Source organism: Erythrolamprus reginae, chromosome 1 (genome assembly GCF_031021105.1).
Source record: "Erythrolamprus reginae isolate rEryReg1 chromosome 1, rEryReg1.hap1, whole genome shotgun sequence".
NCBI lineage: Eukaryota > Metazoa > Chordata > Lepidosauria > Squamata > Dipsadidae > Erythrolamprus > Erythrolamprus reginae.
Genome location: NC_091950.1, coordinates 278,272,034 through 278,373,309, shown reverse-complemented (window position 1 = coordinate 278,373,309; position 101,276 = coordinate 278,272,034). Strand labels below are relative to the sequence as shown.

General features: G+C 40.2%; 1 protein-coding gene and 1 long non-coding RNA gene across 4 annotated transcripts; both read left to right on the top strand.

The window, feature by feature from the left end:
- The first annotated feature begins 286 nt into the window (after positions 1-286).
- On the top strand, positions 287-25,072 carry ASRGL1 (asparaginase and isoaspartyl peptidase 1). Of its 2 annotated transcripts, XM_070733053.1 has the most exons (7): positions 287-461; positions 5,948-6,150; positions 7,498-7,640; positions 12,970-13,124; positions 16,663-16,781; positions 18,172-18,282; positions 24,606-25,072. In XM_070733053.1, exons 2-7 carry the CDS (start codon positions 5,964-5,966, stop codon positions 24,833-24,835), a joined length of 945 nt encoding a protein of 314 aa, XP_070589154.1. In that variant the 5' UTR covers positions 287-461; positions 5,948-5,963; the 3' UTR covers positions 24,836-25,072. The 2 variants fall into 2 exon arrangements, with proteins under 2 accessions (XP_070589154.1, XP_070589155.1); XM_070733054.1 differs by lacking the exon at positions 287-461 and having other exon boundaries at positions 5,859-6,150.
- Positions 25,073-38,394: 13,322 nt separating this feature from the next.
- LOC139160760 (uncharacterized) lies at positions 38,395-63,604 on the top strand. 2 transcript variants are annotated; one of them, XR_011558008.1, is made up of 3 exons: positions 38,395-38,509; positions 45,400-45,476; positions 63,514-63,604. It is a non-coding gene; the product is annotated as an uncharacterized lncRNA (long non-coding RNA). The 2 variants fall into 2 exon arrangements; XR_011558007.1 differs by lacking the exon at positions 38,395-38,509 and adding an exon at positions 39,148-39,208.
- Positions 63,605-101,276: the final 37,672 nt, after the last annotated feature.

Sequence of the window (101,276 nt, the reverse complement as noted above, 5' to 3'; positions counted from 1 at the left end):
TCTTCGCCGTCAACGTCCTCGCAACCTCAACTCCCTCTGTTTCTTCAAGCCCTGGAAAAGCAAACCACTTGCCAGCGCAAGAGGCGCTTCTCTCCGTAGCGATACTAGGCAAACTCCATCTTCGCAACGGGCAGCTATTTGGCCTCAGCCCCGTTGAAACAAGCGCTTCAGTCAGCCATTTTAGCGAGGGGCGGATGCCCTAACTGGAAGGGACAGGCGGCCATTGGAGTTGAGGGCAGCTTGGCTTCCCGTCCATTGAAAGCTTCAGAAGGCTGCTGTTTTCTTAAGGGCAAAAGTCCGCGATAAGGAGCTGGCCGATGCGACCTTTCTTCTCGCTCTCGAAACAGATGTGCCTGCCTGAGGCGCCAGCCTGGCTTCCTCGCTGCCCGTTGCGCGCACCCTTTTTCAAAGCGTTTAAGTTGGAGGCATCGTCGGGAGCAGCTGAAGAAATCCAGTTCCCTGTGAGTAAATCTGGCTTTTATCAAGGCGGTGAGTGGCTGAATGAACGAGAGTGGTACTCATCTCTTTTCGTTACTCCCGCCGCGACCCTTCTAAAGTTTCTTGGGGTGGGGGAGAGGGCTTTCGCAGTGTGTTTAAATGCGGGACAGAACCTTATAAAAGGGGATTCCTATATGTATGTATGTATGTATGTATGTATGTATGTATGTATGTATGTATGTATGTATGTATGCATGTATTTGTCGAACAAATATAGGATAGTAATTTGTATAAGCATAACAAAGTAGAAAGTAATAATTTTAAAAAGACAATAGGACAGTAGGACAGGGATGGTAGGCACAATGGTGCGCTTCAACTGTAGACAATCTAAAGTTGAAGATTTTGAAGTTTGGGGAAGAAACCACAGAGTCAGGTAGTTGTTCCAGGCATTGATCACTCTGTTGCTGAAGTCATATTTTCTGCAGTCTAGTTTGGAGCGGTTTACATTTAGTTTATACTATATCTATTATGTGCTCGTGTGTTGTTGCAGTTGAAGGTGAAGTAGTCACTAACAGGAAGGCCATTTTGGCATATGATTTTATGAACTACAGTTCAATCAGATCAGAGGCGACCTAGTTGTAAATTGTCTAATTGCAGTATTTCAAGTCTGGTGGAATAAGGTACAGTATTTTGTTGCTGGAATTATGCATGGATTTTTCTATCCCCTGCCTACATTGCTTACTGCAGTAAAAGTATGTAGAGATTCTCAGTCATCCAGGTCCTGGTAACCCCAAAGGTGCTTTTTTCAGGAGGCAACTGGATTTTCTTGCGTTTTTTTTTCCTTTAAAAGACGTTTTGCTTCTCATCCAAGAAAAGCTTCCGCTGTCAGAACTGAAAGAAGCTTCTTGGATGAGAAGTGAAATGTTTTCAAAGAAAAAAAACAACAAGAAACGAAGTCCTGAAAAACCACCTTTGGGACATCTGTAGTAAAGTTCTCAGATCAAGGGAGGAGGCTTTGTTCTGGGCAAGCTAATTTGGGATAGGTGTTCTGGCAAGTTAGGTAGTCATCACAAGCATCTATCCGTACTTGGCCTCTTCCTGCCTTGATGCCATGTGATTTTCTATGCAACAGAGTTTTCATGAGCTGTTGGTTATTAATTGTTCAGCAGAGGCTGGCTGTCAGTACTAAAATCAATTTTCATTGGCAGAATTGAGTTGGGAGGAGATTTTCATTCTGAGGCAATACTGTATATGATGGTTCCTTACCAATGTGATTTCTCTGGGTATCTTACTGGTCAGCTGCTGCAAAAGAAACAGAGGTAACACACTAGGAGAGTTTATTATTATAACAATAACATTTAGACTTATATGCCGCTTCATAGTGCTTCACAGCCCTCTCTAAGTGTTTTACAGAGAGTAAGCATATTGCCCCCAACAATCTAGGTCTACCCACCTTGGAAGGATGGAAGGCTGAGTCAACCTTGATCCTACTGAGATTGGATCGGCCAAACTACTGGCAGCCGGTTGATCAGCAGAAGTAGCTTGCAGTACTGCACTCTAACCACTGCACCACTGAGGCTCTTATTATGGTTGGTTGGTTGCACAATCATTCAGATATTCAGGCTGGATTTGGCATTTTTAAATCTATCTATCGAGTCCTTCCCAAGGACCTAAGATAGGCAGATGTTGTTGTTTCATGGTCTTAAAAGATATGGTGGCAAGCTGTTCTAAGTAACACTGTCTTTGGCAATGGAGTGGTGGTGATTTTGTCAATGCTGATGGTGTTCATGTGGTGCTCCTGATGTTTTGGGATTCCACCGGAGGCCTTATTATTGTAAATACTTTTACAATAAGAAGTTTCATTCAACTTCTATTTCCAGGTCTTTCTATTATTGTTATTTAAACTTATATGCTACACGACTCAATGACTTTGGATGGCTTACAACAGTTAAAGAAACTACAGTAGAATCAATGAAACATAAAAAAATAAAGATAAAAGATGACAAATGCAATGAAGTAATGGTTCTCATTCTCTCATATTAGTAACATGTTCCTTGCTGAAAACACTAAATAACACAAAAATGGTTAAAAATGTTAGTTTCTTAAGTTTTCCAACAAAATGTCAAAAAAAATCAAGTCCAAAAGATCAAAGAACTGTGAGGTAAATATTTGACTGGTTTAAAGTGCAAATAGAGTAAGACATAGTTGCTCTTTGCTTTCTTGTGAGATTTAGCTGTTCAAAATAGGAATAACATTTCATAAACAAGTATGTCTCACCCTACCTCAAATTTATTTATTTATTCATTTGTTTATTTATTGGATTTGTATGCCGCCTGTCTCCGAGGACTCGGGGCGGCTCACAACATATCAGAACAACATAACAATACATCTAAAAATCCAATTAATATAGCTAAAAAGACTTAAAAACTCTAATATAATTTAAAAAAAATATTCATCACCATTCACTCAAACAAACGTACTAAACATTCATTGATCAGGGGGCTAAGATCTAGTGGCCCCCAAGCCTGGTGGCATAAATGGGTCTTTAAACTTTTACAGAAGGCGAGGAGGCTGGGGGCAGTGCAAATCTCCGGGGGGAGCTGATTCCAGAGGGCCAGGCCCCCCCACAGAGAAGGCTCTTCCCCTAGGCCCTGCCAAACAACATTGTCTGGTTGACGGGACCCTGAGAAGGCCAACTCTGTGGGACCTGACCGGGGGCTGGGATTCATGCGGCAGAAGGCAGTCTTGGAGGTAATCTGACCCAATGCCATGTAGGGCTTTGTAGGTCATAACCAACACTTTGAATTGTGTCCAGAAACTAATTGGCAACCAATGCAGCTTGAGGAGTGATGGTGAAATATGGATATGCCTTGGAAGGCCCATAACTGCTTGCGCGGCTGCATTTTGGATGATTTCAAGTTTCCAAACACTCTTCAAAGGTAGCTCCATGTAGAGAGCATTGCAGTAGTCGAACCACGAGGTGATAAGGGCATGAGTGACCGAGAGCAAAGACTCCTTTTCCAAATAGGGTCGCAACTGATGCACCTGGGCAAATGCCTCCCTTGCCACAGCCGAAAGATGGTGTTCTAAAGTCAGCTGTGGATCGAGGAGGATGCCCAAGTTGTGGACCTTCTCTGAGAGGGTTAGCAATTCTCCGAGACCGCCTCCTGCCCGCACGAATCCCAGCGACCGATTAGGTCCCACAGAGTGGGCCTTCTCCGGGTCCCGTCAACTAAACAATGTCGGTTGGCGGGCCCCAGGGGAAGAGCCTTCTCTGTGGCGGCACTGGCTCTCTGGAACCAACTCCCCCCGGAGATCAGAACTGCCCCTACTCTTCCTGCCTTCCGTAAACTCCTCAAAACCCACCTTTGCCGTCAGGCATGGGGAAATTAAACATCTCCCCCTGGGCACGTTTAATTTATACATGATATGCTTGTGTGTGTGTCTGTTAGTATATGGGTTTTTTAAAATCTTTAAATATTTTAATTAATTGGATTATTTATGATTTGTTTTCACTTGTTGTGAGCCGCCCCGAGTCTTCGGAGAGGGGCGGCATACAAATCCAAATAATAAATAAATAAATAAATTCCCCCTCCAGGGTAATGGATGGACAGATGGACGTGTCCTTGGGAGGCAATACTGACAGCCACTCTGTCTTGTCAGGATTGAGCTTGAGCCTCTTGGCACCCATCCAGACCCTGATAGCCTCCAGACACCGACACATTACTTCCACTGCTTCACTGAGTGGACATGGGGTGGAGATGTATAGCTGAGTATCATCAGCATATTGATGGTAACTCACCCCATGCCCTTGGATGATCTCACCCAGCGGTTTCATGTAGATATTAAACAGCGGGAGGGAGAAGACCGACCCCTGTGGTACCCCACAAGGTAGGGACCTAGGAGTCGACCTCTGATCCCCACTAACACCGACTGTGACTGACCAGAGAGGTAGGAGGAGAACCACCATAGGGCAGTGCCTCCCACTCCCAACCCCTCCAGTCGGCGCAGAAGGATATCATGTTCGATGGTATCGAAGGCCGCTGAGAGGTCAAGGAGCACCACGGCAGAGGATTAACCCCTATCCCGGGCCTGCCTGAGATCATCCATCAGCACGACCAAAGCAGTTTCTGTGCTGTAGCCGGGTCTGAATCCTGACTGTCAAGGGCCTAGATAAACCCCTTTTCAATGATGATTCTGATCTATATTCTTTAGATTCTGTGTCACAATTTGGCACAAGAAGGCTTCCATTTTTAAGCCAGCCATTCTAACTCTATTCTGTTTGTCTCCATGACTACAAAGCATCTTTACATCTATTGGAGAGCTGAAGATGCACACTTAGAATTTTCAATAAAAGACTGACTGACAGATACGATCGATTACATTGATGGAAGTCATACTGAATTGTTGAAAACAGCTTTTTAAGCTAGAAGGTATGGCTCATGCCCTAGAACAGGATTGTCAAACTGATGGCCTACAGGTCAGATGCATCCTATGTAGTCAGTGCCCACTCCAGTTCTGTGAAGGGAAGAAATGTGACAGCAATGTGATGCTGCGTGTTTGACATCAGTGCCTTAGAAAGTTGTGAAAGTTTTTTCATCAAGGCATTTCTATAGACATGAAATGTTATTTCTCATACTATTTGAATTTTATCTAGATGGAAAAAAATAAGGTATTGATTAGCTTCACACATGACGCTAAGCCTGGATTTTGAAATTAGGGTTCAGTAGTATAAACCATAGTATCGTGGATTATTTGTACTACTAAATCATATTAATGGGTTTACACAGAATACTAAATTGCAGACCATAGTGTGGTTTAGTCCAGTTTATAAATTCATCCCTAGGATTATAAACATTAGTTGATGATGTAAACATTTGTGAAACACTTCCTGTTTCAACTAGTAGGTCCGGCATACAGATTATTCGTATATATTTGATATAATAAAACACAAATGGTGGAGTCCACATCATGCTTTAATACTTTTAATAGGAATAGTAATCATGATACTGATGAAGTAGTTTATTAGAATCATTGATTAAAGACCTTTTAATCTAACTGATAAATCAACTAATGTAATTTTTTTTAAAAGACAGGTATCTGCTACCATAGTTCTAAGGATTATATATGTCTCAAATATATTGTATATACTTCAAAATTTTCAGAAGACATATTTCAAAAAACATAGAACTTTTAAGCTAGTAGTGAAGACTGTGAGCCTGGAAAAGTTTGTTAAAATGTTACACTGTGGTTATTAATTAAGGAAATTCACTGGAACTCAAGAACATAACTGGACTTTGACACTCTTTAAAAAAATCACTGGAAATAGATTTCTTGCCGTCTCTGCTAAAATGTTAGAATAACTCTGATAAAACTTTCAGGATCAACAAGATATCCAATTCCTTTTTAAAGAATCATAGGCAATATTTCATAATATTTTGACAGCTGATATTAATTTACTGATATATCTTAGTTCAATTTATATATATAAACATATTCTTTTAACCAGAAAAACATTCAACAGCATGAAGCCTGTTATTGTTGTTCATGGTGGAGCTGGTCGCATCTTTAAAGATCGGGAAGATGGAAGTCGCTCTGGTGTCATCAGAGCAGCATTGAAAGGTTACAGTATCCTTAAACAAGGAGGAACTGCATTAGATGCGGTTGAAGAGGCTGTGATGTTAATGGAAGATGATCCACATTTTAATGCAGGTAAATTTTCAATTTTCCAGACCGAAATTCTTACTGCCCAGTTCTTTGTAGCAGTAGTCTTTTTTTCCTTCTTTTTTTCCATTTTTTGTATGCCCTTAATAACAGTTTTAATTGTAGGAATTAAAAAGGTGATATTTTCTTCCATGCCCCTTCATTTCCTTACCGCTAATTTCTTGCTAGGATGAATGCTGTTCAAGCTTATATCCTCCAATTAATTTTCAAAGAAACTTATACAAAAGGTATTTTCAATGTCTGATCTAATCAATGCTTGAAAATCCACAGCCCTAAAGCTTTACAGTATTTTGTTTTGAATAGAATTCCTATTCTTCAGGATTGTGCCAAGTAGATTTGGCATTTGGTGTTTTGAATTTCAAGATGCAAAACATTAAACTGGAGGTGAAAGTTTGGTCATTAAAAATAGTTTTTTATTAGTACTACTTTTATTAACTACAGTTTTTAAATTAGTAATACTTTTATTGGCATTACTGCTTATATTATTGTTAAAGCAAATTCAAATTACAATTCCTCAGTTTAAAAAAAAACTTTGCAGGAGATATTCTGATATGTGAGGGATGAGATATAACATGAACAGAAAATGTATATTGGTTGTGGCTAGAATAGTATTTGCACAGAAATGGAAAGAAAAGACAATACCAAAAGACATTGAAGTATTTAAAAAAATCATAGAATGTGCAGAACTAGATATGATGACCAAACGTTTAAATAATCAAACTGAAACAGAATTTTATAAAATATGGAATAAAGTATATGACTGGTGGAATTTTAAAAATGGTATTAACAATTAACTATAAGATAGAATGAAATACTATATAGTATAACTAACTTAGAAGTGTATATTCTTTCATTTCTTTTTCTTTTGTATTACTAATAATCTTTTCCTTTTGTATAAGTATAGAATCTCTTAAAATATAAAGAAATTTAATTAATAAGTTTAATATTATAAATATAGAGTTGAATCCAACAAGAATGTAACTTACATGTGTGGCATTTCTGTTTTGATCTGACTACAGTTAGGTTTTTTATATTTCTGTATTAGTTAGACTTCTACGGCAAGCGGAGCAATGGTAGCTCCTTAAATGTTTAGTGTTGTATGTCCTTGTCTGTCTTTTTGAAAATCAATAAAAATATTTTTTTTTAAAGAAAAGAAAATGTACACAGTTTTTATATATTCTGTTAGGATTAGCACTAATTACTCCTGCAAGGATTTTGATACTGCAAACGCTGCCATTTAAAGAGTAATTAAAATATAAATTAATTAAAATAGTTTCAAATTCTTTAGCATTGTTTTTGCATAATACTGTAATGCATTTTCTACTTGATTCCTAGGTTGTGGCTCCGTGTTAAATGAGAAGGGGGAAGTAGAAATGGATGCTATTATCATGGATGGGAAAAGTCTAGCCTCAGGAGCAGTATCAGCCGTGAAATGTATTTCTAACCCAATAAAGCTTGCTCGTCTTGTAATGGAAAAGGTATGCCAAAGGTGCTCTTCAACAAAATCGGTTTTCCTTTGGGATTTGATTGACGTACTATGATGCTTTATGAGCTCTGGCCTGGTGTAAAGATATAATAGGAAGAAATACTACAATCCAGGTGATTATATTTTTAATGATTCCAAATAAAACTGGTATATAACTTGGCCAATAACAGGCAGTCTCTGATGTGCCAAATGTTGCTAAATGCTAGAATTGGTAATACCACCTAGCAGAGCTGAACAGTTGATATTTGGAATTAAGTTTCGGTCATATCCGGTAGATCACAAGCTCCCCGTTCCTGGGCTTCACTCAGATGTTTCTCTCGCGCAAAGAGTTTGTTTGCTCTTGGAATATTAAATATGATAGCCCACTGTATTCTGTAGTGGCATAATCCATTCTTCCTCCTTGTTGCCATGTTGTGCATAGAACAAATTTTATAGCTTGTTGGAAGAAATTGTAATCACTCTAACAGGCCATGAATTTAAAGGCAGACAGACTATTTTTATTTAGGGTTGGTAATGGTATGTAAGTGCTCAGTGGCTATTGGAGAGCATAATAATCTTCTATAATCTCTCTTAAATGGATTTTTCAGAAGTTTAAATGCACTTATAAGGCCCTTCCCTAATTTGAAGTCCTCCAGGTGTGTTTAACTGCAGTTGCCAAAATGCCTTTGCAAAAGTTATTGGTTTTACCTATGTTGCCTAAAAAATTAAGTTTGCTTTCCTTTATTAATTTTATTAGCTTATAAAAATGCTGATCAGCAATTAATGTTTATATTTTCCAATCTTCAAACAAGAAATTAAAGAATATGTCCAGACAAAAATAAACAAAATAGGATAAATTACAGTATCTTTAAATTACAGTTTGCAGTTATAATCTGTAACTTCCCAAGTATATGCTCCAAGCAGCTGAAATTCTTATCCTATGATTTCCCAGACTATCTGGAGAAGAGTGCTTTCCTGCATGAAATATTATGTTCAGTGTAGCTGAGTTTGCCTCTGAATTTTATCTTGGTAAAGATTTTAAGCTTTCTAACGAGAAAAATTGAAATGTGGCATTCTTTTTAAAACCGTCAAAATGATAATCATGTTATTAAAATCTTTGTTACAAATTCTGCTTGGTTCTTTCAGAGTGTTGCTCTGCTGTACAGTACATGTTTCTAAAATGATCTAGGCTCCATATCCTATCAAGGCACCATATTAGCTCCCTCTACTGACTGAAAAGGATTTGGACAAGCAGCATTCTTGAGACACTCTTGTTAAGCAGTCGTTTGAGATCCTATTCATTAAAGTCAGGCAGTTTCATAAGTTTGTAATTCCTCAAGATAGATCTATTAAAATGATAGCTACTGGAAATCTACCAAAATATAGAAGCTCCTATAAGGCTTTCATGACTTGCTCTGAAAAATCTAACATGTTTGAGACAAGTCATACTCATTTTGGGGGAAGGGAGAGATGTCCAGAAGATCTTGTACAAACATTACAATCTCCAAATAAACCTCTATTTTGTTCAATGTTATCTCACTATAAAAAGAAAAAAACCCCTGATCATTCTGTAGATCCTCTGCTGTATCTATACAAAAACAAGAGCAAAAGTTTTCCAATCTCTGTACTAAACAGAAGTTGCAATTACCATAATTTGAATTTGTAACTCATGATTTATGCCTGATAAATAAATATAAATTCATGCTCCATGCTAGGTTTTGAGAAAATCTGGAAAAGGTAGAATATAATTAACTAAAAAAGCATACACCATTTTAAGTACTGTTGCATGTTTTACTTAGGTAAGTAAAGTATTACTTAAGTTTTAAGTAATACAGTATTTAATAGCCATAAAAGATCCGAATGGAATGCAGGAAAACATTCCGTATTCTTGTTTGTATTCACATTCAGTTACATGCCTTGTACCCTCTGCAATTCTTTAAGTGAAGTTTCAGGAATAATGTATCTGGAAGACATACTTGAAATACTTAATACTTAAGACATACTTAATTGAAATTTCATGCTCATTAAGCAAGCTGAAGATGAAACATATGTATACAGCTTCCTATATATAGGAAACAGTTTCATATATATTCCGATGATCTACTTTTATAATTAAAAATATAATACAGTTCTTATTGCAGTCTCTTAACTGTATATGTGCGTAAAGCTATGTATTTTTGAATTGGGAGCGTGAATTCAACTAAAATTAACATTCTACATATTGATGCGATATGCCACCTAAAGCTTAGGATCTTTTTGAAATGCTTCTAACAATGCATTTTAAAAACAATGAAGTGCCACATATGCCATCAGTTGACTAATAAACATGTTGCTTTATCCCAAAATTATTTTGTTTGAACCTCTAGTCCCTAAGAATATTAATTATTGTATTTTGATATTTTCTCCTAACGCAGCATTCTTATCTATGCTATCTGAAAATTAGGCCCATTAGACATAAAGTGACTTGCTTTGACATGAATAGCTGTTGAATTTGTTTTGAAAGCAAAAGCAGAAGAGGGCAGTAGTGCATAAGGCATTTTTCCCCCTACAGGTGTGGAACATTCTAGATTGATAAGAATAAATTGTCTTTATTATCATTCTGCTTTACATAAGATGATTTATGGCTCTCAGCATGGGACGCCAGCACCTGGCAATCTCTGCTGCCTGTTGTTGGGAGTTCACAAGTTGTTTTTTTCTTCAAAATCATCTTGAAAAAAACAAATACTTTTTATTTCCTTAATCCCAGGGAAGTTGTCATGATAGTGCTTGTACAAAGGGGTTGTATAGTGTTGTGGTTAGCTCTGGCCCAGCTTCTGCCCCAAGGAATGTGCAGGTGGATGTGGGGGAAACATCCACATGCCACATGCCTGTTTTGCTCCCGATGGAATCTGCCGACGAAGCCTCCTCTGACCAAGGAAGCGTGAGTGACAGGGAAGAAGGGAGTTTGGCAGACAGCCCAGGAGGAGATCAATCATCTGTATCATCCCTGGATTCTGAACAAGAATTAATGACACATCCACACATGCGTAGAGTGATGCATAGGAGACAACAACTGAAGGATTATTACAAGAGAAAATGAGGCCACCTGTGGTTGGGTGGGGCTGCTGTAATTAGTGCTACAGATAAAAGTGCAGCCGGGTGTTTTAGCCTAAAGGCAGTTTATTTGATTCATTGTTTCATCAAGATTGTGTTTTTTGTGCTGTTCAAGATTGTCTGTGTTCACTCTGGACTTTAGAATTGGACTCAATTTCCCAGTTATTGGGTGAGCAATTGGATTACATTTAACTTGTGCCTTGTGTGTACCAGAAAATCCCTTTGACATTTAAAAAGGGAGCTGTTTCTGTTTTTCTGTTTATAAAAACTTTTGGGTTTTCCTTTTATCATGTGGTGTGTGTCTTCCTGGACTAATTACCCTGTAATTACGGGCGGTTGAAACACGCCGGCAGAACATATAGTAGCAAACTTTGCATACTGTGCCTACATACACATAGAGAGAGAATGAGAGAGGGAGGGAGAGGAAAGAATTTGTAGTACCATAGGTGGTACTTTTCTTAACAAAAGAAACAACTGTTATATGTTGTGAACAAGTTACTAGGGAGAATGTGACCAGAGATGGGTTCCTCCCGGTTTGGACTAGTTCGCCTGAACCAGTAGGAAGCCGCTGGTGACATCACAATGATGTCACAGAATGGGTTCTGTGGGTAGCGGTCCGTGGACGTCGCCATCTTTTTATTATTATTATTATTATTATTATTATTATTATTATTATTATTATTATTATTATTTTCCGGGCTTTTTTCTTCTATGCATGTGCAGAAGCTGACTTTCCAGCATTGCACATGCATCTCCATCTTGTTTTTGGATTTTTCTTTTTTTGGGGGGGAATTTTTTAAAAAAATGTTCAGCACTATGCATGCGTGCACACAAAGCGCTTGCATGCCCAAGAGGTACAGCCATGTGGCACGGGAGGAAGCAAACTGGTGACAAGGTAAGTTAGAACCCACCCCTTAGTGTGACATAAAAAAAATCAGGAGATAAAACTAGATATTTGAAGAGAAGTAGCACAAATGTTGCATCTCCTTAAAGAAACATAAAAGACTGACGGCAGAAAAAGACCTCATGATCCATCTAGTCTGCCCTTATACTATTTCCTGTATTTTTATCTTAGGATGGATATATGTTTATCCCAGGCATGTTTAAATTCAGTTACTGTGGATTTACCAACCACGTCTGCTGGAAGTTTGTTCCAAGGATCTCCTACTCTTTCAGTGAAATAATATTTTATCATGTTGCTTTTGATCTTTCCCCCAACTAACTTCAGATTGTGTCCCCTTGTTCTTGTGTTCACTTTCCTATTAAAAACACTTCCCTCCTGAACCTTATTTAATCCTTTGACCTATTTAAATGTTTCGATCATGTCCCCCCTTTTCCTTCTGTCCTCCAGACTATACAGATTGAGCTCATTAAGTCTTTCCTGATACGTTTTATGCTTAAGACCTTCCACCATTCTTGTAGCCCATCTTTGGACCCGTTCAATTTTGTCAATATCTTTTTGTAGGTGAGGTCTCACGAACTGAACACAGTATTCCAAACGTGGTCTCACCAGCGACCACGTTTGGAATACTGTGTTCAGTTCTGGAGACCTCACCTACACCTCCTTATGAAACTTCCTTCATCTTGAAGGAAATGTAAAAGACAGGAGCATCTTGCAATAGAAGTTCAGCAAAGGAAAGTCCCAATTTCTGCATGGCTAAAGGAAAACAGTTCTGATTCTAAATGTTCTGCTTCACACACGCCGCTCCGAGTCTCTGGAGAGGGGCAGCATAAAAATCTAATAAATAATAATAATAATATAAAATGTTGCACTGAACATGTCTTAAAAGTGAAAATAAAGCTACAGAGGACAGAATATTTTCCTTGACAAGTAGTTCAGCTCTTCTCTAGAGATTTTCTTCTGGATTATTATTTTTTAAACACTATTGCAAAAATAACCTCCATCTCTTTCATACCTCCCTTTAAAGTAGTTGGGTGATTCTGTCCTTGGAATTAAATAAAGAAATCAAAACTATGTTCACACATCTTCAATTTCTGGCAGTATTCTTATCCAAGTTCAGGATTCTTCTTTAATTGATGGCAGAAATGAATGGATGTATTAAAATGTGCAGCGCTTCTTTGGGATATAGCATTTGCAGCAAGCATTCGGCAAACAACATTAAATAAGCATTTTGAGAAATATAGGGCACTGCTGAAATGGCATTCTTTTTATCTGTGATTGTATGTATATAGATTGAAACTGATTTGTTCAGCAATTTGAGTGGCTGCTTCTCTCTTCTTTCCTTCAGACGGAGCACATGTTGCTGACTGACCAAGGGGCCTCTGTTTTTGCTAGGGCCATGGGAATTCCTGAGGTTCCCGGAGAAAAATTAATCACAGAGAGGTCGTTGGAGAGGTGGAAGAAAAACCTTGAGGCTGACTGGAACCCTCAAGAATGTCAAAAGTAACTATTGGTATTGGTGTTTTGTCTGCTTCAATGAAGAAAATTAAAGAGACCCACCTAACATCTTCCCTGAATTCAGAGGGAGTTTTCAAAGCTGCTGGAAGCAATTTCTGCCCTCCTCTCAATTTTTGTGGCTGTGGTTTGGGGAGACAAGAAGTAGGCTGAAGCAAAAATCTCAAAGCCTCTGCTCACACCTAATAGCGTGAGAGATAGAAGAAGTGTAGCGAACTATGCCAATGTTCTCTTTGACTGATTGTTTTATTTTATTTTTATTTATTCGATTTTTATGCCGCCCTTCTCCTTAGACTCAGGGCGGCTTACAACATGTTAGCAATAGCACTTTTTTAACAGAGCCAGCATATTGCCCCCACAATCCGGGTCCTCATTTTACCCCCCTCGGAAGGATGGAAGGCTGAGTCAACCTTGAGCCGGGGATGAGATTTGAACTGCTGACCTACAGATCTACAGTCAGCTTCAGTGGCCTGCAGTACAGCGCTCTACCTGCTGAGCCACCCCGGCTCAATGATGTAGAAAAGGCTGAGACTTATGGCTTTGGTGGTGCTGGCTGAGAGATTGCTGCCCCGACCAGTGTTGTAGCATGTCGTTAGTACAGGTTTAGAATGAAAACTGTGGCTCTTTCCCTGGTGGGACAGACTGGATACCAACTCCTAATCATGCACTGGGACAGGGGTAGGCAAATGTCTATGACACGTGGACTTCAACTCCCAGAATTCCTGAGCTAGCATGATTGGCTCAGGAATTCTGGGAGTTGAAGTCCACAAGTCATAGAAGAGCCAACTTTGCCTACCCTTGCACTGGGACATGGTTGCACTCTCACAGCCCATGTTGGGCACAGATTCCCCCCCCCCCCCTATAACCTTAGTCAGGAGTTGTGCAGCAGCGAGCTGTGAAGGCACCTCAGTGCAAGGCTAAGTGTGCACATGCCCTACCTGGGCGTGTCTTGTTCTAAAAGTAAGCTGCAGGAGGATCAAGTTTTGACTCTAGCTGTGATGGCCACATTCCCTCACCCTCCCTGGGCACCTCAGCTAGAAGGGAGGCCTCAGTGGCACAGTGTTTAGAGTGCAGTACTGCAGGCTACTTCTGCTGATCACCGGCTGCCAGCAGTTTGGCAGATTGAATCTCAGTAGGCTCAAGGTTGACTCATCCTTCCATCCTTCCGAGGTGGGTAAAATGAGGACCCGGATTGTTGGGGGCAATATGCTGACTCTCTGTAAACCGCTTAGAGAGGGCTGGAAAGCACTGTGAAGCGGTATATAAGTCTAAACGCTATAAATAATAAAAATGGCATTAAAAAATTAAATAAATAAATAAATAAATAAATGCTATTGGTATTGCACAGAAGAACAATGGTGGGCTCTGCAAACCTGGATTTAGCTGTGAAACGAATGAGGTGGGATAATTTAATTTAATTAATTAGATTTATAAGCCTATATTTATAATGCTTTCCCTATTGCAGCTGGTCTCTGCGCAGCTACATGCCAAATTCCATTGTTAACCAAACGACACAGTCATGATTATGGCTGCTGAAATTCACTATTGTGCATACATGCCATTGCTTCACACCACCCCCTTTGCATCTTGTTGAATAAAAGAGAGCAAGCAAACTCTACTTGCACTGTCTCCACAGATCTCAGTTCACATAAAGGCTGCTCTTCAGAAAGATGGAGGCAGCTTTGTTTGCACACCTGTTAATTAAACAACAGTAGCATTGGAAAGCTGTTGAGAGAATGGGAGAGGTGTAGTGCCATTGTGTGATGCATTCTTTTTGATGGGCATCACAATGTTTTAAGAGACGGTTCTATCAATGTATGAAAAGACCTCAGTGCTGTAGCCTCTGGCCTAATTAACCTGCCTTGCAGTCTTTTGTAATGATTTGAGCTTGAGAGGTGAGACCAATCATTTAAATAGGTCTTGTGATCTGATCTGGAAGGACTTTGTTGTTAAAAACACTGACTTTTGCATTGATTTTAATGATAGAATTGCAGTTTGTGCGATTCAGTAGCTATAGCAGCCCAAAGCAATTGCAAGTAAATGAGAATGATAGCAATCCAATGAGGAAGATCCTATTTGTCCGAGCTATCAAAGTTGTTTTTTTAAAGGCCATTTGTGAGAAAGAAGAGGAAAAACTTTGAACAGAAATATATGGTTCTAATAATTTTACATAAGTTAAAGTCTGTGGTGGCTTAAGTATAAACCCCATATAGTGCATTAACCTGGCTGTGTTGCTTTAGCAAGTCTTCTAAATCAGTGTTTCCCAACCGTGGCAATTTATTTATTTATTTATTATTTAGATTTGTATGCCGCCCCTCTCCGCGGACTCAGGGCGGCTCACAGCAAAATATAACAAATCGTAACAAATCCAAATAAATTTAAAATATTTTAAAAAGTTTAAAAAGAACCCCATTTACTAACAAGCATACACACAAACATACCATGCATAAATTGTACATGCCCGGGGGAGGTGTTTCAGTTCCCCCATGCCTGACGGCAAAGGTGGGTTTTAAGGAGTTTACGGAAGGCAGGGAGAGTAGGGGCAGTTCTAATATCTGGTGGGAGTTGGTTCCAGAGAGTCGGGGCCGCCACAGACAAGGCTCTTCCCCTGGGGCCCGCCAACCGACATTGTTTAGTTGACGGGACCCGGAGAAGGCCCACTCTGTGGGACCTAATCGGTCGCTGGGATTCGTGCGGCAGAAGGCGGTCTCGGAGATATTCTGGTCCAGTGCCATGAAGGGCTTTAAAGGTCATAACCAACACTTTGAATTGTGACCGGAAATTGATCGGCAGCCAATGCAGACTGCGGAGTGATGGCGAAACATGGGCATACCTAGGTAAGCCCATGACTGCTCTCGCAGCTGCATTCTGCACGATCTGAAGTTTCTGAACACTTTTCAAAGGTAGCCCCATGTAGAGAGCATTACAGTAGTCGAACCTCGAGGTGATGAGGGCATGAGTGACTGTGAGCAATGAGTCCTGGTCCAGATAGGGCCGCAACTGGTGCACCAGGTGAACCTGGGCAAACGCCCCCCTCGCCACAGCTGAAAGATGGTTCTCTAATGTGAGCTGTGGATCGAGGAGGACGCCCAAGTTGCGGACCCTCTCCAAGGGGGTCAGTAATCCCCCCCCCCCAGGGTAATGGACAGACAGATGGAATTGTCCTTGGGAGGCAAAACCCACAGCCACTCCGTCTTATCCGGGTTGAGTTTGAGTCTGTTGACACCCATCCATGCCCCAACAGCCTCCAGACACCGGCACATCACTTCCACTGCTTTTGAAGATATCTGGACTTCAACTCCCAGAATTCCCCAGCCAGCATTTGAACTCCAGATATCTCCAAGTTGCCATGGTTGGGAAACACTGCTCTAAATGAATCTGCATGGAGACTCATGGTTTGAGTCTGAAGACAGCCTGTTGTCATTTCATACTTGAAAAATAGCTACCTATGCTAACAGACGCTGGGTTTGTTTATCAAATGCTTTTGAGATCTGAAACTAATTGTCTGAAATGCTATTTTTGGCAGAGACCTTGGAACAGTTGGAGCCGTTGCTATCGACAGTGCAGGAAATGTAGCTTGTGCAACATCAACAGGAGGACTTACTAACAAACGGCTTGGCCGCGTTGGTGATACAGCATGCATAGGTAGGAGAAGAACAATACCATAGACGTGTCTTCTCTTTCTCATAAAATACACACAATCAATAATAATAATGTCATAATGCTCAGTGACTTCATTCCAGAGATAATAAGGACTCGTAGGTCTTCCGGAGGCCATCCCTACTGCGCATAGAACCAGATCCTTTTAAATCTGAAGAGGGAAAATTAAAAGTACTGAAGTGGAACCAGCAAGCAACTGTTTGACTTGCAGTTCAAACAAAGCTATTTTTATTGAATGGCATGTTTTCTTAAGATGAGATGATTTCATAGCTTTTAGGAAACCCCATATATCAAGATAAGTTGATGGAGTAGAAAGTATGAAATATTTGAAGAATGTTTGTTCAGATACTAAAATATGTTCTCTGAACATGCTTTTCTCAGGAAAGAGTCTGGTAGGCATTCTTTTTCTGAGGAAGCATTGGGGGTGTTCCTTTTCACCCTTTACCGTCTCTCTCTAGTTTCATGAAAGTTGAGGCAATTATTTATTTATTTATTAATTTATTCATTCATTCATTTATTGGATTTGTATGCCGCCCCTCTCCGAAGACTTGGGGCGGCTAACAACAATGATAAAAAACAACCTGTAACAATCCAATTTAATACAACAACTAAAAACGCGTATTATAAAAACCAAACATACACACAAACATACCATACATAACTTGTAATGGCCTAGGGGAAGGAATATCCTAATTCCCCCATGCCTGGCAACAAAGGTGGGTCTTCAGTAATTTGCGAAAGACAAGGAGGGTGGGGGCCGTTCTAATTTCTGGGGGGAGTTGATTCCAGAGGGCCGGGGCCGCCACAGAGAAGGCTCTTCCCCTGGGGCCCGCCAAACGACGTTGTTTGGTCGACGGGACCCGGAGAAGATCAACTCTGTGGGACCTTATCGGCCGCTGGGATTCGTGCACTTGAGTCTTTCATTGTTAGTAAAACTCCAAAATATAGTTGATATTATCCCTGGCCTGCACTGTGTAATATTGATCAGAGATGTGGGTTACTAAACTGCTGTCTTTTACCTTTTTCTTTTCTTTTTTCCTGAACGCCATCACTCTGCTAAACAAATAATTCCCTCAACACTGTCAAACTATTTACTAAATCTGCACTATTAATCTTCTCATTGTTCCCACCAACCATCTCCACCCACAAATGACTGTATGACTGTACTTTGTTGCTTGTATCCTTACAATTTATATTGACTGGTTCCTAATATGATTGGATTGCTTATTTGTACTATCATTAAGTGTTGTACCTCATGATTCTTGACGAATGTATCCTTTCTTTGATGTACACTGAGAGCATATGCACCGAGACAAATTCCTTGTGTGTCCAATCACGCATGGCCAATAAAGGGTTTTATTATATTCTTTTCCAGGAAGTGGTGGTTATGCAGATAATACTGTTGGTGCCACCTCCACCACTGGCCATGGAGAGAGCATTATGAAAATGATCCTGGCAAGACTTACTCTTTACCATATGGAGCAAGGTATATCCTAATGTACCAGAAATTTTACATTATATAAAGCATGAAGCAGTAGTATTGCACATAGGAAGTTATGAACAGTGTCATGGTTATTTCAGTTTTGAGGATGTTGGAAGCACTTTGGATATACAACAAATACTGATTTTGGATCTTATACATCATACATCACTTGTTCCTCCAACTTTATGATCATGTGTAGCAGATTAGGCTGAGAAAGGTTCAGAGTCACAGAAAAAGCTTAATGGCTGGATAGGAATTTAAAATAAACCATTTATGTTTTATATTCTTTATACCGTGATGGCTAATCTTTTCCAGACCGAGTGCCCAAAGTGTGTGCACACATCCTCAAAATGCATGTGCACCCTTCCTGCATGTGTCCGATCCCCCACACGTGTGGCAGACCTGAAGACCAGATCGCTGATAGGAGGTGCGCACAGGCGCGGCAGAACTGAGCTTGCAGAACTGAGCTGGGGCAAGAACAGCTCGCATGCCCACATGTCCCAGTGACCGGTTAGGTCACACAGTCAGCCTCCTCTGGGTCCCGTCAGCCAAATAGTGCCGACTGGCGAGTCCTCGGAGGAGAGCCTTCTCTGTTGCAGCCCCGGTCCTCGGGAACCAACTCCCGCCAGAGATTCGTGCCGCCCCCACTCTCCTCGCCTTCCAAAAGGCGTGAAAAACACATTTATGCCAGCAGGTCTGGGGACCGTAAGCAATAATTCCGCTCTAGCCGTTAGTGTGAATGAGGGATGATTGTTTTTTATATTTGGTTTTATCTATTTCTTCTAATGTTTTAATTGTATTTTATTTTTATCTTGTCTATTTTACCTTGTCTTTTTTACTCTTGTAAACCGCCCCGAGTCCGCGAAGAGAAGGGCGGCGTATAAATCTAAATAATAATAATAATAATAATAATAATAATAATAATAATAATAATAATGATGATGATGATGACTTCCAACCTTCATCACAAATATAAACAAACTTAACTGATTCAATCCCTCTAATTGATGGAAACAATTATCACTTTATCTCATATCCCATCTCTTATGGACAAATCCATAAAGCATCTTTTCAGTCATGTTAGCAGAAAGTCCATAAAGGGTTACCAAAAGTAACAGCATATCTTGCTTAAATTTAACCAATTTTATATTCTTTCCTTTTAGTTATTAATCTGTAGTTCGGTCAAATATTGTGGTAGGATTTGATTTCTGTTAATTTCTTTTTTTTGTCCTATTGCACAAATAGGAAAAAATTATCCATGTTATTCTTAATTTTTCATTTGTATTTTTTTTAAATGTTAAAGTTTTTTTTTAGATCCCATGTAGCAGTCTTTTCTAAGTTATTCTCTAGATCTGTCAGTTGTAAATTCACTTTTGATACCATCTCTAACTTGTGAGCTAAAATTTCTTGTATATCTGACATTTTTTCAATAAGATACAGTACTTTGGATATACAGTAGTTGATTCGTAGAAGCAGATACCATTAACAGACATTACTCAATTGTTGATATTGTAGCTATTATTTTCTAATTCCAGTCTTCACATAACTCCTTCATCTACATCTGAGTCCCATTATTTCCTAGCATTCAAACCTGACAGAAAACCACTTTCCTACAATGTGCTCCCAGTCATCTGTATGCAGCATGTATGGGTAATCTCCTATCTTGATTTTACCTGGAGAGATTCCAAGAGGCTGGTCTACTAATTAGTTCTTTGATCTTTGCTACTGTCATAAATATTAATCAGATACAAAAAAAACCCTAATATGTATGTCATCTACAAATGAAAAATGTTTTCTTCGAATTATTATTTCCAGATATTTAAGCTACCCAATAAAATAATCTTCCCTAGATATAACGAAGCCTCTCAGAAGTCTATGAGAGTTGCTTTTACTGAATAACCTCACAGCACACCATATTAATAATAATAATAATAATAATAATAATGGTGGTTGGCTCTGGCCCAGCTCCTGCCCCAGGGAATGTGGAGGTGGAGGCAGGGAAAACGTCAACATGTTCTAGGCCTGTTTTGTTGCCGGCAGAGTCAGAGAGTGCACTTTCCTAGGATGAAGAAGAAGGTGGGAGTGACTTGGAAGAGGGGGGCTTGGTACACAGCCCAGGAAGCCAATCGCCATTATCGACGGTCGATTCGGATGACGAAGTGTTAGACCCACGCAGGCGCAGAGTTATGCATCGAAGAGACCAATTGAGGAAATATTACAGGAGATAAGAGAGGCCACCTGTGTTTGGGTGGGGCTCCAGTAATTAGAGCTGCTGCTATAAATAGCAGCGTGCTAGTTTGAGCGTTGTGGAAGATTATCTGATCGCAGTTCTTCAGGATCATGCCTCGCTGTTTCTGAACTTTGTTTGTGGATTTTTCACGCCTTTGACACCAAAGCAGAGTAAAGTGTGTGTGTGTGTTTCACTTTGTGGGAAGAAGGAGGGCTGTGACGTTTCTTCACAGCTACTAGCTAAGTACTTAAGGACTGATTGAGGGACTTGTACAGTCTACAAGGTTGTTTTGGGGAAGAGTGCTCTTTGCAATACAAAAAGGGTGCTTTGTTTCTTTTGAATTTTGTGATAAAGGACATTGTTTTGAATTTTCAAATGTATGTGTGTCTGAAATTTGTACCCGTGAATTTTCGGGAGGCTTCTACCAGAGAACCCAGCAGAACAAATAATAATAATAATAATAATTTACTAGATTTGTATGCTGCCCCTCTCCGCAGATTCGGGGCGGCTCACAGCAACAACAACAACAATATAACAAATCTAATATTTAAAAGACATCTAAACCCCATCATTAAAACCATACAACACAATCATACCATACATAAACTATACAGTGATCCCTCGAGTATCGCGAGGGTTACGTTCCAAGACCCCTCGCGATACTCGATTTTTCGCGATATAGTGGTGCGGAAGTAAAAACACCATCTGCGCATGCGCACCCTTTTTTCAATGGCCGCGCATGCGCAGATGGTGGAGCCGGGGAGCGACTAATACAGTATTAGATAGCTCGTCCTTTCGCCCGCCCGCCGCTCGTCCGTCCGTTCGCCGCTCGTCCTTTCGCCTGCCCGCCGCTCGTTCGTCCGTTCGCCGCTCGTCCTTTCGCCCGCCCGCCGCTCGTTCGTCGCTTGTCCGTTCACCCACCCGCCCGGCCGCCGTTTGCCGCTCGCCTGTCCCCCGTTTGCCGCTCACCTGTCCGCCGTTTGCCGCTCGCCTGTTCACCCGCCCGCCCGCCATTTGCCACTCACCTGTCCGCCGTTTGCCGCTCGCCTGTTCACTCGCCCGCCCGGCTGCCGTTTGCCGCTCGAGAGCAAGAGGGGGAGAGATAGAGAAAAAGAGAGAAGGAAAGAAAGAGATGAGAGAGGGAGGAAGAGAGTGTGAGAGAGGAAGAAGCAAGATAGAGAAAGAGAGAGAGAAAGCAAGATGAGAAAGGAAGGAAGACAGTGAGAGAGAGGAAGAAAGAAAGAGAGAGAGAGAAGAGTGGAAGGAAGAGAGAGAGAAATGATAGAAAAAAGGGGAGAAAAAAAGAGAAATGAGGAAATGATTGTAGCAGAGAATGACAGGAAAGAAAGAGAAAGAGACAGAGAAGTGACTCTTGGTATTTTTAATTTTTTTTTTTGAAAAATCGCGATGTAGCGTTTTGCGAAGATCGAGATCGTGAAAATCGAGGGATCACTGTATAAGCCTGGGGGGGTATCTCAATTCCCCCATGCCTGGCGACATAGGTGGGAATTAAGCAATTTATGAAAGGCAAGGAGGGTGGGGGCAATTCTAATTTCTGGGGGGGGGGGAGTTGATTCCAGAAGGCCGGGGCTGCCAGAGAAGGCTTTTCCCCTGGGGCCCGCCAGATGACATTGTTTAGTCGACGGGACCCGGAGAAGGCCAACTCTGTGGGACCTTATTGGCTGCTGGAATTTGTGCGACAGAAGACAGTTCCAGATGGTATTCTGGTCCAATGCCATATAGGGCTTTATAGGTCATTACCAACACTTTGAATTGTGACCGGAAACTAATTGGCAGCCAGTGTAGGCCACGGAGTGTTGGAGAGACGTAGGCAAATCTAGTAGCCCCATGACAGATCTCGCGGCCGCATTCTGCATGATCTGGAGTTTCAGAACACTTTTCAAAGGTAGCATTGCAGTAGTCGAACCTTGAGGTGACGAGGGAGTGAGTGATATTGTTGTACTATATCAATAAATCTTAGTATAGGGCATTTATAATTGCTATATGGTATATTTTATCAGCATACTGTAATGGCCACAATTCAAAGTGTTGGTAATGACCTATAAAGTTATATTTGGCATTGGACCAGAATACCATCTGGAACTGTCTTCTGTTGCACAAATCCCAGCAGCCGATAAGGTCCCACAGAGTTGGCCTTCTCCAGGTCAAAACATACCTTGAATTAGATTGGGAGGCTACAATCTTGTCTGTTTTTGAAGAGAGTTTTACAATAATACAATAATGTCGAATTTGGGCAGGAAGCCTTCCATTGATTAAAACTAAACACATTTAGTAGTTCAAACAGTGGGAATGAGGAGGCTCAATTGGCATTGTCATACCTGCATTCTTTGTGATAAACAGCTGTCAGATTACAATCATCTTTGAAGCAACTCTTCGTTTTCAAAATAAATTCACCCATCTGAATTGGAAAGCTTTTTTTCCTCTGTTTTGGAAGCAACAAGCCTAAAGAGCCCTTAGGTTCATAGAAACAATGGCATAGTTCTTTGGATATGTTTCCTTTCAAACATCTGTTCTGCTAATGAATGTTACTTACCTCAGAGAGAACCAGCTTGGTGTAGAAGTTCAGGCACCAGTTAGAAACTGGGAGGGCATGAGTTCTATTCCAGCTTAAGCACAAAACCATCTGTGCAATTGTGGGGCAGTCACTGTATCTCAACCCTAGGAAGTGGGTGGTGAGAAGCCACTTCTGAAAACTTTTGCCAAAAAACCAGGCAGTCATCAGGAATAAAAAACCAACTTAAAAGCACCCCCTTTAAAAGTTACCTCAAAAGGTTGTTGGCAGAATACAAAATTTTATTTATTTATTTGTTTGTTTGTGTGTGTGTGTGTATGTGTATGCATATGTATATATAGTTTGTGTTAGAAGGGACCCTGTGGGTCTTCTAGTCCAGTGATTTTCAACCTTTTTGAGCCACAGCACATTTTTTACATTTACGAAACCCTGGGGCACATGGAGCGGGGGGTGGGGGGGTGGGATGGAGGCTAAAAAAAGTTTGGACAAAAAAATTCTCTCTCTTCCTCCCCTTCGCTCTATTTCTTTCTCCCTCCCTCTTTTTCTCCCTTCCTTCCTCTTTCTTTCTCCATCCCTTTCTTTCTCTTCCTTCCTTCTTCTGTTTTTTGCCCTTTCTTTCTCCCTCCCTCCCTGTCTTTCTCGCCTTCCCTCCCTCTCTCTCTCTCTCTCTCTCTCTCGCTTTCTTTCTCTCTCTTGCTCTCTCTTTCTTTCTCTTGTTCTCTTTCTCTCTTGCTTTCTTTCTCTCTCTTGCTCTCTCTTTCTTTCTCTTGTTCTCTTTCTTGCTTTCTCTCTCTCTCTTTTTTTCTCTTGTTCTTTCTCTCTTGCTTTCTTTCTCTCTTGGTCTCTTTCTCTCTCTTGCTTTCTTTCGCTCTTGCTTTCTTTCTCTCTGAGCTTCGCGGCACACCTGACCATGTCTCGCGGCACACTAGTGTGCCGCGGCACACTGGTTGAAAAACACTGTTCTAGTCCAACCTCCTGTTGGTGCAGGAGACCCTATACCAACCCAGATATATGGCAGTCCAGTCTCTTCTTGAAGGTCTCTAGGGTTGGGGCGTTCATAACCTCCGCAGGCAGGCCATTCCACCGGTTGATGGCTCTCACTGTCAGAAAGTTCTTCCTTATTTCTAGATTGAATCTCTCCTTGGTCAGCTTCCACCCGTTGCTCCTTGTCTGGCCCTCTGGTGCTTTGGAAAACAGTGTGACCCCCTCCTCACTGTAGCAGCCTTTCAAGTATTTGAAGACTGCTATCATGTCCCCACTGGACCTCCTCTTCACTAGACTATCCATGCCCAGTTCCTGCAACCTTTCCTCTAATCCTTTAGTTTCTAGTCCCTTTGTAATCCTGGTTGCCCTCTTCTGTATTTTTTTCCAGAGTTTCAATGTATTTTATGTGGGGAGCCCAAAATTGAATGCAGTACTCTAGGTGAGGTCTGACTATGTATCTTGGTTTATCCACTTAAAATAGTTTATCTGTTTAAAATATATAAAATAGTTACCCATTTAAATGTACCTTTGATTTCTCTCTTTTAAAATTAATGCATTTTTCATATTCTGATTTTTCAGGGAAATCACCAGGAGAGGCTGCCGAGGCTGCTCTAGATTGTATGAAAACCAGAGTTGGAGGCTTAGGTGGCATCATTGTGGTTAGCAGTTCAGGGGAGTGGGCTGCTAAGTTCTCTACCAACCAGATGTCGTGGGCTGCTGTGAAGGATGACCAGCTACAATGTGGCATTTATACTGGGGAGAGGAATACCCAGTCCATTGAAGAAGCTCTTGCCTCTATTGGACCCTAAAGTTGTGCCATAGGAGGAAGATCATGGAACTGAATCTGGATCACTCCCAGAATGAGGCAAGCACTGTTTCCAGGGTCACTGCCTTCTGAGCAGAAAGCACCCTATCAAGTTTATATTCTAGATCGTGTACTGAATATTTAGTTCCTGTTTGTATTTGATTGATAAAATAATTTTGTCTCAGTATGTATTTTAATTTTCATTCTTCTGAATAAATGGTTCTTCAGAAACTTGATGAAATTTCATCAGTTTCTTGATATCTGATATATTTCCACGGTATCAAATGATAATGTGAAGAGATGCTTCAGAAAATGAATATAATTATAAGATCAGTAGAGGGGAGTACAGTGGTACCTCGAGATACGAGTTTAATTCGTTCCGGACCTGGGCTCTTAAGTCGAGCAGCTCTTATCTCGAACGACTTTTCCCCATAGGAATTAATGTAAATAATTTTAATTGGTTCCAGCCCTCAAAAAACTCACAAAGTTAGTCTAAATTATGCAGAAAGACATGTTTTTAATGAAGAAATGTACATGTACATATAAATGAATAATGAAGTTTCTTTCACTTAACTTGTAAACTTTCTTAAACTTTTAAATTTACATATGTTCAACTTCTCTGCCACCCAATCCTGTAGGACAGAGGTCCCCAACCCTTTTTGCACCAGGGACCGGCTTTAAGCGATCAAGAGAGGAATGGGTGAATGAATGGACGGAGGGTGGGAAGGAAGGAAGGAAAGAGGGAAGGGACAGGAACAGAGGAAGGAAGCAAGGAAACTTATGAAAGGGGAGAGTAAGAGAGGAATGAGTGAAGGGAGGGAGGGAGGGAAGAAGGTGGGAAGGAGAAAGAAAAGAAGAAATAGAGGAAGGGAAGGTAAAAGAGAGAAAGAAAAAGAGCAAGCAAGCAAGCAAGCAAGCAAGAAAGAAAGAAAGAAAGAAAGAAAGAAAGAAAGGGGGAAGGGACAGGAACAGAGGAAGGAAGCAAGGAAACTTATGAAAGGGGAGAGTAAGAGAGGAATGAGTGAAGGGAGGGAGGGAGGGAAGAAGGTGGGAAGGAGAAAGAAAAGAAGAAATAGAGGAATGGAAGGTAAAAGAGAGAAAGAAAAAGAGCAAGAAAGAAAGAAAGAAAGAAAGAAAGGGGGAAGGGACAGGAACAGAGGAAGGAAGCAAGGAAACTTATGAAAGGGGAGAGTAAGAGAGGAATGAGTGAAGGGAGGGAGGGAAGAAGGTGGGAAGGAGAAAGAAAAGAAGAAATAGAAGGGAAGGTAAAAGAGAGAAAGAAAAAGAGCAAGAAAGAAAGCTGCAAGCACCCCCCCGAGCCCCCCAGGCCGGCTGCAACCTTTTAAAACACGCGCGCCGCTTCGCAGCTGTCTCCTGAAGCCGAACACGGAAGTTAGCGTTTGGCTTCAGGAGACAGCTCCTTGGCGCTTGTATCTCGAATTTGGGCTTGTAAGTAGAACAAAAATATCTCTCCCCTCCCAGCTCTTATCTCGAGTTGCTCTTAAGTAGAGCAGCTCTTATGTCGGGGTTCCACTGTATATGGAAAGATCAGTATGCGGTTATCTCATGTTTACATATAAATTAACATTGCACTATTAATTCCTCTCTTTAATTAAACTTGAATAGTTTTCTTTAAGGCTTTCTGTATGAAATTGCAGTTGTGTTTTATGGAAAACCCATTTTGAAACATGAAAATGAAAAATCTATTTTCTCAGTATATATTTTGCAAAAATGTTTTGCGATGAAGAATTGTGTAGATCGTCATATTATTGGTCTAAATCTATAGTTCTGTAATGATGGTTTATTAAAAACCAAGCAGCAGTATAAAAATCCAAGCAATTTTATAATAAATTTGTTCATACATGTTGACTTAAGCCTAGAATTAATTGTACCATGTTCTCAAGAACATAACCATTTAAAGAAAATCACAGTCAATATTTATGATGATACATTGGGATGGAGGCAGGCAAGATTTTATTGCTTTGATGCTAAAGTTAGATGACTGACATCAGGGATATAAAGCAGTAAGGGAACTAAGAGGCTATTTTGCACACAAGTCTTATTCAATAAGCCATGTTTGGTTTTTCATGTTTTCCTAGAACAAATTTAAAATATTACTTTTCTAGAATTATGAGACACACCTATCTCTCCCTCTTTCTATTAAACTGCATCTTAACAGTTCTTATTTTCCAACAATAATTATTATTTTGATCAGCAGGTTTTGGGATGCTATTATCCTAACTACATATTACTAAAGCATAGCTATCCATGCCTGCCTTTTTATCCCAGAATTTATATCATGCTAAGGTCTGATTCTGGATTCTTCTAGAGTAGAAGTGTCGCACACTGGCCATGCCCACCTCCATTTTAGCAAAGGGGGGGAAAGTTCCAATATATCACATGACAACATTTGTATGCCTCCCCGAGTCTACGGAGAGGGGCGGCATACAAATCTAATAAATAAATAAAATAAATAAACATGACATCATGAGTTTGACACCTCTGTTGTAGTGTTACATAAACTAATAAATCATTCCTATTTTTCTATAATCAGTAACATAGATTATTGTAGTTTTCACACTACTAGTAAACATACACACACATAAACAGAAAGTTTGATAAACTTAGGAGTTAGTAGATGCTTTGTACTCCTCAACCCACTTTGCAATAGATTAAGGCACCCATAGGCATTTGTCACAAGGATCACACACTGTTCAGACTCTGGATTAACATTTTAGCTGAATTTTGAAGCATTTGATTTCAGATTTGACTTGACTTCACAACAAATCCTTCTGTACTGTATTTCAAAAGTACCATGTTTTCTTGTATTTGCTGAATATTGTTGCCTTGAATATCTAGTTGCTAATGCTTTACTAGTTTAGATTATGTACTAATGCATTGTAGCATATAGCTCATAAAATACTTGGCTGCATCAGGCAAAATGAGCATAAAACCATAATGCAAGTATAGCAACATAGGAAGCATCTCCTTAGCAACACTGAGCCTTATAAAATATATCATTTGATGTAGATGTTACTTTATCTAATTTTACTGAAAAATAAAGTTCTATAAGCTAATAACTTCCATACTTAGTCCAAAATGTTATTTAGCTTTTGTAGTTCTGTATCTGTATCTGACTTACTGCTTGAAATCTATTGCAAGTTTTATTACTGTTTAAATATTTTTAAAGTGTACGAAAGGCCATGAAATGGTCACCTTAAGAGGGTCATATTAATACTAAAGCAATAGAACACTTACTTTGTAACTAGAAAAGTGATCTCTACCACAGAGCCAAATGTTCAAATGTGAATTTCTTATATTTTTGACAATGAATTTCTTTGCTTGACATTTTAATGTGTGAAAAAGGATTTATGTTTATAAATGTCTAAAAGCTAAGCAACAGTTCAATTAGGAAACTATTCAGTATGTTTCTGATTATATCTGCCCATCCCATCAGACCCAATAGAAAAAGTATGTTGCAGATTCTATCTAATAAGGAGTTTCACCTGGCAGGACTCAGGAGACAGAAAAACATATGGCTTTTAAGAACAAATTATGGCTTCCACTTGTTGAAATGTTTAATGTATACAACTGTGAATGTTTAATATCTGTTTGTGAATATTTGCTCTGTATGATGATTTTGGATAATTTCCCCCCTTCTTTGGGCATTTTTTAATATTTAGGTACTACAAGAATCAGTAAATCCTATCACCAAAATAAATTAATGAAAAAGTAAACCTCAATTGGAGAGAAAGCCAAGTTGGTTTTATTTCCTGCTTCAAGTTATTGGTGAAGACACTCTTTGAAAGGTTCAAACTATGAGGATAATAAAAAGTAGCAATTAAGAAAAACTACTTTAAGAAAACTTAGATGTAGTAACTTATTTTCAGCATCATTAAGCAAGTTTTTAAAGTCCTATTTTAGATGAGTATGGACCACGTAGATGCATTAAGCATGACAGTCTCTTTTAAAACAGTGTTATACATTTTATCAAGAAGTCTTACTTCTATAGCATTTCATATCTGATGGCTAAAAAATGCTTTTTAGTACCATATGCCAGGGAATGTGGCATCCATGTGCATTTCTTTTCTTTTATTTATTTATTTATTTGATTTTTATGCCGTCCTTCTTACTCAGGGCGGCTTACAACCTGTTAGCAATAGCACTTTTTTTAACAGAGCCAGCCTATTGCCCCCACAATCCGGGTCCTCATTTTACCCACCTCAGAAGGATGGAAGGCTGAGTCAACCTTGAGCCGGTGATGAGATTTGAACCGCTGACCTTCAGATCTACAGTCAGCTTCAGTGGCCTGCAGTACAGCACTCTACCTGCTGCGCCACCCCGGCTCACTTTTCTTGAAGGTAGACCCACAATCTTTAAGCATTGGCTGTAAGAAGCTGCAAACATGTGCCACTCACGTGCCCGTATGCATTATGTTGGCTTTCAAATACTAATTCCTAGACAGTTGTGCTACTTAAGAGTAATTTCAAGTTATTTTTATTTCCTCTTTTTCTTGGCCCGCAGCTTCAGTGGAATCTGAATGCTTACTTTTCAAAAGATGTAACTCTTTCCTTTCTGTGCCCATAATGTTTTTGGAAACAGAACTTCAAGCTGGATAGAATTCAATGATGGTATTAATAATCATTACTTGCACTTTGTTTCAAGGAAAAAAAATATAATTTCATGAATTCCTAGTAGGAGAAAAAAAAATCAAGTGTATGAATTATGATAACGGGGATGTTGCAACAGTTATCAGTGTGAAAAGTGGCCATAAGTTACTTTTTCTAGTGCTGTTATAACTTAGTAGTCACTAAATGAACTGTTGTAACTTGAGGACTACCTGTATTGAATATATTTTTCCTACTTTGCATCAAGAGTGTAGCACATAGCCACAAAATATATTAAAAATTAAGAAAGTAGCTTTACATTAAAAATAGCTGGCATTTTATAAGAAAAGAAAATATCATAGGATTTAGGCCTTTTTAAAAACTTTTTTTTAAAATGGAGATCTTTTGGATTATCTAGAGCAGTGTTTCCCAACCTTTTTTGAGCCGCGGCACATTATTCACATTTTCAAAATCCTGGGGAACATTGAGCGGGGGGCCCCCCCCAAAAAGTTTGGACAAAAAAATATCTCTTCCTCCCCTTCACTCTATTTCTCTCTCCCTCCCTCTTTCTCTCCCTTCCTCTTTCTCTCTCTCCATCCCTTTCTTTCTCCCTTCCTTCCTCTTTCTTTTGCTCTTTCTCTCTCCCTCCTTCCCCCCTATGCTGTCTCTTTCTTTCCTTTCTTTCTCTCTCTCATTCTGTCTCTCTTGCTACATTTCTTTCTCTCTTCCTTCCTTCCTCTCTCTTTTGCTCTTTCTCTCTCCCTCCTTCCCCCTCTTGCTGTCTCTTTCTTTCTCTTTCTCTCTCATTCTGTCTCTCTTGCTGTCTCTTTCTTTCTTTCTTCCTCTCTCTTCGCTCTCTTTCTCTCTCCTCCTTCCCCCCTCTTGCTCTCTTTCTTTCTCTCTCTCTCTCATTCTGTCTCTCTTGCTATCTCTTTCTTTCTTCCTTCCTTCCTCTCTCTTTTGCTCTCTTTCTCTCTCCCTCCTTCCCCCTCTTGCTGTCTCTTTCTTTCTCTCTCTCTCTCATTCTGTCTCTCTTGCTATCTCTTTCTTTTCTTCCTTCCTCTCTCTTTTTCTCTTTCTCTCTTCCTCCTTCCCCCCTCTTGCTGTCTCTTTCTTTCTTTCTCTTCTCTCTCTCTCTCATTCTGTCTCTCTTGCTATCTCTTTCTCTCTCTTCCTTTCTTTTTCTCTTTTGTTCTCTCTCTTCCTTTCTTCTCTGCGGAGGCCGGCAAAGCTTTTTCCGGCTGGGGATAGGGCGCGCACACGCACGCACCCCCGACGTTCCAAAGAACCTTCTCCGACCTTCGCTGTGAGAAGGTTTTCTCCGAGCGCTCGCCGCCGTTGCAGCCACCACTGCGGGAGGAGCTGGAGAAAGGGGCAGATCGGGTGGGCCGGTGGGCGTCAGCGGCGAGAAGCCAGGTGCGCGAGGAGAGCGGAGGCACTGGGGGTGGGGGCAGCCGCGGAGCCAGCCTCCACACTTTCATCGCTCCCCACTCCAAACTCCCAACACCCAGCTCCTTACGCGGAAGAATTAAGCTCTCCTTTTTCTTGCCTTCCTTCTTTGGGGCCCAGCAGGTTTGTGCCGGAAGCAGGAGCCGGGGGACAGCTGCGAGTGAGAGCTCCAGGTCCGAGGCACCGGCAGCGCCCTGCCCAGCTGGAGCTTCCCTAGGAGCTTCGCGGCACACCTGCCCGTGTGCCGCCGCACACCGGTTGGGAAACGCTGATCTAGAGTCCTCATGAACCACAATTGATAACTCTCAGTCTAGTATTTGTAGATGAGGTTTCCCAAAATCTGACAATCTGAGTATAAGTCTCAGCTCATGCAATGGCTAATGATGATTTGTGTTGTGGTTTTGGTTTTTTAACCTTAGGTGCAGATTAAGGGCACACTGTTATTTCTTTTTTGCTTTATATTCTTATGCTATTTTTAATTATTGCTACTGGTACTTGCCCAAAATCATGAACTTGAGATTGGCAGCAAGCAAACAAACAAATATTTTCATTCAGGTATGAGACTGATGCTCTTTCTTCAGAAAAGCAGGATAAGGAAGGTTAGTCCTGATTAGACTAACTCTTTTTTTTTGCCAAAATTATCAAATTGGTTTTTTTTAAATGCATTACACAGAATTTATGCTCGTTATATTTCCAGAATCATATGAGATACTTGATTAGAACAAAATAAAATTAACATCGCTCCCCAGAAGGGAACTTTTCCAATTCATCTTCAGCACTAAACAACTCAAAACGAGGGCTATGCCAAATCACATAACATAAGACATTATACGTACACATCAGTTATAAAAACAGGCTGATTAGTTTTTATAGCATTTGTCTTCAAAAATAAACACTAGTAACTAGAAAATTATTCATCAGCCTACATTTAATTTAAAAAGGGAAAACATGACTCACATTCACTTTTCAATTTAAAAAATCATACATTTCAAGCAGCTTTCAAGAGTAATCACTGTTAGCTTATTTATCTAATACAACTAACCATGGTTTATTTTTCTGGGTTCATGTGCCAAGTAGACAAACTGACTTATATTGGCTGTATTCTCATATATTAAATACATATTAACCAATCAACTTAGGCCTGTGATGGTGAATCTATAGCACACGTGCCACAGGTGGCATGCGGAGCCATATCTGAGGACACATGAGGTGTTGCCCTATGTCAGCTCCAGTGCGCATGTGCATGCTGGCCACCTGATTTTTGGCCTTTCGGAGAGTGGGGACAGATCGTTTTTACCTTCCCCAGGCTTCAGAAAAACCTCCGGAGCCTACAGATGGCGAAAAACTGACTCAATGGGCTTACTAGAAGTAGGCCATTGGGCTGTTTTTAACCCTCCCCAGGCTTGAAAATTGAAAATAATCACGAAGAGATGAAAGGAAACTTTGAAGAAGTGAAAGGAGAAATTAAGAAACTTGAAAACAAGATAGAAAAATATACAGTAGCTAACCATGAACAAAAAATAAAAAACAGGGAAAAATGGAGAGGGTGGTAAAAAGACAAGAGACAACAGAGGAAAAATTGAGAATGGTGAACAAAGAACTGGAGGGGGCGATTGGAACTCGAGAAAGCATCATATTTCTTGAGATTCCAAAATGTTTCAGAGGAGAGAGGAGAAGATACATTAAATGTAATGACTGACGTCCTTAAATAAAAAATAAAATATATAAATATAATATAAAATAAAAATAAACAAATTAATGAATTGCAAAAAAGATTGGCAAATTAGATTATAAACAAGTAGACATGTCAACAGATAAAATTAGGGAAGAAATAGAATTAGTTAAACATAGAATTAATCTATTAACACTGGAAGATTTGGCACAGAAAATTAAAACATCTAAACAGAATTATTTGAAATATGCAAATAAATCAAGCAGGTGGTTAGCATATAAATTAAGAAAAGAAAAAAAAAAGAAAAATTCATTTAATAATTAGAAGATGAGAAGGGTAATATAAACGTAACAACAGAAGAAAAAAATATAACACTTAAATACTTTAGTGAATTGTATAAAAAAGAATGAGCCAGGGTGACATACAAACGTACTTGCAACAAACAAATATTCTACCAATAACAGATTTGGATAGAAATACATTCAATGAAGAAATAACAATCACAGAGCTAGAAAAAGCAATACAAAAACAAAAGAATAACAAAACCCCAGGGCCAGATGGTATTACAGTAGAATTTTACAAGGAATTACAGAGTTAATTGAAAAAGTTGTTATTGGTAACATTTAATGAGGTTTAAAATAAAGGAGAAATTCCTAAAACATGGGCAGAGTCAACAATAATACTAATACCAAAAGATAAATCAGGAAAACAAAAGATACAAAATTATAGGCCAATCTTGCTGTTGAATGTAGACTGCAAAATGTTTGTGACATTAATGGCTGAAAGATCAAAAAATATAATCAATAAACTCATCTATTCAGATCAAAAGTTTCTTTCCAAACAGACACATCAGAAATAATACAAGAATGACCTTGGACGCATTAGAATATTATGAAGTAAGCCCAGAGAAACCTGTAGCTTTCATGTTCCTCAATACCCAAAAGACTTTTGACAATCTAAATTCCTTATAAATAAATTAGAAATTATGAATTTCAGTTAAAAATATATTGGAATGATTAAAACATTATATTCTATACAAGCGGCCAGGATAATTATAAACAATGATTTAACTGATAAATTTGATGTCAAAAAAGGAGTTTGACAAGGATGTCCATTGTTCCCCTTGTTATATATATTTACCATAGAAACACTGTTACACAAATTAGGGAAAATCCAAATATCAAAGGACTTAAAGTTAAACAACAGGAATATAAACTTTAGGCCTTCGTGGACGACTTGGTGTTTATAACAGAAAATCCTCTAGAAGTAGAGATAAAACTGTTAGAAGAAATAAATAAGTTTGGAAATATAGCGGGCTTTAAAACTAACAAGAAGAAGCCTAAAATAATAGCTAAAATAAACAAATTCAAGAATTAGAAGTAAAATTAGAAATCCAAGTTAAAAAATTAATATTTAGGAATAATACTGACAGCTAAATGTTCAAGAATTAAGGAAGACAAGTATATAGAATTAAATAAACAAATAGAAAAAGATTTGGAGAAATGGAATAAATTACCTATTTCATTGATAGGGAGAATTGCAACTATTACTACTTTATTTGTTCCAAACCATTCCAATAAAATTAGATAGAAAATATTTTGGAAGTTTAAACAGGATGATATCAAAATTTATTTGGGTAGGGAAAAAAACCTACCCTACCTACCTATTTACAGGATAACAGAAAACAAGGAGCTTTGGACTGCCAGACTTGGAAATATATTACCAGGTAGCTATATTGCAATGGATAATGGATTGGATACTTTTTAGTAATAAGGGAATACAGTACTAGTACTCGAGGGACATGATCTATAAGTTGGATGGCGTGGGTTCTTATGGGATGAAAAACATAAAACACATTTCTATTTCCATAATCACAAAATTAGAGAATTGCTATATAAAACATGGGCCAAAATAAAACACTAACATTATAAAGAAATCTCAATTTGGTTCTCCAGTATGGAAGCAATTATCCACCCCAACACAACAGAAAAATATAAAATGGTCAGACATGCGGAAATTCTAGATGGACAAGGAAATTTAAAAGATATTGAAACTTTGAATCAACAAGGAATCAAAATTGACTGGTGGCCATATTATCAGACTAGATCTAGATTAAAGGAAGATGAAAGAAAATTTGGGGTAACAAAAGAGAAATCAGGATTAGATAAAATCTTATTGGGGCCTGGGGAAAAAGGATAACAATTTATAAACATTTAGTAAATTATAAAATGGAGGAAGAAATGGTTAAGGGTAATATGATAAGAATTTTGGGGATAATATTAACTTGGACCAATGGGAAAAAATTTGGAGTAAAAATTATAAATTAACCAAAGTAGCCTCATAGAAAGAAAATCTTTATAAAATGTATTACAGATGGTACCTACCACAGAAAGATTGGCCAAAAATAGTATCAAAATATGAACCCCAAATGTTGGAAATGCCAACATATAAATGGAATATTGGTGGACCTGCCCAGTAGTCAAAAAATTCTGGAAAAAGATACACATCTGGCTTGAAGAAATAACAAAATAATAAATAACAGAAAATTAATATGAAACCAGAAGTATTTTTAATAGGAATATTTGATTAAAAATAGAAAGAAAATATTGGTATATTATACTACATATACTAACAGCAGTAAGAATATCCCGGGCACAACATTGGAAACAAGGTGATGTACCAACTGACAACATAATTATTAGAAAATTTTTAAAATGTGCATGCAAGTCCAATAGATAGATAGATAGATAGATAGACAGACAGACAGACAGACAGACAGACAGACAGACAGACAGACAGACAGACAGACAGACAGACAAATAAATTGACAATAGAATTAAACCAGAAAGAGGATTCAGAATATTTTGAAGTTTGGAATTTGTTCTATAATTAGTTGGAAAGGAAGAATAAAAAGAAGAAAGAAGAAGTATAAATGTCTATATGAATGTTTAGCTAAAGAATGAATATAGGATTTTATGAATGTTTAGTTAAAGAATGAATACAGTATAGGATTTTATAAATTTGAATGTAATGGATATATGTACTTACCAAGTTATTTATTTATTATTTGAATTTATATAAATATATAAATAAATAAAAACTGTAAAGGAAATACGTACAGTTTATGTGAACTATATATAAATGAAAATTTAATGTTAAGACAATTTACTATAGAAATGCCAAAGAGATTAATATGTGTATTTGTAAATGTGTTGCTTTGTCTTATTTATATGTTTGTCCTTATTTCAATGTTTTTTAATGTTTATATTTAATAAAAATCATTAAAAAAAACCTCAGGTAAAATGCTCACCGTTTGGGCGTGCCTGCTGGTGGTCAGAGAGCCAGTAGCGACAGCAACACAATGCTTTGCTCACCTGTCCGGAGGCCACCATTTGGGTTCTTTTACTCACTGTGCTTGCGCAGGACGCTTGATCCATGCTCAAAGAGTAACAGAACTCAAATGGCAGCGCCCCGGCGGTTGGGTGAAGCCTCGCATTGCCATCGCTCCTGGCTCTCTGACCACCAGCATGCACGCCCGAACCGGGAGCATTTCATCCATGTTAAAACTACAACTCCTCAACCAGCTAATTATGGAAGTTACTGTTCTACACATCTGGAAGATGGGATTGGGAGAGGATGACTTACAGGTAAATTCAGATCTTCAAACATATTGCATGCGCCTTAGTTATGTTATATTAGCATTTTTATAGAAAAAAAATCATTGCAGCCATTTTTTTCTCAAAGAGACATTGCTTATCACTTTTAAAAGCAAACATAATATAAGAGTCAAAACTACATCCTGTCACGGAAAAAAGAATCTATACTGTAACACAAGTACAATAATTGGCTCAAAGAAGATACTCATCAAGTTTTCTTTTTCAAATATTAAAGATGGTCTTCACTACCCAAATCCTTATCAGAAAAAGCTGTATTATACCATGTTCAATTTTCCCCCATCACCTGTTTCTCATGAAGCAATCTATCCATTCCCAAACTAAAAGATCAGCAATGAATCCTTTGCCAATTTTCATGGATGCGTCCATTGACTCTATTTTAAATTTCTTTGACAAGGCAGGTCCATTTCTACATTCTGCTGAAGTTAGGCACTAACAGCTGGTTGCGAAAAGACACATGTATTGGAACAACAGTTGAATACGCACAAAGTTGGACAACATGCATGCACACACTACCATGAACACCACACAAAGATAACTATTGATTTGTTTTGTCACGTACGTATTGGTGGTATACAAAGATATGATATTTATATACATGATACTAGTAAAAGAGAAACATTAAGACGGGACGGAAGGCACACTGATGCACTTATGCACGCCCCTTACTGACCTCTTAGGGATCAGGAGAGGTCAACAGTGGATAATCTAAGGGTAAAGTTTTGGGGGCTAGGTGAAGATACTACAGAGTCCTCCGATGCTCAACACCTGAGTACAATTTTTACTTCACAGTTTGCTAAGTCTTTATTTTTACTTCACAGTTTGCTAAGTCTTTATTATCTCAACCTTACACAGAAGTAAAATCAAAGGCTGCCATCATATTACTCAGCCTTCTAAGGTCGGTAAAATGAGGACCTAGAGAGGGCTGTAAAGCACTGCGAAGCGGTATATAGGTCTAAATGCTATTGCTAATATATAAATAAGATGATACTGGATCGACAGAGTGCTGACCAGATGTTCTTGCCGATCTCCGCGTTGCAATCGGAGAATCCTTACTGACGTTTACCCATCTCCCCCCCCCCAAAGCGTTTCCTAATTCTATCCACAGTATTAGATGCGAGAGCTGCTGTCGCCACTTTCCCAGGTGTTCGAGCATCTTGGACTACACAACACCGCACCTGCGAGAGTTCGGACTGGGTCAAAAAAAGCCGGGATGCGAATGAGAAAGAAAGGGGGGAGGGAATTCATCCTCCTTTTCTTCCCCCTTGATTGGCTCGTGCTGACGGGACGCTCCGGACCGCCCTCGTCTCATTGGTTCAAGCCTCTGCCATTCCCCTGCAGCTAATTGGAGGAGCTCGAGCGTGGAAGAAGATGGAATCCCGGAGGAGGGGTTCAAAGCAGAAGCAGCGCGGGAGGAGATTGGGGGGGGGGGGAGAATTTATTCTCCCGCCGGCCACCTGCAAGCGGGGCGCTCGCGCGCGCTCTTCGACATTTGGCAGGACAAGAGAGGCCATGGGGGGTGGGGGAAGGGAAGGGGGGGGAGCCTTTACTTTTCTTTCTTTCCTACGGCCGGTCCGTCGCTGAAAGCGCGGGGGGGGGGGATTTGCAGCCGAATCGGAAGGAACCTCAGCTGTCAAGGGAAAGCAAATGGGGGCGGAGGAGGAGTTTGACGAAGTGTGTGTGTGTGGGGGGGCGGGAAAGCAAGGAGAAACAAAGAACACGGCGAGAAATATTGCAAAGCAAAAGAAGAAGAGGTGGAGTCTGAAGGGACGCTTCCCCTCACGCCCGCTCGGGGAGCCAGGAAGGACACAGGACAGTTGAGGGACAGGCAATGGCCAAGCTCGGCTGCACTCCCGAAAGGAGGGAAAGCGGCGAGCGGGAAAGGATGGCGGACAAGAGTTTCCTCGGGGCACTTAGTTGCGCCTCTTGGGGGCTAAAGTAGCCCACGTGACGCAAAGCGCGTCACTCTTAGGTTGCGCGGCTGCTTCTCCGCGGCCGGAGGGGCTTCCTGAGGGGATATCCTTGCTCCCTTTTCCCACTAGGCGCCGGGGTGGGTGGGGGGTCTCCGCTCGAGGCAGAGCCGGAAAGGCGGCCGCGGCGCAACAGCCGCTCTTCCCCGGCGGAGGCAGTGGGTGGGAATTTACGTGCGAGCGGGCGGAGTAGGAGTGGGGAGAACTTGGCAGACCGCCTGACTAGGTGGGCGCTCTGGCTGTTGGCGCTGCTCAAGTTGGCGGGGAGGCGCGGAAGAAGGGCGCCCGCCAAGAACTTCGCCACAGGTGCCGCCTGCCCGCCCTGCACGTTTGCTGCTTCCTCGGCAAGAAAGCCGTCGCTCTGGAAATTGGGGCTTTGCTCTTTGCCGCTGCCCTATATTCTGTGGAGGGGAGGGGGGGGGAGAGAGGAAGAGAAGGGGGTGGTTGGGGGAGAGAGGAAGAGAAGGGGGGGGGATCTGCCTCGCTTTGCAACAACACACGCTTGTTTTGTTCACCCGCGTCCCGCCACCGGAGCAGCAACGCTGTGAAGCCGCTGGAAAGGAAAAAAAAGTTACACAGTTCGTGTGGGACGGCGAGGTGTGGCGGGAATTAGCCCTGGGCTTCCTTCCCCCCTTTAAAAGCATAACAACATGGGTTTGGCTTGGAGTAGACTTCTCTTTCCTCCCTCCCTCCCTTCCTTCCTTGAATCGCTTTGCCTTGTGTTAAAAAGAACTGGTCGACAGCACGGGAGAGTGGCTGGGTGGGATATCTGGAGAAGGAGAGAGAGAGATGTAGGAACAACAATAACAGCAACAACAACAGTAACCATAACGAAAAGGGACGCCTAAGTTCTAAAATGACGACAAATCCAAGCGGGAAAAAAGTCGAGCCGGCTGGTTTGATTCTGTTTAGTTTTATTGCAGGGGGGGGGGGGAGAATTACAGTCCTTTTACAAGCTGTGGCGTTGGTGACATAATGGAGCCAGTTCTGCAGGTGCAGCAACAGGTATCTTTTCATGGCTGAGTGGACTGAGCTACAGATCAAGTTGCTCCAGTTGTGCTGGGAATGTAGCTGTGCGCTCCGCTCGGGTGTTTGTTTATTGTTTAAGGAAGCTCCCAGTTTTACTTCCAAGTACTACCTGTGTACTTCTGATTGAAACTGAACCTCTTTGGGTAACTGATCTATTTGATTGATGAGGTTATGTGCGTGAAGATTTGAAAAAAAGTGCACGTAAAGTGCAGATGAAGCTGAATGGATTGTACAGTACATTTAATATTAAACAGATGTCATTTTAGTAGTTTAAAGGTGCATTTGCTCTGGTCTAAATGTGCTTGAAATCTTTCTGAGTTCACGTGGTCTGTTAAAGTTGTACCATATTTTGTTTTCTCTGCCTTCCTGTGTGTCATCAATACATTTCATCTTCAACAGGCCATTGTTTAGTATGATTCTAGCCTTAGTTTACTTCAGGTTTTAATTGTACTGTATTCTAAGGTTTAAATTGTTGATGGATCTAATGGAGATAACTTTGTCTAATGGAGATAATATTAAATGTTTGTAAAGAGGATAGGTTTCCCAGTTTTAAAATGTAACTTAAGTTTCTTGGCTCTTTTGCAAACTTCTAGAGATCAATGTTATCTATTAATCTTTTTAACACTCAATGTTAGGAAGACCATTAATATCACTTTATGTATTAGCTGACCTTGTAAGTCATTTCTAATGGGTTTCAGAACAGAGGCCATACAGATTCATTATTCATAGTGAAGGTTTATCATCTGTCCTTGGGAAAAGTATAAAAACATTCTTCTGAATCATTTATCCATCTTGACATGATAAGAACTGTAAACTGTTTAAAGGATTTCTCTTAAACATTTTTTCTGATGTGCTACTATAATTCAATTTCCAGTTCTTGCTCACCATATTTCTGTTGCAGATTTTTTTTAAAACCACCTTTACGAATGTGTGCATGTGTGACAGATTTTGTATTTTACACTTATAGCATATTGTAAATATCTCTGCTGTTTGGGGGTATTGGAAATATTGGGCTATAATAAGAATATTTCTGGAATAAATTTAAAACTTTGTAAATTTGTTTCACCAAGACCAAAACGTTTTTGCAGAAACCAAATGTTTGCATTTTTCAAATGAAGTTGAAAGTTTCACCATATTTTCTGTGCCCCTCCCAATCAGTTATGTTTCAGGATTCTTAAGAAATTTATCCAACTTTGTGCTGTAATATTCTGTTAAAAACCTCGGGAAAGAAATATTTCATCCCTCTGAAGCTGTTCTGAAACAGGGAAGGATACCTTGCTTTACTCGATTAAACATAAACTAGCACTAACATCATTCCGCCCACTGGTATAAATACTCATTCTTTTATCAGGAAATAGATATTGATTATGCGTGTACATACAGATATTGGGGTTCACATAACTCCTAGTGAAATATTAGCAGTTTGCAGGCATTACACTACTACACACTGGTCAAATTTCAGAAAACTTTCTCTCCCCCTCAAAACTGGTGACATTTAATTGACCTTTGAAGACTCTGTTAATCATACTCAGTGCACTAAAGCTATGGTCCACTGATCTGGTGTTCTTCCATTTAACCGTGTTCAGCATATAAATTCTGCAGCCTAATTGCTACTTATTGAGCAAGAGTTTCTTTTCTGAAAATAGGAAAGACTTGCTTTGCCTGAGGCAGGGCACTTGTAGAGTTCTAATTCAAAATGCTTTTCTGTCATTAGTTGGAGGGTGTGGCTTCTAGTTAGGAAAGGGGTGGAAATTCTTTTCTGATTAAGCTGCTTTTTATGTTTCCTGAAGTGGTTTCCAATGGCTAGATGGATACCTTTGAATGTACTGCCTTGTACAGTGAAGTACATAATCTTAAAAACATTTTCTGATCTATAATTCTTTGCATTTATTTTCTTGGTACATCTAGTTTTATATTTTGAAAAAAGTTACATTAAAATAGTATACAAACGTAGGAAAACAATTATGTTAAATGCTACTATTTATTTCATATGTTAGTGGGTACAGAGCTGAAAATAGTAGAAAAATTTCGATCCACTTTCCTCAGTTCCACAATATTGATTAAAAATACCTGCTTTCATAAAGTCAGCTTTCTAAAAATAATGTATATAAACATAACATAAACTATCCTATTTGGAAGGACAGTTGCTGGAACATTTAACTTGGCATAACTTTGTATTTCAGTTGAGTGCATCTGATACAGTACTTGCTTTTCATTCTCACTTTAGGACAGTAGTTTTTTAATAACTAGATTTTGTATCCTTTTTGTTTGTAATAGAATGCTGTTAAGCCAGTGGTTAAATTATTAAGACATTTATTATTTGTGCTTCTCATTCATGTTAATTTGTCAGTATAGTTGAAAGTAAGTTTTGGTAAGCAAATAGATTTCTACAGTTAATTTCTAAGTCAGCATAAGTAAACTATAAAGATTTGGGAGATTTTCTTCCAAAATTTTACTTATATTTGGCATGACTGAAGCTTTTTAACCTAAATTAAGATAATTGTAATCTAATCTACATATCTGCATAGAAAGGTAGATGCGTAAAACACCAAAACTAGAGATACATAGTTAAAGTCTCATCTCACAATATGTTTATTATATTAATGCATAGGTAAGAGCACTGATTGCCATCAGTAAATTAGGGACTTGTGTCCTAGTTGTGAAGCATTTCATGCATAGGTCCCTTAAAATGTGGATGTTACTTCTGCTTGGTTTCTGAGATCAGTAAAATTGGAATTGTTCCCCAAAAGGGAAGAATAGATTGTAACATTTACTTCAGTGCTTTGACTTTAAAGCATAAGACCGTTTGATGAACGTTTGATCAGATTGAGTGGCAATCTGATTGAAGCTAATATCTTGGTATAAAAAAATCCCCTAAAATATGATGGGACTTTCCAATAGACTTTTGAGGATTATCATTGTGAATTCATAGTTTCGTTGTAGAATAGCTTGTTTTTCTGGCTAATGAACCAAGTTACTTTCAATTTCCATGTATAAATTATTTTTAGTCATTTAAATCAGTTCCTTCAAAGTTATCTGGGGATGTTAGATACATCTATGAAAATTGATATTAAATTTATTTACTGCCTACTTGCTATGAAGCAGCTTACAACAAGCGTAATAAATGATCAGGTATGTATATCTAAATTAATTTCGTTCTCTAAATAAACACATTCAGGCTGTGTTTGCATGTATGCTCAGCTGTGCTTTACAATTTATAGAATAAATCGCAGTGACTAAATGTATATATAAAGTGCTAAAATGAATAGTAACTTTTTCAGTTGGCACCATTATGCAATTTTATGGGCGCTTGGGAAAAGGCCCATTTAAAAAAAAAACTTTAAATAATTTTTGAATTATTTAAAAATACTTAAACCACATTTTATATTCTTGGTTGAAGATTATAAAATGGCTAACCTGGAAGTGTTTGCTTCCTTCTAAGGTGAATGCTTATGCTTTGATACAGTTCTCAGCTACCAAACATATGGGATGTGGGAGCAACAATGAGAACTTTGTAGATATTACAGAATTGTGGTGTAATTATATAGTAAATCTTTTGCAGATTTTAAAACTGCAAATTGTATCACAATATGCATATCAGTTATTGTGTAGCAGGATGCAAATAAATAAATAAAAATCCTGTGTTATTTTTCCCGTTATGAAAGATTTTGTATATGAATGCTTCAAGTTTGTTTTAAAACATTTCCAACATGCTAATAATGTAGCTTCCAAAAAGAGTTAACTTCAGGTGCACCAGGATAAAGGTGTAATATATTAACAGAATTTGAAATACTCTACGTGACCTTGCAAATATATTGTTAGTGCTTCAAATTGAGGGTTTAGTTAATGAACTATTAAAATGTCTAGGCTGTTAGCTATAAGTTCCTCCTGAAGATTTTCTATATACAGTAGTGTGCTAAATTGTACCAAAGGAGTCCTTTCTGTTAAAGAGATTTACAATAAATACTCCACCTTGGAATATTCTTTAGTGAGGAATATTTTTTCCTATCCTATGTCTTCCTGCATAAGTTACAAAATATTCCCAAAAAATAAACACTCCATTTTTAAAAAACACAGCAGTGGTAAATATTGTCTTGCTTTAATAAGATAATAGCTACTATGGCTTGTCCATAGCCAGATGTTTATACTGGGTTTGGCATTTTTAGCCACTTATCAAGTCCTTCCCAAAGACCTGGGATAGCCAGATGTTTGATGATGTTAAAAGTAACAGTTATAATGGTTTGTCACACAGCCAGATGTTTAGATTGGATTTTGCATTTTTAGCCACATTGAATTTCTTCCAAAAACCTGGGATAGGAAGATGTTTAGATATATAGGCAGTTGGAAAAAAGTTCTGAGCCATAGTTCTAAAGAGATTTCTAATAAGTAGTCAATCTTATATAATATGATTATATTTATATTGGAATTTTATTTTGAAGACTATTAAGATCCAGCATATTAAATACTTCATATCTCTCTTCAGTGCAAATTTATTAAGATATAAATCTAATTTAGTTTACAGTGATCCCTCGAGTTTCGCGATCTCGATCTTCGCGAAACGCTATATCGCGATTTTTCCACCCGATGACGTCACTCTCTTCCTTCCTTTCTCATCTTTCTTACTCTCTCTCTTTCTCTATCTTGCTTCTTCCTCTCTCACACTCTCTTCCTCCCTCTCTCATCTCTTTCTTTCCTTCTCTCTCTTTCTCTATCTCGCCCCCTCTTGCTGGCGGGCGGGCGGGCGAGCGGGGGCATCAGCGAGGAGCCGGGGTTTCCCCTTTGCGTGGGTGGCTGGGAAACCCCGATCTTCGTCTGCTTGCTGCTGCTGCGCCGAGCAGATCAGCTGCTGGGCGGCCGAAGGAACCTTCCCTGGGTCTTCCCCCTCTTGCTGGCGGGCGGGCGAGCGGCGGGCATCAGCGAGGAGCCGGGGTTTCCCCTTTGCGTGGGCGGCTGGGAAGACCCAGGGAAGGTTCCTTCGGCCGCCCAGCAGCTGATCTGCTCGGTAGCGCAGCAGCAGCGAGGAGCCGAATCGGGTTTCCCCTTTGCGTGGGCGGCGGGGAACGCAAACTCCACCATCTACGCATGCGCGGCCATAGAAAAAAAGGGCGCGCATGCGCAGATGGTGTTTTTACTTCCGCAACCCTACATCGCGAAAAATCGATTATCGCGAGCGGTCTTGGAACGGAACCCTCGCGATAATAGAGGGATCACTGTACTTCCAAATAAGTGCCTCTGATTCTGCTATGGTTCATAAAATAACTCTATATTCACTGTAATATTTCTGGATTGGTGTACATAGAATGGACTTCATATCTTGATCTGAAAATGCATGTAATCAAGTTTGTACAGGCAGTCCTTGACTTACGGTCATTCATTTAATGACTGAAGTTACAGTGACACTGAAAAAATGATTTACAACTGTTTTTCACAATTGACGATTGTTGCAGGATCCCCCTGGTCACAGGATCAAAATTTAGAAGCTTGGCAACTGGCATGTACTTATTACAGTTGCCTGGGGTCATGTGATTATTATATGTAACCTTCCCAGGTGTCTTTTGACAAGCAAGGTCAATAGGGAAGCCAAATTTGCTTAACAACTATATGATTTATTTAACAAGTGCAGTCATTTACGGCATTGACAAAAAGTCCTAACTGGACAAAACTCATGTAATTGCCTTGCTTAGCAACAGAAAATTTGGGGTCAATTGTGTTTCATATATCAAGGACTACTGTATAAGGCCTAGTTCATATAATACAGCATGTTAAACCAGGATTTATTTGCAAACCACAGAAGTTGAGTTAATATAATATCCTAAATTTAAGACTGAAATTTAAATTTTAGCCTTTATGAGTCCATTATTACAACTTAACCTGAAAAAATCATGCAAATTTAATTCATGGTTTAACTCAATGTTTAAATACAGCTGATTTAATTTGTAATTGCTTAAAACACACTGTGAACTAAGGCTAGTTAAGATTGTTTAAAACAAGTACTAATGTAAATGGAAATACATTTATTTTCCCTGCATTTAGAAAACATTGTTCTCTTGTCAATTATCATTTTCTTAGCTTTCTTGGGAAAACTTAATTCAGTAATGTTGCAAGATTCTCATTCTTATGAAAACATAGAGTAATGAAGATTTCACTCTTCTTAATTTGATTTTTAGGAAGTTGGATAACAAGAACAGTGATCCTAAAAATGTATGAGGTGTCTTAGGTGTTCAAATGAGAAGATTGGATTGTTGTGAGTAAAGAATTTAATTTCTTTTAACAACTAGATACTTTTCAGCCAAGTAAACTAATTTATTTTGTTCATTTGGATCACTGTGGGGTTTAATTAATATTCTAGCACACAACAAAACAATGGGTGTCGCTCCATGTTTCCTATGTTTCAAATTGTGTTCTATTTTGAAATATCTACCTGAACATTATGGAATTAATTTCAGAAAATATGAATTGGAGAGTGCAGATGCATAGTTAATTAAGTTATGGCATGGCATATATTGGCCAGGGACAGTAATATTCCCATTTCCAGAAATCTCTCAGTGGAAAATACTGAATAGTTCAAGAAATATTAAAACAAAACAGAGAATTAGCCCCCCCAGTGATGAACTTGCTAGTGTTAAAAGTATTTTAATTTTTGTGGGGAGGATTTATATGATAGGAATGAAATATTTTCTATAGAAGGACAGTGATAATTCAATTGATTGTAATAATTCTTGTCCTGTTTGGGGGAACTTTTTCCCCCAACAGTCATATTTATCAAATTTAGAAAAGTGTAAAAACCACATAGGTGTTTTACTATGGGTTACCCATAGGGTGGTGCTTGATTCTCAATAATTATATGGACATGACTTACAGTTTTCTCAAGTTATATTATGTAAGTTGTTTGTTATTTGCATTCTATTGGAATATTTTCTGACGTGCCAGGTTTAGCATACAGTTGTGGAATTCTGTGGTGGTATCCTGTCCAACTTCAAACGGCCTGACCTTTCTTAGCTTGCCAGCTCAGACAAACTCAGCTTGGTGCAGCCATCTGCTGAGTTCAGACCCAAAAAAAAAAGTGATCAACCAGAATGTAAACTGATAATTTTTGGGAACTTAATTCTGTCTCCTTTAGGTTTTAAAAAACTTGTCTAAAATTTTTAGAGCAAGAACACAATACAGTTTAATGCCTTTGGTATTTGGCAGGGCTGGTCCTAGCTAGTATAGATCTACAAAGATACAGAGATCCGGTATTGAAAAGACACACTGGAAAAAGGGAGTTGTAAATCTCTTCTGAATTGTTGCCCAAGTAACTACATGGATGTGTCCGTGAAGCCCCTAAGAGTTAAATTCAACTCATAAGGAACTTTATTAAAGTTTTGAAAGTTACCCCTTCACTGCAAATTTTTTTTTTTAAAAAATCTTTATTCTGCTTTGATCTCATTGATCAGGATTAGAAATGTTCTTGTATCTTAAATAGGAAGTTGTTGAAGCTTACCTGAATTTCAAAACCAGCTGGCTGCATGGTAAAAGGGTCTGAATGAAAATAAGTCCAAACATCAATTTGATTTATTTAGTCTTTGGATTCTGGCCATGGTTTAGCCTTTATAGATTAATTTAAATGAAAGTTTGCAAAAAGAGGCCCTTTGATCTAGAGTGTTTGATTGTGGTAGCAATTGAATTCTTCTGTATGAAAGCAGTTTGTGTTGCATTCCATTGACCTTAAGTGATACTTTCTTTATTAGAATTGCCCTCCCGTTCATTTGACAATTAATTTATTTGCTTTCTTTTTCTGAGATAGGAATAGTTGCAAAGCCATTAATTTATTACATATGAATTGCTTGCTATATAAATCATAGCTAAGGGTGGGAATCTTTGTTAGCTATCTTCATAATGAATACTTTTGTTTGTCTGAAATGCTGAGACAGCGTTTTAAAACTTTTAACAAAAACAATAAACTTCACAGATTGAAGTCAACAATGGAGGAAAACATTGCATATTATTATACTATTGGCCTGCAAAATGGAACTCCAATTGTATGCGGAAAACTGAAGCACTTTAGACATAATCTTCTACTGACTTTGGTACAGATATAATCTGTTTGACGTCAGAGAGGAATCATATATGCAGAAAATGAAATGGGACATTGTTGACATGGTGATCTTCAGCTAATGAGGTCTAATGGGCCTTTTTTCCCCTCAGACAAATTAGAAATGATATACTTGTAGGAACAAAGGCTAATCTTTGTGAGGAAATACAAAGTAGAAAAACCTGCTGGTGGTATTCCTTACTTAGGCAGAACAACAAGAACATTTTATTTATTTACTTCATCTCCTTTAATGCTTTTAAAACTTCTGGGTGTTTTTCAGGCTTATAACACAGAGTGACATGTGTCCTTCATATTCTGTATAGATTGTTATACCAAATTGGGTACCATATCTTAGAATCCCAAAACTAGTTTGAAATCTGTTCTAAGATAGAAGGTTGGCCCTTTTCTAAAATGCTATCAGGATGCCAAGTGCTAAAAACGCCTGGAATGCATAGCAATGGAAGTTTGCTTTGTTCCCTTAGCGACTTGATTCATTGAAAAAATGTGGCTTTCCCTAGGAGGCATTAATAGCTTTGACTTTAGTGGTGAATAAAAGGAATCCATTTCTAGTACAATTTAGCTTGTTTTCATCTCCTCTTGAAGGACAAGTTTTCTTAACCTTGGTGCAGAGAAGTCTAACCTTGTCTTTTCCAGGAGATGATTTATGAGGATCCTTTACATTTATCAGTTGAAGTAAATAATCCTGCAAGACTATGAATTTCAAATAAGTAAAATATTTTTGTGTATCAGCTTTCACTGAATATTTTACAGGTGGAGGAGGATAATGGCTCGGTATCTTTCTAATGCGGTATCTTTCTAATGCCTTTATTTTGACACTCTTGTTCATTGTAATGGTTACAACAATAAATTCTTACAAAACAGTCTTTAAGCAGTGCTTACTGTTGACTTCAAAAGAAGAATTAGGATTGTTCACAGCAATCCAGGTTTGATATTCTGAATATACATTAGGGTTATTGCAAAGCTTCTCTGAGTATAAAGTACTGTACAGTATATTGAAAAATTAATGGAGCTGTTATAGTATCTGATAGCTGATTAGATATTTTTGGAACTATCAGAGTTGGATAAAGTGAATACTGTTTTTCTGGAAGCAGGCTAATCTTAAGGAACAGCTGAATATATTTACCGTATTTTTTGGAGAACGAGAGGCATCTTGGTTTTTGGGGAGGAAAATAGGGAAAAGAATCTGCTTACCAGATATTCATCTGGCTAGTGTCTTTAGTCTGGTCACCTTCAGCACATTATTTTATCCCCTGGTTAGGGCTTAAAAAAGAACTTTATTCAGAGAGAGTAACAATGAAAGAGCTTGCAAGCCAGTAAGAGCTGGGAACATCGTTATCACCTGGAAAGAAACATTCGGAACAAGTAGAGCAATGAAAAAACCCTGCAAAGACTTAGGGCTTGGAAGAGAGAAACAATGAAAGAGCCTGCAAGGTAAGAGTTGGGAAGAATGTTCTCAGCTAGTTAGGGCTGGGGGAAAAAAAGCTACGTTCAGAGTATAAGACACACCCAAATTATCATCCTCTTTTAGGGAGGAAAAAGGTGTGCCTTAAACTCCGAAAAATACGGTACTCATCACATCTTTTAATTCAGTAAGAACTTTATACTTGAGATACTTGTTACATCATATTGATTATGTGTATTTCTGCAGACGGAAATTTTAGAAACTGTTCTAGTACAGTGTTTCCCAACCTTGGCAACTTGAAGATATTTGGACTGCAACTCCCAGAATTCCCCAGCCAGCAAACGCTGGCTGGGGAATTCTGGGAGTTGAAGTCCAAATATCTTCAAGTTGCCATGGTTGGGAAACACTGCTCTAGTGGAATGGCAACCTAAAACAGAGATGGTGAGAGTGATTCTCTTTCAGCCTGCCTGGATCTAGTTGTAGGTTAATGAGAAAACAACAACTAAGAAATGAATATTGCTATTGACAGTGAGCGATTGTAAACATCCTCGACTGGAAGCTGTGAAGCAGCAGATGGGGCTTTCAGTCAGATGTTTGCAGCTGCCAACTGCCATGGGCGCCAAACTTCCAGAAATCTTTTACCATGTTCCTAAAAAGGAAATAAAGTAGTTTTTATAAAGAGCAAAATTGTCTTGGTTTCTGAAGGCCTGAAATGCTCACGTGTAAAAAGAATACTTTGGGAGCAGGATGAACATTGGGATTACAGAAGAAAAGTAAGAATTGCAGGCGGCTTGCTGTTTTTCAGCATTTAATTTTTGATCTGATCAGTATCTTAACGCTGTTTAGTACATAACTGTTTTCTCCTTTCTGAGGGAAAAGGCAAATCTATTGCTTTTTCTCCCTCAAATGTTTTAATGCTGACCTAAGATGGCACAAAATTTGTGAGTATCCAGAAGCACAGATTTTTCAACCCACCAAACTATTTTGTGGTAGGAGCATGCTATTAGGGTCTGATACATTAATTTGAAGAGTTTCACCCCATTTTATTTGTGCTGCAGTTGCTTCTTCAAAACTGGAAGAGGGATATGTTTCTCCATCCTGTAAAAGTTCCTCCTTCCTAAAAAGTTCGTGGAATGCATCATTTTGTGACTTGTTTCATTCATTTATTCGATTTGCATGTTTTATTTCTGGAGTCTTTGAGTGGCTTATGAGATTAATATTAGGTGATTAAAAGCAAAAACCAATTAAGTCAATTATAATCAATCCGTCTAATGGCCACCATTAACAGTAATCTTATTCATGTCCAGGTGAGAAGTCTGTTTTAATATATTTCTTGGGCTAAGGGGAGAAACTAGTAAGGAGGGTATGATCCAGATATCTAAGAATAATCCAGAGGAAGGGGTAATCAATAAGAAGGCTGAGCTTGGAATATATGTGGATTCAACATAGGTAGATTCAACCTGGAGAAAATGATCAATGATATATAGGCTCTGCACCATGATGGTGACATCCAGCATCTTGAACAACACTTAAGAAGCATGGATGGGGATGGGGAGTTCCTTGTTTGGAGCTGTATAGGGAAGCTTTTCAAATGGAAAGGTTAATGGAGTTGCAATTATGTGAAAACAAATGGGGGAAATTGGAAAAACAGATAAACGGGATGAAGAATAGAAAATTAATTTTTACAAAGTGGAATAGGAGCGACTTAGGTAAATTAATAGGTCCCATGAAAGGGACTATGGAAATTTGGAAAAAATGGCAGGGGAAAATAGGATTATATAAATCTAAACTGTCATCGCTTTATGAGATAATGAAACGAATTTAAATAGGGTTATAGGAGAGTTGAAGGGAAGAGGGATAACTAAGATCGAACAGTTATATGAGAAGGATGGCAGGCCAAGTAGAAACCGTATAGAATGGTGGTTAGGTAAGGAAAGATGGCTACAAATCAATGCAATATGTAAATATCTCAATGAAAGGGAGAATAAAGAAGTAGTATTGAGGGAGGAGACAGGGTTAGAGAAAATAAGAGAAAAAAGGGAGGGTATAAAGGCGCAAGCAACCAATATAGGTAAGTTGCTAGTGTAGTCAGACGGGGACACGATTCAAGGACTGACTAAATGGCAAAATGAGATACAAGTAGAGGTACAAGAGATGGAAAATACAGTAGAAAATATAAGGAAAATTAAGAATATAAGAATTAGGGAAATGAGAAGGAAAATATTACATAAGTGGCATTATACTCCCGTTCAACTCGCACACTTTCAGCAGAATATCAGGGGTATTTGTTGGCAAGATAAAGGAGTGTTTATCGGGTTTTGGGAATGCCCGATAGTACAGGAATTTTGGCAAAAAGTGCAAGAGGACATTAATAGAATGTTAAATATACAATGGACAATCACTAAGGAAATGGCAGTATTAGTTAAAAGCAATGCGATGGGAGAGTTTAGAGAAATAAAACAAGCAGCAATAGAAAGCGCTCAGGCGGTAATAGTTTTGGGTTGGAAGGATGCGACAAAATGGACAATGCAAAATTGGTATAGGTACATGGTGGACCATGTTTAATTTGAAATAATGGATAAAAGGATAAATTTGGATAATGAAACTGAATTGAGACAACTGATGGGACAAGGTAAGACGATATATGACAAGTAGAATCTGAGACCAAGCTACAAGAAATAAATTGGAATCACTATAATATGTAAATAGATATATTGCTCTTGGGTCAAAGTCGGTTATATAAGAAACACCCCTGATTTGGTGGTGGGGTATGTGTGTGTGTCAGGGTGGTGGGCACTTTTCACTATGCACTGTTTTATGTTGTGTGTATATTAAACTTGTTAAAAATCAATAAAAATAAATTTTACAAAAAACACATAACAAGCAAAGTGGCAGCCAGTGCAGCTCCTGCACAAGATGCAATTGTCCAGAGGCTTTCACCTTCTGTTCCAAAGGAAGACCCTACACTTGGGGAAGCATAGTCCCATTCAGACAAAAGAAAAAGACTGTCTCTAAACTGTCAAACTTTGAATACATCAGATTCTAAACCTGTTTCTCCCTATAGAGACTTTGTGCATACCAATGAGAGATTGGGTATCATCAGCATAGTCATCCCTTTGCCAATGGATAACTTTTCCCAAATCTAGAAGTTAAGCAGTAATGTATGTCTGAAACCTATGATATCTGTCAAAATATTTGAGAGTTTATTATATATTTATATATTATTTATATGTATTACAATATACACTGCTCAAAAAAATAAAGGGAACAATCATAGAAACAGAAGACTGACGGCAGAAATAGACCTCATGGTCCATCTAGTCTGCCCTTATACTATTTCCTGTATTTTATCTTACAATGGATATATGTTTATCCCAGGCATATTTAAATTCAGTTATTGTGGATTTACCAACCACATCTGCTGGAAGTTTGTTCCAAGGATCTACTACTCTTTCAGTGAAATAATATTTTCTCACGTTGCTTTTGATCTTTCCCCGAACTAACTTCAGATTGTGTCAAAGAACATATCCTAGATCTGAATGAATGAAATATTCTTATTGAAATTCTGTACAAAGTTGAATGTGCTGACAACATTTGAAATTTATTGTCAATCAGTGTTGCTTCCTAAGTGGACAGTTTGATTTTACAGAAATTTGATTTACTTGGAGTTATATTGTGATGTTTAAGTGTTCCCTTTATTTTTTGACCAGTATATTATATATATTATAATATTTATATTATATATGTTATAATATTTATATTTTATTTCTAAATTTGCATAGTCCCTGGGTGTCAAACTCATGGCATCGATTTTCCATCACGTGACATTTCATGGTGTTTTTTCCCTTCGTAGAGCTGGGATAGGTGTGTCATGTGTGTGACGCATCTGGCCTGCAAGCCACAGTTTGACACTCCTGGCATAGATTGATGTAATGGAGATTTCCTACTTTTAAATTATTGTGAGATACAGTTGCCTGTGTTTATAGAGCTTGATCTTAAAGCTGGGGAGAACCATGGATTTCCACCCTAAAAAAATGGTTTTTTAGAGAAAGGAAAATTCAAATTTCCCTCCTTGCCTTTTTAAAATTGTTGTTGTTGAAAATTAGTTGCTGGTCAGTGATTTAAAACACAATGAGACGCCCTACAGCTTGTGTGCAACATACCTGAGACTTTGATATTTGCCAGCAGAATCCAATTTACCAATTTGCAGACATCACATAAATGTCTAGTCAGCTGTCTGAATTCCAACTAGATTGTTTTGTGATTTTAAAGAAGCAAGGAGAGTTTAGTTTTATCCTTGTCTTTCTCCCTGTCTTTTCCTGGCTTCTATTAACCTACTAAAACCATTTCGGATATTACTAAAGTTAATAGGTGTTGTGCAATTGTGCTCCTCTGGATTAAGGTTGTATTCCAGCATGCTACCACTTGAATTAAGTATGTTACAAATATAGCTGAAAATTAATATTTGGCTGGGATTTCTCTTTTTACTTTTCCTTCTTTGGGGCCTTGCCTTCTTTTCTTGGCTCCCTAAACTTTTAAAATGCAACTGTTGGAATGATGTTCAAAATTGTATGTTGCAACCTGATTTGACAGGAAGAAGTTGTGCTTTTTGAAAGAAGGCCAGAAATGTTTAAGCTAGCCATGCAAATACCTAAACCTGAAATAGTGGATTAAAGGATGAAACTTACTCATTTATAGTCATATACTGAAACAGGTGTTGATATGGACCACAATAGGCTATTCATCTCTCTAAAACAGTGATTTTCAACCTTTTTTGAGCTGTGGCAATTTTTTTACATTTACAAAACTCTGGGGCACATTGAGCAGGTGTGTGGGGGGGCTAAAAAAGTTTGGACAAAAAAAATCTCTCTCACTCCTCCCTTTCGCTCTATTTCTTTTTCCCTCCCGCTTTCTCTCCCTCTTTCTCCCTTCCTTCCTTTCTTTTTTGCTCTATTTCTCCCTCCTTCCCTCTATGTCTTTCTCTCTCCCTCCTCCCCTCTCTTTTTCTCTTTCTCTCTTGCTTTCTTTCTCTTTCTCTCTCTCTTTCTTTCTCTCTTTTTTCTCTCTCTCTGTCTCTTGCTTTCTTTCTCTGTTTCTCTTGCTTTCTCTCTCTCTCTTTCTCTGTCTCTCTTGCTATCTCTCTCTTTCTCTCTTGTACACAATGCCGGCAACAGCGGCATCGGGCAGTAACCGCAGAGCGGTTGACTGCGAGCGGGAACCCTGACGGGGGCAGCTGTATGTGTTGCTGGACGCTGTACATGCTGGCGCTGCGCTAGGTATGGGTGCGGGCCTGGCACCTCCGTCCCGGCCCAGCCAGCGGGCCAGTGCCAGCCCTGCCGTATATACGGTGTCCAGCAATACGTCTGGCCGCTGCTGTCGGTGCCTCCACCCTGGAGCTCCTGCTCGCAGCCGCCGCCGCCTGGCTACTGCCTGGTGCTGCTGCCGGCGCCCTCCCGCTGCTGGTGCCCTCCCGCCGGGCCCCAAAGGTCACTTGACACCACCACCGCCAGGGAAGCTCCAGTTGGGTGGGGCGCTGCCGGTGCCTCTGCCCTGGAGCTGCCGCTCGCAGCGGCCCCCGGCTACTGCCTGATGCCGCTGCTGCCGGTGCCCTCCCGCTGGGCCCCAAAGCTCACCTGCCACGAAGAAGGAAGCTGCAAAGAAGGAAGGCGCAAAAAAGAAGGCACGAAGAAGGAAGCTCAGCTTCTGGTCTTGGAAGCTGAGCTTTGCGGCACACCTGACCATGTCTTGCGGCACACTAGTGTGCCACAGCACAGTGGTTGAAAAACACTGCTCTAGAAGACTTGACAATTGTGAAGTTCTATCTTTGGCCTGAAGCTAGGCAAAACTATACAGTGAGTAATACTAATATGTGCTTTGGTAAGTTTCACTCCCCTTGGTGAGTGGACAGTACATATGGTTTACATAAAATCATAATTTGTTTAAATATTCTACGAAATTGCTTTAGACTTTCTGATTTGTGTTTAGCTTGTTTATCATGTTTTGGTCTAAATGACTCAGTTTACACTTAAACGTTAGTTAATGAAACTCTGACTTAAACCAGTCTCTTGTATCCTGTACTACAAAACAAATTTAAATCGGTAATGAATATGAAATGTGGTAAGCCATATACTATTACAAGTCTACGGAGAGGGGTGGCATACAAAATAAATAAATAAATAATAAATAAATAAATAAATAAATTGGATCAAAACGGATGTTGAAGTTTCCTACTCAGCAAAATACTATAAAATGTTTGTCGAATAATAGAATGAAGCCAGTGTGTATGTATGTGTATTTGTGTGTATATGTATGTATGTATATGAATTATCCTAAAAATGCGAGTTTTATTACTCATGCAATGACTAAATCAATTGGCATTACATAAAAGCAAGCATCTCTTCAATGGGGATTTTACACTCTTGACGATTTCAGCAGGAGCTGATGAAAGCTTAGTAGTATATTAAAATTTTAATGGTATATTTAAAAAAAATTAATGTTCCGAAGATTGTGATGTCTATTGTTTTTTCATCTACACGCACTCACTTACTCACTCACACACACACCATTGTGGCTTCACTATGTGATGCCTTCAGAATGTGAATTGACTTTCTGTTCAGAAGATTAGTTAGACTTATGCAGATTATCTTGTTTGAGTTTCTTGCAGTTTGGGGTATCCACTTGTTAAAAATTAATTGATTTGATAGCATTTTTCTGAGAAAAAGAAAAATGGAGAATCATATATGTAATTTGTTCAGAGAAGTAAACTAGTACAGTGGTACCTTAAGATACGAACTTAATTGGTGCCTGGGGGAGGTTCGTAAGACGAAAGGTTCGTAAGACGAAACATTGTTTCCCATAGGAAACAATGTAAAGTCAATTAATCCGTGCAACCAAAAAAACCCCCGCAAAAAAACAGCTTTCCGCGACTGCTGGGAAGCGGCGCGGCTGTTTTAAAAGGTGACAGCCGGCCTGGGGGGCTTCCCAGCACAGGGTTCAGGGGTGCTGGGAAGCCCCCCAGGCCGGCTGTCATCTTTTAAAAGAGCCGCGCCGCTTCCCAGCTGTCTCCTGAAGCCGAACGCGGAAGTTCGGCTTTGGTGTTTGGCGTTCGGAGACAGCTGGGAACCCAGCGGTCTCCCGAACGCCGAAACCGGAAGGGGCAAGGTGGGGGGGGGGGAGAACGGGAGGCTCAGCATTCCGTCAGTCGCAGCGCTGGCTGTCAACTTTTCTTTTTAGCACTGGGGAGGCAAGTCAGCTCCTGCCCAGTTTTAAAAAGAAAAGTTGACAGCCAGCGCTGCGGCTGACGGAATGCTGAGCTTCCCGTTCTCTCTCCGCCCCCTCGCCCCTTCGCCCCCCTGTGTTCCTAGGAGAAGTGCTGGTGAGGAGCAGAAGGTCTGTCTTGCCTCAATCCCCAGCACTTCTCCTAGGAACACAGGGAGGCGAAGGGGCGAGGGGGGGGGAGAGAAAATGGGAGGCTCAGCATTCCGTCAGTCGCAGCGCTGGCTGTCAACTTTTCTTTTTAGCACTGGGGAGGCAAGTCAGCTCCTGCCCAGTTTTAAAAAGAAAAGTTGACAGCCAGCGCTGCGGCTGACGGAATGCTGAGCTTCCCGTTCTCTCTCCGCCCCTTCGCCCCCCTGTGTTCCTAGGAGAAGTGCTGGTGAGGAGCAGAAGGTCTGTCTTGCCTCAATCCCCAGCACTTCTCCTAGGAACACAGGGAGGCGAAGGGGCGAGGGGGGGGGGGAGAGAGAACGGGAGGCTCAGGAAGGGAGCTCGGGAAGGAGCCCACGGTCAGTCGGCTGCGGGTGGGAGGAAGGCGATTGTTCTGCTGCCGCCAGCATGGCCTGGCTGGCAGCGGAAGATGTAACGGAGCCCACGGGGGATTCGCCTTCCTCCCACCCGCAGCCGACTGATCGTGGGCTCCTTCGCAACCTTGGAGAGCTTCCAGGGCATGAAAGCTCACGAAAACCAGGAAGCTCTCCGAGGTTGCGAAGGAGCCCACGATCAGTCGGCTGCGGGCGGGAGGAAAGCGAATGTCACGCGGCTGGGCTCGGGAAGGGGCAGCGAAGTCGGTGCCGAGGCACCCTAAGCCCACCGGTGACCGCCAAAGGGTTGGCGAAGGGAGGGTGCTGTGGCGACCTGACCAAGCCTGTGGACGCGCCTCCCGCCGCTCTGCCCAATCGCAAAGCCAAAGGAGGCACGGGAGGCGGTGAATGTCATGTCCTCTGGCCAGTCACGGGGGCTGGGCTGGGCGTTTTCCTGGAAGGAATGCCGTCCACCACCGAGCATTTCGTAATCTGTTTAAATTTCCTTCACTCCCCCAACATTCCCCGCCTTGCCTCGCTTGACTGGCCAGAGGACATGACATTCACCGCCTCCCGTGCCTCCTTCGGCTTTGTGATTGGGCAGAGCGGCGGGAGGCGCGTCCAATCGCAAAGCCAAAGGAGGCACGGGAGGCGGTGAATGTCATGTCCTCTGGCCAGTCAAGCGAGGCAAGGCGGGGAATGTTGGGGGAGTGAAGAAAATTTAAACAGATTACAAAAAGCTCGGTGGTGGATGGCATTCCTTCCAGGAAAATACCCAGCCCAGCCCCCGTGGAGGCGTTTTTCTAAAAGGAGTGCAATCACCACCACCGAGCTTTTCGTAATCTGTTTAAATTTCCTTCACTCCCCCAACATTCCCCGCCTTGCCTCGCTTGACTGGCCAGAGGACATGACATTCACCGCCTCCCGTGCCTCCTTCGGCTTTGTGATTGGGCAGAGCGGCGGGAGGCGCGTCCAATCGCAAAGCCAAAGGAGGCACGGGAGGCGGTGAATGTCATGTCCTCTGGTCAGTCAAGCGAGGCAAGGCGGGGAATGTTGGGGGAGTGAAGAAAATTTAAACAGATTTCGAAAAGCTCGGTGGTGGATGGCATTCCTTCCAGGAAAACGCCTCCGGGGGGGGGGGGGGGCTGGGCTGGGCATTTTCCTTGGCGATCTTCCCTTGGCTTCCCTGGCCGCCTGGCGCTGCGATCTTCCGATGTTCCCTTGGCTTCCCTGGCCACTTCCCTGGCCACTTCCCTGGCCACTTCCCTGGCCACTTCCCTGGCCGCCTGGCACTGCGATCTTCTGATCGCAGCACCAGGCGGCCAGGGAAGCCAGGGAAGATCAGAAGATCGCCAAGGGAAGATTGGAAGATCGCAGCGCCAGGCGGCCAGGGAAGCCAAGTCGGGAGCAGCGGCAACGCTGCTCCGGTTGCCTGGTCCTCTCCTGCCTCCCACGCTGTTGTTCCCCGCTGCGTCAGGCGCTGCAAGCCCCGAGTCAGATGCACCCTCGCTGCCGCGCCCAGCCGCTGCCCGCCCCGTCCTAGCCAGAGCCTGAGCCGGCCCGCTCAGTCGCGCCTCCTCGCCCGCGGCCCGCCCACCCGCCCAGGATGCAGACCTGCTGCCTCTCCCGTGCCCGCCGCCGGCCTGATCCTGCGCCTCCTGCTTTCCCCCCCAGCCAAAAATACAAAGGCGGTCTGCCGCCGCCCGCGGAGCAATGGGAAACTGAAGCTGCTGGCGGTTTCAGACTCCCTTTGCTCCACGCTGCTCCGCCCTGCCTGTCAAGCGATGGCAGACCGTCTTTGTGTTTTTCGCTGAGGGGGGGGAGCAGGAGGACCTTCCTGACTCCCTCCCCCAGCGTCGGACCTCCTGCCCTCCCTCCCAGCCAAAAACCCAAAGCGGCCTCCTGAACGTTTTCCGTCTTACGTACCTGCCGCTGCCGCCAAGAAGCCCCGCAGCCCGGCTGTCACATTTTAAAACAGCCGGGTGGCTTCCCAGCAGCCTCTCCAAGCCGAACGCCAAACCCGAACTTCCGGGTTTGGCTCCGGGAGGCAACTGGGAAGCCCCCTGGCTGTTTTAAAAGGTGACAGCCGGGCTGCAGGGCTTCCCAGCAGCCTCCGGAATGCCAAACCCGGAAGTTCGGGTTTGCCGTTCGTAACACGAAAAAAGTTCGTAAGAAGAGGCAAAATTTTTCTGAACCCCGGGTTCGTATCTCGGGTTGTTCGTAAGACGAGGGGTTCGTATCTTGAGGTACCACTGTATTTTTTAAAAAAACCTGTATATTTACAGTCTACCTTTCAATGCTTTATTTCAGCATATCTTACTTACTTCATATACACAAGAACAAGGGGACACAATCTGAAGTTAGTTGGGGAAAAGATCAAAAGCAACATGAGAAAATATTATTTTACTGAAAGAGTAGTAGATCCTTGGAACAAACTTCCAGCAGAGGTGGTTGGCAAATCCACAGTAACTGAATTTAAACATGCCTGGGATAAACATATATCCATCCTAAGATAAAATACAAAAAATAGTATAAGGGCAGACTAGATGGACCATGAGGTCTTTTTCTGCCGTCAGTCTTCTATGTTTCTATGTTTCTATCGTTATTATCTTAGGTTATAAACATATGTTTTGTGAATATATTAGCAGTCATGTAAATTGTATATAGCTAAGGTACTATGTAAATTTATTGAAATAGGTCTCTCTGTTACTCTTCATTTTACTTTTCAAAATTCAGTTGATGCCTGAAAAGATTGATTTTCATTCGGTAACTATGTTTGGGAATTTTCTTTTTTGTACAAAATATCAATTGAAACGGGGAAATCTGTTAGAAAATTACAGTTTTCTCTCATTTCAATTTTTATAGCCTTGTTTTGTAATATAGGACCAGTGAGTCCAAATTGATGGTGTCTAAACAGTTTCTTTTGAGACGACTCTCAACAGTTCTCTATCAAACAATGTGGCTACAATCAGTGTTCCCTCTAATTTTTTGTGGGGGTGGGCGGAAAAGTATAGTGTCTGAGCGGCAGTCCCTTCGGGACTGGGCGGCACAGAAATAATAAACAAACAAACAAACAAATAAATAAAAACCCCACCCTGTTTTGCCTCAGAGAATTTCAAAATAAAATACTGTACTGTGTGTCTATAACAGTGAGCTCATAATAGGGCAACTCTATCAATACCAAATGCCACTTAAATAGTTGAGCTAGTTTCAAACTAGATTTTGATTTTCTTTCTCTCTTCCTTACTCCCATTCTTTTTCTTTCTCTTTTCCTTCCTCTCTTTTTTCTATCTGTTTCTCTCTCTTCCTCTCTTCCTCTCTCTCTCCTTCCCTCTCACTCTTTCCCTCTCGGCTTCTGGGCAGGTTTGGAAAACTCTGAGTTGATGATGATTTTAAAGTGAGCGATTGCTCACTGCTCAGCTTAGAGGGAACTATGGCTACAATGACAGATATATATGTTATCCTTTCCTATGTGTAACATCAATAGCAACAGTACTTAGACTTACATAAGACCCATATTGTTTTACAGCCCTCTCTCTAAGCAGTTTACCAAGCCAGCTTATTGCCTTCAACAATCTGGATCCTCATTTTACTAACCTGGAAGGATGGAAAAATGACTCGGCCTTAAGCCGGTCAGAATCTAACTCCAGGTTGTGGGCAGAGTTTGCCTGTAAAACTGCATTCTAGACACTGCGCCACCAGGCAAAAGATTGCTTCTATAAATTGATAACTAAGAGGCAAGCAATTAGCACAAAGGGGTCCTGATTGAGTCTGCTATACCCCTTCCTGCAAGGTAACTACATCTGTAAATCACTTATCTCCAGGCTGTTGAGAAATAAGTGTGCTGCATGGTTACAAATTCCAGTTCATGCTAACCATGCAACTTAATATAAAACAATTACTGAGCTTAAGTTCATGACGTTTAGATCATAAACAAGCTGTTTGTAGGTGTGTAACTGCAGAAGGAAATGGGGCACATTGGTTTTGCGCTGATCTATCTATCTATCTATCTATCTATCTATCTATCTATCTATCTATCTATCTATCTATCTATCTAGTCCAATACACAATGAGGGTTTTAGTAGGTATATATATATAGTAAAATACATGATGAAGGTTATAGAGGAGATACTGATTATAAAATATATCTAAGAAAGAATAGAAAAGAAGATATAGGAATAGAATATATCAATGAAAGAATAGAAGAAGAGATATAGGAATAGAAGAAAGGTATAGGAGATATAGGAGAGCAATAGGACGGGACGGAAGGCACTCTAGTGCACTTGTACTCGCCCCTTACTGACCTCTTAGGAATCTGGATAGGTCAACCATAGATAATCTAAGGATAAATTGTTGAGGGTTTGGGGATGACACTGGAGTCTGGTAATGAGTTCCACGCTTCGACAACTCGGTTACTGAAGTCATATTTTTTACAGTCAAGTTTGGAGCGGTTAATATTAAGTTTAAATCTGTTGTGTGCTCTTGTGTTGTTGTGGTTGAAGCTGAAGTAGTCGCCGACAGGCAGGACATTGCAGCATATGATCTTGTGGGCAATACTTAGATCTTGTTTAAGGCGTCTTAGTTCTAGGCTTTCTAGGCCCAGGATTGAAAGTCTAGTCTCGTAGGATGTTCTATTTCGAGTGGAGGAGTGAAGGGCTCTTCTGGCAAAGTATCTTTGGACTTGTTCTATAGCAGAAGCACAATCACAGAATCAGAGTAGGAAGTTCTTGTGACATTATCCAAGTCATTCTGCATTTCTAACGAAACACATTCTTCAAAAGATACAATTAAAAAAAGCAATTAAAAAATTAGAGTATCTTTTCTTGCCATGAGGGGAAAAAAAAATCCTATAAAAATTGATGTTCAAACTGGAAACAAAACTTGGAGCCACATGATTTAGGAAGTTGCAGCCCTTGAAACATGAAGGTAATGAATGTTTTTTCCTTCCTTGTTTTGAATATTCCCATTTTCGGCCGGCCTCTTAGGGACTGATTATTTATAGAACTCTTACAAAGGTTATTTCAGTAAGGCCATAGAATTACTGTGCCCAGGCACATAATTAAGACAGCAGTTTAGATGGCTTGCAAGTAGTATAATGAAGTCTTTTATAATAGTCTTTTCAATCCAATGTCATGCCTAGAGTTGACTTAAGGAATCATTTGAACCAAGATTATTTAAGGCTATTTTGCACACTTTGAGCTGGATAGGTCCACTTTTAAGAAAGCATACATCTCACACCAGTCCATGATTGTTTCTAATTTTTGTATCCTCTTCATACAGGTAATCCTCAAGTTATAACTGTAATGGAGGCTGCCCATCATGATCTTAACTTGTGATGGTCATAAAGTGGGTCAGATTTTATGGTCATTTTTTGTAGCAGTGGTGAACACCACAGTTGTTGAATGAACCCATGATTCGCTATGGGCCAATTTTGCCAAAACTGGGAAGTAAATATAGTAAAGATCATGTGACTGTGTGAAACAGATAATGAATATAGCTTCATACAGTTATGGCGAGTGCTCTTGGTCAAAATAGCATCTTGTTTATTTGTGTGCTGGATAAAAGTAGTTACACATACCAATAGAAGTGTACATGCTAATCCATAATATTTGTGTTTGGAAGTTAGCATGTTCATTGTTCTAGCTGTTGTAGTTGGTAAATCATGGTTTATAGTCTATTACTGCGTAACAATGATTAATCAATAGTACTCTCTCAGCTAGGTTCTGCAACAGTTCTGTTATTGTTTTGGTTTGTTTGGCTTATCATAGAAAATCAACCCAGATTAAAAAAAAAATTGGATGAGAGATTTCAGAATTATTTCTTAATAGTTTCCTCAGTATTGAGCTTTTGATAGCTGAGAGAGGTGTAAGTAGCCATTTAGACTAAAAAGAATGAGTTGCGCTGCACTTTTAAATTCTTGAATTACAAAATGGATGGATTTTTTCTTCTTCTTGCTACATAAACCTAAGTACTCAAGTCTCCCTATCACCACTTTGGTTACTAATTGTAACTTTAACATGCCATTGATAAAAGATTCCTTAAATGCTAGGAGATAATTTTGTCTAATTCTGGCAACCAGTAGGCACAACTTAGGCATTTCAGGAGATGGGTGGAGGTTTCAAAGTTCTAGATCTACCCCATATTCCCCCCTGTCCCCCTTCTAGTCGTCCGAAATCTACTAAGGAATGGATTTATTTCAGATACTAGGAATGGATTTATTTCAGATATTAGGTAAATCAATTTTATCAAGAGAAAAATGACATATCAGAACAATATATTGCAAAAACATTCTGAATGCTGGAAATATTATAAATGTAAATTTGACAATGTTTCTTATGCATGCATTATAGAGGGTACCTGTTTTTTTCCAATACCAATATCAGATTTTGACAGTTCTTTTGCATCTTTCTTTTTATTTATTTAAACAAAGCAGTTTGTGCCTCTGACATTGGCTTGAAGGAAATAAAAGAAGGAAGAATTATGGATGTAAAATGAACAAATTGCTACTTCATTTGTTTTGTTTAGTGATGAAAGCCAATGACCATATATGCATCATGCATGGTTTCCTTTGGTTTGGCAAGTATCAGTTTACAAGTATTTACAAATAAACAGTTTACAAGTATCAGTTCTTTAACATCAATGAGAGATATATATATTTGTCAGTAATATAGCATGGGAAGCACCTTCTAAATATATGCTTAGAGATCCACCAATTCAGCTATTTCCTTCCAGCAAAGGAAGTGAGTTGAATTCACATTTACTCCAATTTGCACATATGCAATATGAATTTATATTTGCTCCAATTTGCACATAGCCAACAAGCTGAAGAAGAGAATGGAAATTCTTATCACAGAATCTTCATTGTGTTAGAAGAGAAGGCAATTTGATCCTTTTCCATTGGCAACCAGCTTAGCAAGAGTGAGAGGCATAATACCGGTAATAGGATTGATCTGTTATTAATTATCCTTGCAATATTTTATTACAGATTAAATGCAGAAGAAACAATAAAACATTTGTATTAGGATCCAAATAGAAGGAATAAAACCAAGCTTGAAAAATAAATCTCTTTTAATGTTTCCTGGTTTGTGAGTATGTGGCTTTTTATAATGTATAGAATAAAAATTATCTTTAGATAGATTCATTTTTTTCCAACTTATTCACTTTTTGTAACATGTTTATATTTTCTATGTGTTTATAGTTTGATCATGATTTTGAGGACCTGACAAATTTTCTCATGAGATTATTTTATCACATTATTGATGAATTTGTAATGCTTAGATAAAAAACAATGTCTTTCTGACATTTATTTTAATCCTATATCAATATAATCTAAGGGGTACTACAATGTCAGGGGCATATAGCAATTAATGAAATTAATGCAGTGGAAAAAATGTGACCCATAACCTACATCTCTGCTATAGAGAAAAAAAAACCTTTCTCAAATTTTCTACTCAATGGGAGCACAGCATTTATCCCTTATATGGAAAACAGGAAAACCTGATTCTTAGACAACAACTAACTAATGATTTTTTCTATTTTTAATAAAAGCAATCAAGTCCATCTACAGAGTATTTCACTCTGTCTGTATGTGTGCATTTTTAAATGACGGTGCAAAGTTAAAACACGAGGTTAACTTGGGCTATATCCCGCCCTGGGGATAGTTGGTTTTATGAGGGTGTTCCTTCCACTTTATTAAAATTTTAATAAATTTTAATAAAATTTTAATACTTTTATGTGTTTTTAAATTTATTCTTTTATACAATGATGTTTTCATTGTAAGCTTCCCAGAGTCACTTAGGTAAGATGGGGGTTGCAGAAATGTATAAATAAAAATTATTCTAAAAAAATCTTTCAAGGAGCTTCCTGTCCTGTTTTTTGGACTGCATTTTATGAGAATTAATAGTACAGTATTACCTAACCTTAATGTTCAATGGAAGGTAAAATAAAGTAGCACTTGTTGAATTGTATAAATATAGCATGTTAGTTCAAATGAGAGTGCTTTCCAAAAACTGTGTAGTCTTGGCATGTGCTGCTGATAATCAGTGATTTCACCAGCAAAGTACTGAATAAGTTAAGGCCAGGGTTTTAATGTGGAAAAGTTTTTACAGAGTAATTTCATTCACAATAGAGAAAATTATGGAAGCTTCTTGCCAGAGATTTGCAAGCACTGTCTCCCAATTTACAAAAGGTTCTGTCTTATAAAAAACCTTTAAAATTAGATGTGACTTATTTCTTGGAGGTTTTTTTAGTACCTTTTGTCTTAAAACACCTGCCAGATTCTTTTATCTATAGAAAGTATCCTGAATAGTTGCTAAGTGCAATTTTTAAAGAGTTGACATCTTTTTATCCAAAATCGTGGCTGCTTTGACAACCTGAATTGTACAGTAGCAAATTACGGAATTATATTGCAAATAGCAAATACTGTTTTAAAAATGTGAGTTTGCAAGTGATTGAGCTGCAAAAGTTAGACATGATGATTTGTGAGATAATATTTGAAAATCAAATAATACCATTTTATGTAGATAGCTTTTAAGGCCATTTTGAAGCTGAATTTTAGAACTGAAAGATAAAACAAACTTGACATATATCTAAAACAGTTACTCCATGAAACAAGTAAACATTTATGCTACATTTTAATGGTTTTTTGGTGGCAGTATTTGTAAAGCTCTCTTCCAGGTTTTCCCCTCATATTTCTTTCCTGCAAAAGTGAAATACTGTATAGTAAGGTTTTTTTTAAAAAAAAGAGAATATTTAAAAGAAAGAAATTGAAGATGAATATTTTCTTTCCATTTTATTTTTCCTGTATAGTTAATTAATTACTATAATTAATTTATAGTAATTTAATGTATTGAACTGTTGAAATATAGGCATAATCTTTGTATGGTTCTATAAAAAAGCAGAAAAGATTTACAGTATATGAATTTTCCATGCTGCTTTCTATCACATGTTAATGTTATAAATCCCTCTCTGAATGACTTAGCTTGAAAGACTCTATAAATATACTATTTAAAACATGTATGTCCTTACTGTATGCTTGCCTCTGTGCTCTAATTTATTATTCCCTAACTATTGCCCTAGGATAGTATGTTATAAATGGCTGCTTAGTTATATATTAATGATGGCAGCCTCTAAGCAGGTTGGAAAGCTTTGGGATCATTAACTGACTAGTAACCTGGTTAGTATATGGAAGAGAGATCACCAGGAATTTACAAGTTGTAGATTAGAGTAGGAAGTCAGAAAAAGTGAATAGCAAACTATTTCCATGTTGCTGTTTAGCAATATACAAGGATGTGTCCTTGAAGTTCATCTCAAGGTATTGAGTTTGATTTGAGGGGAGATTTGACTTGCCCAGAAAATACATTTTTTCCAGTAATAAGAATGTCAGTTTTTATTGAAATAGTCAGTTTCTACTTTGAGAAAAGCAGTCCTGTCTCTATCTACTGTTTCTGTTATCTTCTTAAAACTACAAATCAGCCTGAAAGGACATAAAAGAAAACTTATTATCATGAAGGAATGTAAAAAATGTGCAGTTTCCTCCTCTTTAAGCAGGAGACAAGGGAGTGTCCGGACATTAGTACTAAATTAATTCCATCCATCACAGATATAGGAAGGGGGAAGATACTTCAATTATTGGATTCTGCAGTGTCTTGAGGTGTGACGTTGAAAAAATGTGCTGAGGTTAACAAGCTGCTGAATTGTGTATCTAGTTTTAAGTCTTCACATTAAGCGTCTTGATGATTCAGTACCAGAACTCCAGAAACGGGAAATAATATTTTTGACAATTACTTCACAGGTTGTTCATATTAAAGAACCTTCCATCCATGACCAGAAGATATATATCCTTATTTTGAATGATCAAATTTACAAGTTGCTTAGATCAAGTAAAACCATGTGATTTTGGGAGTAATTTCTTTTTTCTAGGGGAACCATAACAACATAAATGGAATTTTTCACATATTTTAGGGGGGAAATATTAATTTGCCAGGCATAGTTATTTACTTCTACTTGAAGGAAATAGAATACCCATCCTTTCTGTTATGCTTAGAAACATAGAAGTCTGACGGCAGAAAAAGACCTCATAGTCCACCGAGTCTGCCCTTTTACTATTTTCTGTATTTTATCTTAGGATGGATATATGTTTATCCCAGGCATGTTTAAATTCAGTTACTGTGGATTTATCTACCATGTCTGCTGGAAGTTTGTTCCAAGGATCTACTACTCTTTCAGTAAAATAATATTTTCTCATGTTGCTTTTGATCTTTCCCCCAACTAACTTCAGATTGTGTCCCCTTGTTCTTGTGTTCACTTTCCTTTTAAAAACACTTCCCTCCTGGACCTTATTTAACCCTTTAACATATTTAAATGTTTCGATCATGTCCCCCCTTTTCCTTCTGTCCTCCAGACTATACAGATTGAGTTCATTAAGTCTTTCCTGATACGTTTTATGCTTAAGACCTTCCACCATTTTTGCAGCCCGTCTTTGGACCCATTCAATTTTGTCAATATCTTTTTGTAGGTGAGGTCTCCAGAACTGAACACAGTATTCCAAATATGGTCTCACCAGCACTCTATATAGCGGGATCATAATCTCCCTCTTCCTCTTTGTTATACCTCTAGCTAGGCTTTTTGAGGAAGGAGGAGCCATAGGACGTAATCTCATGTTGGGATAGAAAATAAATCTTTGTTTCTTAATAAGTTCTAAATAAATTCATTATTTTACTCCAGATACATCTAAAGATGAGGAGAGGCTCCCTTCTTTTTTTTTTTTGCTCTCTCTCTATTTTTCTTTTAATTTTCCAAAATGTTGTCCTTTTTATGTCTATCTGCTATCTCCTCCTGTTTTCATACATATAAATATATTTTTTCTTTTGTTCTCCTTCTGTTACAACATACCTGGGGACAGGTCAGAGATGGGTTCCTCCTGGTTTGTACCAGTTCATGCAAACCGGTAGTGACACACTGGTGATGTCATGATGACATCACCGAACCAGATCAGTTCGTACCGGTCCATAGGCACTGCCATCTTTTTTCGATTTTTTTTCTTTATTTCTTTATCTCTCTTTTCGTTTTCTTCTATGCATGCGCAGAAGCCGAGTTTCTGGCACTGTGCATGCGTCACCATTTTGTTTTTGGCTTTTTTAAAAAAACTGGGTTTTGTATTGTGTGTGGGGCTATGCAGCAAGGGAGGAACCAAATCGGCAGTGAGGTAAGTTGGAACCTACCTCTGCTGGTAGAGTATAAAAGAGAGCATTTAAATGTTTGTTCTCTATTCCTTCTCTAAGCAATTGTAGATAACATTCTTTGGGGGTTATTTTGTTCCCAGATTGGATTTGTAAGATAGATACTGATAAAAACTATGCTCATCAGATGCAGCTGATTTGTTTAAAGCAGGGGTCCCCAAACTTTTTACACAGCGGGCCAGTTCACTGTCCCTCGGACTGTTGGAGGGCCGGACTATTAAAAAAAACTATGAACAAATCCCTATGCACACTGCACATACCTTATTTTTAAAGTAAAAAACAAAATGAGAATGTACTATTTAGAGGGGGGAAAGAAGTCTGAAATTCATATATGTTTATGTTTTGTTTTTAATTTTCTTTTGTTAACATCTGATTGTAGGTTTTCTTGGCTTATAGAAAAATGTATAAAGAAAGAAGGAAGCACTTTGGCATAGTGGTTAATAAGTTAGAAATATAATTGGTGTACTTTTTGAAGGAGCATTAAGGAGGGAATTTAATTAAAAGAAAATGAATGTAACTGGATGACAAAATTAGAAAAAAAACTTTTGCAAATTTTTTGATGATTGATATTAGTTACTAACAAAATACCGCATTTTATTCATAGAAAATTAGATGGAACAATGTGTTGTGTCACTCACCCGTGGGCCGGATAAATGGCCTCAGCGGGCTGCATGCGGCCTGTGGGCCGTAGTTTGGGGACCGCTGGTTTAAAGCATAGAAGGGGTATTAAAAGTTGGAAAGAAACTTTAATCTTTTATTCCATCTCTCTAAGCTCTCTCAATATTACCTGTTGTCTGTCACCACGCCATCCATTATTAGCTCTGTTAGTTTTCCTTTGTCATTGTTCCTGTGTGTACAATGGGACATTTTCCAAAATGTAAGGCAGAAACATTTTAGGAAGGGTAAACCTAGGTCAAAAACATCCAGTTTATTAAAGAGGGAACCCATTTTTCTGTCGTTTTTAGACAAAGCAAGATTTATGCTTTTCTGTACTTTTATATTGACCATTAGATGAAAAATGAAAATCTTCAGTGAAATGACAAACCAAACTTAATTACTAAGTTTGCTGTGACATAGACCTTTTCTTTCCAAGGTACATTCTTATATATTTGAACCATGTTTCTCGGAGGTACCCTGAAAAATTAATGTTTTACAGATTTATCAACATGATTTACTTTTATGTATTAAAGCAGCATAACATTTTTGTCTATAAATAATGTGATTAAAAAATTGGATTGTTTGAAATTTGATTTGACCATGTTGCAGTATTTCCTAACATTTAATTTGAAGTTTCATTCCATTCCCTTAAATCTGTAGTTATTCATATCAAGTTAAATATTACCCACTTTCATAATTTACTCTTGTTTGGGTTAGAAAGCAATCATTTTGAGACCTGGTAAAGTGTTAAACAAGGTTTAAATTAAACTTCACACTGTAAAAATCTGTTGAACCAAAACATTTTTCAAATAATTAGCCTAGGTTTTGTGGTGTTTTAGTTTGTTAAAATGAAATTGGTACTGGATATGTTGTTTAAATAATATTTCTGTACTTGAATGATATTCAAAAAGGAAATTACAGTGGTACCTCGGTACTCGAACGCTTCCTTTCTTGTACATTTCGGATAACGAACAAAATTTTCGGCAAAAATTTGCTTCGGTATCTGAACAAAAATTCAGATACCGAACAGCCAGAGAAAATTTTGTTCATTATCCGAAATGTAATCCCGGCAGCTTCAGGGGACTGAGGAGCTCTCTAAGAGCTCCAAGTTGCAGGAAAGGTGGGGGCTGCTGCAATCTTGGCAGCTTCTGGGGGCTCCTTTCCTCATTGCTTCCTTTTATTACCTGTAAGCAGCTTCAAAAACTTTTTCCCTGTGGCTGTAACAGCGGCGGCTTCCTTTCCAGTAGCTAGACCGCCGGGAAGTCACGTAATGAAGGGAAGCTGCTGGAGCGGCAGCAACTGCTGAGATGGCTCCGCCGGCTTTCCTTCATCACGTGACGTTCTCGGCGCTCTTGCTACTGGAAGGGAAGCCGCCGCTGTTGCAGCCACAGGGGAAAAGTTTTTGAAGCTGCTTACAGGTAATAAAAGGAAGCAATGAGGAAAGGAGCCCCCAGAAGCGGCCTAGATTGCAACAGCCCCCACCTTTCCTGCAGCTTGGAGCTCTTAGAGAGCTCCTCAGCCCCCTGAAGCTGCCGGGATGGCAGCTTCTGGGGGCTCCTTTCCTCATTGCTTCCTTTTATTACCTGTAAGCATCTTCAAAAACTTTTTCCCTGTGGCTGCAACAGCGGCGGCTTCCCTTCCAGTAGCAACAGCGCCGGGAACGTCACGTGATGAAAGGAAGCCGGCGGAGCCATCTCAGCAGTTGCTGCCGCTCCAGCAGCTTCCCTTCATTACGTGACTTCCCGGTGCTCTTGCTACTGGAAAGGAAGCCGCCGCTGTTGCAGCCACAGGGAAAAAGTTTTTGAAGCTGCTTACAGGTAATAAAAGGAAGCAATGAGGAAAAGAGCCCCCCAAAGCTGCCGGGATTGCAGCAGCCCCCACCTTTCCTGCAGCTTGGAGTAGCGAATTTATTTATCCCATTGGAAATAAAGAAAATAGATTTAATTGGTTCCCAGCGAGTTAACAGGGGCTGGGAACCAATTAAATCCATTTCCATTATTTCCTATGGGATAAATAAATTCGCTACTCGACCAAATCGGTTCTCGACCACACTTCTGGAACGAATTGTAGTCGAGTACCGAGGTACCACTGTACTTCTTTTAGTTATTGATATGCCTGGTTTAATTCTTGTGTTTCCTGGACAAAATTAAAATGTATTTATGTGTTTACATATACCTGTAAGATGCTAAATTACAGCTTTATATGATGTGTGTATTTAAGATGGGTTAACCAGAAAGAAAATTAGTTTTGAAAAATAACATGTTGCCACTAAATCTCAGCAGCCTGAAGATTGCAAAAATTAATAGTCTTACAGTGATTAATGTCTGAGAATTTATCTTTTAAAGAAATGGCACACCCTCAGAAAGAATTAAGAAGGCGAGACTTATAGCCAGATGTATGCCACAAAATGTCACTTGTCGGTATTCTTTTCCCTGAAGGCCTTCTCATTCTTTAACCACATGGAAAACTCCATGCATTCTCAGTAACAATGCACCTTTCCCCATTTAGAAAAATGGAGAGTAGAGTGGTACCTTATCTTACAAACGCCTCTTCTAACGAACTTTTCAAGATACGAACCCGGTGTTTAAGATTTTTTTGCCTCTTCTTCCGAACTATTATCACCTTACGAACCCAAGCCGCTGCTGCTGGGATGAAGGGGTTTCTTTTCCCCCCCTTTTTTGAAGAAAGAAAAGGGAGGGGCGGCTTGGAGGGGGAAAGACTTTGCATTAACAAAAGTAGGAGAACAGCGTGCTTGCACAGGCACTGAAAGGGTGCCTTTTGATGAAAGAAAAGGGAGGGGCAGCTTGGAGGGGGAAAGACTTTGCAGAGAACAGCCACAGGCACTGAAAGAGTGTCTTTTGAAGAAAGAAAAGGGAGGGGCGCCCCTCCTGCCTTTCTTCCTTCCCACTCACCCTTTAGCCTAGCCTTGCTTCTTCCACCCGCCCCCTTTAGCTGCTCCTCCCTGCCCTCTGTTCGCCTCCCTTCTAAAGTTTGGGATTTTCCTGAAGGATTTGCACGCATTTTTTACTTTTACATTGATTCCTATGGGAAACATTGTTTCGTCTTACGAACTTTTCACCTTATGAACCTCCTCCTGGAACCAATTAAGTTCGTATCATGAGGTATCACTGTAGTTGCATTTCAACTTTTCCACATTGACTCCTGCTTCATATTGTCTACAGAAGGGAGTTGTTCTATTATCCCGTGCAGAGGGAGAAAAGGAAATTGAGCAAGGACTGTCAGGGAGCATGGCTTTACATCAGATCTTTTACTATGGGGTATTGTGTCCTCCGTCTCTCCCTCCCGGTAAACTAATGGCCACATTGGTGTCAGACTTGGATAAGAAATACATGTGCCGATTTTCATAAGTAAATGTCAGTGCACATATCACAATGGTTCTCAGACTTTGCAAGCTGGGTTTCTGAGAGCAAATAAGCAGAGCCCCGAGCACCTTTTGTCTGCTTAAGCTTGATCAGTGATGATGGTGATGGTTTTTGCTTGTGATTACTAAACTGCTTATGAATTTCCAAGGGATCCTAACCACAGAGGGCAAACCCCTTCCAGGGCTCTGGCTGAGAAAAAAACCAATTTAACTGAAATGTTTTAGAAACATAGAAGACTAACGGCAGAAAAACACCTCATGGTCCGTCTAGTCTGCCCTTATACTATTTTTTGTATTTTATCTTAGGATGGATATATGTTTATCCCAGGTATGTTTAAATTCAGTTACTGTGGATTTACCAACCACCTCTGCTGGAAGTTTGTTCCAAGGATCTACTACTCTTTCAGTAAAATAATATTTTCTCATGTTGCTTTTGATCTTTCCCCCAACTAACTTCAGATTGTGTCCCCTTGTTCTTGTGTTCACTTTCCTATTAAAAACACTTCCCTCCTGAACCTTATTTAACCCTTTAACATATTTAAATGTTTCGATCATGTTAACTGATCATTTTAACTGATACTCTGCAATTAAATCAACTTGGCATCTTTACATCTCCATTTCCTTAAAGTAATATTGGGGATAAATAATCTACATTTATGTCCGCATTTCTACTTGCGCTAAAAGCCATGATCCCCAACTTTTCCAGCTCCATGGACTGGCAGCAGTGGCAGGCAGTGGTGGTGCAGGAAGAGGGAAGGGAGTTCTGCGTATGCAAATAGAGTTTCACACGCTTGCCTACCACTTGCATGGTGCAGTTGCCAATGAGCCATGGACCAGTACAACTCTACAGACTGGGGGTCGGAGGCCTGGGCACCCTGCACTAAAGAATTGGTTAAATGGGTTGACAAAATTGTGCATTTTGGCCAAACAAACCATATTTTGTTTTCTCTTTCAAATGATAACTGGTGATGAACTAAAAACTGGATACTCAATGTTTTGGATGAGTAGAAACATGTAACTTTTGGGAAGCATTTCCTAGAGTCTTAAAGAAATGGGCCACATGGAAAAACCTGTGCTCAGAACTAATCCTGAACAAGAAAGAAAGTGGTGAAGATGCTCCTTGTCACATTTTGTAGTTCCTCAGCTTAACTTTGAAAATGTGTCCACCTGCCCAAAAGACAGTTTTCATTTTCTAAAGGGCATCAGGGTAATATGAATTTTAAGAGACTTTCTTTGCAATAACTATTTGTAGTTTGGTTTTAAAAAATAAGATGCTGAATTTTCTCTTCAAGTAAAGTGATATAAGAGACACAGCATGTCAACTCATTGACAGCCACTGGCAATCTCAGGTTATTAATATGTCATAGACTCACAGAATGTGAAAGTTTGAAAGGGCTTTGGAGAATCTCTAGTCCCATGATGGCAAATCTATGGCACGCCTGCCACAGGTGGCACGTGGAGCCCTATTGGAGGGCACACAAGACATTGCCTTATGTTTTCCCCCTGGGAAATTGTTGTGGTTAGCTCTGGCCCAGCTCCTGCCCCAAGGACTGTGGATGTGGGGGAGACATCCACATGCTGCAGACCTGTTCCCCCCCCCCGGTGGAATCTGCTGATGAAGGCTCCTCTGACCAAGAAGACATGAGTGACGGAGGAGGAGAGTGGGGCAGACAGCTCAGAAGGAGATCAGTTATCTAGCTCCTCCTTGGATTCAGAACAAGAATTAATGATACAGCCAGGCATGAGGAGAACGATGCATAGGCAACAACTGAGAGATTATTATCAAATAAAATGAGGCCACCTGTGGTTGGGTGGGGCTGTGGTAATTAGTGAGGCTGCTATAAATAGCAGCCTGTGGGTTTGGCCATTGTGGAGGATTATCTGATCGTTGTGTTTCGTGACTGCTTTACTGACTTCGACTTTTTGTGTGCTGATTTTTCCCTGCTTTGAAACTAAACCAGAGCAAAGTGTGTTTCACTTTGTGAAAGAAGGACTGTGAATTGCCTCACAGCTGCAAGCTAAGTATCACAGAACTGATAAGGGACTTGTACAAATTACCAGTTTGTTTGGAGACCAGGGCTCTTTGCTATACCAAAAGAGGGCTTAGTTTAAGTGAATTTTCATTATAAAGAACATCGTTTTGAATTTTCAAACGTGTGTGTGTGTCTGAAATTTGTACCTGTGAATTTTTGGGAGGAGTGTAGCAGAGAGCCCGACCGAACAGGAAATGTATCTTATTTCTTTTTTTAATGCTGTTAATACTTTTCCCCATTTTAGCTGCTTATGAAGATTAATACTTGCACTACAATTTATCCAGAATAAATCCAAGTGATAGAGAGTGTAAACATCCTACACTCTCAGCTGTGTGGAAAAGATGAAAGCTGGGAGAAGGCTGTTTACTCTCTTTGCATTGGAAAACAGCTGAAGGTGGGAAAATGTGGAATCCACAAAGATTTCATAAATTCTGTTCCAAGGTGGTTGTTTCCCTCTCCCCCTCCATTTTTATACACGGAGTTACATATTTTTTGTTGATACCGACTTGTATTACCCTTGACCACAACTTTAATTGAACATAATTAATGTGTGAAGCTTGCATTTATTACACACACACAAACAAATATACATATGAGGCATAATCTTGTACTGTCAAAAAATAAATTCTTTGTTTTCAAGGGATATATGGAGAAAATCACTTTTATTTTTGGGATTTTCTTTCTGGAATGAAATCAAACGTGAATGAGAAATATGTGCACCTGTTTTCTTTGAATATATATTATAGAGGATTTTTAAAAATTGACTTGAAATAAATGGGTTACAAATGTGAGCATGGATAGAGTTTTAAATAAATTTTTATAAGTAATTAAATAGGATAGCCACATACCGTATTTTTCGCTCTATAAGACGCACCTGCTGATAAAACGCACCTAGATTTTAGAGGAGGAAAATAGAAAAAAAATATTTTGAGCCAAAAAGGGGAGAGGAAGAGAGGAAGGAGTGAAAGAAGGGAGTGAGGGAGGAAAGAAGGGAGGAAGGAAAAGGAAAGCAAGAAATGGAGGGAGGGAAGGAAAGAAAGAAAGAAAGAAAGAAAGGGGGAAGGAACAGGAACAGAGGAAGGAAGCAAGGAAACTTATGAAAGGGGAGAGTAAGAGAGGAAGGACTGAAGGGAGGGAGGGAGGGAAGAAGGTAGGAAGGAGAAAGAAAAGAAGAAATAGAGGAAGGGAAGGTAAAAGAGAGAAAGAAAAAGAGCAAGAAAGAAAGCAAGAAAGAGAGAAAGAAAATGAAAGAGAAATAAAAATAGAGGGGGAATGAAAGAAATGGAAGGAGGGAAGGAAGGAGAGAAAGCAAGAGAAAGAAAGAAAGCAAGAGAAAGAAAAAAGAATGAAAGAGCAAGAGAGCAAGAGAGAAAAAGAAAGAAAGAAAGAAAGAAAGGCAACTTCAAAGAAAGGCTCACTGAGCATCTCTCACTCTCTCTCTTTCTATCCCTCTTTCTTTCTTTCTCTTCCTTTCTCTCTCTCCTCTTCCTTTATCTCCTCTCTCTCCCTCCCTCTCTTTCTCTCCCCCCTCTCTCCCCCTTTCCCTCTCTCTTTCTCTCTCCCTCTCTTGCTATCTCTCCCCCCTCTCCCTCTCTCTTTCTCTCCCCCCTTTCCCTCTCTCTTTCTCTCTCTCCCCCCCCTTTCTCTCACTCTCTCTTTCTCACTATCTTGCTGTCTGTTGCTCTCACTCTCGTTCTCCGTTCTTCTCAGCGGTGACGCGCGCACGCCCTGCCCGCCTCACCTTTGCCGAGAGCAAGGGGGTTGTAGGAGAGGCGGGGCCGGCGGCAAAGGTGATATTCAATGTCGGGGGCGCACGGGCGGTTGCACGCGCTCCCTATCTCCCTACTAGCCCACTCGGAATATTCAAAATAAGAAAAACCTTCGCCGGCAAAGGCTTTTCTTATTTTGAATATTCCGAGTGGGCTAGCAGGGAGATAGGGAGCGTGCCAACCGCCCGTGCGCCCCCGACATTGAATATCGCCTTCGCCGGCCTCCGCTGAGAAAAGCCTTTGCCGGCATTTCCTCTCGGCGCAGCGGCGGGCGGAGAGAGGGAAGGGGGGGCAGCGGTGTCCCTCCTGGCCTTGGCGGGCCGCCCGACCCTCCCCACCTCCTGCAAACGCGGCGGCCGGCGGGGGGAGAGTGAGGAGCCGGTTCCGGCGGGCGCGGGGCTTGGCTGGCTGGCTGGCGGGGGGAGCGCCGCTGGTGGTGAGGAGGGAGACCCTCCTCCGGGAGGGAGGGGGCCAGGCAGCAGCTAGCCAGCCAGCCGGCGGGATGGCGCTTCGGAGTTCGCAGCCTCCCCCCCCCACCCTGCCTGCATCTTCGCTCCATAAGACGAGGCTGATTTTTCTTCCTACTTTGGGAGGAAAAAAACTGCGTCTTATGGAGCGAAAAATACGGTAATTTTAAGGTTTTGTTATTTTCAGTTTGGGTTGGTATAATCAATAAAAAATATACTGAAATGAGAGAACAATAAGAAATACAGATACTGTTTTTGTCCTTCCAGATTAAAATTCTATGTTATTCTTGAAACATTTACATTTGAAACCTGATTTATCAACTAGAACTATCATTCTAAATATGAAACTGTGATCCCTAAGAAGAATTTAATTATAAATAAAAGGTTTCTTGACTGCTTTCCTTTATCTATGAAAAGACTGAAATAACATGCAGTTATTTTAAAACTAAATTCTCTCTCAATCTTTAGCAACCAAGTAGTTAATGTGTGGAGCTCACTACCTGACTCTGTAGTTTCTTCACCAAACCCCCAAAACTTTACCCTTAGACTATTCACTGTTGACCTCACCCGATTCCTTAGAGGTCAGTAAGGGCCCTGCATAGGTGCAGCAGTGTGCCTACTGTCCCTGTCCTAATATTTCCCTCTTATTAGTACCCATATCATGTATAAAAAAATGAAAATTTTAGAAATTAGATATGGACAAGTTTGTATTTCATGTTTTTCTTAACATATAAGGTTTGTGTGTGTATATTACAAGGAATCTTTTTCAAGAATGTAGAGGCCTTTTTATAAAATCTGATGCAGTAATTATTCTGTGCTTGTGGCATATGTGTATTAATCTCATGTCCTTGTCACTAGTATTATGTGGCTTAAAATTAGTCAGATTGTAAGCAGGTAGAATATTTTCTTCCACAGATGGATTTCATGTTTCTATCATTCAAATGCTTGGGATAATAAGCACATATACTCATGTGAAAAGTAAATATATCCCAATTAAGATTTTTTAAATGTAAGTGGATGTATCGATATTTTCATTCAAACACTTCATAAAGATAAATGTGTTGCAATTTAACAGCAACAAAAAACTCTTTTGAAAAATAAACTTTGCAATCATATATTGCCCACAGATACAAAAACAAGATATTCTGTTTCTTTTTATGGGAAAAATAAGCACACCTTTGACTCTAATATCTTTGTTTTGGTATCTGGTATTATCCCCTTTGGCAGGAAAAAAAACCCTTCAAATAGGCATTCCTTATAACTGTCTACCAGTTTTTGACAACTGGGAGCAGGTTTTTTTCCCCCCAGATTCTGCAAAAAAACTTAGCCATAGGATGTTTGAGGGGTTTCTATAATGCACATCCTATTTCAAATCACCCCACAGCATTCCAATGGCATGTAGATCCTGGCTTTGATTTGACCATTTCAGAACCTTCAATTTCTCTCTCCCCCCCCCCCCCAGCCATTCCTTGAAGGATTTATTAGAATGCTTAGAGTCACACTTATATTGCAAGGTGCAGTTTCAATTGAGTTTCTATTTGACACGATCCTATATTAATTCTCAAGAACCTTTTAGTACAATTAAAACTTCATAGTGGAATCTATTATGATGAGCTTTCCAGGCCTTAATGCAACAAAACAGTCCCAAACCATAGCATTTCCACCACGTTATTGTCGTTGTCAGGTGCTTCAGATGAAATGCTGTCGTCAATTTTCACCAAAACTATTTTGGTTTTCACCAAAATCATATACAGTGATACCTCAAGATACGAACCCCTCGTCTTACGAACAACTCAAGATACGAACCCGGGGTTCAGAAAAAATTTGCCTCTTACGAACTTTTTTCGTGTTACGAACGCCAAACCCGAACTTCCGGGTTTGGCGTTCGGAGGCTGCTGGGAAGCCGCACAGCTGTTTTAAAAGGTGACAGCCGGGCTGGGGGGCTTCCCAGCAGCCTCCGAACGCTGAACGCGGAAGTTCGGGTTTGGCGTTCGGCTTCGGGAGGCTGCTGGGAAGCCCCCCAGCCCGGCTGTCACATTTTAAAACAGCCGTGCGGCTTCCCAGCAGCCTCTGAACGCCAAACCTGGAAGTTCGGGTTTGGCGTTCGTAACACGAAAAAAGTTCGTAAGAAGAGGCAAATTTTTTCTGAACCGTTCGGAGGCTGCTGGGAAGCCGCGCGGCTGTTTTAAAAGGTGACAGCCAGGCAGCGGGGCTTCCCAGCAGCCTCCGAACGCGGAAGTTTGGGTTTGGCGTTCGGCTTCGGGAGACGGCTGGGAAGCCGCGCGGCTGTTTTGAAAGGTCACAGCCGGGCTGGGGGGGTTGCTGGGAAGCCCCCCAGCCCGGCTGTCACCTTTTAAAACAGCCGCGCGGCTTCCCAGCAGCCTCCGAACGGTTCAGAAAAAAATTGCCTCTTCTTACGAACGTTTTTCGTGTTACGAACGCCAAACCCGAACTTCCGGGTTTGGCGTTCGGAGGCTGCTGGGAAGCTGCGTGGCTGTTTCAAAAGGTGACAGCCGGGCGGCAGCGTTTTTTTTGCGGGTTTTTTTTTTGGTTGCACGGATTAATTGACTTTACATTGTTTCCTATGGGAAACAATGTTTCGTCTTACGAACCTTTTGTCTTACGAACCTCCCCCTGGAACCAATTAGGTTCGTAAGACGAGGTATGACTGTAGTATTCACCAAACATAATTTCTAGTCCTGTGGCCAAATTATCTTTGCCATGTTGGTTCAGAGCATGTTGTTCCTAACACTGGTCTTTGCTCAAGTGGAAACTTTCCCCCCACTACTGTCAAACTGTTCGTTAAATCTGCATTACTATTACTTGTAATCTCATCGTTCCTATCACCCATCTGCTTCCACTTATGAATGCAGGACTGTAACTTATTGCTTGTAACTTTATGATTTATATTGATTGTTTCCTGATTGCTTATTTGTACTCTATGACTATCATTAAGTGTTGTATCTTAGGATTCTTGATGAATGTATCTTGTCTTTTTATGTACATTGAGAGCATATGCACCAAGACAAATTCCTTGTGCGTCCAATCACACTTGGCCAATAAAGAATTCTATTCTATTTAATTTTGTCTTGGTGTACTTTCATCGAGGTCAGTGATGGCGAACCTTTTTTCCCTTCAGTGTCGAAAGCATGCACATGTGCTATTACACCCATAATTCAATGCCCGGGGAGGGCGAAAACAGCTTCCCCCATCTCCAGAGGCCCTCTGGAGGCCGGAAATGGCCTCTTTCCCAACTTCTGGTGGGCCCATAGGCTCGTGTTTTGCCCCCCCCTCCCAGCTCCAAAAACTTCCCTGGGGCCGGGGGGAAGGGTAAAAACGCTCTCTGGAAGCCAAAAATGCCCCCCCAGAACTTCTGTGTTAACCAAAAATCAGCTAGCTGGTACACATGCATGTTGGAGCTGAGCTAGGGCAACGGTTCATGTGCCAGCAGTTAAGGCTCTGCCTGCCACCTGTGCCACTGGTTTGCCATCACTGATTTAGGTCATGGGTGTCAAACTCAATAATGTCACGTGACATATCACAATGTTTTTTGCTCTGCTGGAATCGGGGTGGGCGTGCATTTGGCCCATGGGCCACCAATTTGACAGGCCTGATCTAGATAGTTCTCCATCGTGGGTGGGGCTAGCATTCAGGATGAAGTAGCATTCAGGATGGGTTGTCCTTATCCTTTCAGAATCAGGACCGAGACCGAGTGTCATTTTTCAGAGATTCTGCCTTGCCAGTACTCCCACTTTCGACTGGATCCTCAGATTAGAAAAGACATAGCTGAATTTGCTCCTTTCCTGAATTGCTACCTTCAGATGTTGAGAACGAAGGATGGTTGCTTCAGATTGTGACTTTGTTCCCTTGCACCTTCATTTGCCAACTGAGGATCGCAGGGAGTTTGGCGGCTGAGCTTGACAGGCTGGTGACTCCAAGTATCTGAGTGACATGGCACTGGCCTCAGGAGTGTTGGGCTCCTTTCTCATCCACTCAAAATGAGGACTGAGTCTGTCATTTTTCAGAGGTTCCACCTTGCCAGTACTCTCAGCTTTGATAAATCCGAAGAAACAGACTGTGTGGCTGCCCAACGAACATCTCCACTGGCAGTATGAAAAGTCCTGAGTCCTGCAAGATTGGGCAGCATATAAGTCAAATAAATAAATAACTCACCCTGAATGCTAGCTCCACCCTATGAGAAGGTTAGGTTTAGGTTTATTGGATTTATATGCCGCCCCTCTCCGCAAACTCGGGGCGGCTCACAACAATAATAAAAAACAGTACAGTACACAATACCAAATCCAATGCCCACCCATCCAGTTCCAATTTAAATTAATAATCTCATAAAAAACAGTATATATAAAAAACAGGCACACAGTCAATCAATCAACAAAACAACATGGGCAAGGGGGAGGTGTTTTAGTTCCCCCATGCCTGACGGCAAAGGTGGGTCTTAAGGAGTTTACGAAAGGCAGGGAGGGTGGGGGCAATCCTAATCTCAGGGGGGAGCTGGTTCCAGAGGGTCGGGGCCCCCACAGAGAAGGCTCTTCCCCTGGGTCCCGCCAGACGACATTGTTTAGTCGACGGGACCCGGAGAAGGCCAACTCTGGGACCTAACCGGTCGCTGGGATTCGTGCGGCAGGAGGCGGTCCCGAAGATATTCTGGTCCGGTGCCATGAAGGGCTTTATAGGTCATAACCAACGCTTTGAATTGTGACCGGAAGAGGTGTGTGAGGTAAGACCAACATCCCATTAAGTTGCGCAGCTTTTTTATAGTGACTTTGACATGGGTACTGACAAGAGCTCTCTGTGGCTTATGTGATGAAATCCTGGATCTGTCTATCTTATCTTTGTCTGTCTATCTATCTATCTATCTATCTATCTATCTATCTATCTATCTATCTATCTATCTATCTATCTAATCTATCGCGCCCAACTCCTTAGGGACTCGGGGGCGCACAACGAAAACTAACATGAATCAGTATAAAAACATTTCAATTTAAAATAATTGCAGCCATCCATATGTTCATGGGCCAACCTCGCTAGTCATCCGTCCCCAAGGTCAATAGCCTGTTGGAAAAGCTAGATCATTATGGCTTTCTGGAAAGCCAATAAGGTGGGGGTAGTGTGGAACTCAGGAGGTAGCCGATTCCAGAGAGTCGGGGCAACCACAGAGAAGGCTCTTCCCTGTGGACCTGCCAGCTGACACTGTTTAGTTGATGGAACCCAAAGAAGACCAACCCTGTGGGATCTTGCCGGTCACTGGGAGGTATGTGGTAGAAGGCGGTCTCTAAGAAACTCTGGCCCCAAGCCATGTTGAATTGTGACCAGAGACTGATAGGAAGCTAGAGCAACTCATGAAGAATTGATGTAGTGTGGGTGTATCTGGGGGCACCCACAATAGCTCACACAGCTGCATTCTGGACCAACTAGTCTTGGAGCACATGTAAAGTGCATTGTAATAATCCAGCTGTGAGATGATAAGGGCATGAGTGATCATGAGGAGAGCCTCTTGATCCAAGTAGGGTCAAAATTGGTGCACTAGTCGAACCTGTGCAAAGGTCCCTCCTAGCTACAGCTGTCAGGTACTGATTTAATCTTAGTTGTGAGGCTAGGAGGGCACTCAAATTGCGAACCCTTTCTGAGAGGGTTAATTTATCTCCCCACAGAACCAAGGAAGGACAGTTTACAGTCGCCTTAAGAGATTTCTTTCAGTATCTTGTGAACCTGCTTTGGGGTAAACATGCTGGGATGGCCAGGCCTAGGACAGTGGACAATTGTTTGAAATCTTTTCTAGTAGATTATTATTCATGTTGTGGAATGATTGATGTTCAGTTGTTTGGTGATCTTTTAAAATCTCATATTCATTGGCATCTATAATCTTTCCATCTCTGCATGGTGATTTCACGATTCAACAGCAAAGAGTTAATTAAACCAAATGTCTGAGGTTTAAACAAGAGAAGCTCCTCCCATATCTTGTAACAAACAATATTCTGATTGTTTCCACTGATATTGTCCATCCAATTCTAATTTTAGGTATGCGAGGTACTGAAAAGCACGTGCAAAATTTGCATTTCTATTTATTTTAGTTATACAAAGGGCTGCAAAATGTAAATGGTGTGTAACATTTGTTATATTTCCTTTATCAATATTGAAAATTTCAATATTTATCTATTGAAAAAGTCAAAATTTGCCATGGAGTGTGCTTAACTTTTTTCATACGACTGTATATATTGTAACTACACTGGAAGAAAGATTAGCACTGGTGTGCAACATAAATGCTAAGGTCATGTTCATGACAATGACTAATTTGTTGCCAACCTCCCCCCCCCACCCCTCCGGTTGTGCAATATCTGCAGTTTTCACTGATATTGTCCATTTTAAAAAGAGGTTGGAAAAATTAACATTTTATGAGCTTCAATTTTTAAAGGCATCCTTTGGGAGTGGGGAAGTAGTTGTTCATTTTAAAATTGGGAAATTGCAAAGGAGGCACCTGCTCATGTATACCAATCCTGTAAGTCTTCAAAAACTCCCCCAGTGTATATTCATAATGTTAATTGTAGATTGTTCTGAGTTCGGGTTTTGCCCCGTGTAATATTTTGTAATATTTGTAATATTTTGAGTGGGCAAAACCCGAACTCAGAACAATCTACATACATATACCCGTGAAAATGTACGAAAACAAATAATGTTAATTATTTCTACTTTAGTAAACAACACCCCCCCCCCATACACACACACAATCCCCTGCCTATTTCTCTACAACTGAACAAACTTCATCCTTCTGGGCACTGAAAAGTGGGTGCGTGCCTGTTTGTATCATGCCAAAAATTTCTGGCTTGCTTACTAGAGGGAAGAATGTAATTCGCTTCGTATATGGATTCTGTTGAATCTGGTCCATTCTTCTTCGCACAGGCTATTTTGTTATCGGCCATTTGCTCTGTGCCAGAACTAAACCTCCAGAGCAGAGCACATGCCCATTTTGGTCTATCAAGAAGCACCAGTGAAAATGAAGCTTTGATAACTAGGAACATCTGCTATTCCTGGGTTACATCCCAAGTTTTAAGCTAGGAGAAAAAAAAGTATGAAAGGTAGCATTGACTCCCAAGTGTTAATAGCATAACCATGGTTTGAGCAATATTGAGTGTGATAAATTGCGTAATGGTTTGTGGGTAGTTGGACTCAGAATATAGAATTTCTGATTCATGTAAGATGGTAAAAAAGGTTCTCAAGCCCTGGAAATTTAACATTAGTGGAATGTCATCTGTTCTGCCGGGCTCTCTGATAGGAGCCTGCCAAAAATTCAAGGGTACAAATTTCAGACACACACACGTTTTAAAATTCAAAACAATGTTCTTTATCACAAAATTTAAAATAAACAAAGCACTCTTTTTGTATTGCAAAGAGCACTCTTCCCAAAACAACCGGGTAGTCTGTACAATTTCCCTTAAGCAGTCATTAAGTACTTAGCTAGCAGCTGTGAAGAAACTTCACACCCTTTCTTCCAACGAAGTGAGACACACGCGCACATTGCTCTGCTTTGGTTTCAAAGGCGTGAAAAAGCAACAAAGTCCAGCAACACAAGATTCCTGACGAACTCTGATCAGATATTCTTCCACAACGGCCAAACCCACATGCTGCTATTTATTGCAGCAGCCCTAATTACTGGAGCCCCACCCAAACACAGGTGGCCTCCCTTATTTCCTGTATTATGTTCTTATTTGGTCTCTTCTACGCATAATTCTGCGCTTGCGTGCGTCCAAAATGTCATCATCTGAATCAACGGAAGATAAGGGAGATTGACTGCTTGGGCTGTGTGCCAAGCCCTCCTCTGCCGAGTCACTCCCACCTTCTTCTTCGTCCAAGGAATCTAAACTCTGAACTGATTCTGTCGGCAATAACACAGGCCTGTGACATGTTGAATTTCCCCCTGCATCCACCTCCCCATTCCCTGGGGCAGGAGCTGGACCAGAGCCAACCACAACAGTCATCATAGAGCATGGGTGTCAAACTCTTGTTACATCATAGGATGGATTGTTATATATTGTGATGCTTTTTGCCTTCTTGCCTGGGATGTGCATGTGACGTATCTATCCCACCAGCCGCCAGTTTGACAGGCCTGTCATAGAATATTGCTCTATGCTCTGACTCATGCAGCTATAGTGAAGTAGAACTTCAGTATCTAGAGAAGAACCTTTAACATAAAAGCAGTATGTTAGTTCTGATCCTCCATTTTCAAATTACAGACATGCTATTCAGAATTGGATCTGATGGTTGGGTTTATAATACTGATTTGTAGTTGTCAAGAGCATAACGGGATCAGATATTTTTGCTTGAGACGTTAGATTTTTAAAAGGTGCTTAGATTTTATATGTAAAATGAAATTGGGGAAGAAACTACACATTACTGTCAATTTACCTATATGACAATTGGGAAACCCCAATTTTATGGGTAAAGCTAGCATTACATCTAATGAATTGTACAAACTTGAGAAATAAATTTGAGTAAAAAAATGAGTGCATACCTACCATGTTTCTCCCCTGCATTTCTTTCTGTAGAGGTTTTATGAAACACTTTCATGAATGAGATTTGAACAATTCCAGGAAAAATACCGTGTTGTATGAAGATTTAAGGGGGGAAAGGAAGAAAAGTGTTAAATGATATTTGGTGACCACGTGACTCCTCCTCATACCTCATTCACATTCTTCATATTAAAAATATATGGAGAGAGCTGCTGTTGGTCTGTTTTGCATGGATTTGCATATCAGATGCAGTTTGAATAATTAGAAATTGTAATTTCCCTCCGCATACAGTGCTGTTGATCATGAAAGGTTTGTTTATGTTTTCATGCAATTCATGAGAAATAACTTAAACTTTTCATTAATTTTTTAAAAAAGTCTTCATTTTATGCAGATACCAAGAGGCTGCATTCTACTGTAGTGGTTATAAATGTGATATTTAAATGTATAACAAAGAAAGCACTCTTTTCTCCTAGATGGCTCTATGTAAAGTGTGAAAAAATGTGTGTTTATTCAAAGTAGGCACGATTTTCATGCTAGGATTCTGATAAAAATTGGCTTGATTAAAAAAAATAGGAATGGTATAGGCAATCTTTAGGCCATGTGTGACCTAATCTATGGGTTTATCTGACCTGTGTAGTTCATTTTTTATTTACCCTGAAATACAGCATAATTATTTGAGAAATAAATTACTTGGAATCAGTCAGTACTTTTCTGAAAGGTTGACGTATTAAAACAAAAGTTGATAAAGCAATTTTACATAACTAATATTTGAAAATATGTTGGAATGCCTTTATATATCTTTAAATAGCCCTCTCTTTTTGGTATCGTTTAACATTTCAGGTAATCTACTGTTTAGCACTTATCTTCAAATCAGTTAAAGTGTATGCTGTCCTTTCTCCATGATTTTGTATATGTCCTCTAGCTCAGGAAGTCTCCAAGCCCCGGCACATTAGCGGGCTGTGACCTGTTCAGTGCCATGCTGCACAAGCAGTATGTGTATATGGGCAAATGGAGTTCCGTGTGCTTACATGCATGTCACCGCTCACAGGGAGCCATCCCCTGTCCACTCCTTCACCCCGCAGCCCGTCTGCCAAGCTGAAAAGATCATGGATTCCCGCTCTAGTTGGCCACAGCTCTTTACTAATTGATTTCCTTTCTTAATTGAAGTGTCTTCAAGCTTCGGAATTGAGAAAGGAGTTTGGGTGTATCTCCCTCCCTCAAATAAAACTCCTAATTTCATTGGAGATAGGGCTGACCAAGAAAAAAAAGACGCCACTTTTAATAACATTTTAATCTATCAGATAAAATGGTGATATAGACAGCCCCTCCTTCCTTTTTTATTTAATGGAAAGGATGAGCCAGGAGTAAGTTGCTGCCAGCTGCTTTTTAAGGTGGGCTTTCCTTCCTGATTTGCTTCACTAAACGGCTGCAGTTTGTCTAGGCTAATGCTGCAGATTGATCCGATTGGTCCAGATTCTCCTCTCCAATTTTCCTGGACAAACTGATCGCCAGCCTGTCTGGTTACCATGTGAATGATTCAGTCAGTGCTCCTGCTATGCGTGTACAAGCCCAAGGATCTGCACCCCTGCTCCTCCAATTTGCCAGTGAAACCTAGGTGTAAGTAGGACAGTGATGGCGAACCTTTTTTTTTCTCGGTGGCCGAAAGAGCGTGGGCGTGTGCTATCGCGTATGCGCGAGTGCCCACACCCATAATTCAATGCATGAGGAGGGCAAAATGAGCTTCCCCCACTCCCTGGAGGTCCTTTGGAGGCTGGAAATGGTCTATTTCCCAACTCCTGGTGAGCCCAGTAGGCTCGTGTTTCGCTCTCCCCAGGCTCCAAAGGCTTCCCTGGAGTTGGAGGAGGGTAAAAATACCCTCCCCCATCCTCCGGAGGCTCTCTGGAAGCCAAAAACATCTTCCCAGAGCCTCTGTGAGCCAAAAATCAGTTGGCTGGCACACACATGCATGTTGGAGCTGAGCTAGGGCAACGGCTCGCGTGCTAGCAGATATGGTTCCACGTGCCACCTGTGGCACCCGTGCCATAGGTTCAGCATCACTGAAGTAGGGTTTACTAATTTAATAAAGTAATTGATTTCCCAAATAATTAAGAGACCCCCAGCATTAAATATTTCTACCTGCATTGATTCTATTGTAGCACATATTTTTCCTCCTTTCCGTGAACATCCCAAACCAACGAAAACTGTTCCTGATGTATCTTTGACTTTGTGTATGCGTACTCGCATTTACAGAGAAAAGCAGTACATTCCCTAACACATTTTTATATGAACAACAGTTCGTGTTTATATTACTTTGTGTATGAACTTAGTTTTATGTAAGCAGCTTTATTTAGGTTAATTACAATCAGAGTTTGTCTAGATTCTGGGACTCAAAATTCAGGAGGCTAACAAGAAATTGGGCATTATATTATGGAACTTTGCGCTTGATAGATTCTCTAGATTCTAAACCAGTGGTGGATTGCTCTCAGTTTGGACCGGTAGCGGTGGCAGGAAGCTCTGCCCACCTGCCTGGGGTGCTTCTTCGCATCAGCTTCCCCCGCCCCTTGGAGGCCCTCTGGAGGCTGGAAATGGCCCATATCCCAACTCCTGGTGAGCCCAGTAGGCTCGTATTTCGCTCTTCCCAGGCTCCAAAGCAGGGGTGGGCAATTAATATTGCCATGGGGCTGCATGAGAAATTGGGATGGTTTTAGAGGGCCGGACTAATATAATTAACTCAGTTCTACCCAATACTGTATACAGTATACATATACCCTGGCCTGACCTAAACACCCAGACCCACTCTACAGACGCCTAATTGTTTGCTTTACAGCAACATGGTGCACCACAGTCACTGGTCTGCTCGCAGGAGTATAGATCACACCACGCCTCCACGCCCGCCTGTTTTAGCACAGAGTTGGAGGCGTGATTCATCAGGAAAGCAGGAACCGAAGGAGTCCCGGCAGACGCGGTGAGCTCTTTCACCCTCACACTGGAGCGGACCCCGACCTCTGCAGATCGGTCACAGATAGCGGGTGGGCCGGTCACAGGCAGAGGGTGGGCCGGATGCGGCCTGCGGGCTGCCCCTTGCCTAGATTTGCTCCAAAGGCTTCCCTGGAGCTGGAGGATGGTAAATTGGAGGCAAACGAATTCAAAACCCACTACTGTCCTATATCTATGTTGACTTGAGCGACTTTTAAAAAGCCAATGTTTACTCCAGGTTCTTCTGCCTGCACTGTACATTGTTGAAATGAATAGGTTTAATGGCGTATCTATTTCATAGACATGACTTTGTGAAATATTCACTACCTTTTTTGTTCTAGAGGCTGTTAAGGAAAGCCTTGGCAGTGTTGTGTTTTAAACTTGCTGTTTCCTGGAGTCTTTGTTTTAGCTCCCTCTCTGCAGAACGGAAATGGGAGCTGCTGAGATTTTTTAAAATGCTATTTATGCATTAAGACAGGAGGGAAAAATTCTGGCCCAGTTTTGTTTTCCTGTAATATGTCCAAGTAACATTGGGAGGGGGGGGGGTGAGACCTCAAAGTGAATAATTTTAGAGACAAATTGAAGTTGATGCTTGGTTTGTTAATCTCTGGAGTGTCCTGGACAAATTGAATGAAATCTTTTTGGTTAAAGCGCAGAGAGAAATTATTTAAAAACCTGAATGGATAGCAGAGTGATTTTATATCCTTGTGTCTAGTTTTATTGTTAGCTTGCTGGTGATTATTTCTTGAAGAGTCCTGGCAGCAGAAGAGAAGGATCCAATTCACAAGAGAGGCTTTTGCCTATTAAAAAATTGCTCCATGGCATATAAAGGCTGCATATCTGAGCATCTTGCAGGCTTTTCATTGTAAAAGAATAATGTTTCACAATTGTGTTGTTGCTTTCCACCATTGGCAGAAAGTTGAATGCTTTGAAACATGAAACTGGGAGCAGTAACATTTTCAACTTTGATTTTGCAGGTTATAGAGCTCACAGAGTATATAGACATTTGTTTTTTACATTTTATTTTGAAGGGCCTGTTATGTTTGCAAGTTGTTAGAATAAAGGTGATCGCTGATTGGAGCAGGCGCGACCAATGAGAAGCCCGCTAGCGCAACCAATGGGAAGCCAAGGCACGACCAATAAGGAATCACCGGGCGCAACCAATAGGAAACCCCGGCGCGAAGTCTTGAAACATTGTCACCAATGCCAGCGCTGGTAATAAAGTATATAAGGTGCGGTTTTGGTCGCTTGTTTTTAAGTCACTACCTGCCTGCGAGCTGGTCACTTTAAATGTTCCTGATTATTAAATAAAAGAGCTGTTAGCCTCTTCATCGGCCTCCAGCCTCTGATTTAACAGGGCCCATACTACTGTTGTTTAAAAGCTAGTGATATATATATATCCCTTGGATATAAATACAGAAATATTTCCTTCACTTATTTGTTTATTGCTTCTACAAACAATTTCTGTTCCCACTGTTGGTATTGGTGCATTTGCAAACTCATCCTTTATTTGTGATGTGTAACCAAGGGGCCCAGGTCAAGTCCCTTTACTTGCTATCTGGCATTTGGGGCAGCTGAAATGAGACCCTTTGCTCTATCCTCACTTCAAAAGCATTGGATATTGTAAAGAAAATGAACTGCACATAGATGATTTGGTACTGCCATCTACACTTGAAAATGTGCAGTGTTTATCTCTGTCGCATTTTATTGGCACTATAGCCATACCTCCCTCCAAGTATTACCCTTGTCCCCTCCACATTTTTTGTCATTTGTATATTTTCCCTTTCTTCAGAAATACATTATTTGGACTCACCAACTGTATGATTGTCTCCCTCCCCAAGTAGTAACTACTAACTTAATTGGATCAAAGTATGTTCCTGTTGAGAAGGCTCCCCTGCTGTCTCTGAACACATTAGACTTCTGTTTTAAAACTATTCATGGGATTTAACCAGAGAGGGGAAATCCACAATTCATTTAAATAAAAATCTACTTATAAGAAATCACCATGCTTTCATTATTAAGTAACATGAAAGATAAAAGCACTGGTGATAATGTGAGACTGCTTGGAGCTGTTTTAGTTGCTTGATATGTTTTTAGTTAGTATATCTTTTACCAATTTTATTGGTTAGTAAATTGTCAAATAACTACTGGCTTTTATTTTAAAACAATCAAAAATAAATTGTGGTAAGTAATCTACTGTGATTTCCCCCTCCCCATTAGCAAAATTCAATTCCCATTTATACCACCAGAGGGCACTGTAGTTCTTTCACAAAGTTAATCAAAATTGAACACAGGAAAACAGAAAGTTTATAGAATTGTGCTTTCAAGTATGTTATCAACATATGAGGGAGAAGCTGATTGTGAATTCATAACACATAAGCCTGACATAGAGGTGTGGGATTTGGAATTAGGCACTTCTGCTGGAGATATAGTGTCAACTATTAAAAATTCATCACAGTTTTGAAGTTTCACACAGTTGACTTTAAAAAAGAAAGTTTGCAGCGTTCTCTACCAGCTTTCATGTTGGAAGGGAGGGTTAGAAATCCTGACTTAAAATAATTAACATATTTGTACATTTTTTAAAAAAATGGACAAGCTTTTCTAATAATTTTATTGCAATATCCATCCAGGTGTTTACATATTTAGTACCTTGCCTTCATTTTTTAATTGAAAAACCCATACCTAACACAGGTCATCCTTGAGTTATGAATGTAATGGAGCCTGTCCATTTCATTTGTAACTTAAGGATTAATGGGAGTGAATCTCGTACCTTGAACAGGATCACTCTCTCCTTTTGCCACTGTATTCACTAATGAAATGTGAGTCTTGGTAAGTGCACATGAGAAATTTCAGGGTGGAGAAGGCCACGGAAGGCCTATCAATGGAACAGACCACCTGCCTAAGACCACCCAAGTCTCCCTGACCCATGTTGGCCCAAATAGCTCCCCCTCAACCAGCCGCACCAGCTCACCTACTTTGTGAAGATCTAGAAAATAGTCTCCTCTCCAGTTTTGTGTGCCCCTCTGCAGTTTCATTCGGACCTCTCCAGGCCTCCCTCAGCCCATTGCAGACTGAAATGTAGCCTCGGAAGACAAGATCATCCTCCAGAGGCTCAGATCTGGCCCCCAGAGGTCTGGATCTGTCCCTCAGAAGCTCCATTTTAGCTGACAAAGTGCCAAGTGATGGTATGGATGCCTGAATGGGGCAGGTCCGCGTGTCAGAAGCTCCATTTTGGCCGGCAACCAATATTGCAGAGCTCTGGGGGGGAAGGTTTGGTAGGGAAAGTTTGCCTATTTGCCGATGACTCTAAAGTGTGCAATAGGGTTGATATTTCTGGAGGGGCCTGTAATATGGTAAATGATTTAGCTTTACTAGATAAATGGTCAAAGCAATGGAAACTGCAGTTTAATGTTTCCAAATGTAAAATAATGCACTTGGGGAAAAGGAATCCTCAATCTGAGTATTGTATTGGCAGTTCTGTGTTAGCAAATATTTCAAAAGAAAAGGATTTAGGGGTAATGATTTCTGACAGTCTCAAAATGGGTGAACAGTGCAGTCAGGTGGTAGGGAAAGCAAGTAGGATGCTTGGCTGCATAGCTAGAGGTATAACAAGCAGGAAGAGGGAGATTATGATCCCGCTATATAGAATGCTGGTGAGACCACATTTGGAATACTGTGTTCAGTTCTGCAGACCTCTCCTACAAAAAGATATTGACAAAATTGAACGGGTCCAAAGACAGGCTACAAGAATGGTGGAAGGTCTTAAGCATAAAATGTATCAGGAAAGACTTAATGAACTCAATCTGTATAGTCTGGAGGACAGAAGGAAAAGGGGGGACATGATCGAAACATTTAAATATATTAAAGGGTTAAATAAGGTTCAGGAGGGAAGTGTTTTTAATAGGAAAGTGAACACAAGAACAAGGGGACACAATCTGAAGTTAGTTGGGGGAAAGATCAAAAGCAACATGAGAAAATATTATTTTACTGAAAGAGTAGTAGATCCTTGGAACAAACTTCCAGCAGACGTGGTAGATAAATCCACAGTAACTGAATTTAAACATGCCTGGGATAAACATATATCCATCCTAAGATAAAATACAGAAAATAGTATAAGGGCAGACTAGATGGACCATGAGGTCTTTTTCTGCCGTCAGACTTCTATGTTTCTATGTTTCTCTGCATAAGAGTGAACAACTACCACGGTGTTGCAAGATTCATAGTTTTGAGCCTTGTTTGGAAATTTTAGGGGACGCTGATCATGTAACTTCTAACGTTCGCTAACAAACTGTAACTAAGGGATTACCTGTACTATTTTCCCCACAACAACAACCTTTAGAGGTAGATTGGGCTGAAAGAGTGGACCAGCGTCACCCAGCCAGCTTTTATCTACAGTAACTGAATTTAAACATGCCTGGGATAAACATATATCCATCCTAAGATAAAAATACAGGAAATAGCATAAGGGCAGACTAGATGGATCATGAGGTCTTTTTCTGCCATCAGTCTTCTATGTTTCTATGTTTCTATGTTATGCCTAGGACTAGAACTCATCTCTTCTGATTTCTAGGCCAGCACATTAACCACTATGCCAACTTGATCTGATGGCTTGCTTTCAGCATTGGCGGAGGAAAAAACATGTCAGACTGCTACAATATGGCTCGTTTGTTCTTTATCTTGGTCTCTTAATCACATGCATGCCATATGTTCCTGTGCTGATCCTTCTGAATAGTCCAGAATTATTTCCAGGGAGTCTCGCTCCCCTTTTCTTTCCCATATCACACAACTAGGGCTGGCTTCTGCTGAACCTCTTCAGTTTGTTTTCAGTTGACATGGTGGCATTGGCAGCTGGTGTCATAAGTCTCACCCCGTTTCTACTTCTGTTTTGCTAGAGTTGTTTATTCCAGAGTAATTTGGCCAGATTTTTTCTCTTCTCATCACAGGATCCTGATCGATAGCCTTATAACCTTTTGTGAGTGCCAGCGTTGTGAGAGCAAGCTTCTGCTTGGATGGGCATAAGCCGTGCCTTGGTGAATGCCATGATGTGCGTATGTACTGCCAGACATTTACTAAACCAGCTTGTTGTGATCATTGTAATCTGCAAAATTTACTCTGAGAGTAAAATTTAAGGATGACAGACTCCAAATCTACTGTTGTTACTTATCCAAGCCATCTACTGTAGGACAGAAATTGCTTAGAAGAAATTGGTTGGGTTTTCTATTCTCTGTAGTATATTTTGAGGTCTTTGCCATTATCAGTTCTGAGAAAATTGCCCATTAAAGAATCAAAGCTCCCCCCCACCACACACACATCCTCTCTCTTCCATCATCTATTCCAAGACAAAAAGCAAATGAAAAAGGGGTCAAGTTTCCATTCTGGTTCTTGCAGCCTCAACTTTCTCCCGGCAAATAGCCCTTTTCAGCTGCAATATTACTGATTCTACTCTTGATAGATTCTTCATACTGTCTGACCTTTTCTGGCCTCTCTTCTCAGATGAGACTCAATTTTAAAAATGGAAATATCAGAGCTCTCCCTTAAGATCTACTTTGGACTGTCCTCTTAACTAGTCAAAATCTATGTGTCCCCTCCCCCCAACATTCTCAAAACCACTAGGTCATTCATGCCTATCCTGTTCTGAATGGTGCTACCCCATCTTTGGTCATTTCCAGTCCATCCCAGTCTTTTATATGGATTGTTGTTGATCTTAGCATGGAGCCATTCATGTTCCCTGGAATGTTCCCAGTTCACATTAGAGAAACATCTTTCAGCTGTGGCAAGGGGGGCGTTAGCCCAGGTTCGCCTGGTGCACAGTTGCGGCCCTATCTGGATCGGGACTCACTACTCACAGTCACTCATGTCCTCATCACCTCAAGATTCGACTACTGTAATGCTCTCTCCATGGGGCTTCCTTTGAAAAGTGTTCAGAAACTTCAGATCGTGCAGAATGCAGCTGCGAGAGCAATCATGGGCTTTCCCAAATATGCCCATGTTACACCAACACTCCGCAGTCTGCATTGGTTGCCGATCAATTTCCGGTCACAATTCAAAGTGTTGGTTTTGACCTATAAAGCCCTTCATGGCATCGGACCAGAATATCTCTGGGACTGCCTTCTGCCGCACAAATCCCAGCGACCGATTAGGTCCCACAGAGTTGGCCTTCTCCGGGTCCCGTCAACTAAACAATGTCGTCTGGCGGGTCCCAGGGGAAGAGCCTTCTCTGTGGCAGCCCCGACCCTCTGGAGCCAGCTCTCCCCTGAGATTAGAATTGCCCCCACCCTCCTTGCCTTTCATAAACTCCTTAAAATCCACCCCTGCTGTCAGGCATGGGGAAACTGAAATAACTTCCCCAGGCCTATATTGTTTATGTATGGTGTGTTGTGTGCATGTTTTTAAATTATGGGTTTTTAGTTTAAATTATTAGATTTGTATTACATATTGTTTTGCTACTATTGTTGTGAGCTGCCCTGAGTATACGGAGAGGGGCGGCATACAAATTTAATAAATAATAATAATAATAATAATAATAATAATAATGTACAAAAGGTGGACAGGCCATATAGTTCAGATGGAGATACATAATAAGATGGACAAGATATCAGGCAGGCTTCATTTTCACACTACGTTTTCTCAGCCACTGCCGTCTTATTTTGCTTTGAGATGATCAGACTCTTTTACGATTGCAATTGTATTGTTTTCTTGTCCTTAGGACTTATGTCTCCTCCCAGATGCTCCTTCAAGGGAGAATTCAGATCTGAGTTTCACCCTAGCTTGACCTCTTTCACCGTCTCATTTCCCCCCTCAAGTCTCAGAATTTGTGGATGAGCCCCACTGGCTGTGGGTTCTTTGGGGAAATGATATATGGCAGCTGCAAACATTACTTTTTAAATCTTTCCTGTGTTTCCAGGGAGATTATTATATTTAACAAACTTATTTCCTACCTTCTACTTGAACACCTATTACTAAGCCTATATTATCCTACACTTATTCTGAACAGTACAATGATCTGTTTTCTCATTGCTTGAGCTTGCACCAAAGTCTTAGTCACCATGTAGTCATCTTCAAATTGGCTTCTGTTGCCGACAGTTGCTATTCTAAAGCATTGAGCTTTGCAGTTTCTCAGTCTAGGGTGAATGCAAGTGGCAGATAGAAGTGGCTCTTCTATTTGGCAACCTTGTCCAACTGACTAATTGTGCTCAGCAGTGGACAGAGTCCTAGAATAGAAGGCAATGGGTGCCTCACTGCTGTTGGATAGGCAATGGCTGAGGACAGCCCTTTTTAAGCTGCAGACCCTTGTCACAAATTTGGGTCAGCACTGTACTCAGTCTTTGAAATAATTGTTTTTTGTCTGACTGAAATTAGAATATCATCAAAATATGGTACAACCCCCGGAATTCCTTCTAAGAGGCGTTCCATAAGACTAGAATAGTCCAGGGAATACACTAACTCCGAACTGGAGCTGCGTACATTTAAACACATCCCTGTAAGTCACAATACTGTGGGCCTCTGCAGTGGTACCATCTACAGGCATGCACAAGATTGGGTTTTGCAAAAAGCTTTCCTGGGTCCAGGGAATGCAGCAAATGCTGGACCACAGGAACTGGATAGACACTCCGCTGATGTGCCTTATTGAGCATGCACTTATAGTCAGGCCAAAGGCAGATTGACCCATCTGGCTAGATGGGGTCACCATAGGGGTTTCTCAGTCTGCATGGTTGACAGGCTCTAGGATCCCTGGTCAATTAGCTTGTCCAATTTCTTATCTATTTTTTGTTGGAGGGTGAGTGGAGGCCTCTGGATTTTAAGCCAAATTGGCGCTACGTTTGAGTCCAAATTGAACAAAATTGGGATCCCCTTATACATACCCAGAGTGCTGCTAAAAATGTCCTCAAACTCCCTCAGAAGGTCTTCCATGGCACTGTCAGTGTTGGTGTTGATTCCAGTCATCCCCATGCTGAGGGTCTCAAACCACTCCAAGCCGAGTGGACTTGGAAGGGAGCTGCTGATTACGTTGAAATTATTATTTTTTAAATTAAAAATAGACTTTATTTAAACACACAAAATATGAACAACAAAACACACACACACACAAAAACATTGAAATAAAAGTTTGACAATTTGTGACGTGCCTGTAGTATAATTCTAATAGTACTTATTTACTATTACACGGATTGTATTTATATACATACATCAAGTTTTAATAAAGCTCTTATTCTGGTATATCTTTTTCTTTGTTTTCCTTTTGTGACCGATCCTCTGACTTTATTCCCCAAATTATCTATTATTATTATTTATTAGACTTGTATGCAGCCCCTCTCCGAAGACTCGGAGCAGCTCACAAGTAATACATGAGATGCAAATCCAATATTAAAAACAATTTTAAAAACCCTTTAAAAAACAGTCATACAATCCAAACAAACCATACAAAAAAATGGAACATTTATTAACTCTCTAACCCTCCGGAAGGTGCTGCAGCAGTGACTGGAATATGTTTGCCTTGGTAGTCAGTCAGCCTCAGTTCTTGGTGCCACAGTTCTTTCTTGTGGATGCTCGGGATTGCTTATTGCAGCATGGTCCCGGATACGATGGTGAAAGACAACACAGTGTTGGATCTCATTTTTTTATAAATAATTTTTTAAAATTAATTTTTAACAAATTTATATTACACACAACATCAAACAGTGCATAGTGAAATGTGCCCACCACCCAAACACACACACATTCCCCACCACCAAATCGCGGGTGTTCTTGTATAGTCCACTTGACCCAAGAGCAATATATCTATTTACATATTATAGAATGATTCCAATTTATTTCTTGTAGCTTGGTCTCGGATTCTGCTTGTCATATAACGTCTTACCTTGTCCCATCGTCCCATCAGCTGTCCCAACTCAGTTTCATTATCCAAATTTATCATTTTATCCATTATTTCAAATTGAATATGGTCCACCATGTACCTATACCAATTTTGCATTGTCCATTTTGTCGCATCCTTCCAACCCAAAACTATTACCGCCTGAGCACTTTCTATTACTGCTTTTTTTACTTCTCTAAATTCTCCCATCGCATTGCTTTTAACTAGTACTGCCATTTCCTTAGTGATTGTCCATTGTATATTTAGCATTCTATTGATATCCTCTTTCACTTTTTGCCAGAATTCCTGCACTATTGGGCATTCCTAAAACATATGCATAAACACTCCTTTGTCTTGACAACAGTGTTGGATCTCCATGCTGCATGGTGACCCCACCAAGCAGGAAGGTGACTTGCAGCTTTTTCTGGTGTGGCGTGGTTGCTTGCTGGATTATTGTTTGCCAGGCCTTGTTTACACTGGCCCAGTTGGTTTTCCATCGTGGCTGCCAATCCCCATGTTCAGTCTGCTTGGCATAGCCAGGCTTGCTTGGTGCTCGTTGTGTTGCCTCTGGTGAAGGCAGCTTAGCACAGCAGACTCTTGGATGGGCAAGCCCAAACCCATGATGCAATGCCATCCCCCTGTGCAAGCATGCACAATCTTCCTACTGCCTTCTGTGCATGCCTGCACAACCCCCCTGCATTGCCCCTCCCCGTGCACATGCACAGACCTCATTGAAGCCTCCAGACTTCTGGTAGGTCCTTGTGGCAGGGGATACTATTTTTACCCATTGTAGGCTTCAGAAAAGCCTCTAGAGGCTGTAGACCATGAAAAATGAACCCAATGGGCCTATTGAAAGTTTGGAATCAAACTTCTGGTTCAGCTGTTTTTTGACCTGTCAATTTTTAGCAAACCAAGAAAGGGCCCAACAGCCTAACTGGAAGGTTGGAAACAAACTTCCGTTTGGGCCGTTGGGTCCATTTTTCACCATCCACAGGCTCTGGAGGCTTTCCAGCCGTGGAGCCTGGGGAGGGCAAAAACGGCTCTCCCCACTCTTCAGAACATCCGAAATCAGCTGGCTAGTGTGCATATGTGGGCTGAAGCTGACATAGAGCAACGCCTTGCATGCCCTTAGATATGGCTCCATGTGCCACCTGTGGCACATGTGCCATAGAGTCTGCCCTCATGGGTATAAGGCTTTGGAGCTGAACAGGTTCAATGGAAGATACCAGGGTCAAAGGTTCTTCAAAATGAGAGCCAGTTTGCTGTAGTAGTTAAGGTGCTAGGCTAGAAACCAGGAGAGTGTAAGATCTTCTCCTGCCTAGACACAAAGCCAGCGGGATGGTCTTGGTCCTAAAATTGGAAGAGGAAGAATGCTAGGTATATTCTTCACCATGAGTTATTTATTAAAAAAACAACAAATGTGGAATAAAAATCTAAATAAATAAGATGCTTTGGGGCAGAGAGTCTGAGTGGTAGAACTCAGCTCTTTGCTGTTATATCTTTCAAGCAGACCTTTGCTTGAATTTCAAGATTTGAGATGCTACTAATGAAAGCAGATAGGGAGACCAGGAGGTTACTGCAGCTGCTTTAGCCAGAGTTGGACCATTGGCTTTAACTGCTGAACTGCCCACCACAACTTTCCAGGATTGTTATCCCTAAATGCCCCTATTTATTTATTAAATTGTGTATGTTGTCAAACTCCCAACAACTGTAGGCAGCTCTGGATCCATCTCTTCCTGCTGAGAAGAGAATCCCCGGAAAAGCATAGCAATAATCTTGCTGAATTGCAGAAGCAATGGCAAGATTTATCTTCGCAGAAGAGATATTTAGTCTACTCTAGAGTGTTGAATTTAGATCAGGGAGATTTAGGATACATTTAGATTCTTGCCCAAACAAGTCGTCAACCAGGTTCATGCATCATGCTTTGGTAATTATGATTTAATGACAGCTTATTGAATAAATCAATCTTAATTGAGTTTGCACAGTGTTCTAAGTCATAAACCATGCTTCACAAATCACACTGGCTTGATCCAGACAGCATACTAACTAAGCTGGAAACAAGCCATGTTATAAGTTAGGGCAATACATAATCAAAGTCACTATTTCACTGCCTTATGTACTTAATGTATTATAAAATACAAAGTAAGGAAATTTCATTTATGCAGAGGGTAAATGTATAATAAGCAATAAGTTAAAATATGAAAATGATGACACAATGCTAGAAGCAGGTATATCTTATCATTTACTGTGACCATACTACATTAAACTAATTGAAACCAGCACATAAGGAATTGCTGTTTTAAATAAAAACTAATAAAGACTAACAGTTTATTTAAAACGAATAAACAAGTTTGCATAGAAGTGTCTATATAACCATAGCATAAGAGAGCATGTCATTGTTGGACAGTAAATTTTTAAAAGATGTTTAATCAATGTTCCCAGATTTTTGCTACCATTTTTTTCTATAACCTATGTTTGGATAGCTATTAAATCTGTTACAGGTATTTTTGGAATTTCTACTGATTGGACTGAAGTTATCTAGGTCAGCTACTTAATATCAAGACAAGCTAAGATCGATAAACCATATATTCCCAGTGGTTAGTTGTTGCAGAGTGCTGGGAACCTAGAGTTTTTGTGCTGAGCACCACTGTATTTAGAGGGACTGGCCTTAACTAAAGGCAGTTTAAGACAGAGATGCGAATTGCTATGCCACTATTATAAGCATGCACTATTGGCACCAAGACTGGGAGTGATATATGTGGTTCATTGTTGTAATCATAGATTTATAAGCATTGAAATTTGTGAGTAAAATATTGCTGGAGAGTGATGTTTTAAGCCTAAATTATGTGCTGAATAACACCTTAATTCTTCCTCTATGGAAAGGCAGGCAGCAAAGTCCAGGCTGAGCAAGCATCCTGCAGAATCATGATAAGGAAATATATGCCTTACACATTCCTTTGCTAATCACCAGTAAACCTACAATCTAGGAAAAAGGCAAAGAATGTAGCTTCCGTTAATTATCTATAGGGAAGTCAGGAGAAGTTTGCCTTTTATGGTGCAAAAGTGAATAATAGTTGGAGGATGGCTTAATGTATGTGGCGTTCGCGAATTGGTTATTCTGTACCACATGTCAGAGAAGTAAAACACAATAAATAGGAGAGGTCTTGATGCATTCAAGGTCGTCCTCTCATCGAGAAAACTTTCTCTGTCATTTCATTCTGATGTGGCAATTATGGCATGTTGTGCCTCCCTAGAGGGCGACCCATCGGGGGAGGGCGGAATGCTTTCAGTTCATAATATTTATAATTATGTGTTGAAGTTACCGTTTTCATGTCTGTGCCATCTTGTAGCAATCTCAAGAAAATCAAGTCTGCTTTTCTGGCAACTCAGTGGAGGTTGGTGGTTCATTAAAAGTTGCTTTTACTTGTTGATTACACATATTCAATTTTTTCCTTGCCACCACCTTTTCAGTTAACTTTTATTGCAGTATTGTATTTAAAATAAATATAACATTCTTATTTTGTAAATCTACTCATGCCATTCCATAGCTTACCAAATGTAAAACTTCAGATTGTCAGAATAATCAAGCAAGATATTATGATGGGCAATTGTCATGGAACATAAGCAATGCAAACAGCCATGAGGCCACGGAACAAATGATAAATAAGCAAGCATAGGCTGAGCTCATCTAAGGCAGAACCATGTGAAATCAGAATATAATTTAAATAATTGTTTAATTGTCTTATTTTATTTTTGTTTCATATAGCCTAACGATAGGAAAATCCCAGAGCTAGCATAGAACTGTGAGCAAGCAAAAAGCTGGAAAACACATGATATATTCAGATGAAATGTTTTCAAGACAAGTGGAGGCCAATCTGCAAGTGGATCAAATTTGTTTGCATCAGATCTGTATTAATCTATCACTTTTAAGGATTTTTAGAGGCAACTTATTACAGTGTTCCCTTGATTTTTGCGGGTTCGATCTACGTGAATAGCCTATACCATGGTTTTTAAAAAAATATTAATTAAAAAACACTTTGCGGGTTTTTTTCTACACCACGGTTTTTCCCGCTCAATGACATCATGCGTCATCACCAAACTTTCATCTGCCATTGCTGATTGGCCGAAATCTTGGCCAATCAGCGTTGTTATTGCAAAAAAAAAAATGTTAATAAATAATTATGTTTATAAGTATCAGGATCACTAAGTGTCTTATTCAATGGTGAGTACCAGTAATAATGGTGAGTAAATGGTTGTTAAGGGAATGGGAAATGGTAATTTAGGGGTTTAAAGTGTTAAGGGAAGGCTTGTGATACTGTTCATAGCCAAAAATGGCGCATTTACTTCCGCATCTCTACTTCGCGGAAATTCAACTTTCGCAGGCGGTCTCGGAATACATCCCCCGCGAAAATCGAGGGAACACTGTATTGAAAAATGATGTGCATGGTGTCAGTGTGCACAGCATGACTACTATTTTGAGACAACTCACGATCAAAATACAGTACACATAGGTTTGTCCTACAAATAGTAGTTTATATACAAAACTTCTACATACACATGGTAGGCACATACCAGGGAAGCAATCAATCTTCAACCCTACACAGAGAACTACAATGCAGATAGAACACCAGGAGGAAAGTGATACACAAAGAGAGAGAGAGAGAGGCCCTCTCATGGCCTGCCTTATATAGACAGCTTCTTAAAGAGGCAGTAACCCTGCTGACTCATCCACATTGCATCAGTATTTCAATTTATAGTCTTACATCAGTTGGTCAGCTATTAAATCATCATTACTCTGACATATGTACTTAAAATAAATTGAATGCAGTAATACCTGAGCATTCATTAAAA

Excerpts from the sequence above, each read along its gene's own strand:
- ASRGL1 (XM_070733053.1), top strand. The coding sequence starts at position 5,964 with ATGAAGCCTGTTATTGTTGTTCATGGTGGAGCTGGTCGCATCTTTAAA. Across the intron at positions 13,125-16,662 it reads AACCCTCAAGAATGTCAAAA|AGACCTTGGAACAGTTGGAG; the intron begins GTAACTATTGGT and ends TATTTTTGGCAG. Across the intron at positions 18,283-24,605 it reads TCTTTACCATATGGAGCAAG|GGAAATCACCAGGAGAGGCT; the intron begins GTATATCCTAAT and ends CTGATTTTTCAG.